The sequence below is a fragment of the Aquarana catesbeiana genome, linkage group LG02 (genome assembly GCF_042186555.1).
Source record: "Aquarana catesbeiana isolate 2022-GZ linkage group LG02, ASM4218655v1, whole genome shotgun sequence".
Classification (NCBI taxonomy): domain Eukaryota; kingdom Metazoa; phylum Chordata; class Amphibia; order Anura; family Ranidae; genus Aquarana; species Aquarana catesbeiana.
In genome coordinates, this window is record NC_133325.1 from 450,930,561 (window position 1) to 451,074,739 (window position 144,179).

At 43.4% G+C, this 144,179-nt stretch overlaps 1 protein-coding gene and 1 long non-coding RNA gene across 2 annotated transcripts; both read right to left on the reverse strand.

Moving 5' to 3' along the window:
• Positions 1–42,563: 42,563 nt before the first annotated feature.
• TMEM35B (transmembrane protein 35B) lies at positions 42,564–87,646 on the reverse strand. Its single transcript, XM_073615584.1, has 3 exons — positions 87,468–87,646; positions 56,194–56,374; positions 42,564–43,256 (listed from the first exon to the last, which is right to left on the reverse strand). The coding sequence occupies exons 1-3, from the start codon at positions 87,573–87,575 to the stop codon at positions 43,126–43,128; spliced, it is 420 nt and encodes a 139-aa protein (XP_073471685.1). The 5' UTR covers positions 87,576–87,646; the 3' UTR covers positions 42,564–43,125.
• A 12,222-nt stretch (positions 87,647–99,868) lies between these two features.
• Positions 99,869–115,284, reverse strand: LOC141128342 (uncharacterized). The gene is made up of 2 exons (XR_012241678.1): positions 115,038–115,284; positions 99,869–101,459 (listed from the first exon to the last, which is right to left on the reverse strand). It is a non-coding gene; the product is annotated as an uncharacterized lncRNA (long non-coding RNA).
• Positions 115,285–144,179: the final 28,895 nt, after the last annotated feature.

Below are 144,179 nucleotides of genomic sequence, written 5' to 3' on the forward strand. Positions count from 1 at the left end.
GTAGGAGCAGAGGCATTGAGCATTATTGTCAGTGGCAAAGCTTTTTGTTTCAGCCAAGCTGACCTGGACCAAACCAAGTGTCAAAGTGATCAAAGGCTACAAATCCATCTTGCAGAAAATTCACAAAAATGTCTGCTATCACACCACAACCTAACCACGCCTCAAAGTAGATCATTTGCTCTACATTTCTCCTTTAAGCACTTCCCACTAGAAAAGCAATACTTCCATGGGTATTTATCCAGCATTCTTGAAGCCTTTTCAATGCTTCATAAACACAACGAAAACACATCATAAATGCTATAGGAGCTTTAATGAGCATTGCTTTGTTCTTCATAATCAGCACACATGTCAATTAGCCCTAAATCGTTACAAATGAGTTATATAATCTACCTTCAGGTGATTGGACACTGGCAAAAAGGCTGAGGGAAATCCCTCTATATAATCCCTCCCACTTCCAGTTATCCTCAATTTTGTAACAAGCAGTAGGTAGAACAGAAGAACAAAGGGGAGGGTTAAATGTCCTGTACTGTACTCCAGGAAACTGATTTTACTGGTACCACTGGGACATCCAAAAGCAGTCTAACTGGGGGTGGGCAACACACCACCAACAGGCCCACAGAACAAAAAAATTAACAAAGGCCCGACAGGCTCTGACAGCTTGTAGTACCTTACACATGAAACTGGAATCATAGGAGGTCTGAACATCCACCTGGTAGAACTTAACAAATGTGTGAAGAGAAGCCCAAGTGGCAGCCTTGCAATTCTGAGACACAAATGCCTGTTGCTTAAAAGCCAATTAAGCAACAACAAATCTAGTAGACTTTGCTCTAATAGGGAAGAAGGAACTATTCTTCAGAATACAGGCTCTAATGATAACTTGTCAGAATCAAATAGCTATAGAGGAGTGAGAGGCAGAAAGACTCCTGTGGGAATGCTCAGCAAGTACAAAGAGGGAATTCATATTTCAAATAGCAGCAGTAGCCGAGAGGTAAACCCTCACATGGTGCACCACGTCCGGCCGCCAGCGAAGAGAAAGTTTCCCTAGGATGCTTCAGAAGCTAACATGAAGAAAGAAGGACAATGTCCAGTTGAAGGTGGAAGACAGAGACCACCTTCAGGAGAAAAAAAGGTCTTGGGCCTCAAGACAACCTTGTCCTTGTACAACACAAAGAAAGGCTCCTTTCAGGATAAAGCCGCTAACTCAGAGACTCTTCTTACAGAGGTGATAGCCACAAACATTCCACCTTACTGGAAATATCCAACTGTGGAATATCCCTGATAGGATAAAAGGGTGGCTTCTAAAGAGGCAAGAAAACCAGACTAAGAACTAGAAGAGATATAAGGAAATGAGTAGTGGGAGAGATGTGAACTACTCTAGGAACAAACAGATTACCCAAGACCAAGATTTGTCCCTTAATGGTTCTCAATGCTAGTCATTACCAGATTGAAAGAAAGACAGGATATGTTCCACAGAGTACTTTCTAGGATGAAAGTTCCTCACCTTGAACTGAGAAACGTAAGCCTTCTAGGTGGGATTGTAGACTTTACAAGAAGTAGACTTCCTAGCTTTCAAGAGGGTAGAGAAGCCAAAATTCAAAAGGCCCTCGGTCCTTCAGGACTGTGGCTTTAACTGCCATGCCATGAAAGCAAGCCACCAAGAAGCAGGATGAAACATTGGCCTTTGGGACAGCAGGTCTGGATGATCTGGAATGGCACACCGAGATGTTTATTTACTAAAGGCAAAGAGACTGTGCACTTTGCAAAGTGCAGTTGCACGCTGCAAGTGCAAAAAAGTGAATGAACTTGTGAGCTACTCAGTGTGTAAGAAAATTCAAATGAGTGAAAAAATTATCAAAAAAAATGTGTAAACAATCAATCTAATATAAAGTGGATCAAGCTGTCATCCCTTGAAGTGTCACCACATACATAATCAATATACAGTACATTACGGTACAGTAGTCTGGTGAAGCAGACCATTTTAAACAGGTGGCACCTCCGAGAAGCGAGATGGGGAGATCCATCCATGTTTCCACTTCACCCTTAACTTTTGACAAAACTGGGGTAAAATTGAGATTATATAAGGAGGAAGGTGACTTGCCTATTTTTATACCAAGGTATGTAATGTGGTTTTTAGCAACTGAAAAAATTGAGGCGTTAAGCCAAGAGGGGTCCCTAGAGTGGAAAAGGGGAAGGATTCCACTCTTGGAGAAATTGATGCGAAGGCTGGAATAGTTTCTAAAGCTCATGAAGATGTCCTGGATGAGCACCATATCGGAAGTGGGATCAGAAGTGAAAAAAAGAATGTCGTCCGCAAATAGCGCTAGACGAAGGTCGTGGCCTATTCCGTGTAGTGAGGGGTGAGAGAGGATGTAGCGTGAAAAAGGTTCTAGAGCCAAATTGAAGAGGAGTGGGGATAGGGGGCATCAGTGGTGTCACTGGGGGGGCGGGCCGCACCCAGGTGACACCCAACAGAGGGGTGACACCCGTGGCTAGCGGCACCGCTAAAACCATCCACTGCCATGATGATCTGTGCCTCTCACTGTGTCCCTCAGTGGAGTGGACTTAAGCCGCCTCCTCCTCTGTTTACATCCACACAGGAGGAGGAGGAGCCTGAGGGACACACACCGCTGTGTGTATACGTCCGTCCGTGCTGTTCTGAGGTCTGTACACTCTATTATAATTAGATGGACATGTGCAGGGGGGCGCTATGGGAGGGGAGAGAGGTGTCTATACTGATGGGGGGGTCTGCACTGAGGGGGGGTGTCTATACTGATGGGGTCTGCACTGAGGGGGTGTCTATAGTCTGTACTGATGGGGGGGTCTGCACTAAGGGGGTGTCTATACTGATGGGGGGTCTGCACTAAGGGGGGGCATTTATACTGATGGGGGTCTGCACTGAGGGGGGTGTCTATAGTCTATACTGATGGGGTCTGCACTAAGGGGGGTGTCTATACTTATGGGGGTCTGCACTAAGGGGGGGGTGTCTATACTGATGGGGGGGGTCTGCACTAAGGGGGGATTCTATACTGATGGGTGGTCTGCACTAAGAGAGGGGATTCTATACTGATGGGGTGCCTGCACTAAGGGGGGTGTCTATACTGATGGGGGATTCTATACTGATGGGGGTCTGCACTAAGGGGGATTCTATACTGATGGGGGGGTCTGCACTAAGGGTGGTGTCTATACTGATGGGAAGGTCTGCACTGAGGGGGGGTCTGCACTGGGGGGAGGTCTATACAGAGAGAGGGGGTCTGTACTGAGGAGGGAGGTCTATATTGATGGAGGGGTGTCTGCACTCAGTGTGTGGGGGTCTATACTGAGGAAGGGGGGTCTGTTCTTAGTGAGGAGGATCTATACTGAGGGAGGGGGGTCTCTTCTTAGTGAGGGGAATCTATACTGAGGGAGGGGGGTCTGTACTGAGGGGGAGGTCTATACTGAGGGAGGGGATCTATACTGCAGGAGGGGGGTCTGTAGTTAGTGGAGGGGGTCTGTACTGAGGGGGAACTATAGTTGGTGAAGGGGGGGTGATACCAATTTTTTCCACACCGGGTGACACCAACCCTAGTGACGCCACTGGGGGGCATCCCTGTCTGGTACCCTTGTGAATGTTGATCAGGTTTGAAATAAGGCCTGCTGCTACTATACAAAGGTATTTGCCCCCTTTTAATATTTCCTGATATACTGAAGCTAGTGTGGGAATTACAGTGTGTGCCATTAGTTTGTAGAATTCGGGAATGTAGCCGTCTGGACCCGGGGCTTTCCCGTTTGCTAAAGAGAATATTGTTTTGTGTATCTCCTGTTCGGTTATGGGCGAGTTGAGGTAGGTCAGTGAGGCTGGGTCGATTTGTTGAAGGGGGAGTTGGGCTAGAAAGGCCTGGGCGGAGGTAGAGCTTGGTGTAGAATTGTTCTAGGATTGAACTGATACCGTCTGCCGAGGAGATGAAATTACCTTGTGAATCTTTTAGCTCTGGTATATGAGTGGGGGTGTGATTGCCTTTACACAGTCTTGCCAACAGTTTCCCGGACTTGTTTGTGGTATTGTAAGTCAGTATGTGACTGGTAGATTCGTTCTTGGGCATCTGCTCACAGATCGAATTCAGCCTTGGCTTCACACCAGGACTTGCGGTGCTCTGGGGAATTGTTTTGCAATAGCTGGGTTTGTGAGTGTCGTAGCCTGACGCTGGCTTCTCTGTAGCATTTAAGAACTTTTCTTTTGTATGATACGGCAAAGGCTATGATCTTGCCTCGCAGAACTGCCTTGCCTGTGTCCCAGTACAGATTGGGATCGGTGTTGTGGGCATTGTTTGTCAGTTCGTATTTTGACCAGGTCTGTTTTAGCACTTTTTGGAGATCAGGATTGTGGGCTAGGTATTGTGGGAAACGCCACATTTTCATAGGGGGCGAGGGACCAACGTCTCTAATTTGTGCTGAGATGGAGGCATGGTCGGAGATAGCAATTGTGTGGATAAGGGTGTCGGAGGTGAATGGTAAAATGGCTGCATTCACTAGTAAGTAGTCAATTCTCGATAAAGTGTGATGTGGGGGTGAGGAAAAGTGAACTCTTTGCCCTCGGAGTGCGTTAATCGCCATGGGTCAATGAGTTATAGAGCAGTAGCAAAGGAGAAAAGTGCTGTGGGGGGAAGGTGTGGGGAAGGTAGGGGTCTTACTATGGATTTGTCTTGTAGTGGCTCTATAACTGAATTAAAGTCACCACTTATCACAAGGAGTAAGTGCAGGAAGGGGGCCAAGTGGGTAGAGACTGATTGGAAGAAAGACTTGGTAGGGGAGTTTGGGGCATACACATTTGTCACAATTAGATCTCTGGATGCGATACGCAAATGGAAAGACAGAAGACGTCCCTCTGCATCGTTTACTAAGGACACTACCTCACAGGGGAAGTTTTTGTGAATGAGGATTAGAACCCCTACCTTGCCTTTAGTTAATGCTGATCCATACACTTTCCCCACCCAGAGTTTGCACATGCGCTGGAAGTCTTCCATAGAAAAATGCGTCTCCTGTAGGATGGCATTTTCCGATTTTGGTCTTTTTAAGTGCCGGAGCACTGCCATCCGTTTATGGGGGGAACGTAGTCCCTTAACATTCCAAGAAGTGATTCTTATTGTTAAAGTAGGAAAGAAGCTAAAAGTTGTAGAAAGTATTTGATGGGGCTCCTATGCGGTGTGCTCTTTCCACTGTGCATGGGTTTGTGAGCCCGAGGGCTGTTGGTATGCACCTAGAGCAGAGGTCAGCCAGAGATTCAGAGTTTGACGGACACAGGTAGACCGATTATACGTAAGTTATTTCTGCAAGAGCAATTTTCTAAATCGTCCAACTTTTCTAGGATGTATTGCTGTGTTTGGGAGGTTTGCTGAGCTGCAGCCTGCGGGGTTTGATTCTCCTTATCCAGCTCAGAGATGCGATGCGATGCTCTGCCTCATAGATCCTGCCTGACTGCTCTCTGATCTCCCTCCTGAGCTGATCAATACCAGCATTGACAGCCCTGTCCATGGCTGCTGTGATCATGAATGAGAGCAGGGCAGCCACCGCCTGTGCTGTCCTTCCATATTGCTCTTCTAGAGGGTCAGGGGCAGCGGGAACTGGCTGGGCTAGAGACGTGCTGTTATACACTGCCATGTCGTTGGCCATTTTAGGTTGCTGAAAGCCAAGGGACAGAGCCTCTGGAGCCACGGGCCGTGTGACGGCGGAGCCGCCTGTAATGAGGAACTGCTCCATACTCTGGGAGAGCGGGGAGAGAGTGGGGAGCGTGTGGGGAGCAGGAGAGGAATCGGGGCTGGGCCTGAGAGACAGAGCCGGTCTATTTGTCAGTGTCCCCGCTGGAGCCGCTGTCTCTTGCTGCCGCTACATGTGGCACCGGAACCAGAAGTCTCAGTGGTATTTTAAACGTAATGCCGTGTACACACTGTCGGAATTTCCGACAACAAATGTTCAATGTGAGCTTGTTGTCGGAAATTCCGATCATGTGTATGCTCCATCGGACATTTGCTGTCGGAATTTCCGACAACAAATGTTTGAGAGCAGGTTCTCAAATTTTCCGACCAAAAACTTTGTTGTCAGAAATTCAGAGCGTGTGTACACAAGTCCGAGGCACAAATTTCCACGCATGCTCTGAATCAAGTACGAGACAGAAGCGTTCTGTCTTGTAAAACTAGAGTTCGTAATGTAGATAGCACATTCATCACGTGCAAATTTTTTAATCTTTCAATGCAGCGCATTCTCTTCTTCTTTATAATGCTAGAATAATGAAGTTGCTTTGCTGCTGATATTTACACACAGTTCTGACAAACTGATTTCTTTATTATTTCTCGTGATCTCCTGAATAATCTTTTTTTTTTTTCACCAGATCTCTAGAATAATGTTTATTATTTTTTTTTATAGTGATCTACTTTTTTTTTTTTAAGATCTCCTGATTTTTTTTTTTTTAATAGCGATCTCCATAATATTTTTTGTCGTTTTGTGTGTCAAGTTACCACAACGCCATTTTTATCTTGTATTTTCTAACCTCAAAGAGGTTGGTTGGTGTTGGTGTCCCTTGTTAATTTGACATTGTATTTTTTAAATGTACCTGCCTACTCACAAACAAACTGCCCTTTTGAAGTAAAACACATAGCCAAGTATTTGTCAAAAAAAAAAATTATTAGGGGTCATAACAAACTAAAGAGGAAGGCAACGCTGCATAAACTGTTGAAATTGGTGAAGCCTTTGTACCCCAGGGCAGACATCAATTATTTGACAGGCAAAATTGGTAGCCTCAGGAGTCCATTTAATAGGGAGCACAATCCGGTCCAGGACTCCAAGAGATCAGGAGCAGCAGCAGATGACATATATGTCCCCAGGCTGTGGTCTTACCACAGCCTGCGTCTTTTGCCAGACCAGACCGAACCCAGGCCATCACTCTCTTGACTTCCTTCCACACTTCCTTCCAGGCCGTGGCTGTGGTATTGGAGTTGTGGCAGGAGATGCAGGAGGAGTATGGTCCAACTCACATACATGACTTTTGGTGAGTTTGCCCCTAACCCCCTTATTTAGGTCCTGAAATATGACCTCCTCACAGATGAGGCATTGGCCCTCCTCCATTTCTTGCATCATACTGGCCGTCATACAGCCAAAGGCCTCTTGAACACTGTCAGTGGTTCTGAGGACCGCAATAGCCGCAAACCAAGCGTTGACTCCTCCATGTTCCTCCTCTTCCTGGGCCTTTTTGTTGGAAGGCGGAGGGGAGGAACCTGCGATTCGGCCAGGCTACTGGGCCCGGCCACCTCCTGGCTGCCACTTTCCCCCCCACCTCCTCCTGGCTGAGACTTTCCTGTGTATGAAAATGGGACATAGTTTTCATTTTTTGGTCATCAATCACATGCAATTTTGAGCTCATGACTGTTGCAAATTGAATGTTAACAAATAGAAAAGACTATCATTCTGATCCAGCATTTTTCATTCTTGTCCCAATCATTTTTGGCTACTACTGTCTATTGATATGTAAACCACTTTGTTAAATCAGAAATTAGTGATCAATAATAGCATCAAGTTAACATCATTCAATTTTTGGACAAGAAATATGTTAAACAATGCTATACCTGGCTCAAGCTGGGCTCCTCCACATCTTCTTCCTGGGTGGAAGGCCCAGGTTGTACATTGGAAGCCTCAGCTGAGGTGGAAGGAAGAGTGGAAGGAAGTGTGGAAGGAAGGGTTTAGAGTGATTGCCTGGGTTCACTATGGTCTGACAAAAAACACAGTCTGTCATAGTACCAGAGCCTGGGGACATAAATGTCATCTGCTGCTTCTGATCTCATGGAATCCTGGACCTTTTTGCGCTCCCTATTATATGTGTTCCTCAGGCCACCAACTTTGCACTTCAAACAGGGGATGTTTGCCTTGGGGATCACCGGCTTCAGCCATTCCAACAGTTGATCCATTGCTGCCTTCCTCTTTATTTTGTTATTGTAAAATGGGTGTTTCACTTGCCACAGACAGGGCAGCTCCCTGTACTTATCAATGAAGTTAGGGAGGAAGTCGTGGTCATTAAATTTATCCATATTCTCTGCAAGACACAACACAAGACAAACCCTAATGTAAGGCTAAACTCTCCTAATCTTTTCCCAATATAGGCCTCAATCTATAATCAGTATAGGCCACTAACCACTGATGCCCCAAGTTAAAATTGTACCTTCGTTAGCTCAATTGGCGCTTACGCTACTCCTTCCTCTGCTCACAGATCTTATGTACGACACACGCGTGTTATGCTTTATCTACACTGCGCATGTGTGAAACTCTGCTCCCTGACCTTCTTTCTAGTATATTCCCCGCCCCTTCTCTTTCGGCACAGTGGGAGAGCACATGGCAGAGAGACAACAGGTGCATGATAATAGCAGCAACAACGAGGAAAGCCCAGAAACGTCCTGATCCCGGAGAAGGCCTCAAATATGTCCTTTGTAGAGATGGTGGAGATGGTGGAGATCTTGAAGATGGCTGACTATGATAGGAAGTATGGACTATACCCAAACCCAAATGTGAGAAAGCCAAGATCATGACTAAAGTTGTGAGAAGTCTGCACAGGAATTTTGGGGTACGACGATCCAAGGAGCAATTGAGGATTCAGGTCAGACCTTAAATTGAGGGAGCACGATCAGTACAGAAGGATCAGGAAACTGCTTCTACAAAGTAAGTATTTGTCCTGTGTTCCTATTATTGTTATTACTTGAATGCTGCTCCATGTGCTTTACTTTACTGTTGGACAGTTTAAATGGTGGTTAAAATGGCAAGTTTCAGGTTCGTGGGCACAGTAATCGTTCGTAGTAAACATCGTTCGTTCGACCACTAATATGATGTTTATGGCAGATACAGGTTAACTACATTTGTTCAGGCCTATTTGTATTAAAATAAGTTTATTACATTGTTGTCTAGATGGGTTTATAACTAGAATGAAATGCAAACTTGATTCATTGTAAGGAGAGGACACTCAGCAGCTGTTTACACATCTGGACGCAGAAGCACTAGTGTGGGACACCAGAACACCCTTTTTAGGGTGTCCCACACATGTGCTCCAGTGGATACTGGTGGTCTCTCCACGTGTTAAACTTTACCAAAACAGGTAATTACTCCAGCTTTAAGAAAGGGAAAAAATCATGTCTTCAGCTTGGAACTCTGCCAAAAGACAATTGTACGACACTTCCAAGCAATGTTTCATATTCCTATTTCTTGCCTCAAATATCTGTGTGCTAAGTATACCTTTTTTTTAATTTACATAGGGGAGAAAAGACTCGGGACATCTGAGGACACCAAGAACACCACACCTCCTAAAGAAGGGGAAATCCCCACACACCATGAAGATGTGGAGGGAGGAGAGGTTCATGAATTGGGTGAAATAGTGACCACAACAGGTCAGTGTCTGAGACCACAGCTTCAGGTAATAGATGTATGCCTGCATATTTATAATACATGCTGTGTTTTTTTATTTTTAGGTGATGTGGATGTTCTGGAAGAAGAAACTCATTTCAACAGTGCAAGTGCACAGATCCTCATCGGGGAGATAAGGGAATAGGGAATTAGAGAAGATCAAGGAAAACATCAATGATGTTGAAAAAAGACTCAACAACATCAATGATGTTTTAGGCAGAATCTAAAACACCCAAAAATTTTTAGTTTGTTGTTATATTTTTCAAAAAAAAATTTAAAATAATTTGAAAGCCAAATTTTGAAGATGCACACAGTGTGTCAACATGTGCTATCTGCCATCACGGGATATCAATGTATGCGTTTTGTGGGTGCAACCCTTTCCTCGCAACTCAAGTAGGTGAGAGGAAGGGGTTGCACCCCCGAAACACGTCCATTGATCCCCCATGATGGGAGCTAGCACATGTTGACATTAGGCATGAGATCAGGAGGGAAGTCCACATTTTGACTGCTAATTTGTGTGCATCTTCTAAATTCGGCTTTTACAGGGGTGACATGGCCAACAGGGGTGACAGGGCTGATATGGCCTTCACTTTATGAGTTGTGTATGTAATGGGTTTTAAACATGTCTGTTTAACCAAAAAAGGATATTTCTACCGTCAAACATAAAAATGTTATACACCTGGTTTGTTAAAAAATCCTTTTCTAACGCACATGTGAATGTGCACAGAGTAAAATGTTTTATACTCAACAATGTGTGGCTTCTTCTTTCAATGCTCAATACCAGTTTTTGGAGTAAGTTGGTGTTTACAGTGAAAATGGGGCTATTTACTAAAGGCAAATCCAATTTGCACTACAAGTGCACTTTCAGTGCAGTTTCCGTGCACTTTCAAGTGCACTTGCATTGCACTTGTAGTACAAAGTGGATTTTCCTTTATTAAATAACCCCCACAGTGCTCTAAAATTTACCCCAATCAGGCCATTTTAGAGACTCAAAGCAATTAATTCATGGTGCTGAAAAGGATGATTATTTTTATTATTAATGCATTTCATACATTAACATCAAAAACAATGTGTGTGTGTAGCAGACCCACAACATAATAGTTAGCTGAAGAAGAGATTGTCACCTCATGTATCAAATAAATTATGTTTGCACTATTGAAGAAAATGGCCAAAAAAAAGGCCATTGGAGAACCTAGGATACAGCTAAAAGAAACACAAGCAGAAAATCAAATTAAATATTATTTGAGTTTATAAAAAATATTTATTTTAAAAATGTTTTAAAGATTCTCTGGCACATTAATGGCCCCCCTACCCGCAAAGTACTCAAGATAACTTTGTCTATTTTCGTGGGCGCTTTGGGGGGGCAAGCCAGGACGACCAGGTTCAAGTGTCGTCAGATTAGTATTTTGAAATCTGGCCTCAGTCCCAACTGAGGCCACATAGTTTGTTGCATTTTTTCTGAGGTAATTGTGGAGAATGCAGCAGGCAAGTACAATATAGTTCAGTTTATACTCCGCCATGTGTATCACTATCAGAAATAGGCGGAACCGGCTGGCCATTATTCCAAATGCATTCTCCACGACTCTTCTGGCTCTGGCCAGCCTGTAGTTAAAACCCCTCTGCTCTGAGGCGAGGGTCCTCATCGGGAATGGCCTCATGAGATGGTCACCCAGCCCAAACGCTTCATCAGCGACGAACACAAACGGGAGACCAGCCATGTTGTCTTCCGGAGGTGGCAAGCCCAAGCCGCCATTCTGGAGACATCAGAAGAACTCCGTCTGGGTGATGACTCCACCATCCGACATCTGGCCATTTTTCCGCCAACAACTCCATACTATTAAACCCTTTATAATTATAATAGTACGACCCTGAGTTGGGGGGTGGGACGATGTGGACGTTCTTCCCATCTATTGCCCCTCCACAGTTGGGAAAGTCCCAATGCTAGGATGCCATTCCTGTGGGTTTGAAGGAAACTGTGGAGTCAAACAAGAATAAAAAAAAATGAGTACTTTTGCACATAACATTGCAAGCAGATTAGACACAAACATTCTTGGCCAACATAAGTATAACATTTATTTTAAAGATTATTTAAAGACAAAAGTATAAGGTCCACTTATCAGATTCATCACCCCCTCTGATGGCCCATTGTAAAAATTTTAGGGTGGGGGGGATGTTTTGGACAGGTAACCCTCTCCACTTCATTGAGAGCTGAATGCATAAATAATGTGTGTTACTTTGGCCAGCCCCTCCTTACTTACACTATTGGCAGCCCACTGAACAGGTAAGAAGTGTCATAATATAAAAATATGAATACACACTGTACAAATTGAAGCACATTTTTACATTCTGCAATTACCTATCAAGATAATAGGAGAACAAAACTTTAAAGAGTACCATTTGAAAGTATTCAGGCAGGCCCTTGCACTACATGCTTTGGTGAATTCATCCATAAATATGACCACAAAAGAGGTAGGTATAGTGTGTATGGGTTTGGCAAAGTCAGCAGATAGAGGATTTGTATCGCTTGAGCGGTTTGGGGGGGGGGGGTCCAAATGAGTTTGGGCCCCCCAAATAAAAAAAAAAGCCTCTTGCACTCTGCCTGAATTTAAGGACAGCAATAACATTTAGACACATTTTAGGGGGTGTTTAGGGTAAGCACTACAATGGAGCTGACAAAAAACATTGTTAAGTGACTAGGCTAGGTGTGTATGGGCCCAGGATAGCATGCTGGGGAGGTTAGTGAAGGGAAATATGCATGAAGGATAAAAAAGGAGCATTAAAAGCTTACAGCATGCATGAGGACAAAGAGGACATTCACAGCATATTACAATCATGGTAATTAGGGAATAATGAAATAAATACAATACATTAGCAAACATTAAATACATAGAATGTGATGTTAAAGGAGAAAACTTACCTTAATATAGTCCTTCTGCAGGACCTGTATAATGGCAGAACAGATATCTGGAATAATGATACCCAAAGCCTGGGAGGGGAGATGCCTGTCGAGAACTTGATGTCCTGCAGACTTCTCCCCATCGCCAAGTACCGTAAGGTGGCGACTAGCCTTTGTTCTGCAGTGATGGCTTGCCACATGCAGTTGACCTGCTTCATAATATAAGGAGACAGCAAAGCCAACAAAAGGTGAAAAACAGGTTACGTCATCTTGAGATAATCCCTGAAATCATCAGGATTATTCTCACGGATCTCCCGTAACAAAGGCATATGCGAAAATTGGTCACGCTTGAGTAGCCAATTCTTCGTCCATGAACTCCTCCTCTCCCTGTTCATGGACTGGACTTGGGTTAAAGCAAGAACTCCAACACCAAGCTCCTGCACAGCACGAACTCTACAACGAGTACGTACCCGCAACATGGCTTCAAAACGGTCGGACAAGAACGCACTGAAAAACAGATACAATCTATTAAATAGAATGCACTGAAAGACAAGAATGAACTGACAACACGCACTGAAGAACAGATACGAACCCACAAGCACAAACTGAAGAGCAGTAATAAACTGAAAAGCACGAGGCTGAAAAGCGCGAATCGTCTCTCACCAAACTTCTACTAACACGAGATAAACACGATATTAGCAGAAGGAGCCCAAAGGGTGGCACACTTGGTATTGAAATTCCTTTTTATAGTGCCGGCGTACGTGTTGTACGTCACCACATTCTTGGTGATCGGAATTTCTGACAACATTTGTGCGACCGTGTGTATGCAAGACAAGCTTGAGCCAACATCCGTCGGAAAAAAATTCTTGGTTTTGTTGTTGGAATGTCCGATTGTGTGTACAGGGCATAAGTCTCTACGGTTTTAATAAACCTGTTGTTATTTACTGCACCATGAGGATTATTATTCTTATTTCATGTGCAAGCCAACTGAGTACCATCTACTACTGAGTGACACACACTCCATGGAAACCAGTGATTCATTTGATGTGTGTTACCTTTTAATTTAAGCTGAGCGGCCACTACACACAGTGGCAGAGATTGTTTTCCTTGAATTGAGCACTGGACTGCACGATTGTTATATTATTATCACTGGATTTTGAAGCAAATATTTCAACACTTCACTAAGAACTTTTATTGTGATATTCACATTCTGCACTGGACTTTGGCAACACCACTCTTTGATTTTCTTTTTATTTCTTACATTTGGTTCATGATACTAATATTTAACATTATATATGCTTCTTCTGTTATATGAATATTAGAGTAATATTTTTTGCTTCACTTAGGAATCATTTAAAGATTTAGCACCACTCAAATATTTATTATTATTCTGCAAGTGCAGTTGCTCCAGAGTTTAGTAAATTAGTTAAAGCTTTACTTTGTAAAGAATACCCAATCACATGCAAAGTGCACAGCCTATTTGCCTTTAGTAAATCAACTCCACAGTGTCTGCCAGGAACTTGGGTATGCCCTCCTTGTCAATCCTGTGAAGTAAGCAAGGGAGAATTAGGACGGAAAAAAAAATTGAGGGCTTTCTCTGAGCCTGGCAGGTCTTTGCAGGAGTGTAGAGGAACAGAAGTTTGTCTTGTGGTAGAAATGTTGTGGACAAGGTCGTGTCCAGTGTCAGACCCAGATACTCCAAACTGTGAGGTGGGTCCAGCAATGACATCTGGAGGTTGATGATGCCACTGAAACCCTGCAGAGCCTGTAATATCTGTTGAATGTTGGCTGACAGGGACAGGGAGGGCTGGTCCTTCAACGGGAGATCATCCAGGCCCACACAAATTTAATCCCCTGGGAATAGAGCACAGCAAACAGGGCAAGCAACCTGGTGAAAACCGGCAGTGGAGAGGCCAAAGGGAAGGGCAACAAGTTGTTCATGCTGATCACCCACCACAAAGCACAGATAGCATTGATGAGGTAGAAAAACAGGAATCCTGGGTGTCTATTGAGATTAGAGAATCCTATGGAAGGAGGGAGGAGATGACTGACCTGGCATTTTGAGTTCTGAACCCATAGGAACAAGTTGAGAGTCTTCAGACCCAGAATGGGTCGAATTCCCCCATTCAGATTGGGAACAATAAGGGGGTTTGAGTAGAAACCTTGGAAGCTTTCTCCTGTTGGTTCAGGGGTTATAACCCCTTGATCAAGGACTTGCTGAACAGCAGCAAGCAGATCCATCCACTGTGAGGTGGAAGGAGACAAGATGTAGAGCATGAAGAAGTGAAGAGATTGAGTGAAAAACTCTAGTTTGTTGCCCCTGGAAACAACACTCTGGATCAAGCCCTAGGCAATTTTCTTAGACCTGAAGGCCAATGCGGCTGAGAAAAATCCTCTACTTTGAGAAGACACTGTATGGAGGCCTTGGCACTAGTCTTGGCTGGTTTGGATGGCCATGTCTTCTTACAAAAGCAGGTTTCTGTCTCAGACCTAAAATTGGAAGACTGAGAGGGATGAAAGGAACCCTTCCTGGCCTCAGGATTAGAGGTCCTACTAGCAGAGGCATGTGCATTTTTCTTCTGGGGGAGAAATATACTCTTGCCTCCTATATTCTGCTTGATATACTTTTTCAAGGAGGGACCAAACAGATGTTTACCTTCAAAGGGTAACAGCTCAAGGTGTTTTTTCGCAAGAAAGTTCTGTTGACCAGCATTTGAGTCAGAGAATCCTGCACATGTGAATAGAGAGAAAACCCATCCTAGAGATTTTGCAAAGTACATTTGCCAAGCCATTTACATAGAAGTGTAAGGCCATAGGTAAAAGGTCTAACTGACTGTGGACAGAGGCATCTGAACTAGAACTTAATCCAGACAGCAGTGGTCTGTACAAAAAGAAGACTCGTCCTGGAAATTTGGCAAAGTTTATCCACCAAGCTATTCATGCAGTAGCATAAGGTTGAAGGAAAAAGTTCCAACTGAATATGGACAGAGGGATCCATAAAGATCGAGCTGGGGTTCTGGGGTTGGACTAAGCCATAAACTTAGTCCAGGAAGAAATGGTCTGACAGACCATCATAGACAGGACTGCGGGTTGCATAGCAGGGCCTGCCATGGCAATGATAGCCATAAGGATGGCCTCTAACCTTTAATATATCAGATATACAAACACATGGTTATCCCAAATAGATGACGCTACGATTAAGGCTCGTTGCCGAAATGCATCAGCGCTACTATTTTATTGTCATTCCGATGTAACCAATAAAGTACTCTTTAAAACATTACAGTGTTGCCGGCTCTCTTCATTCACATTTTAATAAAGATAGATAATAAATGCATAGATCCACTACAGAAATTGCCCATTTCCTAAGGAAACTTTTCTCATTAGAATATTGTTGGGAAAAATGCTTTGGAGGAGAAAAAAAATCTTCTCCAGGTGAGGCCAGTCTTCATACTGGACAGGCTTAACCAGCGTGTGGATTTGGAATGTCTTAGCTGGTGTAGAGAATTTTTGACAACCCATACTGGAAACTCTTGGGTCAGCAGGTTCAATAAGAGTACCATAGTCTCCTTGAGCTTAGGGGAAACGTCGGCAGCATACATATCATCCTGATCTGATGCCTCAGAGGGTGGGGAATCCTCATCTGCTGACATCTCCTGCACTGTCTCTGGCTCAAGGGCTAGGGCAAAAGTCAAAGACTGATGCAGGGGGGAAGGTCGAAGGAGGATATCCATGACCCCTTCTGTCCAGGGCCTCAACAAGGTGAGAAACTCTACCCATAGAGTCTCACATGATGGCAGAAAATTCTTCTCTAGAAAGGAAAGATGAGGCTGATGGTCCAGCTGAATTACCAGAAGATGGAAGTGAGTTTTAACGGGACAACCATCAGAGGAATGGGTACTAGGGTTCTGCACAGATTCCAACATCCACAACAACCCCCAAGCCTGAGCTATTGAGCCAATTTGACCCCTTATCTCTGCCATGTCAATGAATAAAATGTCCTTAGAGGAGTATACTTGCTTTCACAGCAGTGGAGCAGGAGATGGCATGCCCCAATGCATGTACCCATAGGCCACTGTAACCCAGAATCTGAAAGTGTAAACCGCTGTTAGTGTGCCCTCTGATAGGGGAACAAGGAGACAATGTTGCTTAGCCGGCATTCCGATTACAAAGAGGAAGAGGCAGGGTAAACAAGCATGGTATCCTCCCAAGTACAAGGTGACACGTGTAGAACACTCTTCTGGCTGCTTAGGCGCACTTGCACCCCTTCACACAGATGTAGTACTGAACCACTCAGGGGATTGTATGGTGCAACCGTGTCACACCAGGTGCCTTCCTGTAAGACAACTAAATGGCCCCAAATGGCCATAAACCCTGATCATCCTGGAACCCTGCACCATGTCACTGGAAGGGTGGACAGTGGTTTTACACCCCAAAGAGGAATAACTGGGCAACTTGGGATAAATGTTTAACCACTTCAGCCCCGGAAGATATGGCTGCTGAATGACCAGAGCATTTTTGACGATTCGGCACTGCGTCGCTTTAACCTCCCTGGCGGTATGATTATTTCAGATTTTTGCGTCTCAAAGCGGTACAATTATTTTACATAGAAATTTGGCGTTTTATATTGTAGGTTTGTAATTCTTAGCAATAACACACTTATATCTGTCCACCAAGAGTCTAGTAGATAGCCCGAGTATGATGATGTTTGAAACACAAAATCATAAATTATAATATAATAAATAAATATAAATAATTTTAAAAAATAATAATATAATAATAATAAAATACATTTCCCCACGATTCACTATCGCTCAATTCTGCAAGTGTTCTAATTTATTATCGCTGTTTTCTAGCTGGTCTAAAGACACTTTTGCCGTAAAGGGACACTTTTTGGTTGCTATGGACAATCTCAAGTTTCCAGGCAGAAAGAACAGTATATATAATATAAAACTGCATGCAGGGCATGGGCCAAAGCACTGGGGACAAAAAGGAAGTGAAATTATTTCATACAGTACTGTAATCTGTAAGTGTTATGATTTTGACATATTTTTTTAATTTGCCGTCAGGCTCCGCCCCCGTGCGTCGCGACGCTCGTAGGGAACGGTGCCTGATACAGAGAGGCTTCAGGCAGAGGACGGAGCCCGCAGACAGCACGGGGGGACATCGCAGGATCCTGGGGACAAGGTAAGTACACCGCACCAGGATCCTGAGATGTAATCCCGAGTGTGGCTCGGGGTCACCGCTAATGGTGCTGAAATTTAACCCCGAGCCACACTCGGGAACTACCTGACAATTGTGCGGGCGTGCGACGCTGTACCCAAACAAAATTGATGTTTTTTTTTTCCACAAATAGAGCTTTCTTTTGGTGATATTTGAACGCATCTGCAGTTTTTATTTTTTATGCTATAAACAAAAAAAGACCGACAATTTTGAAAAAAACACAATATTTTGTACTTTTTGCTATAATAAATAACCCCATTTTTTTTAAACAAAAGCAAATTTTTTTCTCAGTTTAGGCCGATATGTATTCTTCTACATATTTTTGGTAATAAAAATCACAATAAGCGTATATTGATTGGTTTGTGCAAACGTTATAGCGTCTACAAAATAGGGGATAGATTTATAGCATTTTTATTATTATTTTTTTTACTAGTAATGGCGGCGATCTGCATTTTGTATTGTGACTGTGACATTATGGCGGACACATCGGACAATTTTGACACATTTTTGGGACCATTGGCATTTATACAGCGATCAGTGCTATAAAAATGCATTGATTACTGTAAAAATGTCACTGGCAGTGAAGGGGTTAACACTAGGGGGCGATCAAGGGGTTAACTGTGTTCCCTAGTGTGTGTTCTAACTGAAGGGGGGATGGGACTAGCTAGGGGAAGAGATAGATCAGTGTGCAAACTTTGTATGAATACACGATCAGTCTCTTCTCCCCTCAGAGAACTGGGATCTCTGTATTTACACACAGAGATCCCTGGTTTTCGCCGTGTCATGAGCGATCGCGGGAGCCCGGCGGTCATCACGACTGCCGGGCACTCACATCAGCTCCGGGGGCCCCTAGTGGCCAAAAAAAGAAAGTAACGTAACATAACGGCGATTCGCGCAGCCGAGCCGAGTACAACTGCGGCGGCTGGTCGGCAAGCAAATGTAGATAAGGTGAGGCTAGCAGATGTAAACTTAATTTTTTTGGACCAGTGATGCTTAATCACGTGTCTACTAAGATACGTTTATGAAAGTTATGTCACGCGACAGTTTATACATTGCCACCATTAGGCTGGGTTCACACTATTGCGAATTGAATGCGGGTTTCCCCACATTCAATTCGCATAGCAGGAGATTGTGACCAGCTCTCTATAGAGCCTGTTCACACATCTCCGCAGTGGCTCCAGTGCAAATTGCGCAGGAGTCCTGTGTGTCTTTTGGTCCATTTCAGGTCCGAATTCCACCCAAAATTCAGGCTGAAATTGTACCTGAAACAGTGAATATAGACGCACTGGACTCCTGCTGTGAGCCACTGCGTTCTCCAGTGTGAACCCAGCCTTACTGATGGTATTACCTGTGGTCACACATAGTTATGGGTGGCAACCACATTGAAGTAATCTTTGCACTTTGAGGACATTTATGGTTAGATTTACCATTTGATTGTGTGCACATTGATGAGGGTTTTATCTCCCTTGTTTGTTTTATTTTACACAGATATTGCATTTGAGTAATTATTTGGATACTTCATTTAGATTTTTATAGTGGGGGTTGTTCAGCACTTCAGTCATTATTATCTTTACTACATTGGAGTAGCACTGCATTTTCCCTCTGTGTGTTATTTTATTGGGTGTAGGGACACATTCTAATGCTAGCAGCCATTCATTCGTTAAAATACTAGGGATGTTTGCACGGTGGTCATTTTATTACATTGTTTGTTTAGAGTAAATGAATATCCAACATATCAAAGCATAAATTTGCGTGGCGACAAACTTCAGCACCCTATATTTTCCATAGGCGACCCTTTAAGAGCTTCCTACAGGTCATCAGTTTAACATTACAGAGGAGGTCTGATGCGAGAAATATTGCTCTCACTCTGGCATGCAGGGCAATATGTAACGTGTATCACAATCAACGTTTTCATGCGTAGGTGCTCTGTTATGTGCTTTTACGTTCGTACGTGCATATAAGTGTGGGTAAGGGGCCTTTTTTGGGGTGGAGGGGTTTGTTTATGTGCTTAGGGGTAGCTTTAATTTTTTATGAAAAATGGTAATGGATGCAGCGCTAGGTATGATGAAAGACAGGGTGATGTCACCCTGTGTGCATATATTGTGTATGGTGTTTACTAGTGGTAATACTTATAAACCAAAATAAACAAAGTGAAAGGACAGTCCCCAAAGGCTGGAAGGAATGTCCATGGTAAAATAAAAGTTCATCAACACATGGAGTGTAGTGTTCTTTATGTGAAGGGAGAAAAAACATATGTGGATGATGCTTCCAAATCAATACGGAATCTTCATGCGTTCGGAATCGACATATAAGTAGCAGAAGTGGATACGCTTACCGGAGGAGATGGACACAATCACCATACGGCGGAGTGTCATACAGGCTTAAGGGTCAATCGATCCCAGGGATGCTTGCTAGGAGGCACTGGTGGTAGATTCCATCTAGGGCAACCGTGGCTGTAGGGTGATGCTCAAATCCACAGCGGATGGATGGATTACCTTCACAGGACTGCTGGAGAATACGACTTCCACCACATGGAAGATAATCTTGGCTCTTTTAAATCTTATGATTTAAAAACTTTTACTTAATTTTTTTATTTTATCACATAAGGGACAAAAAGCCCCCTATGTGCTGTTTTTTTGGTGACAGGTTCTCTTTAATGAGACATCCGGGAAAACTGACAAGAGGGTGCAGCCACCAGGAGTGTGTGTAAAACCTTCCTAGCTGTCAGGTCCGTACAATGTACAGACTTGGCAACAAAAGGGTAAACTCCCACACAATTATATGTTTTATGAAAGCAGAGACCTTGTAGAATAAAATAGTGTCAATTGCAATATTTTATGTTGCATGATATGTGCACAGCTGTTTATCAAATGCATATTTTTCAGGACAAAATACATTAAAATAAATTTTGGTTAAACACACACAATATTATACACAATTTTTGGGTACGATATAAAAGATGGGGATGCATCAAGTACAGTAAATAGACACCAAACATGTAAAGCTTTAAAAATGCACAGCCTGTGCACAAAAATGATGGTACCCAAAAGTCTCCATAGGTGGCGATCCAAAAGTCTTTACAGTTCATTCGTCTACAGTTAACTCTGAATTATTGCTCTTAATGTGAGGTTCCTGGTAATTCCTCACATGTGTGGCACAATTTATGCTTACATAAACATTGGGGTGGAGATAGCAGTGTTTTTTTTTATTATTATCTTATATTTTAGTACAATTTATTTTTTGACACTTTTTTTTGACTCATTTAACTTTATTGTTATCACAAGGGGGCTAAGAAGCCCTTATGTGATAGCATGGGAAGGTGATAGATTTTCCCAATGTCTTCCCTGCCCTCTATTGCAGCTAATCAGAGACCACAGCGCACCTTCTAAAAGCCATCTGAATTACTTTTACCTGAAAAGCCACTGCTGGCTCTAAACATTTTGCTTAAACCCCTTGAATACCAGGACTTTCATAAACGTATCTTGGTAGACGCGTGGTTAAGTTTACATCTGCTAGCCTCGCCTTATCTACATTACATTTGTCCAAATGTAACTCATCCCTTTCCCCAGTACTAGACAATCAGTTTTTAAAATATATACCCTAATTGCAGGTGTAACACTGACAGATATATAGCGATGCCAATATCTGGAATGGTTTAATTGCACCACACACTGCTCTATAGGGTAGCTGTGTACTGCAACATGATAAAAAGAGAATCATGCTGTGTGTGATCTTGTTGTTACTCTTTTTTACCTTCTTTACAGGCATACAGGCTGTTTTTCTCATGTTAACTATATGTAAACCATACATTTTTGCTTCCTAATGAATTACATTGTTCATCTGCTGCGTATCTTATTCATTTGCCAGGTTTGAATATGCTTATCTGGTTTTGTTCTGGCTCTTTTGCATGACCTTCTCATGGTTAGTAGCTGGGCACAGCTGCATGGCATAAGGGCATCAGAAGTTCCGCCTCTAGTAAAATCAGACTGTGTCTGCAAAAGACGTGAGGGGAGTGAAGCAAAGATATGTCAGCAGCTTTATTCTCTATCTACATGAAGGCCATCTTTTTTTATTTCCTCATGCCTTTAAAAATGATAATGAATTGACATTAGGATACAAACTGTAGTAAATGAACAGGGCATAATCATATGTGTAGTTATACCACAGTTTATTAGCTCACAGTTACCTATATTTGTGTAATATAACTGCCTAAAAAAGCTAAACTTCAAAAAAATATATTATATATTATAAAATATATATGCATTTTAGAGTCTTATCTTTTCATAACTTCATGTGCAACTTAGAAATTGAATTAAACATTATTTCTCTTTTTTTTTTTAAAGGGAGATATATTACTTTTTTTAGGGTTGCTAGTGCTGGACAAAAAAACTTAACAACAAAATCAAAGGAAATGAGCCCAGTTATTTTCTATTTCCTGAGCTTGGGTATGGCCCATGCAAGGTTATCCAGCGCCCAGAGAAAAGATGCCAAATGTTGCCCCCCTCCCACGTTAATGACACGCAAGCTTAGGGGATCCTACACCCAGCAGTCACTCACTTGTTAAAATCACTGCCGCTTACTCCTGTCAGCCTTGCAACAGAAGGAAGGTGCCCCCCCCATCCCTACAGTAAACCATTGCACCAGGGGGCAACAGGCTGTGCCGCCCACCCCTTGTCCTGGCCCTGTGTGAATAGCACCATTATACCTATTTCTGTGGAATAGTGCCGCTGCACATTATTTATGTTTATAGGCCTCTGATGACCCCACTATATACAAACAGGAGCAACTGGCTGAACATACAAAAGTATTCATACCCCTTGAAAATTTCCACTTTTTTCATGTTACAATCAAAAACATAAATGTATTTTATTGTGATTTTGTGTGATAGACCAACACAAAGTGCCACATAATTGTGAAGTGGAAGGAAAATTATATATAGTTTTCAATTTTTTTTTACAAATAAATATATAAAAGTGTGGCGTGCATTTGTATTCACTACATCACTACAATCACTACTATCAATACTTTGTAGAACCACAAAGTACTTTGTAGACTGGATGGAGAGCGTCTGTGAACAGCAATTTTCCAGTCTTGCCACAGATTTTCAATTGGATTTCTAACACATGAATATGCTTTGATCTAAACCATTACATTGTAGCTCTGGCTGTATACTTAGGGTCGTTGTCCTGCTGAAAGGTGAACCTCCGCCCCAGTCTCAAGTTTTTTGCAGATTCTAACAGGTTTTATTCTAAGATGTCACTATATTTAGCTCCATCCCTCTTCCCATCAACTCTGACCATCTTCCTTGTCCCTGCTGAAGAAAAGCATCCCCACAACATGATGCTGCCACCACCATGTTTCACGGTGGGGATGGTGTGTTTAGGGTGAAGTGCAGTGTTAGATTTCCACCACACATAGCAGTTTGCTTTTAGGCCAAAAAGTTCAATTTTGGTCTCATCTGACCAGAGCACCTTCTTTCACATGTTTGCTGTGTTCCCCACATGGCTTCTCACAAACTGCAAACGGGACTTCTTATGGCTTTCTTTCAACAATGGCTTTCTTCTGCCACTCTTCCATAAAGGCCAGATTTGTGGAGTGCACAACTAATAGTTGTCCTGTGGACAGATTCTCCCACCTGAGCTGTGGATCTCTGCAGCTCCTCCAGAGTTACCATGTGCCTCTTGACTGCTTCTCTGATTAATGCTCTCCTTGCCAGGCGTGTCAGTTTAGGTGGGCGGTCATGTCTTGGTAGGTTTGCAGTTGTGCCATACTCTTTCCATTTTCGGATGATGGATTGAACAATGCTTCGTGAGATGTTCAAAGCTTGGGATATTATTTTATAACCTAACCCTGCTTTAAACTTCTCCACTTTATTTGTGACCTGTTTGGTGTGTTCCTTGGCCTTCACTATGCTGTTTCTTCATTAAGGTTCTCTAACAAACCTCTGAGGGCTTCACAGAACAGCTGTATTTTTACTGAGATTCAATTACACACAGGTGGACTCTATCTACTAATTAGGTGACTTCTGAAGGCAATTGGTTCAACTAGATTTTAGTTAGGGGTATCAGAGTAAAGGGTGCTGAATACAAATGTACGCCACACTTTTCAGATATTTATTTGAAAAAAAAATGTGAAAACCATTTATTCACGTCACAATTATGTGCCACTTTGTGTTGGTCTATCATCACATAAAAGCCCAATAAAATACATTTACGTTTTTAGTTGTAACATGACAAAATGTGGAAAATTTCACGGGTAGGAATACTTTTTCATAGGCACTATACCACAAATGCATGTAACAATGTCATCCCAGTGAAAATCAGAATCGTTATCCTGAGATCAGCATCTACTGTAACATAACAAAAAATGGTGTTAGACAAGTACATGAACCGCCATAATTATGGGGATTTTTTTATAGGGCAAGTTGTTGCTCAATTAAATATGTTTTACATTTATTTTAATTTTACAAAAAAATGTAATAGTTTGAATACATAAAGATCACAAAGAACGTAAAACAAGATTGCGAATAGGATAAAACAAACATACATGGAGACTGCCAGAAATGCATGCCTAATATTTAGCCTGCTGTGGCACAATCATGCACCCTGGAAGTCCCATGCACACAAAGATTGAGCAGTGAACAAGGGTTACTGAAATGCATAACTTTGTGCTCTGGGAGAACTTTATGTTGTGAGTTTTATTTGCTTGTTTTTTATTAATTAAACATATATAGTGTGGGAGTTATGCTTTATCTGCATTATTGCCAAAACAGAGGGGGGGATTCCAAATGGGGTTGTTATGGATAGAGAGAGAGTCCAGCAAGAGAAATGTTGTGGATCGGTACTATTGATCGCATGATGACTATTAATATAAGTGGTCTGATCCATTTAGCGAAGAAGCATTTTGTTTGTGAATTTCACTGTACCAGTGTGTTGAAGCGCTTTTGGAAGAAATTGAGCACATTGCACATTATTCAAGCAATGTGCACAGAGCATGTGCGATTCACATGCAGTTCCTAGTGTGAATGGACCCTTATTGTAGGTGTATGGACAGTATGTTTTGGAACTGATGATTTTACAGCTTGTATTAAGTTTTGTACATGTTTACACATTTTGATAAATTACTTCAGCACGATTTGCACATATTAACATTTTGATTGTACTAGAGTTTTTATTTGCTTACCAAGGTATATCATGTATTTTAATTTATTTAGGGAGTGTAGTGTATATTACATATTTATTGATATCTCAATAGCACAGCAGCTTAAGGGGTTTAGTTAGGAGTGCTTATTGTCAGAGACATCTTACAACCCAGAAAGGATAACAGAACAATGGAAGGTAAGAAGCAAGAAGTATTCTGAACATTGCAACTTTCGGTCTTACATACAATATTGAAACCAAAATACAGAGATGAAAAGGCTTTAGGTCACTTCCATGGACTTGTGGGGGCAGTGAGGCTTTCAATAGGAGAATGAAACCATATATGGAAAAAGAAAGAGAGCATACCCATGTTATATCAAAACTGTTGCACTACAACCAACCCGAACATATTCCAAAAGGTCACCCCTGACAGTGGCTCTGCTATTGCAACGGCTGACTGGAACCTGATGGGGATTGCATGATTATTATGTAATGGATGCTGACAAAAAATGACAGGGGAATGGGGGATGGGCAAGGGCAGCTTCAACTGGAAAGTAGGGGAACCTAATAGTTCAAGGTGGAAACTGAATAAGGAAAGGGGAATGGTATATGTATAAAAAAAAATGTTTTTAAAGTGGGCGGGGGTGTGGGGAGAACTTCATCCACTTCCAGGGATCTCAACACTGAGCCTTCTAAATGAGAAGATGGCCAGGCGAAGGCTAAGGTGGAGCCCACCGTGAATCAGCCACCACCTGCAGCTAGATGTCTGTGTATACATACTACCTCCAGGGCCTCCATTTCTCTCTGAATTTCTGCTCAGTATTATGTAAGGTGGTGGACAGTTCCTCCATATGGAGGATGTCTTTAACTTTAGAATACCACAACGACTTGTGGTACATAATGAAGGGATGCAGACTCTTTCCCCATTCAGTAAATTAACTATTAGAGTGGCTTTGTATTTCTAGAAAAGTCTCTCTGTCAGGTGGAAAAGACAGGCAGCTGGGTTCCCGCTCTGATCTAATGCTTAATTGTGGATGTCACGTCCTTCCAAAAATACATTATTTAAGGCAATACCAGAAGATATGAGCTATCGAGCCAACCCCTCGAGCCATCGCCAACATAGGTCTGAAATGCTAGGATCAATCTTATGGAGTAGGCTAGGGACCCGATACCATCTAGCTAAGATTTTGTAACCTGTTTCTTGGTAACTATTTGCTATTGAGGATTTATGAGGTAATTGGATTTCCACTGAGAAACATATTTTGGAATCATGGCATCTACAAGGGTGGTCAATAGGCCATAGGTAAGTGAGAGCGTGTGCCTAGTAGGTTCTCCCTTCTAACACATAGGTTTGAATTGTGTAGTTTACGTGGAGAGTAAGAGGTTTTATTAAATGTCTACAGAATGTGCCTAAGCTGTAAATTGCTCGAAAAATCCAGTAGCCTGTCCAAGGAGGCAGAATGTGTCGCTTGAGATGGTAGGTTGCTATGCGGCCAAAAATCTAGCAACTGAAATTCTTGCCCTCCTGCAATAGTCACCGGATATTCCTGTTATTCAGGTTGGGTGAAAAATCCAACAACAGGCTTCATAGGCGATGGCTGGGGGAAATCCCAGAGTCCTACAGGCTGTTCTTGCTATCTGTAGGGTGCTACCAATCAGTAGTTGGTTCTGGACTTCCGTGGGGAACCCTGGACAACAGCCAGGGCACTTCACCAAGTGGAATAGAGGAATTTTCAATCTCCATGGACACCCACTGTTTAGCCTTCCCGTTAAAGTGCCAATTGATAATATGTGAAATATGATCTTCTCTACAATAATGAACTATATCTGGGAGGCCAATGCCTTCGCTGTCCTTAGGTCTTGTTAATAGCTGATAGTTCAAACTGGGCACCCTCTGGGACCACAAAAAAGTCCTGAAATGGGAGCGAAGGTATTGGAAAAATTAAACTGGGAGTAGTATTGGTAAGAAGAAAGAGGATCCAAGGAATGCCATTTTTAAGGAGCTGCAATACCCAAACTAGGTTAGTGTCAATACATGCCACTGAGAGAAGTCTTGTCTAATATTATAATTGAATAGTAATGAAAAAATAAATAGTAATGAATAAAAAAAAATATATATAGTGAGCTGCTAATCCCAAAAACGAAATGACATAATCACTAGTGCAAATTGAAAAAGGAGAATGGTGGAAAGCGCTATTGTGAGCTAATTAGACTAGAAAATTAATAAATTAGAGAAAAAAATAAAAATGCAAAAATGGAAAAAAATATATAAACACCAGCCTGCCTAATTGGATAAAATTAAAAAGCCATAAATAAAAAGTGAACCCAGGAATAGTTCCTAGAGGTGTACTATGATAGTGAAGGCCATATGATACAATGTCTATATATAAACTATAGTGACATCGCCAATTGTGAACAACCAAACAATAAATAAACGTGATAATTTAAAAAAAGAAAACAACTTGTAGAAAACACAGATGACTAAATCATATGAAATACATAATATGCGTAAATCCAAGAGAGATAAAAAGTCCATATGGTGATGACTCTAGTGATAAAATCTTGGTGTTAATGGTACTGTAATATGACAGTAGAACTCCTTCACCATCTGTACATATCACCCAAAGTGCTCAAGGGATGGGTTTTAGCTTACCAGATAGAGTTGACCTAATTAGTGAAAAAAAGGTCAAATGAGCTTTAGCAAGATGATGCTTGCTGCAATGGAGAAGACTGTGGACTGGACTCGTTCCCTCACACCATATGGAGCTCACGATAGGGATATGAAATAAATATAGAAGGAACCAAATAGTGTAATTCCGTTTAATTAAAAATATTAAAAACAAACATAGCCAAATGGCTCCTTACATTGGTGGTGCCATCGCCTGGCACTGAGGCTGGATAGCATGTCAAGGTGGCTGGATGGATGTCCCGCAGTGAAGCGCTGGAAGCCAGCGTGCGTTCCATCTATGACAGCAGGCAACCATAAGGACCGGATGTAGTGTAGTAGCGTGACCAAGTACCGCCTCGACGTACGTTTCGTTAAACGCGTCTTCAGGAAGCGTACTTGGTCACTATGGAGATGGAACTTAAATATTCCTGGTACATTAACATACGGGGAGGGGATTTGAATGATTGACAGCCTCAGCACAGGTCTGGGCACACTAAGCAGACTGCCATTTAATAGATACAAATGGTGATATTACGGCAGGATTTGTATCTGTTATAACATATTTTTGATTTCCTTTGTGACTGCCTCTCGGCTGGCTTCTGGGATTCTATATGGCTTTACATTTACGCGAACCCCGGGTTCTGTCACTATGTCATGCTGGATCACGTTGGTCAGTCCGGGTAAGGGGGAGAAAAAGTCTCTATTTTTGTACACAAACGCCCTAACGTCACTTTGTTGTGCCACGGACAGGGAATCCGTTATGGGGACGTCAGGTGTCTGTGAGAGGTGGGGATGCAGCCAGTAAAGTCTCCCTGTTCTTCCAGGGCTTTAAGAGATTCACATGATAAATTTGGTGTGATTTCCTTTTCCTTGGCTGGTAGACTTTGTAGTTTACCTCCCCCACCCTTTTGACAACCTCAAAGGGACCCTGCCACTTGGCTAGGAACTTGCTTTCCACCGTGGGCACCAGTACCAACACTCTGACCCCGGGACTGAAAGTACGGACCTTGGCATCCTGATTATAGACCCTCCTCTGAGCCTCCTGGGCTCGTTCCATATGTTCTTGTACCAGGGGCAGGACAGCTGCGATTCGATCCTGCATCAAGGAGACATGCTCTATGATGCTTCTATATGGGGTAGCCTCTCCTTCCCGTGTTTCTTTGGTGACATCTAGTAGCCCCCTGGGATGTCTACCATACAAGAACTCAAAGGGGGAATAGCCTGTGGATGCCAGCGGAACCTCACGTATGGCAAACATGAGATAAGGTAGCAAATAATCCCAGTTTCTCCCATCTTTGTCGACCAGCTTTTTCAGCATACTTTTCAAAGTTTTATTAAATCTTTTGACAAGACCATCTGTTTGGGGGTGATATACAGAGGTACGGAGATGGGAGATTTTGTATAGCTTACACAGTTCCTTGGTAACCCTGGACATAAATGGGGTGCCCTGATCGGTTAAGATCTCTTTTGGGATCCCCACTCGACTAAACACATGGACTAGCTCCTTGGCGATAGCTTTAGCCGAGGTGTTACTCAAGGGAATGGCCTCAGGATAGCGCGTTGCATAGTCCAGGATTACCAAAATATGCTGGTGACCCCGGGCAGACTTCACTACCGGCCCCACCAGGTCCATGCCAATTCTCTCAAACGGGACCTCGATTATTGGTAGAGGAACAAGGGGACTGTGAAAAAGTGGCGACGGTGCCGACATTTGGCACTCAGCGCACGATTCACAGTACTCCCTGACATCTGCATACAACCCGGGCCAGAAAAATCTATGGGTGATTCTCTCCTTGGTCTTTTCGATACCGAGATGTCCCCCCATTACATGACCATGGACCAGGTCTAGCACCACCCTACGGAAGGGTTTGGGAACCAGTAGCTGTTCTACCACGTCCTCTCCCCATTTTACCACCTGATACAGTAAGTGATTTTTAAGGGCCATGTAGGGGAGAGACACCCCCAATTAGTATCCACCGGTTCCCCATCCACCATCTTAACGTTTTCTCTGACTCTTATGAGGATGGCATCTCTGAGTTGCTCGGTACAGAAATCCTCTCTCCTGACCTCTAAGTTGGGTACCATATTCTGGCTACTCTCATTGTCAGGGTCAGAGGTGTTCTCCTGTTCATTACCCTCAGGCTGGGAGCTAGCTTCCAGGTCCTCCGGCTCCCCAGCCATGACAGGGAAAGGAAGAGGATCTCCAGCTTCCTTGATCCCACCAACAGCATCCACTTCCTTTTGGCAAAAAGGGTCTGGTGAGAGTTCCCATGCTTCCCCAGCAGGGGGAGCTCTACCTACCAGCCTCCCTTTGCTCTCCCATAAATTGGGGAAAATCTCTCCCCACTAAAGCTTCATGAAGCAGCGAAGGTACCACCCCCACTGAATGTATTATACTGCCCCGGGGGTATCAACCTCAACCACCGCTGTCTGGTAGTCCTGAGTGTCCCCATGGATGCAAATTACCCCAACAGTACTGGTATGTAGTTTTGTGGGGTTTACACAATCATCCCTGACTAGGGTCACCGCACTACCAGAGACTAGCAGGGCTGTGAGTGGCTTCCCATCCACTGAAATACCACATATTTGTTTTTCAATGCGAGTTTGACATGATGCAGTACATGCTACCTGTGCAAACAGAGACATGCGTCTTTTCATATAAGCATAATCGCATTGCACAGGTTCATCATTTTTAGGACAGTTTGCAGCAATATGCCCTAATGCATGGCAACGAAAACACTGTATATGCTCTACCCCCAGTCCTCTTAACAGTCCCAAAGACCTTCCTGGCCTTTCTTTGGCCAGTCTCCAGGTCTAAGACCCACAGTCTCATCAGCTGTAACAACATTCTTATCTAACCAACCCCCGGAACAGTCTTACTAGAAAGGCTGGGTGATCTTGTACCCCTACACACACCGAAGTGGGGTGTAGATGGGTTCACCAAGTCCTCGGTAGCAATGTACCTCTCCACTAGGTCCACCAACTGGGTTGCAGTTTTGAGATCCCCCTGTCCGACCCACTTCCTCAGAGCAGCAGAGAGCGCACGCAGGTACCGATTCATCACCACACGCTCCATGATCTGAGGGCCTGTCAAGGTCTCCGACTGCAACCACTTCCTGGTGAGGTGGACCAGGTCGAACATTTGAGAACGGGCTGGCTGGTTGCTGGAGTAGGTGCACAGTGCCATAGTGACACCCAAGCATGCGAGTATCTCTGTCTTCAGAGTCTCAAAGTCCTGGGCCTTATCTGGTTCCAGATCAAAATAGGCCTTTTGAGATTCTCCTGTCAGAAATGGGGCCAACATTTCTGCCTACTGTTCTTTTGGACATCCTTCGCGGACAGCAACTCTCAAAATTTGCAAGGTATGCCTCGACATCATCGGCAGGTGTCATTTTCTGTAGGTGGTAAGAGGCATGTACCATCTTTGGTTCCACTGGCATAGGAGGTGGGGGACCCCTTTTTCAGTTCCACTAGAGCCTCTATGAACTGCCGGTTCATCTCCTGCTGGGCCGCCTGTTGTGCTGCAGCATCCTCTGCGACTTGGCGGCTGGTTTCCCGCTGAGCTGCATTGGCCTGTAGCAGGGCCTTTATCATTTCCTCCATCTTCAGAAATTGCCCGCATTCTCCACCACGTGTGGGGAGATTAGCCCCTGGGGATTACCTTTTCCTGAAATGAAGGTCAGCGTACAGGCAGTTTCTTTAAAATCTGGCGGGTTGCCAGCTTTATTTACAGGTGGTTTGCAAAGTCATAAAAATAAACAAAACAGTAAAACAAATCCTTGCCGTCCAGCGCTAAACTAAACAGTACACTGCTCTCTATACGGTGTGGGGCTGGTCCCCGTCACCCACAAAACATGAGGTAAAGCAAACCTTCGTTTTTTAATCCAAACAGGGCTCCTCTTTCTCAGATTCCCTTCTGAGTCTCAGGCCAGAGCACTGCTGTGAGTACACCCCTCACATTTTTGTAAATATTTTATTATATCTTTTCATGTGACAACACTGAAGAAATTACACTTTGCTACAATGCAAAGTAGTGAGGGTACAGCTTGTATAACAGTGTAAATTTGCTGTCCCCTCAAAATAACTCAACACACAGCTATTTATGTCTAAACTGCTGGCAACAAAAGTAAGTACACCCCTAAGTGAAAATGTCCAAATTGGGTCCAAAGTGTCAATATTTTGTGCAGCCACCATTATTTTCCAGCACTGCCTTAACCCCCTTGGACATGGCGTTCACCAGAGCTTTACGGGTTGCCACTGGAGTCCTCTTCCACTCCTCCATGATGACATCACAGAGATGGTGGATGTTAGAGACCTTGCGCTCATCCACCTTCTGTTTTGAGGATGCCCCACAGATGCTCAATAGGGTTTAGGTCTGAAGACATGCTTGGCCAGTCCATCACCTTTACCCTTAGCTTCTTTAGCAAGGCAGTGGTTGTCTTGGAGGTTCGTTTGAGGTCGTTATCAAGTTGGAATACTGCCCTGCGGCACAGTCTCCGAAAGGAGGTGATCATGCTCTGCTTCAGTGTGTCACAGTACATGTTGGCATTCATGGCTCCTTCAATGAACTGTAGCTCCCCAGTACCAGCAGCATTCGTGCCGCCCCAAACCATGACACTCCCATCATTATGCTTGACTGTAGGCAGGGCGCACTTGTCTTTGTACTGCTCACCTGGTCGCCACCCCACACGCTTGACACCATCTGAACCAAATAAGTTTATCTTGGTCTCATTAGACCACAGGACATGGTTCCAGTAATTCATGTCCTTAGTCTGCTTGTCTACAGCAAACTGTTTGCGGGCTTTCTTGTGCATCATCTTTAATAGAGGCTTCCTTCTGGGACTACAGCCATGCAGACCAATTTGATGCAGTGTGCAGCGTATGGTCTGATCACTGACAGGCTGACCCCCCCACCCCTTCAACCCCTGCAGCAATGCTGGCAGCACTTATAAGTCTATTTCCCAAAGACAACCTCTGGCTATGATGCTGAGCACGTGCACTCAACTTCTTTGGTCGACCATGGCAAGGCCTATCCTGAGTGGAGACTGTCCTGTTAAACCACTGTATGGTCTTGGCCACCGTGCTGCAGCTCAGTTTCATGGTCTTCTTGGCAATCTTCTTATAGCCTAAGCCATCTTTATGTAGAGCAACAATTATTTTTTGCAGATTCTCAGAGAGTTCTTTGCTACGAGGTGCCATGTTGAACTTCCAGTGACCAGTATGAGAGAGTGAGAGCGATAACACCAAATTTAAAACACCTGCTCCCCCTTCACACCTGAGACCTTGCAACATGGTCATTTTCACTTAGGGGTGTAATCACTTTTGCTGCCAGCGGTTTAGACATTAATGGCTTTGTGTTGAGTTATTTTGGGGACAGCAAATTTACACTGTTAGACCTGGCTCACACAGGGTCGACCTGTCAGGTGTGACTTAGCCAACTGACAAGTTGCACTCCATTCTGTACAATGGAACTGTTCTAATAGGAGCGACTCAAGTCGCTTCAACTTAGAAAAAGGTTCCTGTACTACTTTGGGGCGACTTTAGAGCGGCTTGCATTGACTTCTATACAGAAGTCGTTTTGCAAGCCGCGCTGTACAGGGCGGCTTCAGAGTCAGGCGACTTTGAAGCCGCCCATGTGAACTGTCCCTTATACAAGCTGTACACTCACTACTTTACATTGTACCAAAGTGTCATTTCTTCAGTGGTGCATCTCATTAAATTAGAATATCATCTATCATCAAAAAGTTTATTTATTTCAGTGATTCAATTCAAAACGTGAAACTCATATATTTTATATAGATGCGTTACACACAGAGTGATATATTTTTCAAGCATTTCTTTCTTTTAATTTTTATTATGGCTTACAGGTAGTGAAAACCCAAAATTTTGCATCTCAAAAAAATAGAATATTACATAAGACCAATTAAAAAAAAAAAATGTTTTTATTGCAGAAATGTTACTGAAAAGTATGTCCATGTACAGTATAGTATGCACTCAATATTTGATCGGGACTCCTTTTGCATGAATTACTGCATCAATGCAGCGTGGCATGAAGGCGATCAGGCTGTGGCACTGCTGAGGTGTTATGGAAGCCCAGGTTGCTTTGATAGCAGCTTTCAGCTCATCTGCAATGTTGGATTTTGGACTTGACAAAACACAGTGGACCAACACCAGCAGATGACATGGCTACCCAAATCATCACTGAGTGTGGAAACTTCACACTGGGCCTCATGCAACTTGGATTCTGTGCCTCTCGACTCTTCCTCCAGACTCTGGGACCTTGACTTCCAATTGAAATGCAAAATTTCCCACAGTCTGTGATGATTTAGGGAGCCATGCCATCTGCTGGTATTGGTCCACTGTGTTTTATCAAGTCCAAATTCAGCTCAGCCCTCTACCAGGAAATTCTAAAGCACATGCTTTCTCTGCTGACCAGCTTTATGGGGATGCTGATTTAATTTTCCAGCAGGACTTGGCACCTGTCCACACTGCCAAAAGTACCAATACCTGGTTTAATGATCATGGTATCACTGTGCTTGATTGGCCAGCAAACTCACCTGACCTAAACCCCATAGAGAATCTGTGGGGTATTGTCAAGAGGAAGATGAGAGACCAGACCCAACAATGCAGATGAGATGCCTGGGCTTCCATAACACTTCAGGAGTGCCACAGGCTGATTTGTTTTTATTGGTCTTATGTAATTCTAGTTTTCTGAGATACTAAATTTTGGGGTTTTACTAGCTGTAAGCCATAATCATCAAAATTAAAAGAAAGAAATGCTTAAAATATATAAATCTGTGTGTAACGTATCTATAGCCCCATACACACCATTTGATTTTCTGCAGATTTTTGTCTTCAGATTTACCAAAACCATGTAGTGCAAGGTGTGAAAAAAGAAAACTAAAGCGCTGATGTGGATTCTCTATAAAATAACAAAACACCAGAAAAAAATTTGTGAGCTGCAACCAACCAATTATTGCTGTGACACCTGCTGCAAATCAATATAAAATATGTTGGTGCGCTTATCAAACTCTCCCCATCTGTTGGAGTGGTGCTTGTATATAAAATCCTAAACCAAAAAAATACCGATATCACAATCAGTAAAGTGAATAAGTGCAAATAAATATATCAATCAATAAAGTGAATGGATGCAAATAAATGCATCAAAGACCTATAAGGGAACACATATCCCTGGATATATGTTGAAGAAAGAAATACAAATAAAAAAACATTTAATAGTGTCTGTTTGTGTTAATCCAGTTGAGGTCTAAATGTCCAGTCAAAATGCCTTTGATGAACTTGCTTGTATTTCAATTATCACAGTTGCATGATGAATTACATTTGCAAGGTGATGATTCACATAAAGATAAAAGAAAAACCATCATTGCGCATTGCTTGTAGCCTCCCTGGCGGTTTTCCCGAGTGTGGCTCGGGGTTAAAATTCAGTACCATTAGCGGTAACCCCGAGCCACACTCAGGATCGCATTGCAGGATCCTGGGGCGGCGTTACTTACCTTGTCCCCGGGATCCTGCGATGTCACCCGCAGTGTCCGAGGGCTCTGTCCTCCTCCGAAGCCTCTCCGTGCCAGGCTCCATTCCCTGCGAGCGGCGCGACGCACAGAGGCGGAGCCTGGCGGCAAAAAAAAAAAGTAAAAATCATAACACATACAGTACTGTAATCTTACAGATTACAGTACTGTATGAAATGATTTCACATCCCTTTTGTCCCCAGTGCTTTGTCCTATGCCCTGCATGCAGTTTTATATGATATATACTGTTCTTTCTGCCTGGAAACTGGAGATTGTCCATAGCAACCAAAAAGTGTCCCTTTATGTCAAAAGTGGCTTTAGACCATCTAGAAAACAGCGATAGTAAATTAGAACACTTGCAGAATTGAGCGATAGTGAATTGTGGGGAAATTTATTTTATTACTATTTTTTTTTTTTTTTTTAATTATTTATTTTTATTTATTATATTATAATTTATGTTTTTGTGTTTCAAACTTTATCATACCCGGGATATCTACTAGACTCTGGTTTGGACAGATTTAAGTGTGTTATTGTTAAGATTTACAGACCTACAATATAAAACGCCAAATTTCCATGCAAAATAATGGTACCGCTTTCAGCACCTAAAATCCGAAATAATCATACCGCCAGGGAGGTTAAATGCTACAAAACTAGACAATCAATGTAGTCCACTCACACATTCGCAGTAGCTGAATCGCTTTTGTTACAATGGTCAGACAGCTTCACCGCTCATACAGCTATCGCTGTGTTTGCCGAACACTATGCGATGACTTCACTGACTTCTCATCCCCACGCGTATCATCACATGTCACGTGACTTTCTCAAGAGAAACTGCATCCTCTCTCCCCCCTCTCATGACAAATGAAGAAAGATTTTAACACTTTTTTGCCCATTTGAAGGGGTGTAGGAAAGGGGAAAGGAAGACTGCAGATAAACAAAAATCTTATGTAGGAGGATTTGTTTAATCTCTGTGTATCATCTGAGGCTGTTCATTTTACTGGGTATATATAAGGGTTTACAGCCACTTTAAAAAAATATGAATATACAGATCAAGGTCTATAAACAGAAACCAGATTTAAAAAAAAAAAAATAAATAAATAAATAAAATGCATCATCCCGAACAGTGTATAAGAGAAAAGGGACCTTCAAGGTACAAAAAAAAAAAAAAAAAATGTATAAAGTGCATACAGTATAATAAAAATTGGTAGCTTTTTTATTTAGACAGTCATGAAATAGTGTGAAACTTTGTTTATTACAACCTTTCAGTCTTCCAGCCTAAAAAGATACTCACTTTACACTTCCTGGTGCTTTTTATGATGTTTGTAAGTACACATGATAAAACAAGACATTTATACTTTAGTTTGTATTTTTGTAGATATTTTCAATAGTAATTTACTATATAATTTCCTTCTCCATTGTAAATTTTACATTGTTTACCCACCATTAACTCCCGAAGAAGCTAGAAATCAACAAAACACGTTGCTTGTCTTTCACAAATAATGTTGCGAATATGCTTTAAATGGACCTGAAGACATTGTTCTAATTTTTTAGAATAATAGAAAGACAACAAGAGGAAAATGAGCATGGTGGTGTAGTATTTTACTGTGCAAGTCTTGTATCGGGTTCGATTATGAACTATAATCGAATCCGATACAAGACTTGCACAGTGAAATACTACACCACCATGCTCATTTTCCTCTTGTTGCCTATTATTCAAAAAAATTAGAACACTGTCTTCAGGTCCATTTAAAGCATATTCGCAACATTATTTGTGAAAGATAAGCAAAGTGTTTTGTTGATTTCCAGCTTCTTCGGGAGTTAATGGTGGGTAAACAATGTAAAATTTACAATGCAGAAGGAAATTATACAGTAAATTACTATTGAAAATATCTACAAAAATACAAACTAAAGTACAAATGTCTTGTTTTATCATGTGTACTTACAAACATCATAAAAAACACCAGGAAGTATAAAGTGAGTATCTTTTTAGGCTGGAAGACTGAAAGGTTGTAATAAACAAAGTTTCACATACATTCAATTTGTTAGAAGTGCTGATCTGGGAGTTTATTTCCAGTGGACTAGTCATGCTTCCTTTACACACAGGTATGGATGTGTTGTTCACCATTGATTAAATAGAGGATAATTATGTGTGAGTGTATTATCTACCTGTTTAGTTACAAAACCCTATCAGTTATTAATCATTTTTAAATAAATCTTTCTAGAACGTTGGTGTGGTGTTCTCCTGTAGTCTATGGTAGCACCTGCTCTTGTTCCCATCTTGTTAATGCAGATCTCCACATGACTGCATATGGATGTTTTTTATTATGTTTGTAAGTACACAGGATAAAACAAAACATTTATAATTTACTCTGTATTTTTGTAGGTGATATCAATAATAGTTATTTTTTGTATTGTATACTTTATCTGTTCATCCACCATTAAATCTTGAAGAAGCTGGAAATCAATGAAATGCGTAGTCAATTGCTCATCTTTCTCCAATGTTGCAATTATGCTATAAATGGACCTTTAGAAGACACTGGGGTTGATTTACTAAAACTGGAGAGTGCAAAATCTGGTGCAGCTGTGCATGGTAGCCAATCAGCTTCTAACTTCAGCTTGTTCGCCTAAGCTTTCACAATGAAGCCTAGAAACTGATTGGTTTCTCTGCAGAACTGCACCAGATTTTGCACTCTCCAGTTTTAGTAAATCAACCAAACAGTTCTCACTATTTAGTATAATAAAAAGGCAACGTGGGGAACATGAGCATGACTGCGTAGCAGTTTACTATGTGTGAGTCTTATTGTATTGGACTCAATTATGTACTATATGACAGTCTAAATAAAAAACACCAGTTTTTATTATACTATGACTCGTTATTATAATATAAAGGAAAAAAAACACTTACTCTTTTTGTCCTATATATTTTTTTACAGACATTTGAGCTTTTATATCTCTGCCTAAAAGCTTGAAGTAGCTTGTGCTTTTTTTTCCCCACAAACCCTCCCCTCAGCTAATTTTGGGGGGGGTGGGGTTCCTGCCTGTAAGCTCATATGCCTGTAAACTGGAAACAATGGCTAACATGGAGGGGAATTTCCAGGCAGAAAAAAGGAGAGCTCAAGAGCTCAAAGCCTGTAGGAACAGCTTCTTTGAGATGGTGTGGCTGAGCCATTAGACACATGTAATCCCGAGTCCTTACATACTCTTTTTGATCAAGCCACGCAGGTTTCGACAGACATGCTGGGATAATTTTTAAAAAAAAAAGCTAGAGATCGAGAGAATACAGTGTTTGATATGCCTTGAGAATACCTGTCCTCTATCAACCAGCACCATGTCTTGTCCTTACGGCCAAGAAAAGATGCATAAAATGCAAGTAGGACAAGTATGTCCTACTTGGATTAAGCATCTCAGAACAGCAGCCATCCAAACAGAGAGCAAAAGTCTAATGCCCTGTACACACGGTCGGATTTTCCGATGGAAAATGTGTGATAGGACCTTGTTGTCGGAAATTCCGACCGTGTTTGGGCTCCATCACACATTTTCCATCGGAATTTCCGACACACAAAGTTTGAGAGCATGCTATAAAATTTTCCGACAAAATCCGTTGTCGGAAATTTCTGATTGTGTGTACACAAATCCGACGCACAAAGTGCCACACATGCTCAGAATAAATTAAGAGACAAAAGCTATTGGCTACTGCCCCGTTTATAGTCCCGACGTACGTGTTTTACGTCACCGCGTTTAGAATGATCGGATTTTCCCACAACTTTGTGTGACCGTGTGTATGCAAGACAAGTTTGAGCCAACATCCATCGGAAAAAATCCATGGATTTTGTTGTCGGAATGTCCGATCAATGTCCGACCGTGTGTACAGGGCATTAGAATTGTGCCACTGCCCTGTTTCCCATAAGCATACAAGTTATAGTCATACAAAGACTTGACCTTTAAAAGGAGTACAATATGAAACTTTTTGCAAAGATATTGGGAACATTTATGCAAGGTATAAATTACGCTTACCTCCCTGGCTCAGCCCAAGTGTTTTGAAAATGAATATCCTTGCAGTGCTCCAGCCCTGACACACTTCTAGATCCTGAGTGCCACTCTGCATAGTTGAAACCCCCTCCCACAGATACCCATGAAAAAGACTAGTTTAATGTTCCCAACTCCAGAAGGCACTTAGGGATTGATTTACTAAAACTGGAGAGTGCAAAATCTGGTGCAGCTCTGCATAGAAACCAATCAGCTTCCAGGTGTTTTTGTCAAAGCTTAATTGAACAAGCTGAAGTTAGAAGATTTTGCACTCTACAGTTTTAGTAAATCAACCCCATTAGGGTCTGAAAATGCGCCAGAAAATACTGCGCTGAAGACACATTAGCAAAGTGCCCAAGCTCCGGAATGCAGCCAGTATTACTGAATTCAGGTTTTGCCTGTCAAGGATACAGGTAATGCTAAAGTCATGTGAGATAATTGTGCTCTTCCCATATTTTGGTTCTTGCATGACTGTGCCCCTGTGCTCAATGCCAGGTCCCTAAAGACATGGCTGAGGAATTTGGTATGAAGGAACTGAAGTGGCTAAATATTTTGTGGGAAGCAACTCAATATTAAAGCAGAACCAATAGCACAGATACTTATCTTAGTTCCACAAATCCGACACCGACATCTTCACTGCAGGTTCTTCTGGGTGCATGTCTTCAGCCATTTTGATTGGCTGGTGTGGGAGTTCAGTCATCCTGACACACTGGCAGTGTACTGGAATACTGGCATGAGTAGCTCAGTGTACATGTCGCAGAGGATAGCGAACAGGCAGGTAAGTGTACTTTATTGCAGAAGAGATATTGCAGGTCTTTTCTGCAATAAAATGCCTGCCTGTTTGCAATCTTTTAGATTTTTACATTTAGTTCCATTTCAAAATCCATAATTTTGGAACAGAATGTCTAAAAACCTCTGCATAATGGCCAGATGTCCACAAAATTCTGGAATAGGTGCAGGAATGCCTCCCTGTCGAGTCAATCCTTGACCCTGCCCCCTATCCACCTCCGGGCACCGTTCCTCGATTCCATCCTTTACCCACCTTCCAGTACCACCCCTTTTAACCCCCCCGGGCGGTATTCCCGAGTCTGGCTCGGGGTGGATTTTCAATACCAAAGGCGGTATCCCCGAGCCAGACTCAGGATCACATCGCAGGATCCATGTAGAGGATACTTACCTTGTCCCCTGGATCCTGCGATGTCTCCCCGCTGTGATCGGTGAGCCGCCGTGTCTCGCTCGATTCCCAGTGCTGAGCTCCGTTCCCTGCGAACGTTGCAACGCACGGGGACGGAGTTCGGCGCCAAATTCAAAAAGTGAAACACACAGTAAAGATACAGTATACTGTAATCTTACAGATTACAGTACTGTATCACATAATTACACATCCCCTTTGTCCCTAGTGGTCTGCCCAGTGTCCTGCATGCAGTTTTATATTATAAAAAATTTTCTTTCTGCCTGGAAACTGGAGATTGTCCATAGCAACCAAAACTGTCCCTTTACATCAAAAGTGGTTTTAGACCAGCTAAAAAACAGCGATAATAAATTAGAATCACTTGCAGAATTGAGTGATAGTGATTTGTGGGGAAATCTGTCACCAAACACTAAAAGTAACGAAAGCGACAATTCTGAAACTGAGGAAATTTCAGTGTTTTTGATTTGATTACATTATTGAATAATTTTTATTATTATTATTTGATATAATTATTTATAGTTAATTATATTATAATTTTTTATTTAGTTTTTCAAACTGTTTCATACCCAGGATGTCTACTAGACTCTTGTTTAGACAGATTTAAGTGAATTATTCCTAAGAATTACAGGCCTATAATATAAAACGCAAAATTTCTGTGCAAAATAATTGTACCGCTTTCAGCACCTAAAATCTGAAATAATCATATCGCCAGGGAGGTTAAAGAATACAGAACCAAGTATCATTTTGTGATGCTAAGTATTTTGTATGGAATTTGTTAATAACACGGAAGGCAGTAAAATAGATCTAGCAACAATAGACACCCAGCGACAATAGATCCACCCCTGCAACAATGGACTCCCAACAGCCAGCATCAATAGACCCTCCAGCAACATTAGAGCCCTCCCTCAACAATAGATCTTTCCCAGCAACGATTGACCCCCTGCAACATAAGACCCACCAGCAACAATAGACCTTTCCAGTAACAATAGACCTCACCTTGCAAAAATAGATCCCCTCCAGCAACAATAGATTCCCCAGCAGCCAGCATCAATAAATCCTCCAGCATCCCTTGCCATTACATAAATCCAGTTCTGAAGGTACGGGAAATGTGTTAAAAAAAAAAAAAAAAAAAAAAAAAAAAAAAAAGGCCCTGCGCTTACCTACCTGTATGTCAACATGGCATCATGGAGTTGCCTATCAAAAAGGTACACTCTAGTCAAAACTTGGAATATATCTTTTAGATGCATACATGGAGCACAATCATAACATGCTGGTTAGCTTAGTTCTTCATGCAGACTTTGCTGTATGGCAGCAGTTTCCTCCACTCCCTTTAGTCTACTTTGGAGATGCTGGAACACCAACTTTGCTGCCTCTCACTCATGAAAAGCATGCTGAATAAAGTACCAGTACTAAGACATTTCCCTCAGCCAAACAAATTCAAGCCTCCATTGGAAGTTTAAATGTGGCCAGTATTGCAGAAGCAAAGAGAAGAGAATGTACAGTATGTACAGTGGCTAGCACATCTACCTGACAGAACTAGGGCTGTCCATTCAGATCTTAACCCTACGTCACTACTTGCATGTTCTCCCTGTGCCTGCATGGGTTTCCTCCCACACTCCAAAACCGTGCTGGTAGGTTAATTGGCTCCTGCCCAAATTGTCCCTAGTGTGTGTATGAATGTGAGTTAGGGACCTTAGATTGTTATCTTTTATGGCCCGGACTGATGTGAATGTACAATATATGTAAAAGGCTGCATAAATTGTTGGTGTTATATAAATATCTCAAATATATGAAGCTGTATGGGTTTTTTTTCTGCAGGTGTTTATAAATAACACAGATTAAGTTAAATTGATTAAGTATTCCAAGTATGGTTTCAGTGTACAGCATTAAAAGCTCAGTGAATGCTTTCAGGTTTTGCCTGGAATTATTTTTAAAGCTGAAATGGAGGCAGATTAAAAAGCCCACATTTAATTTAGCAAAAAAATAATTACATATATTTTTATGCATTTATACAGCCGACAAGTACCTGAACAAATCACGATATATGTATTCCGCAATACCTTCTACACAAGGACAGGGACGTGTTGCATCTGTAACCAATCAGGCCATGCTGTATCACATAGTTCTGTCCATTTCCCACTGATCCCTATCAGTGAGCAGAGGAGAGTGTTGCTGCTCCTTCTTTGTCGAGTTACAGGCTAGGGTTGGGTGCTAGACCGAGCTACATTATTCAACTGCAGTGTAATCTGCAAGGCGGTCGCAGGGACAGCAGGACCTGGCAGGAACTACAACTGAACAGAATTATAAATCTTTTTCCTGGTAAAATGGTTGAAGTATGCATTTCAACTGGGTGTTTATAGGTTTACCCGAAGTTTGGCTTCCCACTACTGGTTATATATAGCAGTAGGTGGTTGCTAAGCATGTACATAGCTTCATAAAACATCAGAAAAATGTAACACAAATAAGGAGGTACAAAGTAGACTTTGTTCAAAAATATGGTTTTATTATCAGATTAATACCCGTCCATAACATAAAACAGACAGCAATTTTAGTTTAAACCCAGTGCAAAATTTGTGACACTGATAGGTGAAACTTCAAATATTGACAAATAGTAGATCAACACTGGGTGGATAAAACACTTTTATGTAGACAATAGCAGAGTAATTCGTTGTAGAACTAAAACAAAAACAGTCAGGAAACAATCTGGGTGCTGCAAATGCTGAATTTATGAGTGTGCATACTTCAGGGTCATCATATCCACCCTTTCTTTACTATTTAGTAAGCCATGGACCTTAAAACAAGCAGACCCTGAAAATCCAGGACTGCTGTTATCCCCATAGGTGTTTCATTTGGTGACTGAAGACTCAACAAATAGTAAGAAAAAGATGAGGATGACAGCCTGGAGCTGGCAAAAACAATGGCAGCTTTCAAATTTCCACCCTGACAGATTCCTTTTAAGTATCTTATCATCAGTGTTATTATGATGTTTATAGTTAAAAAAAAAATATTGGTCCCATGGGGGACAGACTGACTTTCAAGCTTTTTTATGCAGACTTAGACTTGGATCTCTTGCCTTGCCCACGAATGTTCAGCAACAAGAGAAGCCCAAGGCAGACAGCAGCTGGAGCACACATGGCAATCGGTTCCTGAAGTACTATAAGGGTGTAGATGGCACCTGGAATGGAAATAAAAAAAAAAAAGAAGATTACACATTAGTTTTAAGACACCTACAAAGGAAAGTGTGGTTTTGTGATGAGGGGATTAAAAAGGAGTATGAAAGAAAGGACAGTAAGCATGGTAGTTATTTAACAAAATTGTCTGTTCTGAAAATTCATGTAATTAGTCTACATATTCTGTATGTCCTTGTTTAAAGTTGTATTTAGAGATCATCCGCTTGTTTCAATGTTTTTTTTTTTTTTTTTTTTTTATTTGCCATTCTGGTACCCATTTAATCTGTGTAAAGTTCCTAATAGAAATGTACACCTACAGAATATTAAACCGAACAGGCAGTTTAGAAATGTCTTAAAACTAATTTCACACACCTTGTCACACAGGCACCTTTAAATAACTAGTTTTTAACTGACATTTGTCTAACATTCTGGATGGCACGTGTTAAATGGCAAACTTTACATTTAGGGTTGCGCCGATACCGGTGGCGAAACTAAGCATTTGTACGAGTATCGATACTCGTGCAAATGCATAGATACCTACTGGCTCGGTTCTTTCAGCTGTCTGCAGGATTCTCCTGCTGACAACTGAAATGTACACAAAAGAGTGCTGCAATTATCGGTTGTTAAGGAGTGGGCCGCCACGTCCTTAACAACTGATGGCTCATTCATCTGGCAGCGGGCCTCCTCACTGGCTGACAGATAAAATGTAAATAAAACCAGGGGCAGCTGCTGTTAGGGCTCCCTGTAGGATCAGAGCGCTCTCCTGCTGGGTCTCCACTCTATCCCCAGCCTGCAGTGCAGCATGAGAGGAGAGAACCAGGATGAAGAGAAGCCAGCAGCTGGATGTGCGGCATGAGGAAGGGAACATGAGGTGGGTGTGTGTGTGTATGTGTCTGTGTGTATGGGGGGGGGGGGGGGGTATAGTGGGGAAAAGGGATTAAGAGTGGTACAGTGGGGAACAGGTGTGCAGGAAAGGGGAAAGACAGGCATTCAGGGTGGTACAGTGGGGACCTGGGAAATAAGTGTTGGTAATTGGTATCGGCGAGTAATTAAAACAAAAAGTAACAGTACTCGTAGCTAAAAAAGTGGAATCAGTGTATCCCTTTTTACAATGAAACCCAAGAACAAAAATGTTATATATTGCATCTTTCAGTCCTTTGTTGAAAATGTTCTTAGCTTAGAAAAATAAACCTAATGCAGCCACCATATCAAATCCAGAAACTACCTGTTGATCTTTCAAAAAAATGTCATGTCCTCGTCACTTCCTGTGAGCTACACTGAACAATATCTTCCTTCCTAGCTATATTCTGTAAACTGTCAATTGCCCTGCTCCCCATGTAATGGTGATGAAGAGATACGGACATGTGTGTAATCCATACCATGAGAGCATCATGGTTACTTTCAAAAGATACAATGGAAGAGTGATAAAGTCACAGCAAATGTGTTATTTGTAGGTGAAAATAAAGCAAGAAGAAGAAGCTCGAAAAAAAGAAAAACGAAAGCAGACACCACACCAAAGATTAGTAAACTGCAATAGATTACATTTTTGGTTTTGGGCATAGATATACTTTAATGCTGACCAGGAATTCCTGCTCCGCTGCCACAGAGTCCGCCTCTGTCCGCTGACTCAGCGGGAGATCTCTCCATTGATCTCCGCTGAGCTGGCGGATGACAGTTCCCTCTCTGCTCACTGTGCGGGGAGGAGCTTGTCGAGCGCCGCTGGTTGCTATGGAGAGATCGGACGAAATTGGACAGCATGTTCGTTTGTCAGATTTCACCTGATCCGATAGGGACGGATGCGAACGTAGGGCCATCCGTCTGATTTTGGCGGGTCGGACGTCAGCGGACATGTCACCGCTGACATCCGTTGCTCAATAGCCTTACATGGAGCGCCCGTTCAGGTCCGCCGACAAAACTGACAGGCGGACCTGAACGGTCCGTTCGTGTGAAAGGGGCCTAAGGCTTTAAAATAATATCAGGCCATAACTGTTAGCGGGTAATCTCCAAAACAGTTACATTAGTAGTACTCTAGTTTGCTATAGGGCCATAAAGAACTAATATATCTTTATAGTCTACCAATGAGTTCTATAAAGGATATTAGATTTGCTTTATAAATTGAGATTTCAGTAAGGCTCTGTTCACACCATGGCAATCCCGGATCGTGGGCAGAATCACTGCGTTTCTGCCCACGATTCTAAATCACCGTAAAAACAAGGGACACGCTTGCGATCCTCGCTACTTTTTAATGGCACCCAAATCGCGGTGTGATTTTGCCGTGATTGTCGCCCGATAAATCGTGGTAAAAATGCGCAAACAGAATTGCGGAACGCCTGTCACCCAAAAGAAGTCCATGGCATTGCATACCATGAGTAGCTACTGAAACCTAGCAATTCTGCGGCTAGCGCCAAAGGCCACAGTCAGCTGTAGTACTCAAAAGCAGTTTAGTAGCTGCTACAAAATTATTAATGTAACATGGCAACTGCCAAAGTAAGAACTTTTCCACTTCTCCCGCTATATAACATAGTTTGCAATTATCATACCAGGTGTACAGCCACTGGAGGAACAAAAAAAAAAAAAAAAAAAAAAAAAAACACCACACAGGTAATTTAAATGTTCGCCTTCAAGCCCGCTTCATGCTGGTAGAACATACACTCCGGCTTTGAGAGCACATGCCGCATTACATGTATAAATCAATGGTTCCCTTTGAGAGCCATCTTAACTAGTCTGACTTGTGTCGGTATGACTTTGGAAAAGGTTCCTGCACTACTTCGGTTCGACTTTGGTCCGATTTCAGCCCATTGAATATAATTTAAGTCGTATCCAAGTCGGATCAAAAAAAAAAAAAAAAAAAAAAAAAAAAAAGAAAAAAAAGGAGGAGGAGAAGACGACAACGGTGTGTCTAGGCCAAAACATAGTAAAACCTGTAGAAACATTCCCAAATTTACTCCCACCCATCCCCAACAGAGGGTTAATTATATATTAAAAAAACAATCAATTCAAGACTGATATGTTGCGGTATTCAGTGTATGACCTCATCCTGACCAGAAGAGGTTGTTTCATAGCCCAGGCGCAGCGAATGGGGAACCCAGGAGACAAGAGGCAACAAGGGGACAGTTTTAGTGGTCATCATCATACAGTCAAAGTCGTCCTGCAAAGAGGTTAAACTAGGCACACAACAAATGAAGCTGGCAAACCTGAAAAATAGAATAGGTGCGCATAGAAACACTCAATTCACTAGGGTACATGCTCTACTTTAAACAAGGGTTTTATAGTCTTTCAGTAGGACAGGGATAGCATAAAAGCTTTTCCTGGCATGGAACAGTAATAGACTCAACAAAGTCCTGGTTGATATTGTTAGTGCAAGCCCCTCTATCAGACCTAAGATGCAAAAGGTGGTTAAAGGATAAACCTCGAAGGTAATCTTGAGAAAAAAAAAATTAAGTGACCACTATCCAGAAGTGCTGATTCTTTGGGCAATTCTAGAAAATATGTAGGACAGGCTGGGCAGCTAAAGAACTGTGAGGAGGTTGTATGAGAAATACTGGCCAGAGTATATTATATTCTGAATCAAATGAACCTTGACAAAAATAAGGTGGGTAAAGGGATAATCCTAGGTGTCCGCCCAGTCATCATCCAAACAAGGGAAAACTGTGTCCAATAAACACAGCAAACGACTGCGCTCAGTACCCGGCCGCTGTGAGCAGCCAAGGGTATCAGGTGATTGCCGTGATTGGTAATAACGATCAGATGATTACAAATGTAAACAGCCACTGGTGACAGTATGTAAAAAAAAAAAAAAAAAAAAAAAAAAAAAAAATTGTAATAATACATTTTAAAAATTGGGAAAAAAACCCAATTTTATTTATTTCTTCTGTTTTAAAAAAATTGTGACAAAAAAATTACAAACATCAAAAAACTTGCCATGCCTCCTACTAAATACCCCACACTGTCTACTTTTCCAACAGTGGTCATTTGGTGGGAATTTGTACTGTTCTGGCATTTTAGGTCCTCATGAAAAGAGAAATATATACTGTATACTAGGGGTTTCCAAACGTTCTAAACAAAGGGCCAGTTTACTGTGCTTCAGACTTTAGGGGGGGCCAGACCATGGCCAGTAGGAGGAAATAATGTCCCCTCCTTGGTATTAGAGGAGTTAAGTGGGCCCCATCATTGGTGTTATTGGGAGGAATAGTGTCCCATCGGTGTTGTCGGTGCAGAAATTATAGCCCAATCATTTTTTTTAGTGGGAGGAATAGTGCCCTAAAGGCCGGACAAAGACAAGTAAAGGGCCGCAGTTTGGAGACCACTGCTGTATACCATAGTTTCTGGATTTATAACTTTTACACACTAAATCTACATGGATTTAGATTATTTTTACCAAAGAAATGTAGCAGAATACATTTTTGGCCTAAATTAAATGAAGAAAGATCATTTGTTTGCAAAATTTTATAACAGAAACAGGTTTTATATAGCAAAAAAAAAAAAAAAACAGTGGTGAATAAAACGACCAAAAGAGCTTATGTCAGTCTGGGGAACGGAGGAGAAAGTAGTATTTAAAAGGGAATAGCTATGCGAACATCTTTCCTGCAATTATACTAGCCGTGTCTGCTTAAATCTATCATAAGATAGGCATGCACTTCTGGTAAGTGCATTTTCTGAGTGTGGTAAAGGGCACACTTTTTAGGATTTGTAAATCCTGTACTGGATGATTCACATGGTGCCAGAAATTTTTGGAGAATACACCACCAGGTTTTTCCTAGGCCAGTTCAGTGTAATAAAAAGCAGACAATGCTGAATTTGCACTAGAGGGAAGGCGTAGATTAGCCTGAACTGAGACAAGGTAAGTAACAAGGTATCCGAGGATCCTATCCTTGGTCGAGGCTACAAATAGAGGTAGTTTGTGGTACAATCTGAAGGCTAGGATTTCTACATTCAGAGTTCCCCATTTCTGACATATCAGATTGAATATTTCTGGGTGAAGGGCAGAAGTATTCCATTTTCCAGTTGTTCACTCTTAAAATATGAACTGCAGAGATCATTGGACAGTGGGATTCTGTCCATCAGATTATCTGGTTTGCTTTCTTCATGGCTGCATGACTCCTGGTGCCCCCTGATAATTGATGTAAACTGCACCCTGATTGGGTGTCCTCGCAGAATAGGGGCCCAATATAGCACAGCAATCTAAACTGGTCTGAGCTTCAGGAGTTTGATGGGGAGCTTGGCTTACATAGGTGACCATGTTCCCTAGACCCTAAGGGTCTGGACACTCCTTCCCAGCTTGAAAGACTAGCATCTGTTATCACTCTTCAGTGATAGAGAAGGAAAGACTTCCCTTCTGCTAAAGTTGGGCTGGAGATTCACCAAGTTATGAAATTCCTTGCTTGGCTGGATAGCAGCATGAGTAGGTCGAAAGAAGGGTCATGCTAGTTCCAAATCGACAAGATGTTGTGTTGGAGAGGTCTTGAATGAAATTGGGCAAAACAGAGCCTCCAGGCAAAGAGAAGCCTGGAGCATTTGAATTATTCTGTGGACATTTGCTGGAAGGAACAGGAGTCCTAAGGGAGAAGGTCATCTAGATAACCTTTGACCTTAACGCTCTAAATTCTAATAGGGCGTACACACGGTCGGACTTTGTTCAGACATTCCGACAACAAAATCCTAGGATTTTTTCCGACGGATGTTGGCTCAAACTTGTCTTGCATACACACGGTCACACAAAGTTGGCGGAAAATCCGATCGTTCTAAACACGGTGACGTAAAACATGTACGTCGGGACTATAAACGGGGCAGTGGCCTATAGCTTTCATCTCTATTTATTCTGAGCATGCGTGGCACTTTGTCCGTCGGATTTGTGTACACACGATCGGAATTTCCGACAACGGATTTTGTTGTCGGAAAATTTTATCTCCTGCTCTCCAACTTTGTGTGTCGGAAAATCCGATGGAAAATGTCCGATGGAGCCCACACACGGTTGGAATTTCCGTCAACAAGGTCCTATCACACATTTTCCATCGGAAAATCCGACCGTGTGTACGGTGCATAAGAAGGGCAAGAAGACATTCTAAGAGTTCTGTGAATATTCTGGGAGCAGGAGGTAGGCCAAAAGGGCAGTACAAAAAACTGCAAGTGGTGGTCTGCCACTGCAAAGTGCAGAAAGTGCTGATGAGGTGGATAAAAGGGAATTTGCAGATTTTGTAATTTAAAAGGGATTTGTTAAGGCATTTTAAGTCAACAATAGGATGAATAACCTTCTTGGGCTTTGGTACAGTAAACAGGTGTGAATAAAATCCTTTGAATCTGACTTGTGGGGGTACTGGCACAACTACTCCCTGGGACAGAAGATAGATATTATTTTGAAGCTTCTTCTGTAGATTGTTCTCTTCTCTGTTCATATAGTGATTCCTGTTTTTTGTCCAACTGTGTGTCCTGAGGAGGCAGACAAGCGAAATGCATTGGTGCAAGGGGACTCATTTACTTACTCAGACACTAAACTGGTGGACAATTCTTGTCTTGTTATACATGTGTACATGTTTTTATTGATATAGGACTTTATAGGTTTTTAAAAAATGTAGTTTAAATAAAAATATATGGTTTCTTTTATTATCATTTGTCCAAATGTGCCTTAAGACCTCTTTCACACTGGAGCCGCCAAGCGTTAGTGATAAAACGATGCTCGTTTTAGCGGGGCTTTACCGCTGTTTAGTGGCGCTTTTCGGACGATAGAGGGGGGGGGCTTTTTACCCCCCTCAGAGGACCAAGAAGGGATTAAAAGCACCTGTGTTGGGAAGCTTCCAAAGTGCTTTTCAGATGTTTTTGAAGCGCTGGCCATTCATTTTAATGGGCAGGGCGTTTGGGTGCGCTGTATACAGCGCTCCCAAACCGCCCCCAAGTTGCTGCTTGCAGGACTTTTCCTAACGTCCCACAAGCGCACTGCCCCAGTGTGAAAAGTCACACTGAAATGAATGGGAGGTGGTTTTCAGGCGCTATTTCTAGCGTTAAAACGCCAGAAAACTGCCTCAGTGTGAAAGGGTGTGTCTAAAGTTCAGCCTAGTCTTCTCCTTTTAATATCTACCTGTGAATTGTTAATCGCAAACATTTTTGTCCTGGAGACATTTGGATGGATTTTTTGTTACACTTTAGACGCACTTACTTCTAATATGACTTAACGGGAAGGTATGTGTTTTTTGAATATTTGCAGCTTGAGATGGTTATGAAAATTTAAAGGAATTGTGGGATATAGTTTTGTCTTTTGATGCACAATATTCTGAGAATTATTGATAAGTGGTGGCGATAAAATGTACAACCTGTGGTCTGATGTAACACCTGGTTGACATTTAGAGCCAAATTTTAAATGGTCTTTTAGTCTTTATGGTCTTTTACAGTCATGGTCAGAAGCATACAGGGTGACCCTTGTCTTACAGTGCCCGAGACTGCCAGAGTGTGAGGGAGAGGAGGCTGCATTGATTTTTTTTTTTTTTTAAATGGAGGAAGCCTGAAGGAGCAGGACATCAGGTAAGTAAAAGTCTTTTTTCTGGGTACTCAAAGCATAGACAAGTATTTAACCCTTGTATTGCATGGAGAGGCCCCCTCATTAACAAGTTAATTAGCAACAACATAACTGAAATACCAGTCTGGGGAAAAAAAAAAAGTATGAAACACATGCAGTCATGAAGGGTTAAATACTTTAAAAAGGTACTAAATTCTAGTATTCCAGCACTTCGTATCGTTAATTAAAATAAAGATAAAAAACAGAAGTGCATTCAATTTAGTTTGTCAACACCTCTAACTGCCTCCTCCCCATTACAATAGTTTCCAGTGGAAACACAAATGATAAAATTATGGGCAGTAAAGAATATCACCAATCAGATGCAGCTGCAGCTGGATGACTGGCGAAGAACTTGTAAAGAAATGTGAAGCAACACTCTGCACATTACTATGCTGCTGACTATTCACTGGCTCCCCCTGCTGTGATGAAGATAGATGCAAAAAGCAAGATATGAACACTTCTGCAGCAGGAAGTATAGAACGTGTTATATATGATGCAATATTTATTATCCAGGTGAAAGCTCACAGGCTGGTTCAGGCCGCAATACTTTAAATTATTTAACTAGCATTCTGAATACTCTGCAGATGTACATTTTTAAGATACAGTTGGTGTGGTTTGAAGAGTAAGCATTGTTTGTGCAACCCTGACAACCAACCAGGGACGAACCACATAAAAGCGCACACATATACATATAAATATGGTTCTTTAGTCCATTCACAGAATAGATGCATTACTGTATAGAAAAGGGAATAATTGCAACACACTAGCACCAAGATTTTTCACATTTTGGAACATTTCTGTGTTCACTAAGGCTACTTTCACACTGAGGCGTGCGGGCGCCGGTGGTACAGCGGCGCTAAATATAGCGCCGCTTTACCGTCGTTTTTAGCGGCGCTAGCGGGGCGGTTTTAAAAGTGCTGCCCCATTGTTTTCAATGGGAAGGGGCGCTTTAGGAGCAGTAAATACACCGCTTCTAATGCGCTCCAAAGATGCGGCTTGCAAGACTTTTATGACCGCCCTGCAAGCGCACCGCTCCAGTGTGACAGCCCTCGGGGCTGTCACACTGGAGCGGTGCACCTGTAGTTCTCTGTATATCTATTTGTTCTTTTAAAAACCAACCACTTTTCCCATATTCCCAGAAATCTTTCTCTCTGATCTTCTCTACCGTTTAGATCTTCCATATTATATATTAGTTGACCGATATATCGGCCGATATTTGGCGTTTTTTATTTAATCGGCATCGGTCGTTTGTGCTGATAAAAAAGGCCGATTATAACTTCAGCACGACTTGCAAATGACTTCTGTAATAGAAGTCAATACAAGTTGCCTGAAATCTTCTGTGAACCACTTCTCTCCTCTCTGGGCAGCCTGCCAAATCTGATAAAAAGAACCTGAAGAGATACAATGTTTACACTTATCAATGGACTGAACTCTGTGTGTAGAAGTTCTCAGTTTAAAGCGTTTGTAAAGATGTTTTTTTTTTTTTTTTAAAATAAACATGTTATACTTACCTTCACTGTGCAGCTCGTTCTGCACAGAGTGGCCCCGAACCTCGTCTTCTGGGGTCCCTCGGCGGCTGTTTCAGCTCCTCCCCGCAAGCATTCACCACCTTAATGCGAGCTCCCTCGCACGGTGGTGAGTGCTTGCGGGCGCGCTCCCGTGATACAGCCGGCGGCTATAGCCGCTCGCTGTATCACTCGGCCCCGCCCCCCGGCGCGCCGCGTCATCGGATGTGATTGACAGCAGCGCGAGCCAATGGCTGCGCTGCTTTCAATCCATCCACTGCAGCCAATCAGCGGCCAGGGTGAGCGGAGGAACAGATGTCGGGAACGCGAAGCTGACTTTCGAGGCGTCAGGTAAGTAAAACGGGGGGGCTGGGGGCGGCGGTTCTGTCAGAAGTTTTTTCACCTTAATGCATAGAATGCATTAAGGTGAAAAAATTTTTACCTTTACAACCCCTTTAAGGCCCCTTTCACACGGACGGATAGAATGGTGCTTTTAGCTGCGGATTTTCTAGATTTCTACCGCAGCTAAAAGCACAATGCTTTCCTATGGGCCCATTCACACACTGCGTTTAGCTGCGATTTCGTTACATTCGGTTCCGTGCGGATAGAAAAAATAGAATTGACTGCGTCCAGGAGCGATTTAGCGCAGCTATCTGCACATAACTGCAGGTAATCGCAGTGTAACTAAGCAGTAAAGTTAGCCCATTTTTTTCGTCCAAAAGTTTTGATTACCTGTTTTTGTGTATTTAATATTTGAGATATAGGTTTTTTTTGTTTTTGTTTTAATCTAAATTATACATACAAGGGTACTGATTGGAGGTTTGTTTTGTTTAATAAATGTTTAAATGTAAAAAAATTTCTGTATCACTTTAGGTTGCTTACACACTGGAGCGGGCATGCGTTGACGGTAAAACACTGCTAGTTTTAGCGGCGCTTTATCGTCATTTTAGCGGCGCCATTGGGCTGCTAGCGGGGCGCTTATAACCCAGCTAGCGGCCGAGGAAGGGGTTAAATGCGCCGCTGCTGAAACGCTTTGCAGGCGCTTTGGCAGCTGTGCGCATTCATTTCAATGGGTGAGGAGTGGTGGAGCAGCGGTATGCACCGCTCCAAAGATGCTGCCTAACGTATCGGCCCAAAAAAATCAGCATCATATATCGGCCACTGCGATTTCTAAATATCGGCATCGGCCAGAGAAAAACCCATATCGGTCGACTTCTATTATATATGTAATCAATTCTTTTAAACCATTCCTTTACTGTAGGTCTATCTACTTCCAGACACTTTTTTGGTATTATTCCTTTAGCTGCATTCGATATGGTACTAATGTATTTTTATATTGTTTTATTGATTTGTTTGTATTATGGAATAGGCAGCTCCACGGGTCATCTATAACCTCCTCTTCAGTAATTTACACTATATATTGCCGCACCTCATGCCAATATTCACGTACCATTCCCACCAAAAGTGTCATGGTGCCCTGTAAATTACAGCCTCTCCAATACAATGGGGATTTTCCTACTTGGTATTTATGTGCTTTGTCAGGGGTAATTTACCATCTGGCTAGATATTTATAATTTGTTTCTATACTTCTGGTATCTACCGAATAGCTGTATACAGCTCTTAATATTTTCATTAAATGATTTTCTGTTAACCTAGTTCCCAATTCCCTTTCCTATTTCTCTATGAATGGAGGTATTCTCGGCCCTGCTATTCCTGTGATTATTTTATAAATTTGTGCTATACAGTGTTTAACGGGTTTCCTAGAGTTACATATTTGTTCCATTGCATTTAACTTTTCTTCTGATCTTATCGGTTGTGGGAGCGTTGCTACAAAGTGCTTGAGCTGTTAGGCTACTTTCACACTGGGGCAGGGGGGGGGGCTGTCATAGCGGTGCTTCTCGGCCGCTAGCGGGGTGCTTTTAACCCTGCTAGCGGCCGAATAAAGGGTTAAAAGCGCTGCTGCAGTACCATTTTGCAGGCGCTACGGCAGCGGTGCCCATTGATTTCAATGGCAGGGGCGGCGGAGCAGCGGTGTGTATACACAACTCCCGCACAGCCCAAAAACATTTCTGGTTAATTCAGGTGCTGTTTTATTTAATGTTCTATTTTTATGATTAATCAGTTCTACTAGTTCGTAACACACAGTCCATATAGCTTGCATAATTCATTTATATTTCTGCAGTTGTGCAAGAATTTTCCATGGAATTCTTTATGTACAAAGCCACTTAAGAGGTTGTCACTTTACCCCTGGCTCATTCACCAGTCCTGTGCTACCATGCCACACTGTGGACCTGCCACAAGATACCCATGCTTTTGGATAGGATTCTCTTCCTCTCGCTCCTCACTCATTGGCTCCTGCTCCTGTCAATAAAATCCAGTGACAAGGGAGTGGGACAGAGTTGCATGGTGTGCCTTAATAGATGCATACAGTGCAGCTCAGGATCAAGCCCACATGAGTAACCCCCCCCCCCCCCCAAGTGGCTTGCTAGGGAGGCAACTTAAAGGCAGGAGCAGCCAAAAGCGCTGGAGGGGGACCCTAAAAGAGGAGGATCGGGCTGCTCTGTGCAAAACCACTGAGCAGGACAGGTAAGTAGAAGATGTTTGTTATTAAAAAAATATATATTTTACAATAACTTTAAAATGTTTATTCATAGACTTGCAAGTCATCGATATGAAGTTTCTATCTGTATATATAATTGCAGTTGCACATTGTATTCTTTAAAACTTTTCACAAAGAACGTATTGAAAGAGAAAATGTGTATTCATGGAAAATATAGCTGGTTTTAGCGTGCAAGCTCGCCATATAGATTCCTCTGAGCTGGGCTGAACAGGGCAGGGTTCAACCTCTTACCCAGTCTCAACTGCCTTTCTGGACTTCAGGTCACCTTGTCCCACCCTGGAACAATTGCAGCTATAGTAACCAGTCTAAATATTTCAGTCCAATGCAATATTTAATCTAACAGACTGTGTTAGAAGCCGTGGAGGACTATTGCACAAACTGTGTATATGTCTGGTATTGGCACCCTGAATAATAATATTCATTTGTATCATCTTTCCCCTAATACAGAGTACTGCAGCAAATACTGTGGAAACCGGTAGATTCCCCAAACCACTTGCACAACTGTGCAAATCAGTCATAAAAAACACATTATTATTTCTCATCTTTATTTCGGTGAAGAGATCTGGAAAACATAACCTAATAGCAGCCCCTAAGGACTAGTTTGGCAAAACACAGCTCTAAAGGATTTTTCTCTGGAATCCACAAAAAATATGTTTGTCTGTTCAATGTAAAAATAAATACAAATCTCTTTGCGCTGCTGTGAAATGTGCAAATTAAATAATCATCCAACAACTTGCGGCTGCCAACACTTATACCATGTCTGTTTTTTTAAAGGCATGGCTATTTAAAGTGGTTGTAAAAAGGTAAAACTTTTTTTTTTTAACTTGCATTCTCAGCATTAAGGTAAAAAACCTTTTAATAGTAGCTTCCCCCAGCCCCCACCTAAATACTCACATGAGCCCCATCTCCATCCAGTGTGGTGCACATCTGCAGCAGCTCTTCTCCTCTCTTCCTGCTCTCACAGGCTTGGGTGACCTAAGCCATTGGTTCTGTCAATCAAAACCCGTGAGCAGAGAGCATAGGGCAGGACCAAGCCAGGCTGTGTGACTGAATAGACGAAAACAGCCAGGCTCAGGACCAAGCATGCACGAATGCCCCCATAGGAAGCAGTTTCCTATGGTGGGCACTCAGAGGAGAGGAGCTAGGAGCGCCCAGAAGAGGATCGGGGCTGCTCTGTGCAAAACCATTGCACAGAGCAAGTATGACATGTTTATTCTTTAATGTTAAATATTTTTATAATAAAATATAATAAGAAAAACTGGGTATCTCACCAATCATGATTACACAAAGCACAAAGTTGCTGATTTCTCGCAGAATCTGAGGACCGACAGCCAACAGTATTCCAGCTACCAGTTCCACCCATCCCACTGCCTGCAGGTACTGATATGGATCTGGCTTGAATCCAAAGTCCTTCAGAGGGAACACATCTGCGAACTGGACAAACTGTGATTTCTGCAGACAGAAAGAGAAGCAAAAGAATTAAATAAATTAGGACATTATTAAGTGTAATAACTACATGTCAAATGTTATATAAAAAAGGCAGATCAGAAAGACCATCAGTAACTGTGAATGGTATAAATTACTCATGTTGCTCACTTATCCTGGCTGTATGAGTATAGACAGCTTACATTACACCTGTCATGGAGGCTTTGGTCACAAAGAAACATCCAAATCCATAATTTCTACACTTGTTCCAGATCAGTCATTTTCTGACCCCATTTAACAAAGGAGTACAGTTCACTTGCAAACTGCATTTGCACCCATCTTAGAGCCCACACTTTCCACACGGTTTGCTTTTTTCCCCCACAAAACTCACATTGCAAAAAAAGAAAAAAAAAAAAAAATCATGTGCAGTGAAAATTAAACAAAACAGTTTTTACTTACACATGATTGAGACCAGCACAACACTTCATTCAACAAAGTGGAACTAAATCTTCCTATCCGGCAGGGACAATGCAATCATAGCTTCTATTTAAAACTGCGGTTACCATGGAGTTGCATATATCACTGTTTCGCAACTTTGTTTCCAGTCGAGGCACTCTTTCAAATTATGGACAGTCTTGAGTCACCCCATTCTAAAATGTTAAAAAAAAAAAAAAAAAAAAAAAAAAAAGGGAGAACTATTCAAATAGCTTACATAATGCAGCAACATTCACATGTCCAAATAGGACACTCAATGTTAGACGTGATTTATTCTTCCAAAGCAAATACACTTTTGCCCACTGGTACTGATGACTACTATTTCAAGGTTTCTCTGCTCCCTCAATTTCTCTCCATCAGTCAGCTAATGTCACCCCAGTGCTGAGGGAGAGAGGCAGAGGAGGGTCAAACAAGGATGCTGGGGAGGCAACAGGCATCTTCCTTATTAAAGTGGAAGTAAACTATTGTTTTCAGCCAAAGAAGCTGCCATCTTGGCCTCCGTTTAATCTTCAACTGCAATGATGCTGCACATGTGATCAGTTCTGATGACTTCAGCCATTGGATGCTTTGATAGTTTGAAAGCACAGCCAATCTGACAGCATTTTTGAAACTATTAAAATTAGAGGTTGACCGATATGGGTTTTTCTCTGGCCGATGCTGATGCCGATATTTAGAAATCGCGGTGGCCGATATGTGATGCCGATTTTTTTGGGCCGATATATTAGGCCGATTTTTTTTTTTTTTTCTTTTTTTTTCCCCCTTCATCTCATAAAATCTAACAGTTAGACCCCTTTCACACTGGGGCGTTTTTTTAGGCGCTTTTGGGCTAAAAATAGCGCCTGTAAAGTGCCTGTAAAACGGCTTCCCTACAGTCTCAGTGTGATATCCCGAGTGCTTTCACACTGAGGCGATGCGCTGGCAGGATGTCTTTGGAGCAGTGTATACTGCTCCTCCACCACTCCTGCCCATTGAAATGAATGCGCACCGCTGCCGAAGTGGCTGCAAAGCGTTTCGGCAGCAGCACTTCAGGGGCGCATTTAACCCCTTCCTCGGCCGCTAGCTGGGTTATAAGCGTTATTAGCGCTTCTAAAATGACGGTAAAGCGCCGCTAAAACTAACAGCGTTTTACCGTCAACGCCTGCCCGCTCCAGTGTGAAAGCAACCTTAAGTAATAAGTGATGCAGAAAATTTTTTACATTTAAACATTTATTGAACAAAACAAACCTCCAATCAGTTCACTTGTATGTATAATTTAGATTAAAAAAAAAAATAACTATATCTTAAATATTAAATACACAAAAACAGGTAACCAAAACTTTTGGACGAAAAAAATGGGCTGACTTTACTGCTTTTTTTTTTTTTTTCTTTTTAATTAGTGTATTTTATTTTAAAAAATTGCGTTTGAAAGACCGCTGCGCAAATACCGCGTGACATAAAATATTGCAACAACCGCTATTTTATTCCCTAGGGTCTCTGCTAAAAAAAAAAATATATATAATGTTTGGGGGTTCTAAGTGATTTTCTAGCAGAAAATACAGAATTTTTACTTGTAAGTAACAAATGTCAAAAAAGATTTAGTCTTTAAATGGTTAAACTGAGAACTTCTACACACAGAGTTCAGTCTATTGATAAAAGAACCCGAAGAGATACAAATGTATCTTCTTATCAGACTTGGCAGGCTGCCCAGAGGAGGAGAGAAGAAACCTTCAGACAACTTGCAATTGACTTCTATTACAGAAGTCATTTACAAGTCCCGCTGAAGTTATAATCGGCTTTTTTTATCAGCACAATCTACCGATGCCGATTAAGTAAAAAAAGCCAAATATCGGCCGATATATCGGTCGACCTCTAATTAAAATTTGTGGGTTTACTTCCGCTTTAACTGATGTCATTGGTTGTTAGAATGCCAGTGTCTAGAAAGTCAAAGTCCTGTGACGCCTGGGGAAGGTGGAAAGAAGAATTAAGAGCTCCGTATGCCGTCGGCTAGGAGACAGGTTTGGGCGGTCCGGAGTCAGGAAGAGGGCGGAGTCTGCGGGCAGTAATAGAGAAGGGCAAAGTCAGTGTCCAGTAATGTTAGGAGTCGGGATGGGGCCCTGTACTCATCACACTGATCGTCCTCTGCCTGACGGCGAGTCACCTCTCCGCACAGCCTGACTGCCTTGTGTGTGATAGGACGACACTGACCTGGGGGGGGGGTACTATAATATATATATATAATTTTTTTTTATTATTAGTACTATACTACACTGTGAAGAAATCAACGCATCTGTATTGTGCACCCCCCCACCTGTATACCCCCTTCCCTCCTACAAACACACCTGTATACTGTACACCCCCCACACCCCTGTATACTGTACACCACACACACACACACACACACACACACACTTGGATACAGACAGATTTAGATACACTAACAAACTGAAGCCAAACTCCAGCTCACACTTTTCTAAATAGTTACAGCAACAGATTTTTTCTTTCGAAAAAAAAAAAAAAAAAAAAAAAAAAAAGCTTTACATAAATAAAAGATGATCACTAAGTATTCCTCAGTGGTAAATGGTTTGTGTCAACCCTCCAACAGCTCATCTGCAGGACAGTTTGTTCTGTTGAAAAACAGACCAGGTAAAAATAAAAGGAAACCCCCAAAAAATTAATAAATAAATACGAATGCAGCTAAGAACTGGGAAGCTGCAAAAAAATAAAATGTTTGCTTTTGGGTTCAATACTGCTAGACTGTAGCATACACTGTGCATGTGCTAGTAGGTAGATTGTGAATGAAAACACTAAAGAAAATTCTGGTGTAGCCGACTAAAAAGATGAAATAACATTTATTGAACACCTTTGCTTAGTAAATGAGAGGATGTTGTGCTTTTTTCAATCATAGGCAAGTAAAAATCTTTTTCTTTTTGCACTTGATTGGGTATTTCTTGCAAAGTAAAATGTTGACACTGTTTGGTCTCATTCACAAGATAAGTGATAAACAAATTAGATCAGATTTTAACCCTTTCATGACTAAGCCTATTTTTGACATTTGGTGTTTACACGTTAAAATCCGCATTTTTTGCTAGAAAATTACTTAGAACCCCCAAACATTATAATTATATATATATATATATATATATATATATATATATATATATATATATATATATATATATATATATATATATATATATATATATATATATATATATATAGCAGAGAATCTAGAGAATAAAATGGTGATTGTTGCAATATTTTATATCACACGGTATTTGTGCAGCGGTGTTTTAAATGCAACTTTTTGGGAAAAGGGACACTGTCATGAATTTAAACAAAAAAAAAAAAAAAACAGTAAAAAGTTAGCCCAATTTTTTTGTATAATGTGAAAGATGATGTTACGCCGAGTGAATAGATACCAAACATGTCACGCGTTATAATTGCACGCACTCGTGGAATGGCGACAAACTACGGTACCTAAAAATCTCCATAGGCGACGCTTTACTTTTTTTTCACGGTTACCAGGTTTGAGTTACAGAGGAGGTCTAGTGCTAAAATTATTGCGCTCGCTCTGACGATCGCGGCGATACCTCACATGTGTGATTTGAACACTGTTTACATATGCGGGCGCGACCGTATGCGTTTTCTTTGCTGCGCAAGCTCACGGGGACGGGGGCTCTTTAAAAAAAAATTTTTTTTCTTATTTTATATTTATAAATTGTGTTAAAAAAAAAAAAAAAATTGATCACTTTTATTGCTGTCACAAGGAATGTATCGGGGGTCTAAAAGCCGAGTACGCACATCTGCGTATGCTCGGTGGGAAGAGGTTAAAGAAATGCTTAGCACACACGATGAGAAAATCGGATAAAAAAAATAAATAAAAAATACCGGCGCGATCTTCCGATAATCTGATCACTAGTACACAGCTTTCGAGAGCCGATCACATGAGTTTGTGCGCAATTATTGGAAGAGACAAGCATGAAAATTTTTCTTGTACGATAACAGAATGAACGATTTTCGGTTAATCAGTACAGTATTCGTCCGTAAAAACAGGAGGATCATTCGTCCAATATTATCATCGTGTGTACAAGCCATTAATATCATTCTATCACAGGTTTCTAAGACAGCCAGTGGTATCTCTGTAGGCCTGACCCAAAATGTTGGTGAGGTCATATGACAGCCGCTACCAGCCAGCATGCCTTCAGCAAGCGTCACATATGGAACAATGTGGCTGGTAAACTGAGCAATGACCATATGCAAACATCATCTAATCTCTGAGCTGCCCTGTACACACTAACATCGCAAACAGGGCACACGCTTCACGTCCAGGCTTGTTAAAATGACTGCCGATGAGTATCTGCGGAACTTGTTCTGCAGTCCCCCTTTTATCTGTACTGCTCCTAATTCCCTTCAGCAACAAGGACTGTAGAATTGGGGCCAAAGGGAACAGTCGAAACTAAACTAACTAAAACATCCAGATAATCAAGATTTTGTGAATGCGGATGTCTCTGTCAGGCAGAGCTCTGTTACTGTATCACATTTGTGCTTAGCTAATCAATTTCATTACATACATACAAGATGGAGAGATAGGCAAGAAGCCATTTCTTCTCTGTGCTTTATCCAACAGGTACTCAGCTAGTGGTACGTGTACCCCAAGGGTCACTTCTGACAGGTTTATTAAGTATTAAAGAATTTAAAATCCCAGTTTTGACATTTTATAGCATAAAATAATATTTACTTTAAAGGGTTTGTAAACCCAAACCCCCCCCCCCCCCCCCAAAAAAACCTGCAAGACAAAAAGGCATAATGAGCTAGTATGCATAGCATACTAGCTCATTATGAATTACTTACCTGAGATCGAAGCCCCCGCAGCGGTCCTCGTACACCACTCCGGCGGCCAACATCTCTCCCAGGGGGTTACTTCCGGGTATCACGGCTCTGGCGCTGTGACTGGCCGGAGCCGCGATGACGTCACTCCAACACATGCGCATGGGAGCCACCAGTAATGGCACAGTCTAACCGAATCAACAGCATGTACGTGCCATTGCTTCAGTTTGCTTAAGTGCGCATGTGCCGATGACGTCGGCACACGCAAATACAGGGATATCTCCTAAACCGTGCAGGCTTAGGAGATATCCAGTGTAGCTACAGGTAAGCCTAATTATAGGCTTACCTGTAGTATAAAGTGGTTGTAAAGGGTTTACAACCACTTTAAAGCGGGGTTCCACCCAAATTTTGAACAATATCTGTATGTATTCTCTTCCTTGCCTAGATGCTGACATGCTGTTTAAAAAAAATTTAAATCGCCGTAATTACCTTTTGTTTTTCTATTCTTCTTTGCACTTCCTGGTTCTCCTCCCGTGGGAGTAGGCGTGTTTGTAGCCTCTCCCAGACTCCTGGGAGCTATTCTCAGGCTTCCCAGGATGCCACTGAGCATGTGCGGGAACGAGCAGTGAATGTTGGGAGCACAGCATTCACCACATGCCATTGAAAACCATATAACCTACTTTCCATGCGTTTTTTATGCAGAAAAAAAAAAATGCACTGGACTGCATGTGGTGTGAACGGGCCCTTAAAGCAGAACTCCGGGATCGGCAAAAAAATCCCCCATTAGTACACCCCCTCCACACACACACACACTAAACACTATAAACAACACTAAACAGTTATTGCATTTGTGAAATTCCTTACCATCGAAGAGAAAAGTCAAATTGAATTTTCAGGAAGTCCTCCCTGTAGTTCAAAAAATGCCTCATGTATTCTGCCAAGGAGGAGCTGTTAGAACAGCGATTGCATCATATCCTCTCCTCTCTCTTTACACTATCAAACTACACTTTCCTTCATGCTTTGCAAATTGCAATGAATGTGGGAGGGACACTAGGCCTGTACATGTTAAACGTGAACAGGCCCACTTCAACAAAAATCACATCCCTCATTCTGCAGCCAACCACACTACTCAGTAACACACAGCAGGATAGGTAGGTTATAGTCCTATAAATGCAAAGCATGTTTGTGCTCTCCCCTCCAGCCACAACAGGAGATAAAGATTGGTAATGATTACATAAAGCAAGTAAGGGCAAACTGTAGACACAGGCCCATAATTATATATTTTACACACTGTACTCTGCTGTAATTCAGTATTAGAAATATTCCTCCTCAAGCTGCAGCTTTGAGATCTTTCTAATAGCAATCAGTGCTTGTATAGTGTATGAGAACATCCCTAACCGCACCACCGAAAGAGACGGGACATCTTGCTGTACATCAACCTGGGGCACAAGTAAATGTCGGCAAGAGAAAAAAATAAAATAAAAAAAATAAAAAGAGTGCAGCGTTAACTTACTAATCAATAACACAATAATGGTGGAACCCTCTAATTTATGGAAATCTCAATAAACTTCAATATTATCACAATACCCGTCTCTACGATATGTAACGTCCTATATAATACACAAACTGAAAATAAGACATAAAAAATGACTGCAAACTTTGCAGGTATGGTGGAAACCCCTTCTACAGATATTTGGCGGTGGATGGTGTCCACTGCTTATCAGTGCAGTCTCATCAGTGCAGCTCTTCAGTGCCCATTAGTACAGCCTCATCAGTGCCACCTTAGTGCAATTTATCAGTGCCCATAAGTGTGGCCTTAACTGTGCCCACCAGTGCAGCTCATCAGTGCCCATTAGTGCGGTCTAACCAGTGCAGCTTATTAGTGTGGTCTCACCAGTGCAACTTATCAGTGCCCATTAGTGCGGTCTCACCAGTGCAGCTCATCAGTGCCCATTAGTGCGATCTAGCCAGTGAGCTTATTAGTGCGGTCTCACCAGTGCAACTTATCAGTGCCCATTAGTGCGGTCTCACCAGTGCAGCGTATCAGTGCCCATTAGTGCGGTCTCACCAGTGCAGCTTATCAGTGCAGTCTCACCAGTGCAGCTTATCAGTGCCCATTAGTGCGGTCTCACCAGTTGAGCTTATTAGTGCAGTCTCACCCGTGCAGCTTATCAGTGCGGTCCCCCCAGTACAGCTCATCAGTGCAGTCTCACCCGTGCAGCTTATCAGTGCGGTCCCCCCAGTGCAGCTTATCAGTGCGGTCTCACCAGTGCAGCTTATCAGTGCCCATCAGTGCAGACTCACCAGTGCAGCTTATCAGTGTGGTCCCCCCAGTGCAGCTTATCAGTGCCCATTAGTGCGGTCTCACCAGTGCAGCTTATCAGTGCCCATTAGTGCGGTCTCACCAGTGCAGCTTATCAGTGCAGTCTCACCCGTGCAGCTTATCAGTGCCCATCAGTGCAGTCTCACCAATACGGTCTCACCAGTGCGGTCACATAAGTGCCCACCAGTGCAGCGCAGGAATAGTTACAAGAGATCATCCGCATGACAGAGTGAAGATCTCGGGCTGTGACGTTGTATGTGAAAACACCACTCCCCGTAACATCCCGCCTCCCGGACCGGCATTGTGATAGAAAGCGCACTGTTCCAATGCCGGTATGGGAGGCGGGACGTTACGGCGATCGGTATCTCACATACAAGACCTCTCCGTCCGAGATCTCTGCTCTGTCATGCGGATGATCTCTGGTAACTATTCCTGCTCAGCACTGGAGAGAGATGGTGGGCAGTGCTGGCAGGGAGGAGGACACCACCTCTATTGGCCGCACAAACTGGGGGCTGCGATACCCCTCCGCCCACTACAGCGAGCAGGGCGGAAATAGAAATCCCTGCCCAGCTTGAGAGAACTACTGGTGGGCAGTGACAAGACCGCTGGCTGAGAGTACAGGAGGAATAGCAGCCAGAGGTCTTACACACAGGAAATCACTGGGCAATAAAGTTTTTTTCAGCAAGATCAGCAGGCTATTGCAGAGGAACTAAAGTGTTCAGGAAGAACATGGATGGCATAGTTGGTAAAGGTAAGAGATCAGCAACAAGGACATGGAAAAAAGTTTTTCCCGGGAGTTCTGCTTTAAAGAGTATAAGTAAAACTGCATAGATGTATTTGACAAACCAGATCTTAATGATTATTTTTTTGTCAGGCAAGCATATGTGCAGTTGTACACTATTCTCTGTAAGAGCTTTGTAATTACCACCCAAGGGAGTTTTCTTTACACTCAGAAGAAAAACTCTCCAGTTATTTTAATACTTTTATTAATCTTTTGCACAAAATGTTCAATTACTAATGTGAAATGATGATGTTAAGATTTCACATATATCAAGAAGAAAGTCTTAAATTCAGAAGAGATTTTTCAAGCAGTTTCAAAAGTTGCAATTTACCACCTTTGGGAGAGTCATGTATTATTACAACCATCAGTTGTATAGGAGGATACATTTTCATGAATTTTTGGTCTGCTCATACATAGACCTGACATGTTACAGGTCCTACAGTAACAGAGGTCCAAAGATAGCTGCTGACAGAAGCACAGGTTGTGAGGATCTCAAATCTTCAGGTTCTAAGGTCACCCCCTAATTCTCCAGACCAGAAGGTTGCGTTATGTTGGGACCCAATTATACAAACAGGCATGCTGAGACCAACAGATTTCTAGCGTATATCTTGGTAAAGGTCTTACATTGCAGATAATCAATGAGTATCTATAACACTGGGTCCATCTAGAATCTCTCCTTAACCAGTTGATGGCAGAAGGTGAGCCTTCTGCTGTAACAATGTGATTGCTGAATAAAACTTTGGACCCACTCTGGAGATCCACAGTGTGCTGGTGACGTTTTCTCACCCTCTTCACTTCCAGCCATTGGTCACAGCAGCACCCACTTAACCACCTCAATACAGGGCACTTTCACTCCCTTCCTGCCCAAGCCGTTTTTCAGTTTTCAGCACTGTCGCACTTTGAATGACAATTGCGCAGTCATGTTACACTGCACCCTAATGAAATTTTTATCATTTTTTTCCCCACAAATAGAGCTTTCTTTTGGTGGTATTTGATCACCTCTGTGGTTTTTATTTATTGCGCTATAAACAAAAGAAAAGAAAAGGGCCAATTTTGAAAAAACACAATATTTTTTACTTTTTGCTATAATAAATATCCAATTTTTTTAACAAATTTTTTCCTCAGTTTAGGCCGATATGTATTCTTCTACATAGTTTTGGTAAAAAAAAAAAAAAAAAAAAAAAAAAATTTGCGATAAGCATATAGTGATTGGTTTGCGCAAAAGTTATAGCGTCTACAAAATATGGGATAGATTTATAGCATTTTTATTTATTTATTTATTACTAGTAATGGCGGCGATCTGCGATTTTTATTGTGACTGCGATATTGCAGCAGACATATCGGACACTTGACACATTTTTGGGACCATTCACATTTATACAGCGATCCGTGCTATAAAAATGTGACTGGCAGGGAAGGGGTTAACACTAGGGGGCGATCGAGGGGTTAATGTATGACCTAGGGAGGTGATTCTAACTGTGGGGGGAGGGGACTGACTGGGGGAGGTGACCGATCAGTGTCCCTATGTACAAGGGACACACCATCGGTCTCCTCTCCTCTCTGACAGGACGTGGATCTGTGTTTACATGCACAGATCCACGGTCCTGCTCTGTTACCCGGCAATCGCGGGTGCCCGGCGGACATCATGGCCGCCGGGCACGCGCACCGGGTCCCGAGCGACGCAGCGGGCACGCGCCCCCTAGTGGCTCGGGAGGGCGATCACGTCATATGACGTCCACCCAGAACAAGAGATGCATCGTCCCGCCGTCCCATTTCTTCAGAAGCATGTACATTGCGAGTAGTTGGAGCATTTGTGCTGGAAGCCTGCTCCATTGTACACTCCCAGCATGAAGACTGAGGTGTTGCTGACTGTGCCTGGTGTCATACGAACGATCAGGAGCTGGGAGGACCGCACCCTATCACATTATCGCTGTAATAGCCTGTAATCAGAGCTTAATCTATATTAAGTATAAGAGTCAGTATCAAGGTCAGGGGAAAGCTCAGGTATAGTATGTTTTAGGTAGGATTAGTAAAATAAAAATAAAAAAAAATTAAAAACAAAAACAAACAAACTATTGTTTCTTGGCATGACTACGAGTACTAACAACAAATATACACATGCTGAATATGGCATCACAACAATCAGGAGGAGGAGAACTTTTTGTTAATAAAATTGTACATATTGTCACTAACACATGCTAAAGTTGCAAACCAACGTTCAGGCGTTAAGCAGTCAACCTTCACCTCACTGGGGCTATCTGAAAAAAAAAAAAAATGTGGGTTTCTGGGTGTGTAGAGACTCCCTTATGATGTCATTTTCCACCTTACTTGCCCCTGTCAATTTTCATCTCTGTGTTTTTTATTCCAAAAAGAAATAAAAATTTCTATTAAAAAAAAAAAAAATATTTTATCATGTCCAACATTGGATTTAATTATGTTTCCTGACACACTGATCAATGGGGATTTATAATTTAAAGCGGAGTTCCACCCATATAAAAGTCAGCAGCTTCAAAAAGTGTAGCTGCTGACTTTTAATAATTGGACACTCACTTGTCCCATGGTCCAGCGATGCGGGCGAATGAACCCCCGCTCCTTTCCGCATTCTGACTGTGGGCGCCCGGCTGTGATTGGCCGGGCAATCTTCTGGGACTTGTGACGTATCCCAGAAGATTGCACGGAGGGAGGGGGGAGAGGTCAGGGTATCTGCCGCCCCCCCCCCACGCCAAAAGTGGCATGTCAGGGGGTCACCTTCACTTAAAGCAGACGCTCCATTTTTGGGTGGAAGGGTGGAACTCTGCTTTAATGTCACAATGAAAACAGATCAATGAAAAGCAATTTAAAATTAATTACGAGTTATGAGAAAACACATAAACAACCGATTGCATACATTTTAATACATTCAGGCCTCAAGTTCAAGACCATATACAATTTACATAGGATCATGGTGGCAACAAAAAAGTTCTGTACAGGTGCAGAATGTACAATCATTCTAGAACAGTGATGGCAACTTCATATTGTTGGTTGAATGAGTCGTTCACGCAGCAATGACGCAGGATGACTCTGGCCTTCAGCCATTCTAAATGACTAAAGGCCAAGGTCGTTTTGTCCTTGTCTAACACAAAAAACGTATTCAGGGGAGATGTAAACTTTAACAACGTGTGTGCAGCAGTGGCAAACAGAATGATCTCGGCCTTCAGTGCTTTTAAATGAGTAAATGCTGAGGTCATTCTGTGCCTGTGTCACCAACTCTGCGTTCTTTGTTTACAGAAGCAGTGGTGGCGGTGCGTATGGCCACGTTTATGTATGCTGTACACATGTAGACATTGTGTTGTTTCATTGACTTCTCAGCATATACAGTATGCGGATTTCCCCTTCCTTTTTCAATACAGCTTTATACCTGGTACAGGTTGTTATATACGCATGCAAGCTTAAATTGATCATGTTGCTACACAGAAGTATCAATATGAACATTTGATGTCATCTGACCTTTTGACATTGGATTAATTTTTGAGTGCATATACACTCATTGTCTCACTAACATTTTATACATTTTTATATGTTGGTTTGCACTTTTCAATCACATATTGTATTTGCTCCCTAGGTGCACACTAATGTTTTAAGCACTGCGCCTTCTCCTTTTTAAATTTTTCACATGTAAACATTTGCCTAAACATTTTTATGCATACAACATAAAATACAGTCAAAATCTTGTTTTGGTTTTCACAGGTAACCGCTACGGACCAAAACAGACATGGGTAATTGGACCCACAGCATACAAGACTGATGACTTCAGGTCTGTATACACTACAAATCTGAACTCAGCATATTTAATGCTTTATTTATGTCAATGATTCCTTACCATAACCACACTTATATCATCACTGCTGCAGCCAATTGTTTCCAAAGTCACCTAATTAGTTGAAGGAAAAACCAGCTACATGTAGTCAGGATGCTTGTTTCAACTGTGATATAAACACACATGCATCTAGCAGGTCTAACTTCTGCCAAGTCAGTATTGTGGCTTATGAGGATACAAAGAGAAACAATGTAGCAAAATAGAAATTAAACCCTGGAGAAATACCGAATGCAGTTTCTAAGAAATCTAAGCCTAGGGAGAAAATCTGTCTTTCAGCAAGAAGATGAATAAAAGCAGAAAGCCAAAGTTACACAAAAATAGCTTAAAAACAACAATGTTAAAGAGGAACTGCAGTCCGCTCACATCATTTGTATTAAAAAACATCTTTGCCATTCTTAAAGCAGTTGTATACCTATTTTTAAAACATTTACCTACAGGTAAGCCTATAATAAGGCTTACCTGTAGGTAAAAAAAAAATAAAAAAAATCTAAACCTGTACGGTTTAGGAGATATTCCCCTCGCAATGAGCCGCTGACTGCAGTGGCGCATGCGCACAGGGGATTTTCGGCTGAAAGCCCGGCAAACTCTGGACCTTGCCGGAGAGAAGTTCCCTCGGCGTGGACCGGGTGAGATTCCAGCGCCTTGTTCTAAGGTAAGTATCTCATAATGAGCTAGTATGCGGTGCATACTAGCTCATTGTGCCTTATTCCTTACAGGTCTAGGTAAAAAAAAAAAAAAATTCAGCGGGTTTAGTACCGCTTTAAGCTTCCCTCAAACCACTTTGCATATTATATAATATGCAGCTCTCATTGGCTCTCTTATGACTCATCCCCCGCACTTCCTGGCAAACTCACAAGAGAGAGAGAGCTGTGCATGATGTCATAAGCCTAGGCTAATGACCAGACAAGAAACAGGAAGTGGGCTGTACAAGGTATTTACTGACAGTTTACTATCAAAAGTTAAAAAAACAAGGGTAGAGGATTTAATAGCTGGAAAGTTGAAAATATGACCGAATGTCCGCTTTAATGTTCTGGAAGTCGATAGCTTGATCCAACAGAGAATTTGTGGATGGCCTTGAAAAAGCATGTCCACTGTATAACTTTTTTGTAACCTGACAGAGCTTGATCTTGATCAGTTTTGCAAATGGGAAAGTGGGAAAATTGCAGTATTCAGATGTGCAATTAGATGTGCAGAGACCATTTCTGCCACAGTCCTTTTACCTCTGGGGAGTACTTTTCCTGTGCAGCCCAAGAAAACACCAGTTTGACGTGCCTGAAAAATCATCATGCTTCTGGAGCCTAAGGGGACTGTGCCCATTCACACGGGAGGCACGTGAGTGCCTAAAGGAGCATTCCACTCTGCAGTGAGGAAAAGAAGACCTGGAACCTAGCACACGTTACGTTAATGCACATTTAGGTCTTTTTGGATTTTTTTATTATTACTTCAGTAATGCGTTAAGAGTGGGTGGGGCGGTGGGAGCGTTAGTCACTTTGTCAGAACTTTTAAACATGTATACTATAAAATCAAAACATCATTCACACAAAGGATGCTGTCTATAAACAAAATGGCCACTAGATAGAGCTGTAAGCCAACATTCTTGAGGAAACATGGTTGCTGTGAAGGATGCTAGGCAAACAAAAAGTTAATAGCACTGTAAAATAAAAATACAGCTAGATATCAAATTACCAAAGTTTGAGTGGCAGCTAACCCATTTTCACAGTACAGCACAGAATACATTAGACCATACAATGCGCATGTTTCACTCTAAAACCAATTTCATCTGAACTAGCTTTTATAGCCAGTCAAAAAAAGTTCTGCCAGGTATTACACCTAAAACCGATTTTTTTTTTTTTTTTAAGTTAAATCTACTAGATATTGCCATACGAAACACCCACTAGCTCCCCCCCCCCCCCCCCCCCATCTCAGTGACTCTGAAGGCTAAATGTTTGCACTTGTATTCCAACCCTCTAGCAGCAGAAGTAGTGTGACTACTAAGGTGGATGAGGAGAGCCTAGGACAGTGATGGTGAACCTCTTTGAGCCCGAGTGCCCAAACTGCAACACAAAACCAACTTATTTCAAAGTGCCAACACAGCAATTAAACCTGAATACCAAGATTTTAGTTTAGGGAAAACAACTTGTATAGTTGTCCAAACTAATTAACAGCTTTTGTCTTAAGAAAAAAACACAACAGAGCTTTCAATTATAAATTTTATTGAAAATGCTGGGAACTGGTAAGGATGCATTTACTGAGCCTCTGTCTCTAAGACGCGGGACAGACCGGATAAGAGAACGATAACATATAATGTCCACATTAAACATCTCACCTGTCTCCAGTGTCTGTATGTCTCTCAATCCGGCAGCTCATTCCCACCCGCACGTCACCCCTGATCCCAGACGCATGGGAGCTGCGTTCTCCCAGTCACGCCCACCCCAGACACGTCACCACTGGTCCAACAGACTTGTGGGACATGTAGTTTGATGGGGGGGGGGGGACAGCTTGTGAATGGATTCCCGCCCACATGTCACCCCTTGCCCCAGAGTCATGTGGGAGACGCTTTTTCTCAGTCATATGCCCTCTGGCCCTAGAGGCCTGTGGGAGATGTCGCTCGATGGGGGGTGCAGTGATGGCCGGTCAGTGTGTGCTGTTTCCAGGCGTGCCCACAGAGAGGGCTCAGCGTGCCAGCTGTGGCACACGTGCCATAGGTTTGCCATCACTGGCCTAGGACTATGGGCAGCAAGATCTTGCTAACAAAATATATTGAGGGCGATTTAATTGCCCAACATCTATCTAAAACAGATCAGTTCTGGATGTACTCTGACAGCTGCCAACTATATTGCAAAACAATAGTTTACTAGGGAAAAAAAAAAAAAAAAAACACCACACAATCTACACATAATATCCAAGTTTCCTATGAAATATAAAAAGATAAAGCTTAAAAGTTGATCTAAAGCAAAAAAATGTTTTTAAGCTTAAATAACAGTTAAAAAGGGTGTCAAGTTTTTTTTTTTTTTATCTGTCTCAGTTCTGCCAAGTTCACAATTGAACGTTCTCTGAAAAGAGATTCACAGTAGAATGGTTTTCAGATTGCGGATGCTGAAGTCAGGCATTCAGGAGGAGAGGTTGCTGGCTCCCTAATGCCCACCCCTTGTTTTTTCTTGTCAAAGTGCAATTTTCAATGGGACTAATACACCACAACTCAAATGCTTGGTGCAGTGTGGCCCAGTTGACCTGAATGGGCAAGCTTGGCAGGCTGTGCCATCTGTGAACTTGACATACCGCAATGCTTTGTGTCACAGCAAACAGCTCCCCCTGGGGGTATGGTAGCAGTTAAACCACCCCTCCCCAGCCACCCATGTGAAAGAGGTTTTAGGGAGATTTAGTCGTGACCATCAGCAGCAGTAAAGAAAGCGAGAAAAAAAAAAAAAAAAAGAGGTCATTGGCAGTTTACCTGTAAAATCCATTTCTTGGAGTTCACCACACTTCATATCACAATAGGGTTATGCTGCCACCTTTAGGTGACTGGACACTGGCAAAGCGACAGAAAATCCCCTCCCAGATATGCATAGCTTAGTTTTTTAGCAAGCCATGAACAACAAAAGGAATGGGGCAGGAACTCTTTGTTCCTGAGATAAGGTTTTACAGGTAAGACAAAAATTTCCCTTTCTTTATCATACAACCCTAGACACAGGAGATCTTCATATACATTATGACAAGCCAACAAGGTCCCCAAACAACTAAACCAGAATAGGTTAGAACCTCACACAGCAGTCTGCAAAAATTGCCAAAGGTTGCATAATCAGAAAATAAAAACAAAAGAAGCAGCGCTGTAAATCAAATATGTGATAATAAAATCACAAGTGTTGAATAGTGATAAATAAAGTTCATGAACAATCAAGTGACATAATAAAGTTCAATCAATGGAGGAAGTCTTCAAAGGTGCAATAGATGAAACCGGACAACTGAGTTCCTTATTTGACAAATACAGATGGGACTAGATAGACCTTCACCACACCACAGTGTTATGAATAAAATGGGCGCTTACCAAATGGCAAGCTTAAAAAAGCTTGTGACCTTAACCCGGTCGGGGCCTTTCCTGAGATGGGAACACCGTTAGACAACTCCTCAGACCGTGGATGGCTCGCTATCCTCCACATAAGGATACCAGGATGCAGAGAATACTATACTCCTAACTTGGAGTTGTTCTCACAAACAATGCCCCAAAAAAAAGGAAGGAAGGAAGGAAGGAAGAGCAACATAGCGTAATCCTGGATGGATATTTATTTAAAAAACATTAGAAATACACTTACAGTGTGTTGAATAAAAACAGCATAGAAAGCCGGCCGGCTAGCACGAACACCCGTCCTACAGACGGTGGATATGGCACGTCAGCACGTCAGCACGCCCGACGTACGTTTCGTCACACTTCTGACGTCGTCTGGGGCACGGGCGACGCACTGACGTGTCGCTCATATATAGCAAACAAATATAACCAAGCCTCGAAATGAACAAAGCCGGAAGTCACCCTGCGCTCCACCGGGTAAAGGCGGAAGGTATGGGAACGCCATCTTAACTAAGGGATCCCCTGTTTAAACGGATACCAATTTAGTTATTGTGATAAACTTGTAAATAAATGGGAAAGGAAAGGGAAAGGGGGAAAAGGAAAAGAGGGGAGGGGGGAAATTGAGCTCACTGGTATCAAATATGAAACCGAATGCCAAGTTAAATTAAATTTAGATTGGTTTTGCAGGGGCCCAACTTCCCAACGGTAAAGGGCACACCTTGGCATAGTTATAACGCCTAAATCGGTGAACCCATAAGTGGATCTAATTAATGTTGGCATAATCAAGGGGCACCCCAAAGGGACAATATTCCAGATAACACAGCTGGAGGGAAAGGTGACTTCCCAGCCTCGTATATACAACCAGTTCAAAGATTGGGTAATAACAAGCAGTAACTCCATTATTACAAATAGAAAAGTAAATAACATAAAAAATTACATGTAAAAATTAACGTTATAATAAAAAAATTATTAAATGGCATCAAACCACCATTATATAAAGAAAACCGTAGAATTAAGTCAGAGCATATGGTAAGTACACAAACACCAAAAAACGGCCTCATTGGGATGTATGACAACCCAAAGAGAGCTTCAATCAATCAAGTAAGATATAGGCCAATAATACCATAAACAACAGTTGGTTATTGATCAGTAGGTAGGTCAGTGGGCTAGATATAGGGGGTTCATTATGAGTTGTCAATAAAGGCATTGGTATCAGTATCGACATTAAGTCCATGTGGGACATAACACTTGATTTTATGTATCCAGAGCATCTCAAGTTTAGAGATGCTCCTAATCAGGGAACTCCCCCTCCAGTGAGGCCGATACCTATCGATCCCTAAAAACAAAGTTTTAGAGGGATCTTTGTTGTGAGAAACCAGATAGTGTTTTGAAACAGAATGTTTAGGAAAGCCATTTAAGATGTTAGTGATATGTTCATTCAAGCGAACAGAGAGGGGTCGTCTAGTCCTGCCCACATATTGTAGGCCACAAGGGCACTGTAGTAGGTAGACGACCCCCTCTGTGGTACAGGTGATAAAAGGTTTTATGTCATGCTCCTCTTGTGTACTAGAGGAGGTAAATTTAGGGGTTCGTCTAGATGGCACAGAATTTAGCCTGCAAACCCGACACCTCCCACATTTGTAATACCCCTTCAGGTTATCAAAAAGACCTTGAATACCCCTAACAGGGGGGTCGAGAGCATTTGGGGCTAATCTATTCCTAAGAGATGAAGCTCCCTTAAAAATCACTTGTGGCTTATCTGGGATAACCCCTCTTAGGATGGGATCATTGCCCAATAAGTGCCAATGTTTATTGAGTAGGCTTTTAATATTATCATGTTGGATAGAATAGGTGGTGATAAAGGGCAGAGTTACGGGATTCTCTCTAGGAAGCACCCTCTCACTCAGTAGTTGTCTCCTATCCATAACCTTTACCCCCTCCAAAGCATGAGTCAGAGATTCTCTGGTGTACCCTTTTTCAACAAACCTATTGATCAAAATACCAGCCTGTTGCAAAAACTGAGAGTCATCAGAACAATTGCGTTTAAGTCGCATGAATTGGCTCTTAGGTATAGACCGGAGCCATGACCTATGGTGGCAGCTACTCAGAGGAATATAGGAGTTACGATCCGTTTTCTTAAAAAACGTAGAGGTCATAAACTGGTCGTCCTGTATGGTAATATTGAGGTCTAAAAATTGAACATTAGATTGACTGGCCTCAAATTTAAGTACAATGCCCCTATTGTTCTGATTCAGTTCCTCCATAAAGAGGTCAAGGTCGTTGCGGTTCCCATCCCAAAGGAGGAGGATGTCGTCAATGTACCTAGCCCACAGCTTGAGCTGGGGCCTCTGGCAAACATGGACGACATCCTCCTCCCACAGGGTCATAAACAGGTTCGCAAGACTGGGGGCGTATTTAGCCCCCATCGCGACTCCACGGTCCTGTCGGTAAAAACATTGGTCGAACCAAAAGTAATTGTGGGACGCAGCATATCTTAAAAGTATCATGATGAAATTGATTTGTTCATCATATAGACCTGAGTCCCTTCTTAAATAATATTCAACTGCATATAAGCCTAACTCATGGGGAATGATCGTGTATAGGGACGTTACGTCCGCTGTAACTATCCACATGGTAGGGGTATATTTAGTAAGTAAATTGATAATGTATTTGGAATCTCTAACAAAGGAAGGCATTTTTCCCACTAGGGGTTGTAGAAAAAAATCGATATACCTGCCCACCCGGGACGTAAGGGAATCAATCCCACTTACAATGGGACGCCCCGGGGGGCAGGTAGGGTGTTTATGCACTTTCGGTAGATAGTAAATAAGGGGAGTGCGGGGGGCCTTGGGTACTAAATAAGCCTTTTCTTTTTTATTTAAAATCCCTTGGCTATAACCATATTCAACCACCTTTTTTAATTCTTTAAGATATGGAATTTTGGGGTCTGATCCAAGAGGGGTATATGTCTCTCTATCTCCAAGAATCCTATACATCTCCTGGATTACATCCCAATGAGGCCGTTTTTTGGTGTTTGTGTACTTACCATATGCTCTGACTTAATTCTACGGTTTTCTTTATATAATGGTGGTTTGATGCCATTTAATAATTTTTTTATTATAACGTTAATTTTTACATGTAATTTTTTATATTATTTACTTTTCTATTTGTAATAATGGAGTTACTGCTTGTTATTACCCAATCTTTGAACTGGTTGTATATACGAGGCTGGGAAGTCACCTTTCCCTCCAGCTGTGTTATCTGGAATATTGTCCCTTTGGGGTGCCCCTTGATTATGCCAACATTAATTAGATCCACTTATGGGTTCACCGATTTAGGCGTTATAACTATGCCAAGGTGTGCCCTTTACCGTTGGGAAGTTGGGCCCCTGCAAAACCAATCTAAATTTAATTTAACTTGGCATTCGGTTTCATATTTGATACCAGTGAGCTCAATTTCCCCCCTCCCCTCTTTTCCTTTTCCCCCTTTCCCTTTCCTTTCCCATTTATTTACAAGTTTATCACAATAACTAAATTGGTATCCGTTTAAACAGGGGATCCCTTAGTTAAGATGGCGTTCCCATACCTTCCGCCTTTACCCGGTGGAGCGCAGGGTGACTTCCGGCTTTGTTCATTTCGAGGCTTGGTTATATTTGTTTGCTATATATGAGCGACACGTCAGTGCGTCGCCCGTGCCCCAGACGACGTCAGAAGTGTGACGAAACGTACGTCAGGCGTGCTGACGTGCTGACGTGCCATATCCACCGTCTGTAGGACGGGTGTTCGTGCTAGCCGGCCGGCTTTCTATGCTGTTTTTATTCAACACACTGTAAGTGTATTTCTAATGTTTTTTAAATAAATATCCATCCAGGATTACGCTATGTTGCTCTTCCTTCCTTCCTTTTTTTTGGGGCATTGTTTGTGAGAACAACTCCAAGTTAGGAGTATAGTATTCTCTGCATCCTGGTATCCTTATGTGGAGGATAGCGAGCCATCCACGGTCTGAGGAGTTGTCTAACGGTGTTCCCATCTCAGGAAAGGCCCCGACCGGGTTAAGGTCACAAGCTTTTTTAAGCTTGCCATTTGGTAAGCGCCCATTTTATTCATAACACTGTGGTGTGGTGAAGGTCTATCTAGTCCCATCTGTATTTGTCAAATAAGGAACTCAGTTGTCCGGTTTCATCTATTGCACCTTTGAAGACTTCCTCCATTGATTGAACTTTATTATGTCACTTGATTGTTCATGAACTTTATTTATCACTATTCAACACTTGTGATTTTATTATCACATATTTGATTTACAGCGCTGCTTCTTTTGTTTTTATTTATTGTTAGTGTGTGTATCCCACCTTTAAGCGGCTGCTCTTTTTCAATTGCCTGACATCTACTTACTTGATTGTTAACTGTATAGAGCATATAGCGCGGTGGTTTTCCTCCTTTATTTGCATAATCAGAGGCTTGAAATGTTCACTTGGTAACTTTTTGTAAAAGTTGAACTGAAGACCAGGTAACAGCCTCACAAACTTGAGCAACCAAAGTTTGATGTCAAATAGGCCAGTAAGCACCAACACTCCTGGTAGAATGAGCCGTCACCAAGAATGGTGCAACTTTGCTTATTCGATCAGGCTGACTGATCGAATGAGAAATGGTAGATTTGGAAGTTATGGGACCCTTCCTTAAAGTGGTTGTTAACCCACTATTGTATAAGCATGCTATCCCCTGCTGTAGAAAAAGCAGATTATACCTTATATCAGAGCATCTCCCGGCGCTCACCTCTGCCCAGCTGACAGATACAGTGGGTGGGGCCAAGCACTGCCGCCCGCTGGAGAGGAGGTGAGGAGAGAGATCTCACGTGAGCACCGGGAGACGCTCTGATATAGAAAAAGGTATAATCTGTGTTTTTTTTTTTTTTAATACAGCACAGGGGTACATAGCGTTATATAACAGGAGATGGCATGCTTATACAATAGATATGAGAGCAGCAGGAGGGGAGGGTCATGGAGTGGATGGAGCTCACAGGCAGGGAGGGAGGGGGAGGAGGACATAGGAGAGCAGAGCTGACAAAGGCACGTAAACGGACCGCGGTGTCAGTGCTCAGAAGCCATGATAAACCATGGTCAGTTTACAGAAGGGAGGGTATAGCCAGCCAGGATCGGCCAGGTATTTCAGGTGATACGGGGGCCAAACGATACAGCACAAGCATGGTGCTGTATAACATGCGTTAAGGGAACAGTATCCATTTTTTTTAGGGTAACAAACACTAAACCTTCAGGAAGTACAAAGAAGGAATCAGGCTGACAAATTGCAGCAGGTGACTTGAGGTAAATCTTGACTGCCACATGTAAAGGTATGAAAAGACCTGTCCCTGGGCGTCTGACGCTTAAGCCTGGTACACACGAAGTATTTATTCATTCAACCCAGCGGGCTGAACAAAATAAATAAAAAATAATTGAGAGATTGCGCTACTAATACACACGACATTAGTGCGACGATATCCCCATTGTGCCATTTTCTGAAAGAGGGACTGCCCCACTGCCAGAACACACTGATCACATGCTGGTTTTCCATCGTGTCTCTTCAAAAAAAAAGTCGATCTTTAGACTAGTTTCTGTCAGACCGGCTGCTGTATACACTGACCAAATGTCAGGCAGTTTCTGTTGAACCAGCCAAAATTCAGGTCATGTATACCCAACTTTAGGATAGAAAGAAGGTTAATACAATGTCCTGGTTAAAATGATTGTAAAGTCTCGATTAAAAATAAATAAAATAACAAACATGTTCTACTTACCTGCTCTGTGCAGTTGGTTTTGCACAGGGCAGCCTGGACCATCCTCTTCTCGGATGGCTTTGCTGCTTCTGGCCCTCTCTCTCCTCCACATTTCAAGACGGTCATATAAGCTGTACAAGATTACATGGCAAGCATCCCTGGTATATAGCTATACAATTACGGTACACATTAGCTCTGGTTAGGTGGCCTCGGGGTTTGGTTTGACTGGTATGAATATGTATGAAAAACTGGACAGAAGCCAATAATTGGTCCAGGAATGGTTATGTCATGGTGAGCAAGAGTGTGACTGCCTGAGAAACAAAACATTTCTGTAAGGGATGTTTTTTTTAGCTACATTTTGTGGGACAGTGTAGTTCTAAGATTGAAGGGTTGGGAAGAACGGAAGGAAAGGGAGGTGGGAATACAAGTAAGGGAGAGAATGGAGTGAGGGGCGAGAGCAGGGTCACCAGGAATCAACAGCCAGAGGCTCTGGAGGGCAAAAGAACCAGCTAGAAAGCATGAGTGCCTACAGTGAGTGGAAATTTAAGATAAAACATCCACAGGGAAATTAGAACCACCTTGCAAAGTTTTTATTGTCGTCTGTGTTTACTGCTGAGGAGATTTGCTCTCTGTATTTGTCCTGGCAACCATTGTCAATGAGACTCAGAAAGGTGGGATAATACTAACATTTTAAGCGGTCACTAAAACAGGAATAGAGGGGAAATTATCTGTTAAGGACACAGTCTGAGAGAACGCTGGTAAGAGTAGGAGAATTATCATTTTACCTCTGGAGTTAATCCCCTTTTTAATGCATGCCAATATTCTGTTTTCTTTGCTTGGAGCAGCTTGGCATTGCTGAGCCTATCATCTACTAGGACCCCCAGGTCATTTTCCATCCTAGATTTCCCCAGAGGTTCTCCTTCCAGTGAGTAGATTGCATTCATATTTTTGCCACCCAAATGCATTTTACATTTTTCTACAGGACATTAAACCTCATTTGCCATGTAATTTGTTCAGATCTTCCTGCAAGGTTTCCACATTCTGCAGAGAAGTTATTGCCCTGCTTAGCATCTTCTGCAAATAAAGAGATTGAGCTGTTTATCCCATCCTCCAGGTCGTTTATGAATAAAATTAAATAGGATTGGTCCCAGGACAGAACCCTGAGGGCCCCCACTTTCCACCCTGGACCCTTCCGAGTACTCCCCATTTATCACTACCCTCTGAATTCGCCCCTGTAGCCAGTTTTCAATTCATCTACTCACCCTATGGTCCATGCCAAAGTAAATGTTTATGGGGAACGGTATCTAATGCTTTTGCAAAATCCAGATACCCCACGTCTACGGGCCTTCCTTTATCTAGATGGCAACGCACCTCCTCACAGAAGGTTAATAGATTAGCTTGGCAAGAACGATTCTTCATGAATCCATGCAGATTACTGCTAATGATACCGTTGTCATTGCTAAACTCTTGTATATATTCCCTTATCCCCTCCAAGGGCTTCAAATACAATTGATGTTAGGCTAACTGGTCTGTAATTCCCAGGGATGTATCTTGGCCCTTTTTTAATTACTGGTGCTACAGTGGTTTTCTCCAGTCAGCTGGTACCATTCCAGTCAGTAGACTGTTTGTAAAAATTAGGAACAATGGTCTGGCAATTACTTGACCGAGTTCCTTAAATACTCTTGGGTGCAAGCCATCTGGTCCCGGTGACTTATTAATGTTAAGTTTTTCAACTCTATTTGTAATTCTGTCCTCTGATAGTCATGAGGGTGCCTCCTGTGACATGTCATGAGGATAAACATTGCAGTTTTGGTTACTGAAGCCCCCCGATGCCCTCGTGAAGACTAAGGAGAAGAATAAATTAAATACCTTCGCCATCTCTCCATTCATAGTAACCAGATTTCCTTCATCATTATTTATGGGACCTCCCTTTCTAACTATTTATGTACTTAAAGAATTTCTTGCGATTTTTTTTTTTTACTATGCTCGGCTATGTGCCTTTCTTGTTCTATCTTAGCCGCCCTGATTGCAACTTTACATTTCTTGTTGCATTCTTTGTAAAGTTGGAATGCTGATGATGACGATCTTCAGCCTTGTATTTTTTGAACGCCTTCTCCTTTGCTTTTATATGCATTCTTACGTTGGAGTTAAGCCATCCAGAACTTTTATTCGCGCTTTTAAATTTATTTCCCATTGTGATGCAATTGCTAATACCCTTTTTTAACATGCTCTTAAAGCATACCCATTTTTCCTCCATGTTCTTAGTTCCTAAGATTTTATCCCATTTAGTATCTTCTAGCAAGGATCGTAGTTTAGGGAAGTTGACTCTTTTGAAATTCAGTGTCTTTTGTATTCCCCTTTTGTTTCCTATCTGTGTGATTTATACTGAAACTAATTGACCTGTGATCACAGTTTGTCAAATTGCCCTGTATTTCCACATCCGTGATCAGGTCTGTATTGTTGGTAATCAGTAGGTGTAGTAACGCTTTGTTTCTAGTTGGTGCATTTACCATCTGACCCATGAAATTGTCCTGCAAGACATTTAGGAACTGTCAAACCTTAGATCCCTGCAATATAGGCAATACCCTTGAATGGTTGCCAGCCAATTATGAGAGCTGTTGAACCAAGTCTCTGAAATTCCTACAAAATCTAAATCCTCCTCGTACAACAGTAGCTCTAGTTCTCCCATCTTGTCCACCAGACTCCTGGCATTGGTGAACATGCCACGTAGTTTAAACCGTTCACATACTATCTCCTTATATGGTGTTCTGAGGTTGCAAATAGGACTTGTTACTGTACTTACCTTGGGTTGAGGTACTTTAGTCAACCTACCACTAATGCCCCCAATACTACCCTCTGGAATTTGTTCCACGCTGACCATCTCTACCTCTGGACCCTCCCCCCAAATCCTAGCTTAAAAGCCCCTCTAACTTTTCGGGCCATCTTCACTCCCAGCAGATCTGCACCCGCCTCATTTAGGTGCAGTCCGTCCCTTCTATACGGCTGGTAACCAACTGAGAAGTCCACCCAGTTCTCCAGGAACCCAAACCTCTCCTTTCTACACCAGCTCCTTAGCCACTTGTTTACTTCCCTAATCTCCCTCTGCCTTTCTGGTGTGGCTCGAAGTACCAGTAGTATTCCTCAATTTAGCTCCTAAGTACCTAAAATCATTTTTTTAGGACACTCCATCTACCTCCGACTTTGTCATTGGTGCTAACGTGCACCATGACAGCCGGGTCTTCCCCAGCCCCTCCCAGTAATCTGTCCGCCAGATCCGTGATTTTATTCACTGATCTGCAACTCAATATATAAAATTTGTTTTAGGTATTTTTTCTGGATTTTTGGCTGTTATTCTGTCTCTATCATTTAAAATACACCTATGATAAAAATGATAAGCCCTTCATTCCTTTATAAGTGGGCAAACTTACAAAATCTGCAGGGGATCAAAGAATTCATTTTCCCCACTGTATATTAATGCATACGATAAAGGAACCTTAACCCTAGTACACATGATGAGATTATCGGACGAATAATCATCCTTTTTTTTTTTTTGCATCTAGTCTCATATCGAAAATGAGGTTACTAAAACTACGAAATTTCTTGTACGACAGAATACAACTTCGTAAATGATGTAATGTATTGTAATGTACTCTTTCGTTTCCGAGCATGTGTGGTCTTCCGATTTTTTTTTGGGGTGAATACTGTACTGGTATCGTATGAGAAATATTTCCGTGCTTGTCCTTTCAGATATTGTTGGATGAACAGTCATCATTGGCTAGTAAAGCGGTGTGCCAATGATCAGATTTTCTTACGATCGAAAGTGATTTTTGTCATCAGATTTTCTGATCGTGTGCACTAGGCATTAGCATGAAAGCTCCTTGAAGGCAGAGCCTGATGTGAATGCACATTAAGTAAAGCGATGCATAAATTATTAGTGCTTTATATCTGTAATAAAACTGTAGCTGTAATTAAAAAAAAAAAAAAAGAAAAATGTTCCTCAATTTTTCAGTGATTTCCTCACTTTCCCTGATTTTTCTACAGAGAATGCTGCCTGGTGGGACAGGGAAAAAAGGGATTCCTTCCCTAACCCATTCAGGAAAAAAAAAAAAAAAGGCATATGAAGCAAACAGCAGATGTGGCTGGCTGCTTATGGTGGTTTTAGTTGCACTAGTTTTCACAAACAAGCCCAACGAGGCTTCATGTACACTTGGCCGTCATTTGCTGTGGGAAAATTTTAAAATATATATATATATATATATTGCCGTGTCTTGCGTTTTCCTGCGTCCAGTAGTCAAAACATTCCTATCCTGAGCGTGATTCTTCTGCATTGAGGGAGGCTGAAGCTCTCCTAACTGCAGCAGCTGCTAAACTCACACTGACAGCGGGTTAGAAATAATGCGAGTTCAGCTGAACTCGCATGATTTCATATCGGCATGTCAGTCTGACTACGGGATTTCAGAGACATCTGTGCTAGTCCCTGCACAGATGTCTATACAAATCGCACCCCGAAGTCACCAAAAGTATTACAGAAACTACTTTTGGGAACTGGTGCAGCGGCGCAAAGATTCAGGCGGTGCTATTGCCGGCAATAGCCGCTGATTTGGAATGCGATTTGACATGTCTGATCGCATGCCAAATCGCATCACTGTGAACCTAGGCTTAGGAGCTGCTAATGTACTTGAAGCCTTTGTGTGCATCACACAAGCTCTTGGGGGCAACAGTCCAACGAGTAATTCCATCTCTTCCATCCATGCACTTCTATTAGAATCTCATGGTCATTAATACAGGAGAAAAAAAAATGTATTTGCAGCAATATACTGTTACACTGTTGCTATCTCTTCTGAGGCTGGGCAAAGTTCGCAAGGCCAAAACAGATAATGATGTTGGGCACTGCTGGAACTTTGGACTTTTTTATAACGCACTGCCACGTTTGTATATTCGCCATCGCCTGATAAAAAGACATCTAAAGCCGATTTTAGTTTATTTTGGAGGGAGTAGAGAAGGGTTAAAACCCCTATGATTTCTACCCATTTTAGGAGAAAGAGAATTTCTCTTTATCCCCTGACTTGTAGACACATTGTAAAAATTATTTTCATTGTTACCACAACAACTGTCCCAAAAGGAAACAATTTTTCTGTTCAGCCTACAGATGGAGTTCTGCAGCAGCTACTGGTATTTCGACAGACTTCTCCACCAGCTATCAAAAATCAAAACAGGGTTGGGTTGATTGGTGGCCGGTGCTGTACAATTTTCTGCCCCTCTCCTTCAAATTTTTCAATCAAGGCATGTCTGGTGGAAGGCAGATGAGAGGACCCCACTCTGACTGAATTTTGGCTGGTTTGTCAAAACCCAGTGAAAATTTGCTCCCCCCCCCCCCCCCACGTGACTTAGGTGCTTCCATTGAAGTCCATGTGCCAAAAATGTGTGACCCTTCTCCAAAGAAGCTTCTGTACTTCTTTGGTGTGACAGCACATCACAGATGTGAATGGACCCCATAGTATACAATGAAAATATTCTTGTCAAGCATTGCAGTGCTTCTAGAAACGCACAACAAATTTCTTGGGTATGAAAGGGAACTACAGGTCCCATCTTCCAGGGCAGCAGAGGGACTCACAGATTGCAATGAAGCTCAGGTGCACTTGGATCCTAGTGAGAGCCCACCAGGAAGTTGTCACTATACTGAGACAATCACAACCATCCATGACACTCCCTGCCATGCAGCTGCATGTATACATGCCCCTATGTGCATCAAGGAATGCAGACTGGCCCAGTAAAGCAACTGACTCATCCCTATTGTTTACCAGGACAAGAGATGACTCTCCCTATGGTTTAGTGTACATTTACAGCGTCTTATCACCCCCTCTTAAAGTTGTTGTAAAGGCAGAAGGTTTTTTTATCCTAATGCAGTCTATGCATTAGGATAAAAAAACCTTCTGTGTGCAGCAGCCCCCCTCAGCTCCCTTAAAACTTGCCTGAGCCCATCTCAATCTAGCACGTGAACCTCGGCTGCCCAGGACTCTCCCTCGTGATTGGCTGAAACACAGCAGCGGGCGCCATTGGCTCCCACTGCTGTCAAAGTCAGTAAGCCAATGAGGAGAGAGCGAGAGAGGGGACGGCCGAATGGACAACTTTAATATTACTTTAACAAAACACAGAAGCAAAGCAAGAAAAAAAAAAGGGTGTACATGGATTGAAATTTGGCCGGTCCAGCAGGGAGTGGACAAATTTTGATCCATTGGTGGGCACTGAGGTTGTACAGACGTTGATCATCCAATCGACTTCTGTACAACCCCGCTGATGGATTTTCTCTGCTCGATCAGCACTGCAGGCTATAACACTGATCAGTGTATTCTGATAGCGGGGAAGTCTCCCTGCTGTCAGAATACGACAGCTGAGGAGGAGGATTCCCCCCCTCCACATTGAATGTGTTGATGGGGAAACCGAGCCATTCCCTTCCGTTCAACCCACTGGCTTAAAGCGGAGTTTCACCCAAAAGTGGAACTTCCGCTTTAAGCACTCCTCGCCCCCTTACATGCCACATTTGGCATGTCATTTTTTCTTGGGGGGGGTAGTGGGTACCTTACCTGGTTTTGATAGGTACTTCCTGCTTCCGTTGCCTAGGTGACTCATCCTGTCCCCCTCCGTTTCTGCAATCTTCTGGGACACATCACAGGTCCCAGAAGATTGCCTGGCCATTAGGAGAGCGACTCACGCAGGTGCAGCTGGCTGTGAAGCTGGAGGCTGTTACAGCCGGGCACCCACAGTTGCAATGACGGCGCTGCGGAGAGGAGCGAGGCTTCGGGCAGCCGCAAAGCTGGACAGGTGAGTGTCTGTTTTATTATAAAAGTCAGCAGCTACAAAAAGTGTAGCTGCTGACTTTTAGGCCTCATACACACGGCCGTTTTAAAAAATGTGCTGTAAAGCTAGTGACAACGCCTGGAAAAAAAAAAGCAGTGTTAAAAACGCAATTTTATTAACATTTTGATTTGGCGCCAATGCGCGTTTAACGTCGTTTGCAAACGTTAACGCTAAGGCGCGTTTTTTTTTTTTTTTTTTAAAACATCCCTCTGCTATTTTCCACTGCCAAATTACCCACATAAACATTTAAAAACGCTGACGCTAAAAAACGTCGGTATAGCGGTAATGTGCGTTTTTGAGCTTTTTTTTGGGGTCAAAACAGCTCTAGCGCCTCAGAACGCGCTGGTCCTTGGTTTTTTTTTTTGGAGCTTAAAAAACGACCATGCCTGTTGCAGCTCAAAAACGCTGTGGTGTGTATGAGCCCGTTGAATAACATGGAGTGGCGATCTTAACCACTTCACTACCCAGCCATAGTAAAATGACGTCCACAGATGGGATCTCCCATCCTGGGTGGACGTCATATGACGGCCTGGGCTCCCCGGCCGCCCAGGGGGCGCTCGCGCGCGCCCGCCGCGTTGCTCGGGACCCGGTGCGTGTGCCCGGTGGCCGCCGGGCACCCGCAATTGCCTGTTAACCGGGCCGGTCAGTTGAGAGGAGACCGATCTGTGTTCCCGGTACAGAGTGACACCGATCGGTCTCCTCCCCTTGTGCGTCCCCTCCCCCTACAGTTAGAATCACTCCCCTAGGAAACATTTAACCCCTCGTCTCCCCCTAGTGGTTAACCTCTTCCCTGCCTGTCACATTTATACAGTAATCAATGCAATTTTATAGCATTGATCGCTGTATAAATGTGAATGGTCCCAAAAATGTGTCAAAAGTGTCTGCCATAATGTCGCAGTCATGAAAAAAAAAAAAAAAATCGCGATCGCCGATATTACTAGTAAAAAAAATAAATAATTTTTTTTTTTAAATGCCATAAATCTATCCCGTATTTTGTAGACGCTATAACTTTTGCGCAAACCAATCAACATACGCTTATTGCGATTTTTTTTACCAAAAATACATAGAAGAATACGTATCGGTCAAAACTGAGGAAAAATTTTTATTTTTTTTTTTTTAAATTGGGATATTTATTATAGCAAAAATGAAAAAATATTGTGTTTTTTTCAAAATTGTCGCTCTTCTTTTGTTTATAGCGCAAAAAATAAAAACCGCAGAGGTGATCAAATACCACCAAAAGAAAGCTCTATTTGTGGGAAAAAAGGACGTCAATTTTGTTTGGGTACAACGTTGCACGACCGCACAATTGTCGTTTAAAGTGCGACAGCGCTGAAAACTAAAAATTGGTCTGGGAAGGAAGGGGGTGAAAATGCCCAGTATTGAACCGGTTAAGCAGCAAAAAAAGCTCAAATAAGCCGCTGTTAAAAACGTCAGTGTGTATGAGGCCTTAATAAACGAGAAAAAAAAAAAATGGAACTCCGCTTTAATGACAAAAAAAAAAAATATGGCCAGCCATATACCCCTCATGTGCAATATTGCCATCAGCGCAACCCATTTAAATGAATGGGGCTATCCTGTAACTGTGTGCGGAGCATGTGGTTCAGTGCAGGATTCTAGGTGGTCTCCCAGACACCCTCTGAAAAGCAACCTACTGTGGGCAATAGAAATAGTCGCCCTAGGAGGGAGACAGGCTGCAACCCTTCCCTGCTTTCCTAAAAAGAAAGAAAAAAGGAAAAATAAATAAGTATTTGATAGAAAGAAACAAGAGGAAGTCATGGTGCACTGAGGGCGAGGAGGAGCCCACATAGTGTATTCTACAATGGGCTCTGCCTTGTATGAAGCCTCCCCGCCTCTCCTCAATACACAGAAGGGAAGACATTTAAGCGCCAATGGTGAAGGGGTGTCTCCTGACTGACACCACAGAACACAGCCCAGTACAGAACACAGCCCAGTAAGCTTCCCGCTACAGTAATGCAGTACGAGGAGGGGGTCACACACAAGAAGTGGCCGTATAGGCCTTGTTTTCAGCTCCCGTTCATTCCAGTTATCTGTACACACAGCACAGCGAGCCATTACCACACAGGTGAGCTACGCCCGTTCCCGCCACAGCGTTGGAAAGGAACCCCGCACGGGCGCCTCACACACCTCCGCCCCACCCCGAGCTCTACTTACCATGTGCTGGTAGACCTCGGCTGAGACCTGGTCCGTCAGTTTAATCAGTCCGCAGAAGGCAAAGAAGAAGCCTAGGAGAACTCTTAGTGCAGTGAACACAACGGCCATGGCTGCCCCCTCCCTTTCTCTGTCACACACACACACAGTATATAGACTAGTGGACTTGAAGGGGCAGTGTATCACACAGAGAGGAGGAGACATGGGGACTCCCTCCACCCAACTTCTGTCTACACATAAACTTCACAACAATCTCATGTGTGACACAGGGCTGCTCTTAGAAATCGTATATTATATATATATATATATATATATATATATATATATATATATATATATATATATATATATATATACATACATAACACAACAATTATAGAGTGTTAAAGTGTTAACTTACTAAAACTAAATATATCTATCAGCAATTACAGAATATATTTTTGATCTTTCTTATGTGTAAACTACCTATATTGTCTTTTTTTTGGCACATGACAAAGATTTTTGTACCATTTTTTGCACCAAATAAAAATAGTTTGTAAACAAAACAAAAAAAGAAATCATAGGACCGTACAGCCTACCTGACAGGCCCCCCCAAATATATCAAAACAATATTGTTACCAAAAAAAAAAATCATTAATAGCGGACACAAACAGAACATAACTTACAAAATTCCTGCTAAATCTAAAAGATACAACTGCATTGAGTTAGCCCCGGTTCACACAGGGGCGGCACGACTTGCGGCGACCTGCACACTGCCACGGCGACTTGCAAAACGACTTCTGTATAGAAGTCTATGCAAGTCGCCCCCAAAGTAGTACAGGAACCTTTTTCTAAGTCGGAGTGACTTGCGTCGCTCCTATTAGAACGGTTCCATTGTACAGAATGGGAGGCGACTTGTCAGGCGGCTAGGTCGCCTGACAAGTCGCCCCTGTGTGAACTGGCACTTAATAAATAACCGCTTCAGCCCCGGAAGATCTGGCTGCTCAGTGACTAGGCCATATATTTTGCGATTCGGCACTGCAACGCTTTAACTGACAATTGCACGGTTGTGCGACGCTGTACTCAAACAAAATTTATGTCCTCCCCCCCCCCCCCACAAATAGCGCTTTCTTTTGATCGCCTCTGCAGTTTTTATTTTTTTGCACTATAAACAAAAGCGAGCGACAATTTTGAAAAAAACACATAGGGGGTTATTTACTAAAGGCAAATCCACTTTGCACTACAAGTGCAAACTACAAGTGCAAAGTGCACTTGAAATTGCACTGAAGGTGCACTTGGAAGTGCAGTCACTGTAAAACTAAGGGGTAGATCTGAGATGAGGAGAAGCTCTGCTGATTTTATCATCCAATCATGTGCAAGCTAAAATGCTGTTTTTTATTTTTCTTGCATGTCCCCCTCAGATCTACAGCGACTGCACTTCCAGGTGCACTTTCAGTGCAATTTCAAGTGCACTTTGCACTTGCAGTTTGCACTTGTAGTGCAAACTGGATTTGCCTTTCGTAAATAACCCCCAATATCTTTTACTTTTTGCTATAATAAATATCCCACATTTTTTATTAAAAAAAAAACACATTTTGTTCCTCAGTTTAGGCCAATATGTATTCTTCTACATATTTTTGGTGAAAAAAAATCGCAATAAGTGTATATTGATTGGTTTGCACAAAAGTTATAGCGTCTACAAAATAGGGGATAGATTTATGGCATTTTTATTATTATTTTTTTTACTAGTGATGGCAGCGATCTGCGATTTTTATCGGGACTGCAATATTGCGGCGGACAAATTGGACACGTTTGACACATTTTTGGGACCATTGCTATAAAAATGTACTGATTATTGTATAAATGTCACTGGCAGGGAAGGGGTTAACACTAGGGGGCGATCAACGGGTTAATTGTGTTCCCTAGGTGTGTTCTAATTGTAGGGGGGATGGGACTGTCTAGGAGGAGAGAGAGATCGATGTTCATACTTAGTATGAACACACAATCTGTCTCCTCTCCCGTGAAAGAACCGGGATTTGTGTGTTTATACACACAGATCCTGGTTCTTGCTCTGTCAAGAGAGTTCGCGGGAGCCCGGCGGTGATCGCACCTGCCGAGCACTCGCATCGGCTCCAGGCACACGCTGCGGGTGCCCCTAGTGGCCAAAAGGCAAAGCGACATAAGGTAACGTTGTTTCGCCCAGCCGTGCTATTCTGCCGCAGTGAAACTGCGGCGGCTGGTCGGTAAGCGGACAAAGACCTGTGTGTAAATGAGGTCTTGGGGCTCAATCAAATGGGTGATGTGGCCTGTACAGTGTGATTCAGTGTTTTGTTTTTATGTGGCTGGAGCTGTGTGCAGGTAGTCTGTGTTATGCTATTGAGACACAGCAGATGTACAAACAGCCACAGGTGCTAATTTGACAGTCATGTGTGAATGCAGGTGTATTGCCCCAATAGAGAGTGTGCATTCGGGGCCACTCACCTGCGTGTGGCTGTGTTCAGGCATACTACAGGAGATGGTCAGAGACTGCAGACATACTACAAGAGATGGTCAGAGACTGCAGACATAGTACAAGAGATGGTCAGAGTGTCAGGAAGGGCATGCCAGCACCCAAGATGGCTGCCGAAGAAGACAACCTGTTACCTCTGCCTGTCAGGAAGGGCATGCCAGCACCCAAGATGACTGCAGAAGAAGATGACCTGTTACCTCTGCCCCTGTCAGGATGCCATTGGTGCGCACGCACCTTGTGACAGCTTTTGCCGCCCAAACAGGCTATTTAACCTCTTCAGATCCGTGCTATTGCCAAATGACGGCAACAGCGCGGACCTACAGTGCTGGGACGACGTCTATTGACGTTGTCTCGTGCACGAGCGGCCTGCGCGCCCCCTTCACTCGGTGCGTGCTCGGTGATCAGCGAGTCTATGAGACTCGCCTGATCACAGATCAGAGTAAGGGGTCAGTCCCGACCCCTTACCACATGATCAGCTGTCAGCCAATGACAGCTGATCATGTGATGTAAACAGAGCCGATAATCGGCTATTTTTTCTCCTAGCGCTGACAGCGTGAGGAGGAAAAAAAAAGCTGATCACTGGCGGCCGTGAGAGGGACATCAGTCCCGATCACGGCGATCATCTGTGCCCCCTTCCAGTGACACCTAGCAATAGGCAGCAGTGCCGCCTACCAGTGCCCACAGTACCACCCATCAGTGCCCACAGTGCCACCCATCAGTGCCCACATCAGTGCCACAACAACAGTGCTGCACATCAGTGCTACCTATCAGTGCCCATCAGTGTAACCTACCAGTGCCCATAAGTGCCAATCAGTGCCGCCCATTACTGCCCATCAGTGCCGCCCATCTGTGCCGCATATCAACGCCCCCCATCAGTGGTGCCCATCAGTGCTACCCATCCGTGCCACCCATCAGCGCCCATCAGTGGCCATCAGTGCCGCCTTATCTGTGCCCCTCAGTACCGCCTTATCTGTCCCCATCAGTGCTGCCTTAACTGTGCCTATCAGTGCTGCCTTAACTGTGCCTCTCAGTGCCGCCTTAACTGTGCCTATCTGTGCCCATCAGTGCAGCCTATCAGTGCCCACCAGTGCCGCCTCATCAGCGCATATCAATGAAGGAGAAAAATTACCTGTTTGCAAAATTTTATAACAAACTGTGACACATGATTTTTTTTTTTTCAAAATTTTCCATCTTTTTTTGTTTAGCAAAAAATAAAAATCCCAGCTGTGATTAAATGCCACCAAAAGAAAGCTCTATTTGTGGGAAAAAAATGATAAAAATTTCATTTGGGTACAATGTTGTATGACCGCGCAATTGTCATTCAAAGTGCATCAGCGCTGAAAGCTGAAAATTGGTCTGGGCAGGAGGGGGGTTTAAGTGCCCAGTAAGCAAGTGGTTAAACTCAGCCAGTTTCCAGACTCAGTGCTGTCTGCTCTGCAGCTTTCCCTGTGTATCCTGCAATTACTTACCTGACTTCCGTTCCTGTTGTGACCCGGCTTGCTTCCTGACGTTCCTGTTTCCTGCCTGCATCCGACCCCGGCTTGTCCACTCCGCACCTGCCTGCTCCTTCTGCCACTTCGCTGCCAGCCTGTTGACGACCCGGCCTGTAATCTGATTCCGCTTCTGCTTCAGCCTCTGTTCCTGACGTGCCCGTTTGTGTATGACCCGGCCTGCCTGTACCTGCCTTCTCTTCAGCCTCGAGGGTGCCACCATCCCTTCTTCTGCATCTGCACTTCAGTCTGTGGGGACTGGTTGTCTACTCGCTCCAGCTACCTGCCTACCTCTGCTCTGGGATTCCTACAGACACCTCTACAGCCCAGCCGAGTGCTCCGATCCAGCTCCAGGTTCAGTGATCCCGCCAGGCACTCTGCATCTTGGTGCTTCCTGTCAGCTCTATCAGGGGCTCCAAGTCAGAGTTTTAAGAGAGGCCATCCTCAGCATATCAGGCTCCATCACCAGGTGCATGACACAGAGACTGCAGACACACTACAAGAGATGGTCAGAGACTGCAGACATACTACAGGAGATGGTCAGAGACTGCACCTGCAGACATACTACAGGAGATGGTCAGAGACTGCAGACATACTACAGGAGATGGTCAGAGACTGCAGACATAGTACAAGAGATGGTCAGAGACTGCAGACACACTACAAGAGATGGTCAGAGACTGCAGACATACTACAAGAGATGGTCAGAGACTGCAGACATACTACAAGATATGGTCAGAGACTGAAGACATACTACAGGAGATGATCAGAGACTGCAGACATACTACAAGAGATGGTCAGAGACTGCAGACATACTACAAGAGATGGTCAGAGACTGAAGACATACTACAGGAGATGATCAGAGACTGCAGACATACTACAGGAGAAGGGTTGCCACCCGTATGGGAACGACCCAGACAGTCTGGGTTTTGACACTTGTGCCCGGGTTTCTGTCCTCCTCTAACCCGGACACAGCAGTATACCTCCAGTCACAAACATCTCCCTCGCTTTGCTTTCTCCACCGTGAGGTGCCTGCTGTCCAACCTCCTCCCTCCCCCGCCAGTCAGCAAAGCTGTGAATCCTCTTGTGAATGAAGCCTGTGCTGTGCCCTCCATAACACCACCCACCACCGCTGAGAGCGAGAGTTTTAACAGTGTGGGGGACAGAGCGATGAGTAAAAGCAGCATTGACAGCCCAGAGCTCCATTACAGACATCAGAGCTGTATGGGATTTTTTTCTCCTTATCTGCTACTGTGAGTCACTCCCCTCTGCATTGTGACCAGGGCTGCTGTGTGTGTAATGCCACGTACACACGAGCGGACTTTACGGCAGACTTTGCCCGGCGGACAGGATTTCGTCGGACGATTCGATCGTGTGTGGGCTCCAGCGGACTTTGTTTTCTCAAAAGTTGGACGGACATATTTGAAACATGTTTTAAATCAATCCGTCGAAATCGAGTCCGGTCGAAAAGTCCGCTCGTCTGTATGCTAGTTTGACGGACAAAAAGCCACGCTAGGGCGGCTATTGGCTACTGGCTATGAACTTCCTTGTTTTAGACCGTTCGTACGTCATCACATACGAATTCGACGGACTTTGGTGGATTGTGTGTAGGCAAGTCAGTTCATTCAGAAAGTCCATCACAAGTACGTTGAAAAGTCCGCCGGGCAAAGTCTGCCGTAAAGTCCACTCGTGTGTACGCGGCATTACTCTCTGAATGTCTTCATCACTGCACTACCATTCGCCTTATTAAGAGGGAGGAGGGGGCAAATGTCTGTGTTCTTCCTGACCAGAGGTCTCTTTCTACCAGAGGGGGTTAGCAAGGTCCCCTCTTATCACCCCTCACCTATTCGTGGATGGGGGTTCCCCTTATCACCCCTTCAATCCTCCTAGATGGGGGTCTTTTTTAACTTGTGGGGGAGGAAGGGGAGTTCCCATGTTCCTGGATTGGAGTCCCCCTTATCACCCCCCTGTAATCCTACTGGCTGGGGGTCTTCTATAACTGGAGGGGGGAGGAAGGCAAATACCTGTATAACTGGAAGGGCTCCCCTTTATCATCACCCCCAACAATCCAACTAGCTGGGGGTCTTCTATAACTGGAGGGGGTGAGGGGGGGATTCCTTTATTCCTGAATTGGGGTCCCTTCTCATTACCCCCCTGCAGTCCTCCCAGGCAGCAGCCTTTTTTAACTGTGAGGGGGAGGGGGTTCTTATGTTCCTGGATAATGGGGCCCTCTAATCACCTCCCTGCAGTCCTATTAGCTGGAGGTCTTCTTTAACTGGAGGAGTGAGGTATTGGGGTCTCCTCTTATCACCCCCCCTGCAGTGTTCCCACCTGGGGGTCTTCACTCCTGGGGGGGAATCCCTCACTCCATTTGGGGTTTTCATATTACTCCTTGCACTCCTGGATGTGTGTCCCTGATTACTTATTCGTTATCTAAAATACTCAGCTCTCAGATTATTGCCCCTGGGCAGTTGTACAGAGGCCTTCCTGCCCCTTTCACACCAACCTCTGTTAGCATTAGCTGACCTGGGGGGGGGGTGTACTGGGGACAGACTGACCGGGGGGGGATTATACTGGAGGACAGACTGACCGGGGGGGGGATTATACTGGAGGACAGACTGACCTGGGGGGATTACACTGGGGCACAGACTGACCTTGAGGGGATTTACCTCCCAGATATACTATGGGAGAGGATCAGAGACTGCAGATATACTACGGGAGAGGATCAGAGACTGCAGATATAATACGGGAGAGGATTAGAGACTGCAGGTATACTACAGGAGACGGTCAGATACTGCAGATACGCTACAGGAGACGGTCAGTGACTGCAGATACACTACAGGAGACGGTCAGTGACTGCAGACACGCTACAGGAGACGGTCAGAGACTGCAGACACACTACAGGAGACGGTCAGAGACTGCAGACATACTACAGGAGACGGTCAGAGACTGCAGACATACTACAGGAGACAGTCAGAGACTGCAGACATACTTCAGGAGATGGTCAGAGACTGCAGACATAGTACAAGCAGTCCCAGCAGTGACCAGTGTTCTTCCAGTGTGGAAAACAGGGTTTTACAAGATATATCAAAGTGCCACAAAAAAGTTTACCAACAGTCAATTGCTTAAGCACAGGAGGACAATAAATGGTTACTAGGTTTTGTGAAGCCCATAGCCTGACCAACCTAAAGGCCCGTACCCACGATACGAAAATCAGATGGAAAAATTTGTACGAAGAGCTGTCTGCCAATTTCTGGATCGTTATTATGATGCTTTCAACAGCCGATTTTGCTTTTTCGTCAGACAAAAGCTGGATGTGCAGACTATAGCATTTTTAAATTCATCCACAAAAACAAAAACCATGAAGGTTCATAGTCCTTATGACAGACACATATACTAATTATATGTGTATAGAAAAATCCACCACCAAGTAATCGTGCAGGACATCTAGTGACACTCCACACCCAGTGAGCAGGGACACTTACCAGATGGTATGGACAACCTATTGCTAGGATGGTCAAACAGGCTGGCAGAAACAACCTCTGCAGGGTATATAAGACCGGAAATCCTCTTTCCCACTGAGACAGTTTTCAGGCGTTTTAGCGCTAGATATAGGGCCTGTAAAGTGCCTGAAAACTGCCTCCCATGCCTCCCGAGTGTGAAAGTCCGAGTGCTTTCACACTGGGGCGGTGCGCTTGTGGGATGTTAGAAAAAGTCCTGCAAGTAGCATCTGTGGGGCGGTTTGGGAGCGCTGTATACAGTGCTCCCAAAACGCCCCTACCCATTGCAATGAATGGGCAGCGCTTCCGAATCGCCTGAAAAGCAACACGGGCATTTTTAACCCCTTCTTTGGGGTTCAAAGCTCCCCGCTAGCAGCCGAAAAGCACCGCTAAAACGAGTGACCCCTTTACTGCTAATGCATGGGCGGCCCCAGTGTAAAAGGGGTCTTAGAGGCAGTTGCAGTTAGTAGCATTTTTTTTTAAAGCAGATAAATAACATTCAGGACTGTAGTTTACCGGCATTTTAAATACCAAATGCTTGTAGCCGCTGTTATGCACGTTTTGCGTTTATAAGCGTTTTTAACCACTTCCCACACAGCCTATAGCAGAATGACGGTCGGGCGGTGGTTCAGTTATTGTGACTGGGCGTCATATGGCGTCCAGCAGAGAGCAGGTAAGTATAACAAGCTGGTCTCTTTCCTTTTAGAATGTCTTTTTGTGTTTTAGCAACCTCTATGATGGTGGATTTTGATGCCAAATAGGCAACCTCATGTGGCAATGAGTTCTTTACCAACACTCCATTTGAAGCTGGTCCCTACAATACAGTGGCGGCTGGTGCTCCATTTTTTTGGGGGCATCAAACAAACCTCACTCTCCCCCCAGCCCCCCCCATCGCTCGGTCGATTGCGCGTGATAGGGCCTATGGTGGGGGTATGATCCCATTCCTCTAAGTACATACCAGTACAAAAGGGGTATGATCCCAGTTCCTCCCAGTACATACCAGTATAGATAAATCCCCCTATAGTGGGGGTCTCAATTTCTCTCCATCCCCGACTTCACAGCACCGGGGGGCCCCCAGGAGCCAAACACCTCCCGTACGGAGTCCATGGCGGAGCGCTGACCACTGACACAGCCCAGAGTCACTGGAGCATTCTGAAAGAGACCAGACAGTCACTTCTCCTCCTGGCCAATCGGGTCTTAAGACACACTTCCTGATTGGCCAGGAGGAGAAGCAGGAAGACAATAGTGAAATGAATGAATTCACTAATACCACACAAGTGGGTGGGCTTGGAGCACAGTGACCTGATGCGAAACTAGTCTCTCTTGACAAGGGTGCAGTGGCCAGGGAGGGAGTGCACCAAGGATGAAGCATTCAACATGTACACTCCAACCTCAATGCCCAGGACCAACAGATTCACATACCTGTAAGTGAAAAGTACATAAATTGGCCACAAGCACCAACACTTTCGGTGCGGCAGCTGACATAATTCTAAAGGGTGTCTATGGCACCCTTTATGAATTCTCACCAGATTGTACTGCACTCTGGATGTAATCTATGCTTTCCTCCACAGCATTGATCTATGGCAGGGGTCCCTAACCTTTTGAAGAGCAAGGGCCACTTATGCCACTCGCAGGCCATAATGAGCGGAGCAGGCGGATGATAGGTCCGTGTCCACTTTGCATATGCAGAACAGACACAGCCCACTCTACTCTATGGGCCCTCCAATCTGATCCACCCAGATGGAAGGTGATGGATCCCCTTCTGTTTTTTTTTTTTTTTTTTAGCGGATCGGATTGGAGGTAGGCGGGTGTAAATGGACACAAGTCCGTTTACATCTGCCACTCCATAGAGGTGACTGGAGGGTTCAATTGGGTGGGACCGATCGTGTGAAAGGGGCCTAAGTCTGCTTTCACACTGATGCGCTGTGGTATACCCACACCGAGGGTGCAGCACAGTGCTTTCTGAAAGTGCACCAAACCCACAGGTAATAACAGAAGTCTATGGCTCAGTGCAGGTAACCCGCAGATGCACTGCGCTGCACCTGCGGATCAGTTTGAAAGCAGCCCACTAACCACTGCAGAACAAATATGCCCCTATATATACACTGTGATTTTAGTAATAAACTTACCTTTAATAACAGTCTTTTATTCAAGTATCTCTGGCTGTTGCTGTCCCAGGCAAAGTGCATTTGGTATCACCCGGCCTGTGACAGGAGTTGGTGCTTTGCAGGAAGTAGGGATGCACCGATACCACTATTTTAGCAACAAGTACGAGTACCGATACGAGTACGAATACCGAAATTGGTCGCCGAGACCAATTTCCGGCATTTAGGGAGATCAAGATTAGGAGGAGCAAGGAGGGGGGGCTCTCCATCATCTATCAGTGTGCTGTGTAATCTTACCATCTGGATGAGACCAAATAACGAAGAAACACAGAACTCCCAACACTCAGCACTGTTGGCCCCACAACAATGAGGACCAACTAAGCCAGAAGGTATCGTTTTGTGTATCGGTTGCATTTTCACAAGTACTGATACTTGTGTAAATGCCTTAGAAAGGCATAGATACCGCTACCAGTATTGGTATCTGTGCAACCCTAACAGGAAGCATTGGCTTATGCGGCACTGCTTTGCAGCCACTTGCTTCCTCTTCCACCGGCTTCATTCACAACATTTATGCTCTGGGATGGTAGGTCAGCAACCCATGATCTGCCAACCTGCCATCCCAGAGAAGTAGTTCACGGGCCAAATCAAAGGGCACCACTGGTCCTTGGGCCACTGGTTGGGCACCCCTGATCTATGGGGTTGATTTATTAAAAATGGAGAGTACAAAATCTGGTGCACCTCTGCTTAGAAACAAATAAAAAATAAATATCTTGCTCCTTTAAAGCATGTTATACAGCACAGTGCGTGTGCTGTGTCATTTGGCCCTCTGTATCACCTGTAATACCTGGCTGGTCCTGCTAGTTTCTACCTTCCCCCCTGTATGCTGACCCCAATATATCTGGGCTGCCGAGCCCTGACACCATTGTCAGCCTACGTGCCTCCTTCATTCGCAGCCCTCCTCTGTGTCTCCTGTGTCCTCTTCTCCATCCCCTCCCCTCTCTGTCTGTCAGCTGCGTGTCTGTGCTGCCCCATCCCGTCCTGCTGCTCAAATGACTGTTTCTTTTTAATATAATCCTCTGTTTCTTTAATGTAATGGCCCCCTGTGACTGTGCTTTATAAAAATAATGCTGTATATACCTTGTTTGCAGTGCGCTGATCTGCGCTCATTGACCCATCGCCTATCTCCTCTCTCGACCCGATTGATGCAGCGGGCAGGGCCACCTCTCTCCTCCTCTACTCCTCCCCTCCTGACTGACATCAGTGGGGGATCTCCGGCCCAGCCCACTGCATCTGTCAGGCCGAGAGAGGAGATAGGCGGCGGGTCAATGAGCGCAGATCAGCGCTCTGTAAACAAGGTATATACAGCATTATTTTTATAAAGTACAGTCACGGGGGCCAACACATTAAAAAACAGAGAGGATTATGTAACGATACCTTGGTGGGTTAACAACCACTTTAACTGAACAAGCTGACGGTAAAAGCTGATTGGCTATCATGCACAGCTGCACTAAATTTTGCACTCTCCAGTTTCAGTAAATCAACCCCTATGTTTCTAAAATGATTGAACTTACAAAATTTTAACCACTTCAGCCCCGGAAGAATTTACCCCCTTCCTGACCAGAGCAGTTTTTGCGATTCAGCACTGCGTCGTTTAACTTACAATTGCGCAGTCGTGCGACGTTGTACCCAAACAAAATTGATGTCCTTTTTTTCCCACAAATAGAGCTTTCTTTTGGTGGTATTTGATCGCCTCTACGGTTTTTATTTTTTGCGCTATAAACAAAAAAGAGCGACAATTTTGAAAAAAAAACGCATTATTTTTAACTTTTTGCTATAATAAATATCCCCCAAAAATATATAAAATTTTTTTTTTTCCCTCAGTTTAGGCCGATATGTATTCTTCTACATATTTTTGGTAAAAAAAATCATAATAAGCGTATATTGATTGGTTTGCTCAAAAGTTATAGTGTTTACAAAATAGGGGATAGATTTATAGCATTTTTATTATTTAAATTTTTTTTACTAGTAATGGCGGTGATCTGCGATTTCTTTTTTTTTTTTTTTTTTATTGTGACTGCGACATTATGGCAGACACATCGGACAATTTTGACACATTTTTGGAACCATTGGCATTAATACAGCAGTCAGTGCGATTAAAAATGCATTGATTACTGTAAAAATGTCACTGGCAGTGAAGGGGTTTACACTAGGGGGCGGTGAAGGGGTTAACTATGTTCCCTGGCAGGTGATTCTAACTGAAGGGGGAGGGACTAACTACAGGAAGTGACAGATCGTAGGTTCCTAGCTAATAGGAACACACGATCTGTCACTCCTGTCAGAACAGGGAAGTGTGTGTTTACACACACTCGTTCCTGTTCTGTCTCTCCTCTTCACGATCGCTCGTGGCCAGCGGTCATCGCGACCGTCGGCCACGAGCACCGGCACCCCCGCTGTGCCTGCTATCCGGACCCCGCGAGCCCACGTACAGTTATATGGTTTCGCGCAGGGGAGCCAACCTGCCGTAGTAAAACTTCGGCGGCTGGTCCGGAAGCGGTTAAACAAACATATTAGGGAGATGGTGTAAAAAAATGCTAAAATTGAAGAATGCTTTCAGAAATAGAAGTGTTAATAGTTTATTTTTATGAATTAACGAAATGGAAAGTAAATGGACAGAAGAAAAATCCAAATCAAATCAAAATTTGTTGTGACCACCTTTTGGCTTCATAACAGCATCAATTCTTCTCGGTACACTTGCACACATTGCTTTGTGTCAAAAAATTCCATCATGAAAACATAAATTACAAACCACTATCATACAGCAAGGTTATTGTATAATTTTATATTTTTTTAAGGTGCATTTTATTTGGAGATGTTAGCAATTTACAAATAACTAAGCATTTAAATGCAATTTTCTGCCAATGTATTCAAACATAACAGGATGTAAATATTAAAGCTACTTTGTTGTTGGTTTTTTTGGGGGGGTGGGGTTGTAATAAATTCTGCACACCAAGCAACTTGTCTTGCTAAGTGTACCACCAATGCTTAATTAAAAAGTTTTTTTGTGCTAAAAAGTTTTAGCATCCAGCACACCTATGGCTCTATGCTGTGTTTTTTTTTTCTGCTTGTTTCTGTGTCCTGTAGTAACAGCGGATCACAGTGGAGGAATTACAGAAGATTTTTTTGCAAGCCTCTCTCTTTAGCCCTGGTTCATACTGATGCATTCCAGAATGCATGGAATCAAATTGGAGAGAGAGAAAGAGAGAAAGAACAGAAATCATAACTGTTTCCAAATCTCATGAAAAACGCATTAGAATGGCATCTGAACTCGCACTTCTGCTGCTCCTTCAAATCGAAAAATGAATTCAGACTGCACCACATCAATCTGAACCTAGGCTTAAACCAGCAGAGTTTGGAAGCTCTGACAGCATTATAAGTAATTATAAGTTTCTTGCTTTGCAGATATTTCCACCTTAATTTTATTTTATTTTTTTTAATAGCTGCAGAGTTGCTTTATAAAAAAAAAACACGATAGAGCTTTTTATCAAGGTACCAGAGCTAAAAAAAATGAATTTCATAATACTCAATTCGGAGGTTCTCAACCAGCAGAATGTTAACCCAAAGCTTTATTCTGGAAGTACAGTGGGTCATTTTAGATTAACAGTTTAAAGGCATAGCAAATATTAGATCATATTTATATTTTATTAGATCATATTTACAGAGGTGTGTTTTGAAAGCTATTATACACAACTAACAGGGTAGAGGCATTAGATGGACTCACATCAATGGGTACTTGAAGTGAGATAACCAACAGCATAGTATACCTGCAAACAATAACTCAGATTAAGAGGAATATATTTTAATAACTTTAAAGAACACCAATCCGGATGGCAAACAATCCTCCACTAAAAACTGAACTTGCACTATTTTTTTTATTTTACTATCTTCATAGCACTTCTGAATGTTTGCCTTCTTGAAGGCTCAGATTATTGAGTTTTGAATAAGCTTCCTCTTCATCGGGCTGTGACCTTGTGCTCTCCCTGTCTGATTGCTGTTCACATGGCAGATAAACATGAAGGTGTACTCTTTCTATACCCTGTTGGAGGCTTTTCTCGCATGGAACTGACTTCCCAAATGGAACCCCATAAACCACCAAAGCAGCATCTCCCTTTGGACAAGTTACTGCCTCATCCATTTTAGGCTTATAAAGATAGGGCTTATATGTCCTGTATTCAGAATGGACTGTGCGTACTCGAGGCACAATGGGTCTGCAGAGTTGTAGATAAGTTACAGGGTCCTGAGGAGCAGTGAAGACACCACTGTTGGTTGCAGAAGAAGGTCTTTTTTTTCGTTCTTTCCTGTATAATAACCACGGAGGGTAATTATTGCTTTCAAGGGCTAATACTCCTGATCTGCACCTGTAAGAGTGATTAAAAAAAATGAATGAAATACAGTATTTAACATTAATTACTTCACATCACATTCACAACTACACGTTCCAAGAACATATGAAAAATGCACATCTCCCTTGCAATGCCATGAATTGTTAATGGCGCGGCTAGGAAACACTCATTTTGTTGTTATACAAAACGCCTAAAGCTGACAGCCAAAAGCATGTGCAAGCTTCTTTGGCACGTGTAGGGCAGCCCAGTCAGGTGAATGGGCTACCCCTATGCTGTCACATGAAAACCACTCAGTAACGTGGCTTGCAGGTATAAATGGGTCCTTAATGCTATAAAAGTAGTCTATTTTATTTATATTAACCACATTATTGACAAAAACATGCAATACAGAGTAGAACTCATGAATGAGGTATAACTCATACCTGTAAAATATATAGATTAACATTACACTTAAAGTTGTATGCCTCAGTGGTCTTAGTGGCTGGTTTGTATTCCTACAAAGGTTTCCGTCAACCTTCTGATGATCTTTCATTAGCGAGTTTTTTTCTTTTAGCGTTATCAAAGAGTAGTGGTTAGGACAGATTGAATAGATGTACAGTGGAAAAATAATGGTCACGAGAATAACAAAGGCAGTAAGACAAATGATGTACAAGGCCCCTTTGGCCAATACATTAGAACCAAAATGGGTATGACTCAATGGGACATTGCAGAGGAAAAATTGGGGTTAGTAGGGTTATGATATTGTGGTTATTCAAGCCTTCCTAAATACCAGAAAAGAAAAAAGGAAGTGAAATAAAGAGCAAAAGAGTAGATTTCCAATTTAAAAAAATAAGAATAAAAGAGTAGAGTAGTGGGGAGACACAATGTAGTTGAGGGCAAGAGAAGAGGGACTGAGAAAGGATCGGGTGAGTCGGAGAGTTGAGTGTCCATGCTGGCAATGGGGGGCTGTTAGCAATTCCTACCGATCAGGAAGTCGATTATCAACATTCATTAGGAATTTTTACATCCAATTGCTAATAGAATCTTTTATATGGTAAAAACTGTCACAACTGATGACTTTGAAACAGTTGGGCAAGAAAGGGTGCCCTTAGATATCCAAGTGTATTTGGACATGCATGCACAATTAAACTATCCTCAGGAACTTCTCCTCAGCCTCCTAGCACACAAATATAATACCTAAGATCAGGAGTGTTATGTTTGTTGCTATGCTTCCTGCCTGATCATTTGTCTCTGCTAGGCATTGTGTTCAGAAATTCCACAAACATGACATCATTATCTGGGGAAAAAAAGGTGTGATATTTCAACTGGACCTTAAACTTTATATTAAGAATTAATTGTAGACTGAGGTGAAAATGAGATGATTTTTGTAATGAGATGCAACAGATTTTTAGCTTTATCTGTCATGGCCTGGTAGTAAATGTGTAGGGATAAGCTGAACGACCCCAAGTTCGGTTCGCACCAGAACTTTCAAACATCGCGAAAGTTCGGAACTGAATAACGAACCCCATTGAAGTCTATGGGACCCGAACGTGAAAAAAAAAAGTGCCAATTTTGAAGGCTTATATGCAAGTAATTGGGCATACAATGGTTATGAGGGTCCGGGTAATGCCCTAGAGGACATGTATCAATGAAAAAAAAGTTTGTAAAAAAATTTCATTTTTAAATGAGAAGTGATTTATTTATGCTTTAAGTGAAAGCATAAAAATCAAGAATTCCTTTCAATATAGTGCCTGAGGGGATCCCCTTAGTCTACCTGTAAAGTGGCACATCTGTACTGTGTATAGAAGCTGCTGCAGAAATAATTGAATTTAGAAAGCCAAAAAAATTACATTTTCCCTCCAGCAGCACTGGATGCCCGTTCAGAAAGTACGCTGGATGCAGGGCAGCCCAGCAGTTCAATTGCATACTGGGCAAGTTCTAGCTAGTGGTCCATTCTCATGATGCAGTAAGCCAGTAGATTGTCGACTGGAAAGCTCTCCATCTCTGTTTTTGCCTCTAGATTATTGTCCACCATGTGATGCAGACGCTGTCGATGGGATATGGAAGTTGACAGCCCTGGGCGGCGAGGACTAAAAAAATTGTGAAATCCATCACTTTAGGCGGCCTCCTTCTCCGCCACTCCTCTCTTGACCAACAGTCGCCTCAAAATACGGTTTTCCACGACACTCTAACCTACCAGAGTCGAGGAAAGCATTAAACTTCTCTTTAAGGTGTCCTCAAGAGATTTCATCTTCTGCACTCTCTGTGGGGACGGGATGGGTTCTGAGACTTTCCCCTTGTAACAGTGGTCAAGGAGGGTTGCCAACCAATAGTGATCCTTCTACTTTACGGCACATATTCTTGGGTCCTTTTGCAGGCTTTGAAGCATGAGGGAGCCCATGCACCGCTTATTTGCGAGGCATGAGAAGCAGACTCCTCAGGGTCACTGAGGATTATAGTGTCTGGAACTGCCTCCTCCCAGCCACATACTACGCCCAAGGGTTCTGCGGATGGAAAACCATCTCTTACTGTTTGACATATGTCTTCCTCTGCTTCAGTGCCTCCAAAACTGCCCTCTTCCTCCTCTTCCTCTGCCTCCTCCCTCTCTTCTTGTGTGTTCTGTGGCATAGGAACAATGGTATCTGCATAAAGTGGGCCTTAGGAGGAAAGGAAGTCCTCCTCTTTCCTCCCGCTGCTCTGCCTCGAGTGCCCTGTCCATAATGCCACACAGAGTCTGCTCCAGCAGGAACACAACAGGGATTGTGTCACTGATCCATCATTCTCATGACTCACCATCCTTGTGGCCTCCTCAAGTGGTGACAGTACAGTGCATGCATCCTTTATGAGCAGCTATTGGTGTGGGGAAAAAAAGCCGAGCCGGCCTGAGCCTGTCATTGTGCCATACTCACACAGGTACTCATTGACGGGTCTCTGCTCCATGTGCAGCTGCTGCAGCATAGCTGAAGTCAGGTTCCACCTGGTGGGCATGTCCTAAATCAGGCGGTTTATGGCGGAATTACAGCTGAATTTCAGCCAACCGAGCACTGGCTGTGTATGACCGCCTGAAATGGCTACAGGCTCTTCTGTCCTGCTTTAGCCAATCTTTCAACCCTGGGTACCTATTTAGGAAATGCTGTGCCACAAAATTGAGGACATGTGCCAGGCATGGCACATGTGTAAACTTCCTCTGTCTAAGGGCGGACAGGAGGTTTGTGCCATTATCACATACCACCATTCCTGGCTCCAGCTGGCATGGTGTGAACCACCTCTGGGCCTGTCCCTGCAGAGATGCAGGAATCTTTGCTCCAGTGTGGTTCCTGTCCCTTAGACACACCAGCTGAAGCACTGCATGCCACCTTTTAGCCTGACTCATTGAATAGGCCCTTGAACGCTTAGGGGGTACTTGTGGTTCATAGGACAATTCAGCAGAGGAGGGTATGGCACAACAAGCTGCAGCACTGAGCCCTGTCTTGCATCCTTCGGAGCTGCAAGCAGTTACCCAGTGTGCTGTGAATGAAATATATTGTCCCTGACCATTCTTGCTGGACCATGTGTAAGCAGTAACATGAACTTTTGCGGCTGACTGCCTTGTCCAACGATGCCACAATATTGCCTTCCACTTGATGGTACAGAGCTAGAATGGCCTTACGTGAAAAGAAATAGTGACTGGGGACCTGCCATTGTGGTACAGCACATTCTGCAAATTCATGGAAGGGGGCAGAATCCACCAGACGGAAAAGCAGAAGTTGTAGAGCCAGCAGCCCTGCCTGAGGACTGACCACGTCCACTTTTGCCTGTGGACACATATGCTGCTGGCTGCCTCAGTGCCATGGGAACGTTTGCCTCTCCTTGTTGTCCTCACAGACATGATGGGGGGGTGCTTATTAACACAATGTAATACAGATGTGGAAATGTGTACGTGTATGCACTTTAATCAATAGAAAGTGGTGTTTGGTGCACTTTAACATGAGTACTCACTACTACACAGATACACTTCACTGATACACCTTATTATACTGCAGTAAAACTGCACTGATGCACTGCAATATACTGCGACAAACATGCAATAATGCACAGAAATGTACTGCCTTAAATAGAAGGTAGCGCACTGCAATATGAGGCGTTAAACTTGCAGTAACGCACTGAACTATACAGCATTAAACTACAGATAAAGCACTGAAATATACTGCGTTAAGCGTGCACTAACGCACAGAAATGTACTCTGTTAAACGGCAAATAACGCACTGAAATATACCGCATTAAACTTGCAGTAACGCACTGAACTGTACTGCGTTAAACGGAAGATAACGCACTGAAATATACAGCGTTAAACTTGCAGTAACCCACTGAACTGTACGACGTTAAACTTGCAGTAACGCACTGAAATGTACTGCGTTAAGCGCACACTAACGCACAGAACTGTACTGCGTTAAACGCCATGTAACGCACTAAAATATACAGCGTTAAACTTGCAGTAATGCACTGAACTGTATGGCGTTAAACGTGCAGTAACGCACTGAAACATATTGCTTAAGCGTGCACTAATGCACAAAAATGTACTGCGTTAAACGGCATGTAACGCACTGAAATATACAGCGTTAAACTTGCAGGAACGCAGTGAACGTTACTGCATTAAACGGAAGATAACGTACTGAAATATAAGGCGTTAAACTTGCAGTAACGCACTGAACTGTATGGCGCTAAACTTGCAGTAATGCACCGAAATATATTGTGTTAAACGCGCACTAACGCACAGAAATGTACTGCGTTAAACGGCACGTAACACACGTAAATATACGACTTAAACTTGCAGTAACGCACTTAACTGTACAGCATTAAACTGAAGATAACGCACTGAAATATACAGCGTTAAACTTGCAATAACGCACTGAAATGTACTTAGTTAAACGGAAGATAACACACTGAAATATATGACATTTAAACTTTCGGTAACACACCAAACTGTAATGCGCTAAACGGAAGGAAACACACTGAAATATACTGCGTTAAACTTGCAGCGACGCACTGAAATATACTGCGTTAAGCATGCAGTAGCGCACAGAAATGTACTGTGTTAAACAACACGGGGTCACTCAGGGTCACTGAGGATTATAGTGTGTGGAACTGCCTCCTCCCAGCCACATACTACTCCCAAGGGTTCTGCGGATCAGATGGAAAACCATCTCTTTTGCCCTGTACACACGACCGGTTTTGCTGTCGGAATAAACGGAGTTCCGACGGAATTCCACTCAAGCTGTCTTGCATACACACGGTCACACCAAAGTCCGACCATGCAGAACGAGGTGACATATAACACGTAGGAGGGGACTAGAAAAAGGAGGTTCAATAGCCGGTAGCCAATAGCTTCCGTCTCGTACTTGCTTCAGAGCATGCGTTGTTTTTGGTACGTCGGAACAGCATACAGACGAGCGGGTTTCCCGATAGTGATTAGGAAAAATTTAGAACATGTTCTCTAACTGAGTCCGTCAGAATTTTCGATGGAAAAAGTCAAATGGGGCATACACATGGTCGGAATATACGATGAAAAGCTCCCATCGGACTTTTCTGATGGACATTCCACTCGTGTGTACGCGGCATTACTGTTTGACGTATGTCTTCCTCTGCTTCAATGCCTCCAAAACTGCCCTCTTCCTCCTCCTCCTCTTCCCTCCCTTCTTGTGTGTTCTGTGGCATAGGAACATAGTGTCTGCATAAAGTGGGCCTTGGGAGGAAAGGAAGTCCTCCTCTTTCCTCCCGCTGCTCAGCCTCGAGTGCCCTGTCCATAATGCCACACAGAGTCTGCTCCAGCAGGAACACAACAGGGATAGTGTCACTGATGCATGCATTGTCACGGCTCACAATCCTGTTGGCCTTCTCAAATGGTGACTGTACAGTGCATGCATCCTTTATGAGCAGCCATTGGCGTGGGGAAAAAAAGCCGAGCCAGCCTGAGCCTGTCATTATGCCATACTTACACAGGTACTCATGTGCAGCTGCTGCAGCATTGCCACAATCGAGTTCCACCTGGCGGGAATGTCACAAATCAGGCGGTTTACAGGCAAGTGGAATTCCCACTGAATAGGTACTCCAGCAGGAACACAACAGGGATAGTGTCACTGATGCATGCATTGTCACGGCTCACCATCCTTGTGGCCTCCTCAAATGGTGACAGTACAGTGCATGCATCCTTTATGAGCAGCCATTGGCGTGGGGAAAAAAAGCCGAGCCGGGCCTGAGCCTGTCATTGTGCCATACTCACACAGGTACTCATGTGCAGCTGCTGCAGCATTGCCAAAGTCGAGTTCCACCTGGTGGGAATGTCACAAATCAGGCGGTTTACGGGAATGTGGAATTCCCGCTGAATTTCAGCCAACCGAGGACTGGCTGTGTATGACCGCCTGAAATGGCTACAGACTCTTCTGTCCTGCTTTAGCCAATCTTTCAACCCTGGGTACCTATTTAGGAAACGCTGCACCATAAAATTGAGGACATGTGCCAGGCATGGCACATGTGTGAACTTTCTCTGTCTAAGGGCGGACAGGAGGTTTGTGCCATTATCACATACCACCATTCCTGGCTCCAGCTGGCATGGCGTGAACCACCTCTGGGCCTGTCCCTGCAGAGATGCAAAAATCTTTGCTCCAGTGTTCCTGTCTTCTAGGCACACCAGCTGAAGCACTGCATGGCACCTTTTAGCCTGACTCATTGAATAGGTCCTTGAATGCTTAGGGGGTACTTGTGGTTCATAGGACAATTCAACAGAGGAAGGTATGGAGGAGGAGGAGAGGGTAGAGCTGACAAATCTGGCATCATCACCACTAGCTGTATGGAGGCATGGGGGCACAACAAGCTGCAGCACTGAACCCTGTCCTGCATCCTTCCAAGTTGCAAGCAGAGTTGTTACCCAGTGTGCTGTGAATGAAATATATTGTCCCTAACCATGCTTGCTGGACCACGTGTCAGCAGTAACATGGACTTTGCGGCTGACTGCCTTGCCCAAGGCAGAAGTTGTAGAGCCAGCAGCTTTGACAAGCTTGCATTTAGACACTGGGCATGTGGGTGGCAGTGACTGTATTTTTTTCCACTGCAGCACATGGGGCAGAGAAATTTACCGGCTATAGTCTACAGCTGGTGGTTTGCTGCTGGCAGATGTTTTGCAAGGACCTGGGACACCCTGCGCTATACCATCATCCCTGTCAGTGGGGGCTGTTGGGAGGTCATGAGGTGTCGCGGTGGGGCAGACTGAGGTGAGTAAGGAGGAGGAACAAATTTGCGGCCCTTTTGTGTGACTTTCAGGTGCTCTTGCCAACGGGCTGTGGTGGGAGGTTAAATGCCTTGTCAACCATGTGGTACCCAAATGGCTGGTGTTTTTGCCACGCTTGATGTGCTTGAGACAAAGTTTGCAAATTGCAACAGTGCAATCAGCTGCACATGTGCTAAAAAAGGCCCTAACAGCTGAGACGTGTGAAGTGGGCCAGGGAGATAACAGCTCCACAATGTGATGGAATAGGGTGGCTGCTCTAAACTCTTCCATGATGGCTGCCTCGTTGGGGTTGTACCTCACCCTCACTTTCCTCCTCTGCTCTATATGGCACCCAAGTCACATCAGTGACCTCATCAACATCATCTCCTCCATCCTCATTACCACTGGAGACAACTTGGCAGTGTTCTCCCCTCTCTCATGTTCCTGCCTTCCTCAACCCTAACTTCAGAACCAACATCTGAATCAAGTAATCGCTGTGCATCGTCAAGGAGCAAGTGGCTGATGCTGTGTTCAAATAACTCCACTGACTCCTCCATGCCTGATGCTGGGGCTATGGCAGGAATAGCTGTGGACAAGGAGGCAGGTTTAGCCACTCTGGCAGCTGCAGTGGACTGTGCACCAGTCTCTGCTTGGGTGACTGAGGATGAGGATGGTTTAGTAAGCCAGTCCACCACCTCATCTGCATGCTGTGGCAGGATAGCACGGGCAACATCTCTAAACAGAAGAAATGATGCCCTGCCTGAGGACTGACCACGTCCACCTTTGCCTGTGGACACATACGCTGCTAGCACCCTCACAGTGCCATGGGAACGTCTGCCTCTCCTTGTTGCCCTCCCAGACATGATGGGGGGGGTGCTTATTAACACAATGTAATATAAATGTGGAAATGTGTATGTGTATGCACTTTAATCAATGGAAAGTGGTGTTTGGTGCACTTTAACTTGTGTATTCACTACTACACAGACACACTCCACTGATGCACTATATTTTACTGCAGTAAAACTGCAATATACTGCGTCAAACATGCACTATTGCACAGAAATATACTGCGTTAAATGGAAGGTAGGGCACTGCAATATACAGCGTTAAACTTGCAGTAACGCACTGAACTATACAGCGTTAAAGGAAAGATAACACACTGAAATATACTGCGTTAAGCGTGCACTAACGCACAGAAATGCACTCTGTTAAACGGCACGTAACACACTGAAATATACGGCATTAAACTTGCTGTAACGCACTGAACTATACTGCGTTAAACGGAAGATAAAGCACTGAAATATACGGCATTAAACTTGCAGTAATGCACTGAAATATACTGCGTTAAGCATGCAATAACGCACAGAAATGTACTGCGTTAAATGGCATGTAATGCACTGAACTGTACGGCGTTAAACGTGTAGTAACGCACTTCAATATATTCCTTTAAGCATGCACTAATGCACAGAAATGTACTGCGTTAAGGGGTGGTAAGGGTTGCAGAGATTTTCCAACCTAAATCTATGCTAACCTATTTTTCATCATAACTGGAACACTTGCTACGGTATTTCCTTGTGGATTTTTATGAGCATGAACACCCCAAATAATTTAATGACACCACATCCCAAAATTTAGAAAGTAGAAAACACGAAAAATGGGACTTTAAAGGTGCAAGTAATTAGACACAATATCAAATATAGTATAAAAAATTCTTTTATTTTGATAAACAAAATAAGAATTTATGTATTTAAAAGAAAAGAAACAAGGGAAAAAGGAGATACAGTACTGGCTAGTACAATAGTATATATGCAACAATACAGCAATAATGGATTCGCCCATAGGACGGGCTTCCTCAGGGGATGCTTGGAAAAATAATTTTTCTGCCCCTGTTTTTATGGGGTATATAATTATAATTTTTCATGCAATACTTTGCAGCATGGCTCATTCCTGCGCTCCAACTATAGTATCTGTGAGGGGTTGCAGTGTTGTGGCACCAGCACCAGTGCCCAAGTCCCAATTTTTCAGCCCCTGTTTAACAGGGGCGTATAATTAAAATTTTTGATGCAAAACTTTGCAGCAGGGCTCATTCCTGCGCTCCAACTATAGCATCTGTGAGGGGTTGCAGTGTTGTGGCAATTTTTCTGCACCTGTTTAACAGGGGCGTGTAATAACAATTTTTGATGCAATACTTTGCAGCAGGGCTCATTCCTGCGCTCCAACTATAGTATCTTTGAGGGGTTGCAGTGTTGTGGCACCAGCACCAGTGCCCAAGGTCAAATTTTTCAGCCCCTGTTTAACAGGGGCGTATAATTACAATTTTTGATGCAATACTTTGCAGCAGGGCTCATTCCTGCGCTCCAACTATAGCATCTGTGAGAGATTGCAGTGTTGTGGCACCAGGGCCTAAGGCCCAATTTTTCTGCCCTTGTTCAACAGGTACATGTAATTACAATTCTTGATCTAATATTTCACAGCAGGACCCATTCCTGCGCCCACCAAGAGTAACTGTGAGGGCTTGCAGTTTTGTGGCAACACCACCACCATCACCACCAAAGGCCAAATTTTTCTGCCCCTGTTCAACAGGTGCATGTAATTACAATTCTTGATATAATATTTCACAGCAGGGCCCGTTCCAGCGCCCACCAAGAGTAACTGTGAGGACTTACAGTGTTGTGGCACCAGCACCACCACCACCAAAGGCCCAATTTTTCTACCACTGTTCAACAATGGAATGTAATTACACTTCTTCATCTAATATTTCACAGCAGGGCCGGTTCCTGCACCCACCAAGAGTAACTGTGAGGGCTTACAGTGTTGTGGCAACACCAACACCTAAGGCCCCAATTTCTGCAGAGTATATAGGGCAGGCCCCTACTTTCAAACATCCAGCTTACAAACGACTCCTACTTGCAAATGGAAGGAGACAACAGGAAGTGAGATGAAATCTACCCCTAGGAAGGGAAATTCTCTCCTGTAAGAGTTAATATGGGAAAAGCATGTCTCCTCTTCACTGATGCTTTATCACCAATCCTTGTTTCACTAAAATCCCCAAATTTTCAAAAAATATTTGTCATTGGGACAGAAAGTACGGGGCCCCGCGCCTTTCCTTTTTTTAATTTGGATGCAGGGTTCCCCTTAATATCCATACAAGACCCAAAGGCCTGGTAATGGACTGGGGGTGGGGGGTACCCATGCCGTTTGTCTCACTGATTTTCATCTATATTGCCGGGACTCGACATTACATTAAAGCTGCAAGCAGTTTTAAATGTCTTTTATTCCTTTAAAAATGTCATTTTGTGCAGGGACTGTTCTAAGCACAGGAAACACGCTCCACTTTACAGGCATACTATAGACACCCTCCCAGGTACGATATTTAAAGGAATATTTCACTTTTATTTTTTCACTTTAACCACTTCCCGCCCGCCCTATAGCGGATTGACGTCCGGGAAGTGGTTGTGTTATCCTGACTGGACGTCATATGACGTCCAGCAGGATAACATGCCACAGCGCGCCCCCGGGGGCGCGCATCGCGGCGATCGGTGGAGCGGTGTGTCAGTCTGACACACCGCTACACTGATCTTGGTAAAAAGCCTCCGGCGGAGGCTCTTTACCACGTGATCAGCCGTGTCCAATCACGGCTGATCACGCTGTCAATAGGAAGAGCCGTTGATCGGCTCTTCCTCACTCGCGTCTGACAGACGCGATTAGAGGAGAGCCGATCGGCGGCTCTCCTGGCAGGGGGGGTCTGTGCTGATTGTTTATCAGCGCAGCCCCCCTCAGATCACCACACTGGACCACCAGGGATCGCCACTAGGACCACCAGGGAAGGGGCAACATGTGGATGGCCAGGTATGTACCCCATGGCCATCCACATGTGCCCAGTGTGCCCAGTCAGTGCCAATCAGTGCCCACAAATGGGCACTGATTGGCACAATTATGTTGCAGTGATGCCCAACAATGCCACCCTTAGGGGCATCACTGCAAACAACCAGTGCCGTCAGTGCCACCCATCAGTGTCCATTCATGCCACCTGTCAGTGCCCATCCGTGCCCATCAGTGCCCATCCATGCCCATCTGTGCCAACTATCAGTGCCACCTATGAGTGCCCATCAATGCCACCTATGAGTGCCCATCAATGCCACCTATGAGTGCCCATCAGTGCCGCCTATAAGTGCCCATCTGTGCCACCTATGAGTGCCCATCAGTGCCGCTTAGCAGTGCCACCTATCAGTGCCCATCAGTGCCGCCTATCAGTGCCCATCATCAGTGCCCGTCAGTGCCACCTCATCAGTGCCACCTCATTGGTGCCACCTCATCGGTGCCCATCAGTGCCGCCGTATCAGTGCCAGTCAGTGCCTGTCAGTGCAGCCATATCAGTGCCCGTCATTGAAGAAGAAAACGTACTTATTTACAAAAAAAATTTAACAGAAACAAAGAAAAACTTGTTTTTTTTCAAAATTTTCGGTCTTTTTTTATTTGTTGCGCAAAAAATAAAAACCGCAGAGGTGATCAAATACCACCAAAAGAAAGCTCTATTTGTGGGAACAAAATGATAAAAAATTTGTTTGGGTACAGTGTAGCATGACCGCGCAATTGTCATTCAAATTGCGACAGCGCTGAAAGCTGAAAATTGGTCTGGGCGGGAAGGTGTCTAAGTGCCTGGTATTGAAGTGGTTAAGCATCATTAAAATCACTGCTCCCAAAAAAACGTCCGTTTTTAAAAGTTTTTTCTTTTGCATTGATACATGTCCCCTTCGGCAGGACCTAGGTCCCCAAACCCTTTTTAGGACAATAACTTGCACATTAGCCTTAAAATTAGCACTTTTGATTTCAAACGTTCGAGTCCCATAGACTTTAATGGGGTTCTAAAGTTCGCGCAAACTTTCGGTCCGTTCACAGGTTCTGGTGCGAACCGAACCGGGGGGGTGTTCGGCTCATCCCTAGTTATGTCGGTTTTTTACTTTTACTAGCAGTTCCCCAAATTATTTTGTAGCGCTGGTAGATTTTCAATCTACCGTTGATAGGTAAATTTAGTGGGTTATCTGTTCATACATAGTCAGATTTGCCTCTGTTCCAGCTTGGCTGAGTTGCATGTAGTTTCGCACTGTGCCTGTGGGTGTCGTTGTCGCCATAGGTCGTTGTTGGAAAGGCAACACGCTGAAGCGTATGAGTGCTCCTCTGTCCCAGAGATAACTCGGTGGAGGTGGTCCTCCGAGTTGCATTCTGGGGGAGGGTATTTATGGGACAGACGCCATGTTTTAGGGTTCGTTTCGTTCCACCTGCTGGCCCTCCTGGCCGACAGGTATGTGCTAGGAGTACTGCCTCGTGGTCCTCCGTCCGGGAGGCCCACGTAGCTGCGGCGCATGGGTGGCGCAGAAGCCTGTCTGGGGCCTACCACAGCGGCAGAGGAATGGTCCTGGGCTGTCTGTCCTAAAGGGAAGAAGCTGGACAACTGAGAAGATCCCAGGAGAGGACCCGTCATGGAAGGATCATGCAGAGTGCTGGTCTGGAGAGGGGCCTGGTAACTCAGTTGGAGGACGTATCCTAAAGTAACCCTACCGCATAGTACTGCCGGGTCGGCTTAAAGGTTCTAGTGCTGTGTTTGCTATTCATCTTAAACCATTACATCCTGTGGCATAGGACTGTAGGGGATTCAATTCAATCAAGTCTGTGGCAGAGACTTTTGTTCGTGTCGCGTACTGGCTGCTAGGTTAGTGAGAGAAACCTATCCATGCGGGCAAAGATTCAACTTTACAGAGAGAGTATATCCATCTACGAGTTTTCAATTTCTAATACTACACTAAAACAAGGTATTTGAACTTCCCTGCAACATTCCTTCTACCTCTTACCTGCTACTTCCTTCAGTTCATGTTTATTAAAGCATTGGAAAAGATACTCAAGTGTCCGGTGCCTACATTGTCTGGTGTTAAACTCAACGGGACCCTAGACCCGGTTCCGGTGAAATAAAGGTAACGAAGGTGACGGTAACAGCCTGCTTAAACCAGCAGCTCCATCGTGAGTTAGTGCTACAATTTCCTTTGTTGTTTGGAGTTGTTTTTTGAAAAAAAGATCATTGTTTTTAATTGCACTGTCATTAATGTATATCCTTTTTTTCTAGGCACGGTAATAAGTTATTTTAGAAATAATATAAACATATACAGTTATACGAGCTATGATTACGTTCAACATTTCACAAAATCCGAAGAAGTAATACTGTGCTATCGTGTGTACGGGGCATTAAGGTTTGACCTCATATTATATGGTTTTGGTAAATTCGAAGACAAAATTCTGCAGAAAATCTAATAGTGTGTATGGGGCCTAACAGTATAGGAACAATACAAAATCTTAACAGAAAGGTAGTAATAACTTACCTATTCATTGCACTTGCAGGTGTAGCATGTGACGCTTTCTTTTCATTATCTGCTAATCTGTGTACCGTATTTTCTAAGCAAGGTGTGACCATTAGATGTTTGCAAGGAACCACGGCACGATTTTGGCTTTTCCCCATGTTTCCTTTCTCATTTGAAGCATTCGTTGTCCTTGATGTGTAACCCCTCTTCACTGCAGCCATTGTAAGCCATTTCCACCTGCTCTTCATCTTCTATTTAAGATGAATACAGTACTGAATTATTTAACTACTGAAATATTTACACCATGTGTTTAAACACCTGCTTAGCTTATGTAATACTAATGCCGCGTACACACGAGCGGACTTTATGGCAGACTTTGTCCGGCGGACTTTTGGACTGACTTTCCAACGGACTTTCCGAATGAGCGGAAATGCCTACACACGATCAACCAAAGTCCGACGGATTCGTACGTGATGACGTACAACTGGACTAAAACAAGGAAGTTCATAGCCAGTAGCCAATAGGTGCCCTAGCGTCGTTTTTTGTCTGTCGGACTAGCATACAGACGAGCGTTTTTTTTGACCGGACTCGAGTCTGTCGGAAAGATTTGAAACATGTTTCATTTCTAGGTCCGTCGAACCTTTGGGGAAAAAAAGTCAATTGGAGCCCACACACAATCGAATTGTCCGACGGACTCCGGTTCGCCGGGCAAAGTATGCCGTAAAGTCCGGTCATGTGTACGTGGCATAACACAACATTATATTCACTCCCTCTAAAATATTAAAGTGTATGTAAAACCAAATTTTTTTTAAAAATTTGGATAGAGTGTAAAAGGGTTAAACTCCGTACACACGGGCTGCATATTGGGTGGTATCGGCTGGTTCAATCGAAACTGGACAACGGCAGCTGGTCCAACAGAAGCCAGCCGAACATCAGGCTTCTGTTGACGGGGCATGAACAAAAAAGTTCTGCCGAACTTCATCCGATCAGCGCTCTCAGCCAAAGGCTAAGAACGCTGACCGTTGTGTTCTGGCAGGGGGGCTGTCCCCCTGTCAGGACACAAAAGCTCAGCGAGGAGATGGCTGTACTAACATCGGATAGTTAGTACAGGTTCTCCTCCTGAGCTCTTTAGTTTTTTTCATTCAGCCCGCTTGATTGAACGAAAACAAATTTAATAGTGTATACCAGTGTTTAGAACGTATGTCATGTTTTCATTGCTGTCTGTGTCCCTAACGGGCAGAGTCACTTGGCCTTGGTGACCATTATCTCAGGTACATATAGTAAATTAGAAATGTTTAACCACTTCAGCCCCGAAAGGATTTACCCCCTTAATGACCAGAGCATTTTTTGCGATTAGGCACTGCGTTGCTTTAACTGACAATTGCGCGGTCATGCGACGTTGTACCCAAACAAAATTGTGCTTTTTTTCCCCACAAATAGAGCTTCCTTTTTGTGGTGTTTGATCACCCCTACGGTTTTTATTTTTTGCGCTATAAACAAAAAAAGAGCGACAATTTTGAAGAAAGAACAATATTTTTTACTTTTTCCTATAATAAATATCCCACATAAATTTTTTTAAAAACACATTTCTTCATCGGTTTAGGCTGATATATATTCTTCTACATATTTTTGGTAAGAAAAATTGCAATAAGCGTATATTAATTGGTTTTCGAAAAAATTATAGCGTCTACAAAATAGGGAATAGATTTATGGCATTTTTATGGCATTTTGATTATGTTTTTTTTTACTAGTAATGGCAGTAATCTGCGATTTTTATCGTGAGTTCGACATTGCGGCGGACAGATCAGACACTTTTGACACTTTTTTGGGACCAGTGACTTTTATACAGCGATCAGAGCTAAAAAATAGCCACTGATTACTGTGTAGATGTCACTGGCAGGGAAGGGGTTAGTACTAGGGGGCGATCAAGGGGGTAACTGTGTTCCCTATGAATGTTTCTAACTGTGGGGGGGTGAGCTTACTGGGACATGACAGTGATCACTGTTCCCAACCACTTGGAACAGTAGATCCCTGTCATGTCTCCTGTCAGAATGAAGAAATGCCTTGTTTACATTTCCCCATTCTGCCTGTGTACAAGGCATTCGCAGGCCACCGGAGGACATCGAGTCCTCCCACCCGGCGGGGCGCGCACCCACCCGCAACTGAGCCTGCGTGAGCCGCTGTACACCTACGGTGATTCGCGCAGGAAAGCCATTGTGCTGCCGTCAAATGATGGCGGCTGGTCTTTAACCATCTCAATACCAGGCACTCACACCCTCTTCCTGCCCAAGCCAATTTTCAGCTTTTAATTCTGTCGCTGTTTAAATGAAAAATGCGCAGTCATGCTACACTGTACCCAAACAAAATTTTAATCATTTTGTACCTACAAATAGAGCTTTCTTTTGGTGGCATTTGATCACATCTGCATTTTTATTTTTTGCTAAACAAATTAAAAAAAAGAAAATTTTGAAAGAAAAAAAAAGTTTTTCTTTTGTTTCTGTTATAAAATTGTGTAAATAAGTAAGTTTTCTCCTTCACTGATGGGCCCTGATAAGGCGGCACTTACGGGCACTGATAAGGTGGCACCGATGAGGTGGCACCAATGAGGTGGCACTAATGGGCACTGACGGGCACTGACGATGGGCACTGGTAGGCGGCACTGATGGGTGGCACTGATATGCAGCACTGATGGGCATTGATAGGCAACACTGATGGGCACTCATGGGTGGCACTGGTGGGCACTGATAGGTGACACTGATGGGCACTGAAAGGCTGCACTGATGGGTACTTATGGGTGGCACTGATAGGCAGCACTGCTAGGCACTGATGGGCACTGATAGGCGGCACTGCTGGTACCAATCCCTGGTGGTCCTGGCGGCATCCTGGTGGTCTTGGGTGGGCATCCGAGTGGGGGCTGCGCTGATAAACAATCAGCACAGACCCCCCCCTGCCAGGAGAGCAGGCGTTCGTCTCTCCTCTACTCGCGTCTGTCAGACGCAAGTGAGGAAAAGCCGATCAACGGCTCTTCCTGTTTACATCGTGATCAGCCGTGATTGGACATGGCTGATCACGTGGTAAAGAGCCTCTATCAGAGGCTCTTTACCGAGATCGGTGTAGCGGCGTGTCTGACTGACACACCGCACCACCAATCGCCGTGATGCGCGCTCCCACAAGCACACAAAAGCGGTAGTTCTGGGTGCACGTCATATGACGGCCTCCCAGAACGAGAGCCACACCACCTAGCCGTCATTTGAGGGCCGGCGGGCATGAGGTAGTTAAGTGGTTAAAACAAAACCTCACTCTCTAAATCAACATTCGCTATCTTTAATTCTTATGATGCTAGCATTAGTAAACGAATAGGAAAGTACATCATATTTGCCTATTTAAAACTTTTTTTTCTACATTTCCTTAGTTACCTCCTGTTTTCTATGCCTAGGCAAATGATGTCAAACATCCCAGGAGTCTTCAGTAGGGGAGGAGAGGCTTTCTCAGCTAAGCACACCCTGCTTGCATACCTGAGCTAAGGCAGGTGGATTCCAGGAAGTAAATGCAACATGAATCATCTGCCCTTACTCAAGATGGCCACAGCCAGAAATGCTAAGGGGTGTTTTTCAAAGTGATTTATAAACAAAATAAAGCATAGAAACATGGATGGATGGGTGAGTTTGCTTTAATTATTTAAAATTAATTAAATTGCATTTTTGGTTTATGGTGCTCAGATGAAGTGTAGTTTCACTTTATGCTGCCACAGGAACAGGAAATAAGGGGAAATCTTCTGTGCTTGAGACAGCTATCTACAAGGGGATTTCCCTCCTATGTCTTTGGGACAGGAAATGAATGGACATTTCTCCAACAGGACAAAGAACATAAGAAAAGAGGAATGGACGTTTGAGGGGTACGCTCATGAGTTGTACTATAGCTCTTGCTATAGTACAGCAAATAGAAAGCAAATAGAAAACAATTTATTCTTTGTAGGGTCCACTTCAGATCAGTGGGGACATCATTAAAGCAGAACGTCACCCAAAAGGGAAGTTCTGCTTCATGTCCTATCCCACCTTTCTCTACCATTTTACAATTTTTTGGGGGCACTAGTTTCCTAGTTTTGATATGTACCAGCTCCCACTTCCACTCGGATGGCCTAGGTTCTCAGAGCGGAAGTTCAGCCCCTCCCACCTGCAGCCTTCTGGGACACAGCACAGGTCCCAGAAAATGCAGGACCATTTACAGGGCACAGTTCAACTTGAGCATACGCAGTGGGAAGCCGTCTTCCCAAAGTAAACATGCCAGCACCAGCGGTGCAAAGATGGTCCTCTTTAGAGGAGAGACGGCCACTGCCTGCCTCTCCACAGCTCAGTGCGTAGAGGAGCGTAGAGGAGCAGAGAGGAGAGCTGCTGACTGACAGTCAGCAGCTCTCCTCTAGGGGAAGAGTGAGCATCGAGCCATCGGCGATGTTCGGTGGCTCAGTTCTCAGTGTAGACACGCCAGGGAACAACTGCAGCATCGGTCTGATGCTGCATCCACCTAGGTATGTATGAATTGGAAAAAACAAAAAACCCATACCCATTCTTTTAAGAAGAATCACTCAAATAAGTAGTATTTGTAACTAATATGGTAACATTACGCCATTTCAGCTTTGGAAAAACTACAATCCGTTCACCGGAACTGAAAATTCACCTACTGCACTTGGTAAAATTCTTAATTGCTTCTATTTAGCAAATTTAGCAGTTCATTTCAGCGGCTACTTTTTAAAACGATATTCTGCTTTTCAGTTAGATGGTAACATTGATAAAATAAATGGCTAGTGCATTTCTGTTGAAGAAGCCAAAATCAGTGTGCAACAGCTCTACTACAGAGGTAAGAAGCTTGGGGTGTTAGTGTAGGACGGGTGGGGTGGAGTAGATGAGTTTTGTTGCAAAGTAGTTTTTCCTTAAACTGAATTTCCTATTAACTACATAGCCTCTGTTAACATAGAATGCAGGGTAAATTATACATATATATATAATTTATATATATATATATATATATATAGATATATATCTATATAGATATAGATATATATCTATATCTATATAGATATATATCTATATAGCATAGTAAGTCAGGCAAATATGCAGGGTGTCTAGTTTTGGGTAATGATGCTCTCATAATTAAATTCTTGGAAAGCAGAAATGGAAATAAAGGTTGGGAAACTGCTACAGAGCAGAAGGGCAGTCTGCATGAAATCCAAGCACAATATGCTGATCAGTTTGTGATGTGTCAGCCAGGAACATGATGCAGTTATGCCACTGTGAATTTTACATAGACTATACTTTAGGGTAAACTTGGAGAATACCTGTTAACATATGTTTGTGTACGTTACATTGGGAATTAAATCATATACCTAGAATATAACAGTGAGAATTTAAACATCTATAAGGTATCGTTCTAGGATTATTCTGTGAGCTAGTGGTACATGGTTGTCTTGGTATATAAATAATCTGCTATGTACAACCCTTCACAATGGCCACTGTTAAAAGATAAGTAGGGGCTGTGGAAAAAAAATGTATACTCGCCTACGTGGATGCAGCATCCATTCGATGCTGCATCTGGCCCACAACCTCTGCACAGAGAACTGAACAATCAAACACTCAGGCTCTTAGCAGATCGCTTAGAGGCTGAGCCAGGTGCCGGTCCAGATTCCTGGGTGGATCCCAACCATATGGTCAGGATATTTTCAGAGCCTGGACCAGCTCTGTGATGTCAGCTGACAGCAGGCTGAAGCCCGCTGTTGGCTGAAAACAGGTCACAGTCATGCAGAACTAACTGCACTCCTGTGATCCATAGGAGAAGCACAGCCAAAAAAGCTTTGGCTATACTTCTCTCTTAAAGCGGTAGTGAACTCCGATCATTGAACCACAAATTATAGATAATGAATGACATTTAGTTGTTTATAATCGATACGCCGCATAGAAAGTAAAAATAATTCTTCTTACTTGATATATTTAACGTTTTTGTAAAGCCCCTGCTTGTTTGCAGCCGCCGCCATTGTTACTCCTGTCTTCCATGTCTATAGAGTAGTTTATTTCCACCCTCACTCGCTCTTCATCAACATAATTCCGCATGTGCATGGTAGTTCACAAGCCAGCTTTGTTTTCATTCTTTTTTTGCCATAGCAACATAGTTCATCTAATAGGAGCCGATCCTGTGCTCCATTCACCGTCTCCACAACCCCTGTGAAGTAGCGAGTCACATGGGGTTAAAGCTCATCTTCTGAGTGAGGAAGTAGTATCGCGAGATCAGGCGCAGAGAAAATTGCACGAAGAGCTTGCCGGAAAAATGGTACTAACAGAGCATGCGCCGGTGACATCATTGCACACAAAACATAGGATTACTACGAAAGTAAGCAGGTAGGAAGCCATGCAAACAGAGCAGACATTTCAATTGATTTCAATGAGTAATTTAACTGAAAGTTAATTGTATGTGTTTACTACCGCTTTAAAGAAGTATCACTAGAACCTAAAAATCATTGCTGAATTCCCCAGGGGACCGAGTACGTGTAGCAGTTCCTTTCTGATCTGTGGAAGCATTATGCAATAAAAGCACACCTTTATGTCTGTTTCTGCTTGCAGTCGGCTTGCAGTCGGCTCCCCCTAGGGAGCTGCAGCCCAATTTATGTTTCCATTAGTCTTGAATTGTTTCTTAGTTGTCATTGTTGGCTTACCCTTCTGAAAATATTCTAGTTGCATGACTGTCAGAAGAATCCAGTGGCTTAAGCACTTAAAGGTTAACCCCACTTATGTGGAAAAAAAATAGCAAATAAGAAAAATTAGTTACTAGTTATTAGCATATACAACATACAATTGCTGCACAAGTCATATTGTCATATAATGATATTAAAAATTACCTTTCATTTTCAATCTGTGGGTACAAATCAGTTTAGGCATCCTCTGCAACAAATTTCATTTTTGGTGAGATACTTTCAAGGAAAATCATGTCTAAAGAGATCCAGACCCTGCCACTCTCCTCCATTACAGCCTTGCAAGTGCAGCAGGTGATTGATAATTATAAAGTCGCTCTCATTCATATTCACTTTACACATGGACACAGACAAACAAACAGCTATTTCTTCTGAAGAACAAAAGGTAGGAATCTGGAACAAAGTTTGTTAAAGTCCCTGCAATGTACTTAGATCACAAAAGTAGAATTACGCTTTAAGTTCACTAATGTTAGGATACCAAGTGCTGGTATTGTGTTGAGCAGGTGTGACCAGATATATATGGATCTGTGATGGAAAATGTAAAGTCTGAGCAGTGTTTTGATTGCGTAAACACTTGAAGAGAACACCACACCCAAAACTAACAGAAAATAACTGTGATTTATTAAACAACACACGTGACAAGTACAATACCAAATACTAAACACACTAAAGAATACAAAACCGGTGAACCAATATAAAAGTGACCTAATCAACGGAAGTGAATACAAATAAGAAAACCTAGCTAAACATATTATTAAGCTATGTAAAGATGGCAGGATAAATAGGGAAGAGCAGGATCAGACTGAGGAGCAAGAAATGAGCCAGAATGGGAAGAAGATACATGGATAGCAGGTAAAAGCAGGTGGGGACAGAAACAGAATCAGGAAGGAACGGAGCACATGGGGCACACAGGCAAAACACTGAGGCACTATAAGATACTAGTGGAGGGGCTAAATACCCTCCCAGTAGCCAGCATCAAGTGGGGACTAATTGCGTGATCTTCTGGTTACTAGGGGAAACCCACTGCTGGACACCGGGACAACATCTTTCAGATCTGAGAATCACAATGCCACTAGGAAAAAACATGCTGATTAGGAGCACTGACTTTCTGGATCAGTATACACAGATAGGCAACTAACATTTTCAAAGAAGGTCAACAATGGCAGCCTCTGTACATCTCTCAGTACATGTTTTCTTAAAAAAAGAAAAAACTTTCACTGAAGTGCGTAAGCTTCAATACCTTTAAGCATGTAGTATACAAAATTGCAAGGTACGCATACAAGGTAATGAAGAGCAGTAAACATGGAATGATATTACATTCTTATATAATAACATTTTCAATACATTACCACACAAAACATATTAGTTAGGTAAGACCATTATTTGAAAGCCTGTGTTTCTACTATGTTTGAGATTAAATTCTCAATTATATACTTTATTTTTTAAAAGTTGTGGCATCTAAAACTACAACTAGTGGCAGTTTAAACTGATCCTGTGTGGAGAGAAGCTTAACTTTCATATGGGGTGTTTAAATACTCTGTAATTTATTCCCACCTCTTTGTAGTTTGTTCTCCTCTCTCTGTTTATGATCCAAAGCTTCTCATGCTGAAGTAATCCCCTTTAGGTATCTACCTGGATTCAACCTCAAATAGCACTTACTGGTTCTTTCAGCCTAAGTAAATACTGCTCGAATGCTGTGTTACCATGACTATTTGTAGTGACTTGATAGTCATAATATGGAGTTTAGATATATTTTTGAGACTATATGTTTTAAAGAAAGCCAGCCCCCCTCTTCCATTGATATGTGAATAAAGCAGTTGGATAGGTTTTGGAGCTGAGCAGAGGACAGGAAGTTGGTGTATACAGGAAGTTGGTGGGGGGGGGCTTGGGGTCTTTTGAAAGAAGCATGTGGTCGGACAAAGCAGTTGTGTTTTGGAAGAGAAAGAGCAAGACATGGCTGCCAGAAGCTGGAGAGCTTTGGAGACGTTTTGAGTTTGGACTTTGACCAAGAGCTGAATGATGTGATCAGCTTTGCACCCTTCCTTTAACTGTTACTACATGAATTTATGTATTTTGCCCTATTACCCTGGTTTTGGCTTTTCCTGAATCGCTATGTCTCTAGGGCTCCTATCCCTTTAGGACAAACAATGCGATCAGCTTTGCACTTCTCCTTTAATTACTACTATATGAAGTAATGAAGTAATGTCCTTTGTCTTATGACCTTGCTCTAGCCCTCATGAATTGCCATGCTGCATTATATGTACGGGTCAACATGTGGTACCCTTTAAATTGTCAAGTGTGACAATTTTAAAATCAATTATGGGTTATATTTCACTTTAATAGTGGTTTGTATTACATTGTGCATGCAGTTTCTTCCCCGGATTGACTGCGACAGAAGATCCAAATATGGGGATCCCATTTCTAAACACAAATAAATAAATAATTAAGCAAATGGGGAAAAAATCGGGTAGTAATTTTTGCACCCACAAATTAAGGAAATTAATTAATTACTAAATAGGATTAAATCGAACTGGAGGTTGGAGGTTGGAGGAGGAGGAGAAGGGGGGAGGGATTTTCCCCTTGGGACCCCTGTGCCATATATAGTTGAACTGTGAGGAATAACTGGGTACATGTTGCAGTCCTAGATATGGAGAGATTATGGCATAATGTATGAAATGTGCTATATTGATATGATTATTTAAGATCAATGCTGTGTTGCCATGACTATTTGTAGTGACTTGATAGCCATAATATGGAGTTTAGATATATTTTTGAGACCATATGTTTTAAAGAAAGCCAGCCCCCCCCCCCCTCCTTTGATATGTAAATAAACCAGTTGGATAGGTTTTGGAACTGAGCAGAGGACAGGAAGTTGGTGTATACAGGAAGCTGGTGGGAGGGTCTTGGGGTCATATGAAAGAAGCATGTGGTCGGACAAAGGGGTTGTATTTTGGAAGAGAAAGAGCAAGACATGGCTGCTAGAAGCTGGAGAGCTTTTTCTAGACTGTCACGTACCTAGTGGTTGAGCCCAGTATGCAGGGAGCGGCCTCTCGTATACCTCTGACTCGAGAACCCCTGATAGAGCAGACAGGGGCTCAGGAGTGCAAAGGGGCACAGGTGCCTGACAGGTTAGCTGATGCAGGGGGCTGGTCCGGACCTCCAATGCAACTGAGAGGAGACTGGCAGCAGGTGGCAGGCAGAAGAGACTGGCAGCAGGTGGCAGGCAGAAGAGACTGGCAGCTGGAGGCAGGCAGAAGAGACTGGCAGCTGGTGGTAGTCTGAAGCAGTAATCAGGCAGGAAGCAGGACACAGCAGATGGTAGGGAGGTGTTCTGTAGTTCAGCTCACAAGCATGTGCAGACAGGCCGGGTCAAACACTGGCGGACAGATCAGGTACAGGAACAGATGCCAAAGAGGAGTCAAGGTACTAGCTGGGTCGGTAGCAGGCAGGAAGCAAACAGGCCAAAGGAGCAGCAGAAGAGTAGTCAGCACAAGCCGGGATCGGAGACGGGCAGCAGGCAGGGATGGTCAAGAACAAGCAGGAATCGGATGTGCAGAGTAACAAGTAGAAAGGGTATCAGGAAATGCTGTAGACCGGACAGCAAGGCAGCAAGGCGTCAGTCTCCTTTAAATATCACATCTTGGCGCCAAGCACTGTCACGAAGTGTGCGCGTCCCCGTGCACATCCGCGTACTGTCATTCGTGCCGTTGCGTGCGCGCCGAACGGCTCTTCTAATAGGGAACCTGCACACAGGTATTCTTCTGTCACTCTGGTTGCTGGAAAGCCTTTCCTGACATTGCCTCCCTCCAATGGGCAGCCTCTAGATGCCCAATTGAACCAATTGAACCATCTTTCTTGGGTGCGACTTTTTAAAGGCTAGGATCAGTCTCTCAGCGTGGATATTGGACTCTGGCTCCCAAGAATTCTCCTCTGGACCATACCCTCTCCATTTTACCAGGTACTGGACCTGGTTACGTCTCTTCCTACAATCCAGAATGGATTCAACCTCAAATTCTTCCTCATCATTGATGAGTACTGGTTCAGGAGGACTGGTATTCCGGTCGGCGAAGGGGTCAGGAACTGTGGGCTTAAGTAGGGCCTCATGGAAAACTGTATGTATCTGAAACGCCTCTGGTAGCTTTAATTCATAGGCCACATTATTGATCTTCCTTTTCACTGGGAACGGACCCAAAACTTTAGGGCCTAATTTTTTAGAGGGGCAAGCAAGCTTCAAATTCAGGGTGGACAACCAAACTTTATCTCCGGGTTCTAAATTAAGCTCCCCCTCCCCTTCTTGTCAAACACCTCCTTGTTATATTCCTGGGTCCTTGTCATTGTCTCCTGTAGTAATTTATTATTTGTGTCAAAGAAATTCAGAGTTTCTTGGGCGGCTGGTACTGAGCTCTCCGGGATGTTGTTGGACAGGAACAAAGGATAAAAGCCGTAATTCGCAAAAAACGGACATTGCTTTGTGGCAGAGTGAAGAGAGTTATTATATGAGAATTCAGCAAGAGGTAGCAGGGATGCCCAATCATCCTGGGAAAATGACGAAAAACAACGCAAATACTGCTCAAGCGTTTGGTTTGTTCTCTCCGTCTGGCTATTAGTTTGGGGATGATAGGCAGAGGAGAAGGAAAGGTCGATCTTCAGGGATTCATATAGTGCTCTCCAGAACTTAGAAGTAAACTGTACCCCTCGGTCTGATACAATATTTGCAGGGATACCGTGGAGCCTCACAACCTCTTTAATGAAGATCCTTGCGGTTTCAGGGGCAGAGGGTGTACCCCTCATTGGCAAGAAGTGAGCCATCTTGGATAGTCTATCCACCACCACAAAGATGGTATTTTTTATCATACTTATGCCGTGTACACGCCTCTTATATGCATATCAACTGGTACTGTAATATCTTTTATTTATTATTCTTATCTATTGTCTGTATACCATTCTTGACAAATAAATACTCCATAGTGAATAGTAAACATGGTGTTATTTACCTCCACTATCCAATCGCTTCATCTAAAGTCCCAATCTCCCCTTCATGTTGATTCATTATCGGGATGGAGGCACTTAATTGTGCTTCATTTAAAGTCCCAATTCCCCTATATATTTATACACAATTACCAGGATGGAAGCGATTGGATAAATGGGATTGGTAGTGCTCCCCTACCTTCCCTGTGTGAGGTTTGCCCTCATTTATAGATTACCTTATGTTAAGGTTCATACATTGTCGATACTTTCCATATATATTTTGTTTTCATGTACTCGCATTAAGGTATTCATGTACATGGCACGTCTATTAGGCAGCAATCCTGACGCCGATCTGATGCCCCATACAGGCATGTACTTGTAGGTGTCCCCTGCTTACTCTCCACTTGGTCACTATTATGCTCTGTGTGGTTGGTTGAGCGCTCAGGAGGTGCTGGCTTCCCTCTTCACTACGGGAGCTGCGATGCGCCAGTGGGTTCTCCCCTCCTCCCCTGTCACTTGGTGGTCGGGAGGTTCGGGCGGACACCCCTTTGCGCATCGGCGCCACAAATCCTACGCCATGCGTGTAACGTCAGCTCTGGCATCATCACGCTGAAGTTCAGCGTTTAGATCCCTGGTGTCTCCATGGAGGATTTTTTCGCGCCGTTACTTGAGCATGTGACCAGCTCGGGTACGGCCCCTTCTCCATGCCCTCACTCACGTGGCATTGGCGGCATGCATATATACCCCACACTTAGCTGTGCACTCGGCGGGTCTCCGTTTGGGGTTGACACACACCAGCATGATGCTCTGCTGGTGGAGCTTGGATGTGACTTTTGGGTGAGACTTTTTTCTCTCTTTTTCTTTGGCAACTTTGTTTGTTTTGTTCAGCTTTTTGTTCTATTTTGCCCCCTCACCTTCCCCCCACTTTTAATTCTGTTTCCACCAATTTTTTGGCCATACTTTTTACTCTACCTCCGCACTTTCCATACAATCCTAATATTCCTTAGGTAAAAACTCTTCAACACTTTGCTATTATTTTTACCCATTCAAATACTTCTTATGGAACTCATTGGGCTTATCATCAATTATTACTATCCACATTATATTATTAATTATAACTATACACACATTTATTATCTTGTCCCCAGATATACCTGTTCCGACTACCACATTTTATGTTTATGTGTGGATACTCATACCACATTATGCAATTCTTCATTATACCCAAAGTCGCATCCTTGCATCATGTTGCCTCAGCTCCCATGGAGAGGTTGTGTTCCTGGCCCACCGTGCGCCCACCACGACACATTGCATTCCCTGTCCGAATTGGTGAGTGTAGTTGGTTAATCACTTATACACACTAAAGGTTAATATATTTTTTATACTTTTTACTTTTTTACAACAGTATGATTCATTAATGTATATATATACTCCATAGGAAATTTTGCTGCATCAGCTCCTGATGAGTGGAGAAGCATCCACGAAACGCGTCGAACTTTACTGTTTTTTGATGCCCCTATTACATTCTACATGGAATCATACTGACTAAACCAACTTATGTGCTCCATTATAATAACTCTTCTCATCTAGTGGATACATTTTTACTGTGTGGATGCATTTATCGATGCCAGGCATGTTGCCGTTGATATTACTGTGCTATGTTTTTCAATCTACCACAAATATTATATGCTACTCTATATATTTTTTATCATACTTATGCCATGTACACGCTTCTTATATGCATATCAACTGGTACTGTAATATCTTTTATTTATTATTTTTATCTATTGTCTGTATCCCGTTGTTGACAAATAAATACTCCATGGTGAATATTAAACATGGTGTTATTTACCTCCACTATCCAATCACTTCATCTAAAGTCCCAATCTCCCCTTCATGTTGATTCATTATGGGGATGGAGGCACTTAATTGTGCTTCATTTAAAGTCCCAATTCCCCTATATATTTAACCACAAAGATGGTAGTGCAGTTTTCTGATGGTGGCAACTCAACGACAGACCCCATGCCTTGCACTTGCTGCCTTTATTCTGGATACAGATGGTACATGATTCAACATATAACGGAGAGGAAAGACACATTGGAGAGAGATAACAGTGCTGCTCACCCCAATATGGACAAGAAAAAAATGGAAAGGAGTCCCCCAGCGGGGTTTTTGGGCAGCTAACTATAGATACGAGCCAAGCATAGATGTAAAACATGGATTTTTATTATTATAAAGTTGTAAATAGATATAACAAATATATCAATATGAATTGTGAGCTCAAATGGGGAAATACCCATACCAAATACAGACAATAGCAAACATAGAGGTTATACATAGCATGTGATAAAGCCATTGCACAACAATTCTGACGCGTTTCGACCCATGAAGTTTCGGGTCTCTTCAGAGGATGAGTTTGCTAAAGAAAAAGAAAATTATAACATGTCCAACTCATTTTAAAGAGTTATAGCATAGACGAATTTGTTGAGTAACATAATGTACATAATTACCACTGAATTTGGATGTACCCCTCGGTTGTCCCGGGTCGGCCGCTTATGGGTGTGATCACCCTGCCAGCGGCGTCCCTCATCACCTCCGGACGTTGTGTGCGATGTGCGCACACGTGCGGGTTCGCGTGTGCGTGCGACGTCGTGACGTCACGTTTTTTATGGCGGAAGTGACGACAGTGGTCGGGGCTATGCCTTGAGGGACGCCGAGGGAGCCACACGAGGCCTGCCAATGGCGACCACAGCCTTCCTCCACACACCAGGGCTGGGGGGGCGGAAGGAAGACACCTACTGCCAATTTAGTACTTATTAAGGACACTATATAATGAGGGTTGATCCGGTTGTGATCCCCCCATACTCTTCCTTGGATGGCCAGACTCTCCTCTCTATTTGTAGGAGTGAGTATGAAACTATCAGATATTTGATTATCAATGTTTTGTCAGATTACACAGAACAATATTTTTACTTATTTTTAATTTTGATTCATGTGCACATTGGCCTTTGATGCCGTAGATTTAGATACCTGGTAACATTTTGCACCTATCCTTCGATCACATAATATACACACACTCATCGGGTTTTTTTTTTCTCCCACTTTCTCTTGAACACTCACCTGTGTTATTTTCATGCACACCCATTGTTGATATTTTTCACAGCACCATTCACTTTGCACAACTGTCACTACCCTTTCCCATTACTGCTACTGTCAGTATTTAAAGTTAAGGTCATTCCTGGCATACTATATATCAGTTATACAAACACAGTTATTTTATCAACATCTTTATTATAAATTTATTATAAATTTCACATGATGGATACACCTAACCTGTAATAGATCATTACAATACTTTCTGACCGCCCTATACATAGATAAATTCAGTTACTAATTGACATGGGTTTGTCCATGAGCTAACGCTCTTATAATTGTCGTAGGTTCTGGCCCCACCTCCCCTGTGGCGTGTTGGTGGGGAGGCAACTGCACGTGTGACTCCTTGTAAGCCACACCAAGTGGATTCCTGTTCCCCTCTTTCCGGGGTGCTGCTACATGTGGGCACACTGGATGGTCTGGCTGCTGTGTGGGGAGGCTGTGATCGAGGGGTACATCCAAATTCAGTGGTAATTATTATACAAATTCGTCTATGCTATAACTCTTTAAAATGAGTTGGACATGTTATAATTTTCTTTTTCTTTAGCAAACTCATCCTCTGAAGAGACCCCAAACTTCATGGGTCGAAACGCGTCAGGATTGTTGTGCAATGGCTTTATCGCATGCTATGTATAACCTCTATGTTTTCTATTGTCTGTATTTGGTATGGGTATTTCCCCATTTGAGCTCACAATTCATATTGATATATTTGTTATATCTATTTACAACTTTATAATAATAAAAATCCATGTTTTACATCTATGCTTGGCTCATATCTATAGTTAGCTGGCCAAAATCCCCGCTGGGGGACTCCTTTCCATATGATTCAACATATTTCCTGCAATCCTTCAGCAACTGTGGCCACCATAACGTGCGCTGGAGGAGTTCGAAAGTCTTGTGCACACAGAAGTGGCTGACCAACTCATGGTCATGGCAGTTACTAAGGACGGCAACTCGCAAATCTTGAGGTACAAAAATGTTATCCCTGTACCACAATAGGTCATCTCTTGCCTGTAGAGTGACATCAGAAAAGAAGCCCCTATGGAAGCTTGTTTGATTTGGGATAGCAAGTCCCCTTGGAGCATAAAAAAGTTCCCCAAGGATAGGATGGTATCTGGAGGTAAGGGGGCTTCGGATTCACTGAACATCCGGGAAAGTGCATCGGGCTGCGCATTCTTCGACCCTGGCCTGTAAGTGATGTGGAACGAGAATCTGGTGAAAAAAAGTGCCCACCTGGCCTGACGTGGTTTCAACCTTTTGGCAACTTTCAAGTACTCCAGATTCTTGTGATCCGTATAGATAAGAATCGGATGTACTGCTCCCTCCAAAAGATATCGCCACTCTTCAAGTGTGGCCCTAATTGCTAATAGTTCTTGGTCACCTACATCGTAATTCCTCTCTGCTTCGGACAACTTGCGAGAGAAGAACGCAACTGGGTGCAAAAGAGCCTTGGGCCCCTGTTTCTGGGAGAGTACTGCTCCGACTGCTATTTCCGATGAGTCCACCTCCAAAATGTATGACAAAGCTGGATCAGGGTGCTTTAGAACTGATGCCAAAATGAACAGGTCTTTTAGAGTTACAAAGGCAGTTTGAGCTTCAGAAGACCAGTGGAACCGAGTGCCTTGCTTAGTCAGCCTTGTGATGGGGAAAATGATGGTGGAAAATCCTCTTATAAACTTACGATGAAAATTTGCAAACCCAACAAAACGTTGGATTCCTTTTTTATCAGTAGGGACTGGCCAGTCCAGGATGGCAGAGACCTTTTGGGGGTCCATCTCCACAGAGATAATCAACCCCAGGAACTGAACGCTTTGACGTTCAAACACGCACTTCTCAGGTTTTGCGTACAGGCCATGAAGTCGAATTCACATTCCTGACATGCTCACAATGTTTAACCAAGGAGGGAGAGAAAATCAGGATGTCATCTAGGTATATTATGACAAACAGGTCAAGATAGTCTCTGAAAATGTCATTCACAAAATGCTGGAATGTGGCAGGGGCGTTGCATAGACCAAAGGGCATCACTAAATATTCAAAGTGCCCGAACCGAGTGCGGAAAGCGGTTTTCCATTCGTCCCCACTTCGGATACAAACTAAGTTGTAAGCTTCACGCAGATGCAGTTTAGTGAAAATTACAGCGGCTCCAAGTCTCTGAAACAGTTCGGGTACCAGAGGAAGATGAGAGGTGTTGTTTAGCAAAGCAGGTGTAAGAGCAGGAGAGATGGAAAAGCACTTACGGAGCTTTGCAGGGCAAGTCCTCACATAGTGTCCAGGTTCCCCACAATAGAGGCAGAGGTTGTTGACCTGCCGGCATTGACGTTCCTTAGGTGTAAGTGAAGGACGAAGCAAGCCCAACTGCATCGGTTCAGAAGCATCGGAAGTGGTGGTCGCTGGGGCTGAGGAAGCAGAGTGAGGGAAACTAGGCACGCGTGGGAGCATCCATACTGGACGAGAGGGACTGGATGTTCGCTCCGATCTTCCTTCTATTAGACGTCTGTCTATTTGAATAGATAGGTTGATGAGGGCGTCTAGAGTCTCGGGAATGCCCACTCAAGCCAGTTCATCTTTTAGTGGTTCAGAAAGGCCCATGCGAAATTGGTAGCGCAGTGCGGCGTAGTTCCAGTTTGTGTCGGAACTCCAACGCCTGAACTCTGATACATAGTCTTCTGCTGCTCTGCGGCCCTGCTGGTGGGTATGTAGAGCCCCTTCCACAGTAGCAGTCTGCTGCGGGTCCTCATAAAGTAGAGACATGGCTTGAAAGAAGGTGCTCAAGCTGTTGAGAGAGACATCCTTCTGCTCCAGCTCCTTGGTGGATTCAAGGGAAAAAGTTCTTGGCTGCAGAGCAAAGAAAAGTTCATAGGCATTGCAAAATGCCTTGAATTTACTGCGTTCCCCAGAGAATCTTTCAGGTGTGGGGACCTTGGGTTCAGGCGGCATCGTCAACACCGCGGGTGCAGCGGACGTCCCCGATGTGGAGGAAGACAGGGGCTGAACACGTTCCTCCAGGCAGGTATAACCCTCTTGCAAGTCTTTAATGGCCTGGGTGAGTCCAGCAAGATGACGGCAAAGTTCGTCCATTGGAGACGCTCCCTGCGTGGGCTCAGACATGGCTGTCTGGTACTGTCACGTACCTGGTGGTTGAGCCCAGTATGCAGGGAGCGGCCTCTCGTATACCTCTGACTCCAGAACCCCTGATAGAGCAGACAGGGGCTCAGGAGTGCAAAGGAGCACAAGTGCCTGACAGGTTAGCTGATGCAGGGGGCTGGTCTGGACCTCCGATGCAACTCAGAGGAGACTGGCAGCAGGTGGCAGGCAGAAAAGACTGGCAGCTGGAGGCAGGCAGAAGAGATTGGCAGCTGGTGGCAGGCTGGAGCAGTAGTCAGGCAGGAAGCAGGACACAGCAGACGGTAGGGAGGTGTTCTGTAGTTCAGATCACAAGCAGGTGCAGGCAGGCCGGGTCAAACACTGGCGGGCAGATCAGGTACAGGAACAGATGCCAAAGACGAGTCAAGGTACTAGCCGGGTCAGTAGCAGGCGGGAAGCAAACAGGCCAAAGAAGCAACAGAAGAGTAGTCAGGACAAGCCGGGATCGAAGACGGGCAGCAGGCAGGGATGGTCAAGAACAAGCCGGGTCAAACAGGAATCAGATGTGCAGAGTAACAAGTAGAAAGGGTCTCAGGAAACGCTGTAGACCGGACAGCAAGGCAGCAAGGCGTCAGTCTCCTTTAAATATCGCATCTTGGCGCCAAGCTCTTCTAATAGGGAACCTGCGCACAGGTATTCTTCTGTCACTCTGGTTGCGGGAAAGCCTTTCTTGACAGAGACGTTTTGAGTTTGGACTTTGACCAAGGAACCATGAAGGACATTACATCTTGAACCCTAAGTTGAGTAACTGTTTAGTTTACTTAATGCGTACATATTGTACACGCTTAAATTTTGCTAGAAAGGATAATTGGTTTGTGCATGTTGTAGGCATATTTTTGCTATGAGTTGTGTTGTATTGTGTATCCTACAGTTGTATGTGCATCTTTTCTGTTTACTAAAGCATTGATACACTACAGAAGTCGAAGCTTCCTTGGTTTTACCACAAGAACCTTAATAGATAGACACTTAAGAGTAAACACAGTTTACTATGCCTCAGTTATGAATGAACTAAGTTTATTCAGTAGGACAAGGAAGGGGCCAGTAAATGACACAATCCCCATTCTCCACTCTGACAGAAACCCTGCAGCAGCCGACGTGAAAGGGAAGGGGGGAACACGGCAGTGTTGCCGGGGATGAGGGGGGGGCCAGGGGATCACACAAGGGCCTGATCACAGCAGGAGGTGGATAGGAGGGGCAGTGGGGCAGCATGTAGAGGAATGAATCCCTTCCATTCGTCACTTGTAGCCACTAAAAGTGGAGGGGATCAGCTCCTCTACATGCTGCCCTGCCTATTCAGGTGTACAGGTGGCCACACGGGCCAGGTTGCAAATGCGACCCCTGTACGTATGCCCCTGCCTGTAAGGATGTGAAAGGATCTTATGAGGCCAATCGAATGAAGGCTGTCTAAACACAAAAACAGCCAAATAAATGAACTCAACCTAGTGCCAATAATTTATATCAACACCATGGAATTATGTAAAATTCTGGTGGTAGGTTGTCGTGGTTTTATATTGTTATCTTGGTTATTGAAAGCTGTTTGAAAATGTTTGAAATTACCAAAAATGTGCCATGTCTGTAGACAGCATTAAAATGGTATATTCTATACTTTTTTTACTTACCTTACCCATGTAATGATTACTAATGAATCTAAAATCCAAGAAGATTGGTCATACCATATGCCCTGTATTATACCAGTGAACTCCCAGTTGTCCAACCATGCTCATGATCTTGGAAACTAAATAAAACCCAAGTTTAACATCTAGCAAGATGGAAAGCCATCTCAGGTTTTATTGCAGATTACCCAAATAATAAAATACAACATCCACTGAAGCAAAACGCTTTCAAAAAGTGGGTTAATAAGAATATTTATCTAACACAAAACCCTTCTTAACCATTTCAGCTCTCATACCTGTATATCCCTTAAAGTGGTTGTAAAGGGAAAAAAAAAACCAAACATGTCTATACTTACCTGCTCTGTGCAAAACATTTGCACAAAGTGGCCACGATCTTTCTCAGGTCCCGCCGAGCTCCTGGCTCTTCCTCCATTGCTGGTGTCCCCAATAGGAAAATGATTCCCATAGGGGCACTTATAAGGACTTGCTCCCGAGCCCCGCTGATGCGTCCATTGACACAGACAACCCCCCCCCCCACTCCCTCATCACTGGCGTTGATTGACAAGAGTGGAGCCAATGGCTTCCGCTGGTATCGAGGTCACTGACAGCACGACACCCCTTCCCCTATTGTATATAACATGCAAAGGACAGATTGGCTTATAAAGCGCATTAACATACAATGTACCATCAAAGCCTTGAGATATTTGACCCTTTGAGTTTGCACATCTAGCTTAAAACTGATAACGAATATCTGCCAGCCCATAGCTCTCATACACAGCGCTGGATCGTGATAGGGTTCAGGAAAGTATAAGGGAGGTAAGGGGGCAAAGTCTGTGACACAGAAAGTTTTTTACCTTAATGCTTAGAATGCATAAAGATAAAAACTAGGGATGAGCTTCGAGTACAAGTCGAACATGAGTTCGACTTGAACATCGGCTGTTCGATCGTTCGACGAAGATCGAACATTATGGGGCGTTTGCGCCAAATTTGAGCGGTGCATCACGCCCTATAATGCACTGCGTCATTGCAGTGCATTGCTGGCTGATGATTGGCCAAGAATGCACTATGACTCGCATGCTTTGGCCAATCACAGCACTGTAAGCAAAGAGAGCCATAATTGGCCAAAGGCAGGGTGCCTTTGGCCAATTATGGCTCAGGGGGTTAAGTCCATGCCCCACACTATATAAAGCCACCTGCATGTCGACCTTGTGTAGTGTGTTGCTGGCGGAGAGAGAGAGAGAGGGAGACAGTGTGTGTCATTTCATTTACTTTGAGCAGGCAGTTTATTCAGTTAGCTAGATCTCACTGCAGACCGTTCCTGCTGTACTGTTTATATACATATACTGTATCCAGTTTAGCTAGATCTTACTGCAAATGGTTCCTGGTGCACTGTTTCTAATCTACTTCAGGCAGGCAGTTGATTCAGTTAGCTGCAGTGTATTTAGTATATATATCCCGGCTCTATATATATATATATATATATATATATATATATATATATATATATATACTGTATCCTGTGTAGCTAGATCTCACTGCAGGCCATTCCTGGTGTATGTATTCAAATACACATTCAGGCAGGCAAGCCAGGCAGGTTATTCAGTGATCTGCAGTGCATAAAATATGTATACTGTGTCCTACATTTATATCCACTGCATTCTAGTCTAGCCAAGCCTATATCTGACTGCAGGTAGTTCCTGGTGTACGTATTCAAATACACTTTCAGGCAGGCAGGCGATTCAGTGCTCTGCAGTGCATAAAATATATACATACAGTCTCCTATATATATATATACATATATACATATATACATATATATATATATATATATATATATATATATATATATATATATATATATATCCACTGCATTCTAGTCTAGCCAAGCCTATACCTGACTACAGGCCATTCCTGGTGTACGTTTTCAAATACACTTTCAGGCAGGCAGGCCAGGCAAGTGAATTAGTGATCTGCAGTGCATAAAGATATATATATATATATATATATATATATATATATATATATATATATAGTCTCCTACACATATATCCACTGCATTCTGGTCTATACCTGACTGCAGGCCATTCCTGGTGTAATTTTTCTAGTAAACTTCAGGCTGTGTTTTGCTAATCCAAGTTTACAGCATGTCTGGAAGGCCACCAAGAAAAGGCAGACTCTCACAGGCCACTAAAACAGGGCAAGCAGGCTCTGTGTCTACAGCCAACAGTGCTGGTCATGGACACGGTGCATCCTCAGCACGTGGCCGTTGGGCACGCTTGTCCTTTTTTTCAGCAGCTAGCCGTGTTGAGCCACAACATGCAGAAGAGTTGGTAGAGTGGATGACAAAGCCGTCCTCATCCTCCTCATCCTCTGTCACCCAGGCTAAGAGAAGTTTGGCTGCCAATGCATTTGCCAAAGCGGCCTATTCCATCGGCTCAATGGCATCAGTCTCTACTTCCCTAGCCCCACCATCATGTCCTGAGGAGTCCCCCAAACTGTTCGACCACAGTGTCGGGTACATGCTGCAGGAGGATGCACAGCATTTTGAAGGCTCCGATGATGGTACCCAGGTTGAGGATGAAGGCAGTAACGTGAGCCCCGAGAGAGGGGGTGCTCAAGAAGGACAAGAAACTGGCAGTCATTTTCCCCAGCTGCAGCATACTGCCAGGTTTGCTCCAGTGGTTAGGAGGGAGGGGATGATGAGGTCACTGACTCAACGTGGGTGCCTGATAGAAGAGGGGAGGAGGAGGAGGCACATCTCCAATGAGGCAGGATGCCCTCCAGGGGCCAGCTTAAGGACAGCCAACCGACTGCATTACACCTCAGAGCTCCGCATGTGCAGGGCGTTTTTTCAAAAGTTTTTTGGTGTGGGCCTTTTTTGAGACATGTACAGCAGATCACACCATTGCTGTTTGCAACATATGTCTGAAGCGTATCAAGCGTGGCCAAAACAGCAGCCGCTTGGGCACCACATGCTTGACCAGACATATGTCGAGCTCCCATGCAGTCCGTTGGCAACAGTACTTAAAAGACCCACACCAAAGAACATCTCCTTGCTCCTCATTAGCTGGGATTTCCAACCCCACTATACCTTCAGTCCTCTCAGAGACCTGCACTGAGAGGAATGAAGGTGTAGAATTAGGTGTCCCAAGCACTTGTGGGCAATCTGCTAGCGGTACACCTAAATCCGATTGTAGCAGGCAAATTTCCCTACCCCAGTTGCTAAACCGGCGAAAAAAATTCAGTCCCAGCCATCCACATGCTCATCGGCTGAATGCTAGTTTGTCTAAATTACTAGCACTCCAACTGCTGCCTTTTCAGCTGTTAGATTTTGCCCCCGTTCGAGAATTTGTGGAATGTTCGGTACCGCAGTGGCAGGTTCCCAAATGCCATTTTTTTTCTCGGAAGGCCATTCCGGTTCTCTACCAGCATGTGGAAGGCAATGTCTTGGCCTCGTTGGACAGGGCGGTCAGTGGTAGGTGCATATTACCACTGACTCATGGTCTAGCAGACATGGACAGGGACGTTACCTTTCTTTCACGCCACACTGGGTAACCCTGCTGGCAGTTGGGAAGGATGCAGGACAGGGTGCAGTAATGTTGGTGCTTGTTCCACCACCAAGCCTCCAAAATGCTGGTTGTGGTGATTCTGCCACACCTCTCTCCTCCACACCCTCCTCTTCTTCTTCCTCTATGGCCTCTTCCTGTGCAGATTTGTCCTCGGAACCAGCAGTGCTCCGTAGGCGTTCTAGGGGCTACACAAGCACTCAGGCAAAAAGATGCTATGCGGTGCTTGAGTTGGTCTGCTTAGGGGACAGGAGCCACACTGGGGCAGAGGTTCTGGCAGCTCTGCAGGGGCAGGCTCAGAGGTGGTTGACGCTACATCAGCTTCAGCCAGGAATGGTGGTTTGCGACAATGACACCAACCTCCTCTCCACCCTCCGACAGGGACACTTCACCCATGTTACCTGTTTGGCTCGCGTTCTTAATTTGGTGGTGCAACGGTTCTTGTGCAGGTACCCAGGCTTACAGGATCTCCTGAGGCAGGCCAGGAAAGTCTGTGGGCATTTCCGCCGGTCATATAATGCCAGTGCTCGGTTGTCTGACCTTCAAAAGGAATGCAACCTGCCCAAGAACTGCCTCATCTGGGACATGCCCACCAGGTGGAACGCAATGCTGGCAATGCTGCAGCGGCTGCACATGCAGCAGAGGGCCATCAATGAGTACCTGTGCGAGTATGGCACCAGGACAGGGTCAGGGGAGCTTGACTTTTTTTTACCACGCCAGTGGCTAATGATCAAGGATGCATGCACTGTCCTGTCCATTTGAGGAGGCCACGAGGATGGTAAGCAGTGACAGTGCATGCATCAGTGATACTGTCCCTCTTGTCTTCCTGTTGGAGCACACGCTGTGTGGAATAATGGACAGGGCACTTGAGGCAGAACAGAGGGAGGAAGAGGAGGACTTCCTTACCTCTCAAGGCCCCCTTTATCCAGACAGTATTCCTGCAGGCCCGTCTATCACACAGGAAGAGGAGGAGGAGGATTGTGTCAGCATGGAAGTGGAGCCTGGCACTCCACATCAGCAGCAGTCTTCAAGGGATCGTTTTCAGTCCCCAGAAACCCATGGACTTGTAGGTGGCTGGGAGGAGGTGGCTGCGGATCATGTCATCCTTAGTGACCCAGAGGACTCCAGACTGAATGCCTCAGCAAACCTATGCTGCATGGCCTCCCTGATCCTGCAAAGCCTGCAAAAGGACCCTCGGATTTGTGGTATCAAGGAGAGGGATCAGTACTGGCTGGCAACCCTTCTTGATCCACGTTACAAGGGTAAGGTTGCGGAACTTATCCAGCTTTCGCAGAGGGAGCAGAGGATGAAACATCTTCAGGAGGCCTTGCAGAAAGGTTTGTGCAATGCGTTTCCAGAGCCTGGGAGGTTACAATTTCCTGGTCCTCCTGGACAACGTGTTGCTGAGGCTTTGGTTAGTCACAGAAGGAACGGTGGAGAAGGTGGCCGTCTGACCGATGCGTTCAATTTTTTAGTCTGCAGCCCCAAGGTCTGATTGGTTCCAGCAACCATCTCCAGTGTCTGATTTACATGGTGCAGGAATACCTTGGGGCAAGATCAGACTTGGAGATCTTTCCAACTCAAAAATCCACTAGGTTACTGGGTCTTGAGGATGGATCACTGGCCAGAGCTTGCACAGTATGCAATTGAGCTACTGGCCTGTCCTGCATCCAGCGTTCTATCTGAACACACCTTCAGTGCTGCTGGAGGCTTTGTAACCGATCACAGAGTGCGCTTGTCCACAGACTCGGTTGATTGGCTCACCTTTATAAAAATTAATCAGTCTTGGATCACCAGCTACCAAGCACCTGATGCTGATGTAAACGATTAATTTTTTTAGGAATGTAAGTTCCCTTGAAGACTGCCTATGCTGATGCTGAGTGACTATCCTGTTACGCTGAGTGACTATCCTATTCCTCCTAAATGTTCATGTTGATAGCTTCTAAGAACATTTTTGGTTCTGGGCACTAGCACCAGTGCCTAAAGCCCAATTTTTCTGCCCCTGTTTAATAGGGGCATGTAATTACAATTTTTGCTGTAATATTTTGCAGCAGGGCTCGTTCCTGCGCTCAACTAGAGTATCTGTGAGGGGATGCAGTGTTGTGGCACCACCACCACCACCACAGCTGCCTAAAGCCCAATTTTTCTGCCCCTGTATAACAGTGGCATGTAATTACAATTTTTGCTGTAATATTTCACAGCAGGACATGTTCCTGCGATCAACTAGAGTGTCTGTGAGGGGCTGCAGTGTTGTGACACCAGCACCAGTGCTAAAGCCCAATTTTTCTGCCCCTGTTTAATAGGGGCGTGCAATTACAATTTTTGCTGTAATATTTTGCAGCAGGGCTCGTTCCTGCGCTCAACTAGAGTATCTGTGAGGGGCAGTAGTGTTTTGACACCAGCACCAGTGCCTAAGGCCCAATTTTTCAGCCCCTGTTTAACAGGGGCGTGTAATTACTTTTTTTTATGTAATATTTCGCAGCAGGGCCCGTTCCTGCGCTCAACAAGAGTATCTGTGAGGCTTTACATTGTTGTGTCACCACCACCGTCTAAGGCCCAATTTTCCTGCCCCTGTTTAACAGGGGCGCGTAATTACAAATTTTGATCAAATATTTCACAGCAGGGCTCGTTCCTGCGCTCAACAACAGAATCTGTAAGGGGTTACAGTGTTGTGGCACCACCACCACTGCCTAAGACCCAATTTTTCTGCCCCTGTTTAACAGGGGTGTGTAATTACAATTTTTGATCCAATATTTCACAGCAGGGCCCGTTCCTGCGCCCACCAAGAGTAACTGTGAGTTACATATAGTTACATAGTTAGTAAGGTTAAATAAAGACACCAGTCCATCCTGAGTGAGTGTGGGTGCGTGTCTACAATTATCCCTATTTTTATTTAAGGTACCCATATAGTGCCGTCAATTTACAAAGCGCTCCACACATACATCGCACACTCACATTGGTCCCTACCCTCAAGGATCCCACAATCCAAGGTCCCCAACTCACATTCATATACTAGGGCCAATTTTGGACAGAAGCCAATTAACCTGCCAGCATGTCTTTGGAGAGTGGGAGGAAACCGAAGTACCCGGAGGAAACCCACGCAGGCACAGGGAGAACATGCAAACTCCAGGCAGGTAGTGTCGTGGTTGGGATTCAAACCAGCGATCCTTTTTACTGCTAGGAGAGAGTGCTACCCACTACACCATTGTGCTGCCCAAGTGAGGACTTACAGTGTTGTGGCAACACCACCACACCACCACCAAAGGCCCAATTTTTCTGACCCTGTTCAACAGGGGCATGTAATTACAATTCTTGATATAATATACTGCAGAGTATATAGGGCAGGCCGTATAGTATATACAGGCGGTCCACTACTTTCAAACATCCGACTTACAAACGACTCCTACTTACAAACAGAGGGAGACAACAGGAAGTGAGAGGAAATCTACCCCTAGGTAGGGAAATTCTCTCCTATAAAAGTTAATATGGGAAAAAGGTGTCTCCACTGATGATTTATCACCAATCCTTGTTTCCCTAAAAACCCCAAATTTTCAAAATCCAATTGTCATTGGGACAGAAAGTGAGGTGAAATCTTCTGAACAGGGGCACAGACAGCAAAACAAATGTTACAGGGTTGATGATAACCCTTCCCTATGTTATCCAAAAAGCTTAAAAGTAGATTTTTTGGCTGGAGCTACACTTAAAAAAATGTACCTGTTCCAAATTACAAACAGATTCAACTTAAGAACAAACCTACAGTCCCTATCTTGTTTGTAACCCGGGGATCGCCTGTATACTGCTGTTCAGAGTATATAGGGCCTGGGGGCCTCACACATTTTCTTTTTTTAATTTGGTTGCGGGGTTCCCCTTAATATCCATACAAGACCCAAAGGGCCTGGTAATGGGCTGGGGGGTTACCCATGCCGTTTTTCTCAATAATTTTCATCCATATTGCTGGGATCCGACATTACATTACAGCCACAAGCAGTTTTAAATTAGTTTTATTCCTTTAGAAATGTCATTTTGTGCAGGGACTGTTCTAAACACGGGGAATACGTTCCACTTTACAGGCATACTATAGTCACCACCCAGGTACGATATTTAAAGGAATATTTCACTTTTATTTTTCACTTTAACCATCATTAAAATCACTGCTGCCGGAAAAACGGCCATTTTTAAAACTTTCTTTTGCATTGATACATGTCCCCTGGAGCAGGACCTGGGTCCCCAAACCCTTTTTAGGACAATAACTTGTTTTTTAGCCTTTAAAATTTGCTTTTGATTTCTCATGTTCGAGTCCCATAGACTTTAACAGTGTTCGAATGTTTGCGCAAACTTTCGGTCCGTTCGCATGTTCTGGATGTGAACCGAACCGGGGGGTGTTTGGCTTATCCCTAATAAAAACCTTGAGGCTTTAGAACCACTCTAAGGGCCAGAGCAATTTTTACATTTTCACTAGAGGTCTGTTTGGTGATAGCCTTTATATATCTTTAAGTGATACTAAAGACACAATGTTTAATTGCCATTATCCTTTTTATTCATGTATAGGTAAATGTCCTTATTATCAGATGTATGTCTTCAGGAGGGAATTGGGGAGCTTCAGTAACCAAAACTGCAGTGTTTATCCTCATGACACATCACAGAAAGCACCTCCATGGTTAACAGAGAACAGAATTAAATTAGACTTGAGAAACTTAACATTAATAAATCCCCGGGACCAGATGGCTTGCACCCAAGGGTACTTAGGGAACTCACTCAAGTAATTGCCAGACCATTGTTCCTAATTTTTATTGACAGTATACTGACTGGAATGGTACCAGCTGATTGGAGAAAAGCCAATGTAGCACCAATATTTAAAAGGGCCCAAAATATATCCCTGGGTATTACAGACCAGTTAGCTGAACATCAATAGTATGCAAACTCTTGGAGGGGATGATAAGGGGCTATATACAAGATTTTAGTAATGAGAACGGTATCATTAGCAGTAATCAGCATGGATTCATGAAGAATCATTCTTGCCAAACCAATCTACTAACCTTCTATGAGGAGGTGAGTTGCCATCTAGATAAAGGAAGGCCCGTATATGTGGTGTATCTGGATTTTGCAAAAGCATTTGACACAGTTCCCCATAAACGTTTACTGTACAAAATAAGGTCCGTTGGCATGGACCATAGGGTGAGCACATGGATTGAAAACTGGCTACAAGGGCGAGTTCAGAGGGTGGTGATAAATGGGGAGTACTCGGAATGGTCAGGGGTGGGTAGTGGGGTCCCCCAGGGTTCTGTGCTGGGACCAATCCTATTTAATTTGTTCATAAACGACCTGGAGGATGGTGTAAACAGTTCAATCTCTGTATTTGCGGATGATACTAAGCTAAGCAGGGCAATAAATTCTCTTGGATGTGGAAACCTTGCAAACAGATCTGAACAAATTAATGAGGTGGGCAACTACATGGCAAATGAGGTTCAATGTAGAAAAATGTAAAATAATGCATTTAGGTGGCAAAAATATGGATGCAATCTATACACTGGGGGGGGAGAACCTCTGGGGGAATCTAGGATGGAAAAGGACCTGGGGGTCCTAGTAGATGATAGGCTCAGGAATGGCATGCAATGCCAAGCTGCTGCTAACAAAGCAAACAGAATATTAAAAAGCATTAAAAAGGGGATCAACTCCAGAGATAAAACAATAATTCTCCCGCTCTACAAGACTCTGGTCCGGCCGCACCTAGAGTATGCTGTCCAGTTCTGGGCACCAGTCCTCAGGAAGGATGTACTGGAAATGGAGCGCGTACAAAGAAGGGCAACAAAGCTAATAAAGGGTCTGGAGGATATTAGTTATGAGGAAAGGTTGCGAGTACTGAACTTATTTTCTCTAGAGAAGAGGCGCTTGAGAGGGGATATGATTTCAATATACAAATACCTTACTGGTGACCCCACAATAGGGATAAAACTTTTTCACAGAAGGGAGTTTAACAAGACTC

Coding starts and splice junctions, on each gene's coding strand:
- TMEM35B (XM_073615584.1), bottom strand. CDS start 87,575: ATGGCCGTTGTGTTCACTGCACTAAGAGTTCTCCTAGGCTTCTTCTTT. Junction 56,375..87,467: donor CCGAGGTCTACCAGCACATG/GTAAGTAGAGCT, acceptor TTCTGTCTGCAG/AAATCACAGTTTGTCCAGTT. Junction 43,257..56,193: donor GCTTTGTGTAATCATGATTG/GTGAGATACCCA, acceptor TTTCCATTCCAG/GTGCCATCTACACCCTTATA.